This window comes from Eutrigla gurnardus, assembly GCF_963514095.1.
Source record: "Eutrigla gurnardus genome assembly, chromosome: 11".
Taxonomy (NCBI): domain Eukaryota; kingdom Metazoa; phylum Chordata; class Actinopteri; order Perciformes; family Triglidae; genus Eutrigla; species Eutrigla gurnardus.
This window is the reverse complement of record NC_139925.1, coordinates 18,471,337-18,615,174: the sequence shown is the minus strand read 5'-3', so window position 1 is coordinate 18,615,174 and position 143,838 is coordinate 18,471,337. Positions and strand designations below refer to the sequence as shown.

Here is a 143,838-nt window from a genome sequence, read left to right as displayed (position 1 = left end):
CCTACAGTGAGTGCATTTATTAGTGGTGAAAATGGAAACAAGCAAAAAATAACGACATTTGTCCTGGTTTTGTCTTTTTAAAAAGATCCAAAAGATTCTGTTGCCAAAAGCAACTTTTTGTGCAGAACTGAGGAAACTACTAAGCCAAGAGGAGAGGTCAGGTTGACCCTGTTGCCCTGTTTGATCCTTTTTCATGTTTGAAATCCCTGAGGCGACAAGGCTTATTACCTGCATGAGCTGACTGTCTGTGACTCCAGATTCCTCTGAACTTTCTCCAACTTCTAACAGACTTCAAGTGGAGATACACCGGATCTATTGACATATGTCAAGTCGATGGACTGGTAATTTTTTCTATGAAGAGCAGGAGACGCGGCCACGCAATGATGGATTCAGCTCTGCAAATCTGAATTTGCAGAATTACAACTCTTCCTCAACTTTATTGAAACTGACAAACCGTCAAACGGTGCTGATCAAATATGAAGAAAGATTATGTTACTGCATTGCCTATTTCTTTCTTCAAATGTTTTCAGAAACAAATATTAGTGTAGTGTTCCGCTTGTAAATAAGAAAGTTTGCGACCCAGCCAGCATGTTGAAAACTGTTGGGCCAAAACCAATCACCACCCACAGTAAATCCGCCTAAACTGGACCATTTATGGTACAACTTTCTGTTGGTGTTCCTGCTTTGTTGTTTCTCCACCAGCTACTTTTACCACTAAAAAGGCTTTGTGAATTCAGTCTCAATGCAGGCAAGTGAAGAAGTCTCCACTTCTGCTGCAACACAATGCGACATCATCCCAGAAGGTGCTAGATTAGCTTATTAAATATGTACAATGCAATCACAGAATCCACTATTTTAGATTGCTTCGTTACATGAACACAGTGATCAAATATGAAACTGTCATAACAGGCCAGAGTTGTAAAATTCTCTCTTTAATATTACAAACCGTTGTGGTTTTGGCATCTGATAATTCTTTTAAACATGAATTTGTTACTCAAACCTTGTTGGTATTTCATGTGTCACCTGTAACAACACTCTCCCACCAAGCAGCCCCCTGCACTTAAACCCTGCTTATTCTTTTAACATTAGGACTGACACGCCACTTATTCTACTAAATCAGCCAGTAAGGAGCTACTTTTTCATGTTTTGTGAATAGAAATAAAATAGTGTGCAAATCTACAACCGCAGCCTCACAGGTTCTTAAAAGTTCTATTATTGGAAAGTTATAGGTTGTTGAATTGTGGAAAGGTTTGTAAGTGTGTATCTTGCATTACGTACCTCTATATGTGACTCTGCATCAGGTTGTGGAGTCTCGTGGATCACGCCCTCATCGCTCGCTGTAACATGGAGGAGGCGGTGCGGAGCGTGGCGTTCAGCATGGACGGATACCAGCTGGCTCTGGGCATGAAGGATGGATCCTTCACTGTGCTTAGAGTCAGGTAGCATGCACACACACACACACACACACACACACACACACACACGTTGTAACGTGGCATTATCAGGATGTTTTTGTCTGTCCGCCTCGTCTCAGAGACATGACGGAGGTCGTTCACATCAAAGACCGGAAGGAGGTGATCCACGAGATGAAGTTTTCTCCAGACGGAGCGTACCTCGCTGTCGGCTCCAACGACGGACTTGTGGACATCTACGCTGTCGCCCAGAGATATAAGAAGGTTATCATGGAGGCACATTGGCATTGTAGCTGATAGTGAAACATTCGCTTATATGCGTCATATGCACCATTTTATTCTCACACTAATATAATCTCACACGGAGACCATAATTCGATAGATTATTTCCCCGTGCTGTCTGAGTGCAGGTAGGAGAATGCAGTAAATCCACCAGTTTCATCACACACCTGGACTGGTCTCTGGATAGTAAAATCCTGCAGACCAACGACGGAGCCGGAGAACGCCTCTTCTACAGAATGCCCAGTGAGTCAAGTGTTTTAGAATCAACACACAGTTTTCTATATTAATGAAGTGCATTGATACCTGATGATGTCAGCTCAGCCAATTTACAAAAATATATATTCTTATGGCCAAGTATTAGTCACAAACATTTTCCTTTAGAAAACATTCTCCAAAGAAAAATTGTCATAATTTCACAAACAAAAATGATCATTTTACAAAGAACTATAAGAGTAACACACCTGTATAGCCTCTCTTAGCTTCTTAATATTTATATTTGAATAAATAAATCATAAATACATTTCTACATATCATCTTAGCATGATGTCCAAAAGTGGGTCTGTCCATCTTAAATCCCAGGTGCCTTGTTGGAGAGTGTGTAATGGTGCCAAAATCATACACACACACACACACACACACACACACACACACACTCATGCATGTATTCATTAACTGAATAAAAGTGTCTTTTTCCGGTGTTCCTGTCAGAGAAAGGAGGACACACAGTGTGACAAGGTAGAAAAGAAAGTGACGGCAGGAAGCCGACTGTGACAATGATACAATGAAAGGATGAAGAAAATGTTTTTTTAAAGTTCGACTCCTGCAGACTTCAGTCCTGGTTGACTTGGCGACACTTGTGGTTGCTGTGGCAACTGTGGTGCAGAATGTGAATGCAATGATTGAAAAGACAAAAATCCTCCCAAACAATATCTACCTATAACGAGCTGCTTCCTAGTCAGATGATCTCAGGGTCTCCTACCAGTTGGACATGCCAGAGATGCCTCAAATTCTTTGGAGGTTTTATTGCATAAATAGTATTGATCATTTATAGTATAAAAATGTGGTTTGCTATTATGAAAATCTTGGTCGGACAGAAAAAGCAAATCAAACAGTCAGAAGGACCTCAGCATTTCTTTAGATGACAGATCAAACTGAAAACGCACACTGTGTGCTGGGCTGATGTAACAGACTGTTCATTGTCTCCACATAAGATTTCACACATAAATCTCCAACCAGAGAAACTGAGAACAGATTTCAGAGTGGAAGATTAAATTTGCACCATCCACACATTTCTCTTTTCTTGCTTCTGTTACAAATGATGTTATTGATAAAAATGTGCATATAGGCCGTTTGTTATCATAGCATCTACAGAGAGATACACTGGAGGAACTTTTTCTGCAGAAATGTAATTAATTAATGATTGTATTGGTAGTTAAAATGCATACACTGCTTTCTTTCTCCCCCTCCTGCAGTGGGGAAGCTGATCGTCAGTAAAGAGGAGGTGAAAGGTCAGTGCTGGGCATCCTGGAGTGGCGTCCTGGGCTCCGAGGTCAGCGGCATCTGGCCTAAATACTCTCACCTGACAGAGATCAACGCTGTGGATGCCAATCACTCTGCTGCTGTACTCGTTACCGGAGACGACCTCGGCCTCGTTAAGCTCTACCGCTTCCCCTGTCTGAGGAAAGGTACCTTTATTTCTGTTTCTCTTTCATACTTTCTGCTCTCGCCTTTTGGTTGTTAAACATGAGCCGTTTATTTTCTCCAAGGAGCTAAATTCAAGAAATATATTGGTCACTCTGCCCATGTGACCAACGTTCACTGGTCACATGACCTGCAGTGGGTGCTGACCACAGGTGGGGCTGACCACGCCCTTTTCCAGTGGAGGTTCCTGCCAGAATCGGTCATGAACGGAGGACTGGATACCAACATACAAGGTGGGGAAAACAGGGAACAAGAGAAAAGTACTAAGTAGAGTATAATTAGTAGAGTAGATGTACACAATGAAGGGCTCCACAAACGTTTACTCAAAATATTACAACTATTGTAAAAAATCTCAAGAGAACACAAAGCATTTTGCTGAAACACAAGTGAGCCATTAAAGGCCAGGGACTTATAAGTCAAGTTGCATTAATGTATCATTGACGTGAATTAGTGCCAGGGGCACATTTAAAGAGGTTACTTTCCAAAACAAAGACAAAGAAGACAACGGGAGACTATTACACCTGAGAGCCTTACTGCATAATATACTCCACCATATTTTGAATTGGCACTTGGCGGCTGGATATTATGTTTTCCTTCACATTAATAAATAAGAATCAGAAATTCCCAAGAATGTATTGGAGAGTTTAACCCTCCCACTCATGTACTTTTTAATAGGCTTCGGGGGACCGTGTGGAGGTCCACCCGTGGGTGGTTCCAGTTTCTTGAGCGTCCTTTGTCTTTGTGCGGGTGAATGAAAGTGTTGTGGTTTCCATAAGTGTTTTCTTTGCCTTGTAGTTGGTTTTAAGAGTCCTTGACAGACATGTTAAAAACACGTATGCACATAAAACATCCATTCCATTACAGAAAAGTAATATGCAACTACAGTTAGTACATGGGGGCTAATAAGTAGCACTGCAATGTGATACATGTCTGCAGTGAACAGTTTGGGTAGTAATATCCATGTTCACCTTTATTTTAATTTGTCCCTTTCACTGAGTCACTGTTTGAGATCAAAAGTGAAAACAGATACCGTCTGTCTGTCTCCTCTGTAGACAGTCACGGAGACTCGAACAGCGAGGAGTCGGACAGCGACGTGTCCGATGTCCCGGAGCTGGATTCCGATATAGAGCAGGAAACGCAGATCAACTACGACAGACAGGTACGACCGGGCGCTGAACACTGGGCCAGTCCTCAGTGGTTTCACAGGGCAGCGTTGGACGTGTTTTTGCTGCAGAGCGTGTTTTAATGGTGGGCTCCAGTGTATCGGCTTCTCTTCTTTATTCCCCATCAGCCACAGCAGGTCTCTTTGCAGTTGCCATGGCAATCCTATAACACGCCTTATCTGCAATTCCAGCCGCTGCCTGGCACACATCCCCGTGACTACCATTAGCCTGGCACCGCCAGTGTTGCAACAATGTGCTGTGTGGAGATAGAGCCCCAAGTGTGTGTGTGTGTGTGTGTGTGTGTGTGTGTGTGTGTGTGTGTGTGTGTGTGTGTGTGTGTCTGTGTCTGTGTGTGTGTGTGTGTGTGTGTGTGTGTGTGTGTGTGTGTGTGTGTGTGTGTGTGTGTGTGTGTGTGTGTGAATGACAGAAAAAGAAAGAGGGAGTGCATGTGTGTTTTTGATTCATCAGTAAAGTTTAATTGGAAAGAGCAGGAAACCATGGATTTCTTTCATATATTCTCTTATGCTTGGCCTGCCTTCCTTCCCCTTTTGCCAATTTCCGTCTCCCCCCTTTCTCACCATCCTTCCTTTCTTCAGTTTCCACTCTTTTCATCCTTGTGGTCCGGACTGAAATATCTCAACATCTATTTGATGGATTGGTGTAAAACTTTGCTCAAACTTTAATGGTCCCCAGATGCTGAATCCTACTGAAAAGTCATGATCCCCGGAAGTTTGCACTCTTGCTACCATTAAGTTGACAGTTGAGGCACTTCATTAAATTAATTGTCAGCAATTAGATAGATATTCATGGGTGAAGATGGATGACTTTGGCTAACCCAAGACTTTTCATTTTGTGCCACATATATATATTATTAGATTGATTGTGACTCATGAAGTCAACAGTTGTTTCTTAATGTGTCATTTACGCTAAACTATGACGGTTATGTATTATACCTGCTAAACATGGTAGCATGCTCCACAGTCACAGTGCTGCAGTCATGGCTGTAGACACTTGTCTTGTTTCAGTTGTAAATTCATTACACTCATAATCAATCTTTAAGTCACACCTGCTTTGGAGCACTTCAAAGAAGATGGAAATATGTTTATTAGATCATTTAACGTTCAGATTATTATAGAAAATAAAAGATGAGCAGGAAAAGGTAAAAAGTTAACAGAAGATGTGTTGATGTTAGATGTTTGGCTCACAGCCACTCGAGGAGGAGGAAGAAAATATACTTTTAGATTACATTTTGATGATTTTCATTTTTGGATGATTATACAGTGATGAGAAAACTGGCCGAGTTGTGGAGAAAACAGAGAGTCTAGACTCCAGTCACGGTGAAAAGAAAACGGTATGTAACTCCGATCCACCGAGACGCTCCAGAAATATGCAGTTTTGTAAATGGAAAGCAGCGTGAAAGTGGAGCGCTGCCAGTCCCAAACCTCCTGGGAGTGAAGCCTCTCCCTGTGAAACTCTCAGACGGCTGGAACACGCCGACTCACCCTCAGCACGATTCACATGAAATATGAACGGCATAAATCTGGATGAAAACGCATCAGACTTCATTCCTAACCAGTAGAGAGAACTCTGTGGACAGTAGATGTCATGTTTGCTGAAATAATTTACTCATGATTGTGTCGTGAGGAAGGGTTTTCGGGTAATGGTCTGGGATTTAGTTGCCTGTTTGACACCCTGGCCACCCATCTCCATGTTGATAGGACATTTACATTTTATTACATCCACTTGTAATATCATTCTTTGTCTTACTTCAGTTTGGGGCTCAATTATCTGTTTTGGAAGTATAATTCCTATTCTTGGTTGTGAACTGGAAATATAATGTAGCCATTTATTTAGTGAGTTTGGTGAACAGCCTGATCCCGCTTCTTTAAGCATGACTCGTTTACAGTTTGCCAAATTAGGCTCCATTATACTGAATTAGCTGTTGTAGTTTCTGCTTGCAGTATACCCATGGGTATAGATGCAGCTAACACTGGATTATTTTTACACTGAAGAAAGCCTGAAAAAAAGACGTTTCTCAGGCAGGTTGAGCAGCTGTAAGAAGCATCTGTTTTTCATGACTTCTAAGTGGATTTAAGGTTGTGATGGACATCTGAGACAATGATCCTTGAGAACCGTGTGTGTGTGTGTGTGTGTGTGTGTGTGTGTGTGTGTGTGTGTGTGTGTAGGCTGGTATCTTCATATTTAACTGAATTCTGAATTCTGAGTGTGGATTTTGACACAAACTGCAGCATTCAAGCACTCAAGGCTGCAGCCACAATTAAAAGCAACATATCCCAAAACATAACAGAAACAAAAGATTTACATCACATTTGTTGGTGAGATTTAAGTTCTGAGGTTGAGACCGTACACAACAAATATAATATTCCAGCAGGAACTTGCAGTGAAATTTCCCAACCCCCATTCCTGCTCTCCAGAGGATACATTTTAATCAGATGATCAGATTTCATACTGATGAGGCCGGAAAAGTCAAAATAATCAGAATGCTATTTTCTCTGTCGTGTTGACTTTCCGTTGTTGGATTATGAAACAGCCGTTTTCTAGATGTGAGAAATGAACGAGTGTGTGTGTTCTGCAGGTATATAAGGAGGACCTGCCTCAGTTGCGACAGCAGAGCAGAGAGAAGAAACTGCAGGTCGGGTCTCTGAAGAGACAGAAAGGACCAGACCAAGGCCTCCGGCTGCAGTTTGTGCACGGGTAACATATTCTCCAGTTTGTCCGTGTTATATCACCTCTTCTTTATGTAACATGGTCGCTGTTTTACATGTTAGTCTCATGTCTGAATACACACCCGAGTCACTTTAATGTAAAAGAAAAGGACCAACATGGGTCGGACCCTCATAAAGCCTGGAATTCAAAGTTGGATTTTATCTGCAGTTTGATAGTGATGGCAGGTTGTAATACCCTGTTTTTAACATTACTGCAGCGACTTTATTTATTTTTCACACATATGGACATGTACTTCAATTTTATTACACTGCACCTCTGTTGCAACAGATGGTCAAGCACTTGTTGGAAACAAATTATCCCTAATTTTACAAATAAAACATGATTCCAGTGAAGTTTTATTTTGTAGTCTTTTATGAAATACAATGAATTTCTCGGTGTAGCAGCAATGGAGTCTTTGAAGGAAAACCTTTCAGTGAGATCTTCACACAGTGATTACACTATGTTGAGAAAATTAGGCTGATATGATGATGATATATTACTGAGCTCTTATTTTTCAGGCTGCAACACACAACACAACAGTCAGTGACTACAGAGATAAATGTTTGTTTGTGTGTGTGTGTGTGTGTGTGTGTGTGTGTGTGTGTGTGTGTGTGTGTGTGTGTGTGTGTGTGTGTGTGTGCAGGTACCGTGGTTACGACTGCAGGAACAACCTGTTTTACACTCAGGGGGGAGAGGTGTTGTACCACGTGGCGGCAGTCGGCGTGGTCTACAACCGGCAGCTGCACAGCCAGCGCTTCTACCTCGGCCATGACGACGACATCCTGAGCCTTAGCATCCACCCACTGAAGGACTACGCTGCTTCTGGACAGGTACACACACACACACACACACACACACACACACACACACGAGGATCTGTGTCTGTTTGAATGCAGTGTGTGAATTCCAAAAGCATGATATTGTTTGTGTGCAGGTGGGGAGGGACCCGGCCATCCATGTGTGGGACATCCAGACTCTGAAGTGTCTCTCTTTGCTGAGAGGTTTCCACCAGAGAGGAGTGTGTGCTCTGGACTTCTCAGGTAACCCGTATGTGTGAGAACATCTGTATTCACAAGATTTGAGTTTCAGTCCTTGAAAGTGAGGATATTTATACGCCTCGGATTTCTCAATTTTCAGCCTTCAGGTCAATATGCGTCAGTCAGTCCACCACCTTGACCCGAGAGAAAGTGTTTTAACGCATGATGCTTACTTGTAACAAAATATTTTTACACTGTGGTATTTCTACTTTTACTGAAGTAAGTAGTCCTTCCACCACTGACCTCTGATGACTGACTGGCCTTTTAATTGCACAAATCCCCAAATCTCAGAAAATGTAGAAATAAAGCCCCAGTTCTGGAATGTATTATACTTACAATAGTTTCTTAAAGTGATTAGAGTGATAAGAACCAGATTTCTTTTAGCAAAACAGAGCATCTTTAGATGTTAAAGGAACAGCAAATGTTTAATGTGTTTAAGTATGTAACATGCTCAGCTTCTTGGGAAAAAACAGACCTCCTGATATATTTCTTCTGTGTGTTCCTGATGCAGCTGATGGGAAGAGTCTGGTGTCAGTGGGAGTCGATGACGGACATTCAATAGTAATCTGGGACTGGAAGAGAGGAGAGAAACTCGCTACTGCCAGGTACTGTAAAAACTAGTACTGCTCTAAACTACTGCCAGGTACTGTAAAAACTAGTACTGCTCTAAACTACTGCCAGGTACTGTAAAAACTAGTACTGCTCTAAACTACTGCCAGGTCAGTACACTGTAAAAAAAAAAAAAAATCATCACGATATAGCTAATTTCATGTCTCGATAACGAGACATATCGCAATACAGCATGTTTTATGGTAAAACATTGTGTGCACAAAATAACCACATGGTTTTGTAAACTCTTGCATGAATTAAATATTTGACAAATTAAAAGTGCAGAGTGTTTCACATTTAATGAAGCACGGTTGGAATATAACTATATTTTCTGATATCTTCTGTGTATTATGACATCTTGGTTTGATTTTATCATGATATGATTCCATTAAAAGACGATACAGTATATGGAATTATCACCCGGCCTTAACTACAACTAGCTTATATTTTATTAGCTTGCCATAGTAGTAGAAGTGCCACTACTGACAGCCACCAGTACTACTATACTGACATCACTGCTACTACTACATAACTACTACTGGTACAAGTCATTCAACATTGGTGTCTGTTTGGAAGAAAGGGTGACACAACGACTTGTCTTATACTTTAGTAGTAGTTTTTATAGTTTGGGTACAGTTTGAGTACATGGTACCCTCTTTCTAAGTAGCATATTATGCTTGTGTCTCTTCTCCTACAGGGGTCACAAGGAGAAGATATTTGTGGTGAAGTGTAATCCCCTGCTGATGGACAAACTGGTAACAGTGGGAATCAAACACATCAAGTTCTGGCAACATGCAGGTAAAAATGGCAGGAAATGATGTTTGACACGTTGACACTGCTGCAGGGTTAGAAAAACACAATGTGTACTTCGGGAGTCTGGATGCTCCAACGTGAAAGTCACCACTCACTATTTTCTGGGTTTGCTGCTCGTGTTGTGTTCAATTCACAATATACTCACCGTACATTCATTTACACTCTATTGTCCTTGCCGACCTTTTGCTGCTGCAACAGCCGGTGTCCCAAAAGAGACAATTAAAGTCTGAAATGAATCGAATGTAGACTGCTCTATCATCTGTGAGATTGTGTGACCTTTAGGCCAGAGGTTCCTGCGTGGGAGGCGCCTCCACAGGCAAGAGGGAGACGTGAAGCAAAGATTTGGCCCACACAGTCAACAGTTGCACGGAGAGTGTTAAGTTACTCAAAACTTTGAGAACGTGATAGCTACAGATTACATCAAAATTCATACTCCTTCATAATGCAGTCATATCTGAACAGACATGATGCACATATTTCCAGATTCGGGACGACTTATCCTTCCAGAGGATATGATTATCTCTGAAGCCTGTTACGAATAAACGTCCGGAAATCTGCCCAGAAGTCATCGGGGGGAAAAGAAACGCTCCTCATAACAATAGAACTTGCCTGAGAATCATCATGTTTTTAGGTTTTCTTCAGTATCAAAGTGATCCTGTTATAGTTGACTATAGGTCCGTGGGTGCACTGCCTACAGGACCTGCTAAAAGCTTAATCTGCATACTTTTAATCACTTTTTTCAAAAATGTTAACAAATTAAGAACGTGACTTTTGTTGAAGCTGACACTAACTAACTGAATCCATGGCAACATATAGAAACTGAGGCTTTGCTTTTCAGAATGTGTATTTTAACTGTTTTGTTCATAAGTCAAGGCAGTAACAATATCTGTACTATCTGAATGTCTCAAATCTCACATTTCATACTCTGAATTCTTTACTGTGTATTTCTTATTGTTTTCTTCACTTCATGTTAATGGCTGTGGCAGTGATCCTTTAATAAAGTTGTGCCTGATAGACTTCTCTGCCTGTCCTCCAGGTGGCGGTCTGACCTTCAGGCGTGGTGCGTTTAGGAGCATCGGCCGGCCGGAGACCATGATGTCGGTGTGTTATGGCCGCAGTGAGTCGCTGGTGTTCTCCGGCTCCTCCACCGGAGATGTTTACATCTGGAAGGAAGCGCTGCTGCTGAAAACAGTGAAAGCCCACGATGGACCAGTGTTTGCCATGTTCTCCCTAGACAAGGTGAGGAGGAGATATATATATATATATATATATATATATATATATATATGTGCAGAAGTGAAGAAGTTCTCCTCTGAGCTCTGATTATGACTTCTATATCTCATAATTACAACTTACTCATTAATAATTATAACTTACCATCTCATAATTACAAGAAACAACTTCATAATTACGAGATAACAGGTGTTATACTATATTCTGTGACCTGATTCCAGCTTTATTCCCACTGCAGACCTTTCCACTGAATGCTTTATTTGAGCTTTTTCCAAATGGTTCAATATTATATTCAGTTGGCGGTCTCAAATTGTCATAATTTCTGATGTACAACTTTGCATCCATGAAGATCCCTTTCTGGTTTAGTTGCTCCTGAATGTGACTTCAGGCAGAGTGGAAGTAAAAGAAGTAACAGAAGTCAGAAGTAAAAGTACTTCTGACTTCTCAAAACTTCTCATTTTGCATCATGGCCCATTTCAGGATAATGTATTACTGGATTATAATTATCAATGTACTCATGTCTTCATCATATTGAAGCTGCTAAATATGAGGCTGAACATAACTACTTTATACATCCATTATTTTATCATAGTTTATTTGTTTGAATCTGCAAAGTAACTGAATGTATAAAATAACTGGATGTCTGTGCAATGTTGACATACTATAACTGATATACTTGTGTTTTATTATGAGATATAGAGGTCATAATTACAAGATATAGTCTCGTCTTTTTACCTTTGGTGAAGGCGTTTGAAACCACACTCACACTCAAGGTTTGTCCTTTTCAGCAGGAATGTTGGCTCAGTTGGCCCCAAAAGATAAATGTAGGAGTGTTTTGTTGTTGGCTTTTCTTCTTCCATCTGTTTTTGCCTCTCACTCCCTCCCATATTCTCTCTCTCTCTCTGTCATTTTAGCTCCCTTTCTTTGTTCTCTATACGACTCTTCTTCTCTCTTTACGTAACAGGATTTACAGAGAGAATCTGGATTTACGAAAATCTCAAAAAACCCAGAAAGCTCGCGTTCAACTTGATTTCATCTCACATTCTGTCATCTGTTCTTTGTTGTTTTACTTATTCAAAAATATATTCAAGTAGTCAATTTCAAATGAAGTCTTTCCCTTAAGCAATATGAACATTATTACCTACGTTGCATCTCCCAGTAATTAACATATCATTGAATTACATTAATTTTAAATGTGGCATGTGACCAAACTTTTGAGTTTTAACAAGGACATTGCAGATTCAGCGATATGTCAGCACTTCTGAATAACGGCAGTGCAGTTTGCTCTAAAAAAAACCCCCTCTTTATCCCAAACAAAATCAGGGCCTCGTTTCCAAAAAGTATCTTAGGTCCGAGATGATCATAAAAACTTTGAGTTTTCCAATACTTCACCCAAATGATAATTTGTCTGCAAAATGTGCTAAATGATGAGTTACTCAACCCTGTGTTACCTCGAATTCTTGTAGAAATCTGGTTTTTCTCACATTCAAAGAACAGAGAGTCAAAAGACGCAGATACATCTAGATGAATTGAAGTAAATGGGGGCAATGTTGAACAAAAAACAGCAAAACACTTCCCAACAAACAGTCCAAAGTGTTTTAATTAGTATCATTTTAATGTAAAGCCCCAATTGACTTCAATTCATCATTTTGAGTCTCCGTTTACTGTGGTGTACCGCAAGAAAGGTTTTCTTCAAGAATTCAAGGTAACACAGTGAGTTAGTGATTTACTGACGTAGGTGAAGTATTCCTTTAAGCTTAAGAGGTGTTTCCCAAAAGCATCGTAACTGAAGACACTTTCTTCCAACGTGTAGAAGGAAGGAGGAATGATGTGACCATTAACCATGTGACTCAGACAACGGGTCAGAATCTTCAGTGAGATCACCTTTGTGATGTCATCTGCTGCTCGCACCTGTCTGCTAGGATCATTAATTGTACTTGTACAACACACGGATGCACAACAAAATGCCATTGTTTCCCCTTTGCTGCACAAGGGAAAGAATGCAAAAATACACAAACAAAAACAGTCGTGCATTCCTGGAGTAGATTTTTTAATTTACATCAGGAAGAATGCAAACAACAACAACAAAAACGTATCTTTGGGCAGAAAAATATAACCGCCATCTTAACATTAAACCGCACTGCTGATACACCATCCACGCTTTCTATTGACTGAAGAGAAAAGGTTCTGCAAGGATTTAAAACTCCAAAGACTAGACCAGACCGGACAAGTTTAGTCTTTAAAACAACACATGTATTTATAGACTTTGATTTATAGACTTTAATAGAATATCTTTATTCTGATCCGAGTTCAGGGTGTCAGTGAATGTTTTGTGACGCTCAAAGCAAAAACACTGTAAAAATAGACTCTTACCAACACAACGTCAACTATTTGAGATTCTTTGGAGAAAGCATCAAACGGATGAGAAGATCTGAGGCTTAGTGGGGGGGTGAGAGAGTAGAAACCTGTCAGGGGAGGACAACAAGACTGAAGGATGGCAGCTCTGACGGAGGAAGGAAGCAAGCGGGGAGGGAAGGAGGCGGATGTGAGTGAAGCAAGGGATGGGAGAGAAGGATGTGACATGTCAAGATAGACATACTCCTGCTTTGTCTTAGTAGAGGAAACCAGATTTATACTTTCCACTTATTGATTTATTAAATCCACTAGCAATGAGCACGCCACAGCAATTAGATTTGTACGGTTTGATTAAATGAGAAAGTATTGGATGTTGAGGATAAATGTATAGGAAGGGGAAGATGTGGGGGAGGACGTTGAGGCTGATCTGGGACAGATATTGTGAAGGAGGAGACTCAGTGTGGTACATCCGTCGCAGGATTTGTGTCCCCCGAGTGTATTATGGGTTTGATTAAGGCAGGGATGTAAAGCCAGGATGAATAGATGACAGGATGGGTTGACCAGGTAAATTAACTAATCATCTTAATAACTCAGTGACATCATATATACTCATTTCTCTTCAGGGCTTTGTGACGGGCGGGAAGGATGGCGTGGTGGAGCTGTGGGACGACATGTTTGACCGCTGTCTGAAGACCTACGCCATCAAGAGAGCAGCACTGTCACCGGGCTCAAAAGGTACACACAGCTGCCCTTCATCCCAACACCCCCTGACAATCCTCATCCTCGCTTTCCAAAAATACTGGTTCTGAACTTTACTATTGTGGGAAAAGAAGGAAAACTAAACCTGTTGGTGAAAGTCTGATACCTTCTTTTTCATTCTCCTTTGACAGAACGGAGATGGTCCTATAACAGTGGTGGATTTAGTGTTTCTAGCTGTAGGAAGTCTGTTATGTATTTAGGTTTTGTAGATTATATTATGGAGAACATAGTAGTAAAGAAATAGTAGAAACCCAACACTGCCATCAGGTGGACACATGGTGACATACACTTCTGACTTTGGAAAAGTTACGTGTGTGTGTGTGTGTGTGTGTGTGTGTGTGTGTAGGTCTGTTGCTAGAAGACAACCCGTCCATCAGGGCCATCACTCTGGGATATGGTCACATCCTGGTGGGAACCAAAAATGGAGAAGTTCTGGAGATCGACAAGACCGGACCCATGACCCTGCTGGTGCAGGTATGTTGGACATTTATGACAAACATAATCCAGTCAACAGTTTAGCCTCTGTTATTAATCAGAGCTCAATGTGGACAACGATGCCAACAGTGCTGATACTTCAGTCTCTGTTAGTCCTACAGCAGATGGTTCCCCAGGTTTGGAGGGACACACAGGAGAACCAGCATGGAACTCTCCTTTTGACTCTGAATGTTTCACCTCTAAGTGAGCGTGTAGTTGATGGTTGACACACTGACCAGTGGACATGTTGACTCACTCGTACGTGTAAACATGAGAGAAATAAAGATGATGAATACATTCTTAGTGTTAACTGACAAAACAATCCCATCATTCGGTCCGTTTGTGGACGTTCTGGATCACATCACATGAATCTCATTAGCAGATCGATAGAACTGTAAGTAATCAAGAAGGAAGGCACTCTCAATGTTCATTTCTTAACATGAGTGTAAAGTCATCTACATTACCATGACAACAGGGCAAACACCATCTGCTGAGGAAGGTTATGAGGTATGAAGTGATATGACTGAAAGCTCCGTTCATTATCTTTATCCAACATATCGGTTTGATTGGAAGCGTGACTGTGTGTGAGAGAACCTATAGAGAACTTAATGTCTGGTAGTCTGGTACGGCAACTGTTGCCATGGTGAGCAGAGCTGTAAGCTGCAGATCCATCAGCAGTTGCGCAATACGAACACACACACACACACACACACACACACACACACACACACACACACATACACACACACACACACACACACACTCACATACACAACAATTTCCAGATTTTTCAGTCTACATCAAGTGCATTTAGTGTGCATATATATATATATATATATATATATATATATATATTCTGTATGTTTGATGTTCTCAATTATGTAAACAATGTATCGTAATGAAATGTATTATGATATCTATAATAATGGTAGTGTAACAAAAAGAGATTAATAGAGGTGTTGAATAGAAGAATACTGGGTGAGATTAGAGACATATGCTTCATGTGTGTGTGTGTGTGTGTGTGTGTGTGTGTGCAGGGTCACATGGAGGGTGAGGTCTGGGGTCTGACCCCTCACCCTCTCCTACCCGTCTGTGCCACCGTCAGTGACGATAGAACCCTGCGACTCTGGGAGACGTCGGCCAATCATCGCATGGTGGCCGTCCGCAAGCTGAAGAGAGGTAAAGAGATAAAGGACCAGACCACCATTATAAAGTCAAGTCCTCCTTTCCTTATAGCAATTTGTTGGTTTCAGTCAATAACCATGAATATTAACTTGACTTTAAACCCCTCAGAGAGGTGATCCACCTGACAATCATCCTGTACTATTTCAGTTGAGTTGCTGTGTTCAGTGACACTCCTGCATCGTTACATTTGCCTACTCAACAACAAACCTTGCCGTGGCGACATAGAGTTTGTTTTTTTGTTTAATGTCTTCAGGGTTTGAAGTGTTTGTTTGTCAGAGGCTCCTTGAAATACAATACTATAGTATCAAGTTTCTTTAAAAAAGATAGGAGTGTTGCTTTTCTGGAGCTTGGCTAGCACTTTCCCCTGGCTTCCACACTTTATGCTAAGCTAGGCTAACACATCCTGAATCCATCTAACTAGAACTGAAACTCATCTATATTTTTGTTTGGCCCTTGAAAAGAGAATGAGATGCTTTCTGTAAATATTACACTGTTTCCATCCATCCATATCTGATTTCTGGGACCCGGTCGTGGTAGCAGCAAGCAATAAGGTATTCCACACATCCGTCTCCTGTAAAACATTACCAGCTTCTCCTGGAGGATCCTGAGTTGTTTCCAAACTAGATGAGATATATAATCCCTACATAATCTGGGAATGCCTGGGTCTGGGTCTCCTACCAGTTGGCCAGAAAACAAGGTGGAAAACAATCACAGGTGATCGGTCTTACAGTTACAGAGAGGTGGCAGAGTTTCGATTTTTTAGGTGACATTGCAGATTTGTATTGATTCGTGTGGACATTTTATAGCTCTGTTATGCAGTAAACAATAGAGAGCCGACAGGAAATGTGATGACATGCAGCAAATATCTCTGGCAGTGCTAATTCAATTCCCACAGTGACTATTAACTGAAGAGATGAGCGGCTGACTGAGTGATTGTGTGTGTTATGCAGGCGGTCGCTGCTGTGCCTTCTCCCCTGATGGAAAAGCGTTGGCGGTGGGTCTGAGCGATGGCGGCGTGCTGGTGGTGAACGCCGACACACTGGAGGACCTTCTGAGCTTCCACCATCGCCGCGACGCCATCTCTGACGTACGCTTCACCCCAGGTACACACACACACACACACACACACACACACACACACACACACACAGGCAAAAGTATTACTGCTTAACCTTCTGACAAGTTTTTTGCTCATCTGCTCCTTATTTATTTTCCGAAAAATGGAAAACCATGGAAAGATTAATACCAAAAGACCTGAGGCTCTATGTGCTATAGATATTGAACTATTTACATTTCACAGCCTCTCTGTGTGAAGCATGCGGTTCAGTCGAAGTTTCACAGAGCTTTTGTAATGTGTAATGTGTTGGTCACTGTTTGGCAATATTTTAAATTGGACATGTCATTTTGATGAAATATCTCAATTTTAAGCTTCAATTTGGTTGCATTTCATGAAGGAAGCGTTGGAAGGTGAAAATCTGACGATTATGTCGGTGATATATGATATGTGCCTATGATAAATAGTGTAATTTAGCTTTTTTTTAAACTTTCGGAGGTTTCGGGGTTCAGAGATGTATTAAATCATCTTCACTTTTATGTGACATTTTCTCTCACAAACATTTTCCCAGACTCAGGTAAATTCCTGGCGGTGGCGTCACATGACAGCTTCGTGGACATCTACAATGTGCTAAGCAGCAAGCGGGTCGGGATCTGTAAAGGAGCGTCCAGTTACATCACACACATCGACTGGGACGCTCGAGGTAACGCACGGTGCTCTGTATCTTCACCTGCGTCTCATTTTTAAAGTCTTTAAAATAACATCTTTGTGCAGAATAATGTGTTTGCAGAGTGTTGAAACTGTGAAAGTGTGGTGTGGAAACCTCTGAATCCCCGTCCTTCTTCTGTATGTGGACGTGAATAGAGTGTTTGTTTTGCAGGTAAACTGCTGCAGGTAAACACGGGAGCCAAAGAGCAACTTTTCTTCGAAGCCCCAAGAGGAAGTAGACAAACCATCAGAAACTCTGAGGTCAGTGTGTTTGTGTTTGAGTCGGCTCAGAGGTGTGTTGGTGCTCAGTTAAGATCAAGGGTGGATAATGTATAATATATAAAATGTGCATTCCAACACAACACAATTTACCAAGTAAACTGCTTTAATTTAAGAAATACAACACGATCATTCTATTTTCAACACTTTATTCTGTTGGATAACTCGTAAGTGTTATTGTCCTGTTTCTCTATTCATTCATCGTTGTGTGTTTGTGTGTTTGTAGCTGGAACGAGTCGAGTGGTCCAGCTGGACCTGTGTTCTGGGTTCAAGTTGTGACGGGATCTGGCCGACGCACAGCGACATCACCGACATCAACGCTGCGTCGCTCACCAGAGACCGGACGCTGCTCGCCACCGGAGACGACTTTGGCTTCCTCAAGCTGTTCGGCTACCCTGTTCGAGTACGACAGACGGGTTACACTTCACGTAAACATTTACATAAAAATGTAGCGTAAAGAATCTTTCATTCAAAACCAACTTCTTTCAGCTCAGTGATAAAAACACATTTCTTTTTTCTTTGCTCCATTGTTGCATTCCCTTTATTTCATTTCTTTCACCCAGAACTTAAATGTAGTACTTTTACTGAAAGATACATATTTAGTCTTGAATCACATTTGAATGCAGGACTTATTGAGTTTTCAGTTTTTCATTTTTGTGATGCTCTTCGTGATTGGATTCATCAGGTGGGTTTCTGTTCTCCATCCAGGGTCAGTACGCCCGTTTTAAGCGCTACATGGGCCACAGCACCCAGGTGACAAGTGTCCGCTGGGCTCAGGACGACTCCACCCTGCTGACTGTGGGCGGGGCCGACACCGCCCTGATGATCTGGGCGAGGGAGCGATTAAGTGGGGTCAGCGGAGAGGGGGAGGGTCCTTTGTGTCGCGATAACCGGCCGCCTGTGGACAGCGAGGAGTCGGACGATGACATCGAGGAGGACGGAGGTGGGTGTGTCCATGTTTTTATTTTAACTGTTTTTAAATTGATTTCTGCAAAAGCCTAAATGCCTTGAATGTCTTGAATGCTCTGACAAATGACGTCTGAATATATGAAGTTCATGGATGTGTTGAATGTATTAGAACGAGATCATATATTTGTTATTTTCCTTCCAATGCAAGTAAAAACAGACCAACACAGATTATGGCACAGTTACCAACCAGCAGAAAACATTTATACTAGTTAATGACCAGGTCTAGTGGCAATACACACACTGCAGTTAACTATTGCATTTGCTTTGTCTAACACAACTCATTGTATGAGTGTGTGTATGTGTGTGTGTGTGTGTGTGTGTGTGTGTATGTGTGTGTGTGTGTGTGTGTGTGAAGGCTACGACAGTGATGTTGCCCGAGAGAAGACGGTGGATTACACCACAAAAATGTATGCCGTCAGCACCAGAGAGATGAGAGGAACCAAACCTCACCTACAGCTGAAGGAGGTGTCTGCTGAGGAGAGGTATGCACACACACACACACACACACACACACACACACACACATACAGCATTTACAAATAAAGGTTTTCATTTTAGTCTTCATTCTACTGTTGAACACATTCAGTGTGAAGTATTTTTAATGTATGCTTTGTTTAACATTATAATACTGAATCTTTGTGTGAGAGCTGAAACTTTTAGCAAACTTTTTATGAACAATTTGATGTTATCCGTGGTGTGTGTCATCAGTGGATACTGTGTGTGTTTGTGTGTACCGGTATGTATGTTGGTGAGTTCATGTGAGTTGTATTTGCCTGTGTTAGTACCTGTGTCTAAATTTGGCATCTGATGCATGCACAACTTCTGCATGATCAATTAATATTTGTTGTCCTTTTATGAAAATACATTTTGGCTCATTCTGAAGCGCGTTTACACATCACGCATTCTAGCATGTTTTTATGATTTCAATATTTTCAGTAAGTTTCTGCCTTCAAAACACTCAACAACAAAGGGCACCTTAAAGGTACTCATGTATTCAGCAGAGTACAATTGACAAACTGACCAAATGTGATTAACAACTAATACTCAAGCACATTTTACACATTTGCAGCATTGCAGACACAAAAGTCAGTCTTTTCCACGACAGGAACTTAAGGAGCTGTAACTTCAGGGACATGCAGCAGCTTCCCCCATGGGGACGCACGAACAACGCTACGTCGATATAATTCCTGTTGAAGAAAATTAAAAGTCAATGTAAATGTAGAAGAAAACTGTCACTTTTCCCATAGATGTCCAACAACTGAACTGCACACTTTTCAGTGAGGCAAATTCAAAGCGTTGTGGTTTGTAGTTCAGGTTACTGTTTAAGTTCCTGGAGTGGAAAGGCAGAAAGTACCCTAATGTGTTTCTAATCAAAAGATGCTTGTTTTTGTCCCTTTGTGGTACCCTTACTTCCTGAGTGATTCTCTCTGGCCTTGCTTGAAGAAACTTCTAATAGCTGTGTTGTGTTTTAACTTGCTTTCCCCTGGAGGCAGGGCATTGTCAAGTAAGTATGACACCTACTGTGTGGATGATTTTCGGGCAGGCTGAATGTCAATATGATAGGGTTAGGGTTAGGGGTTAAAGGGGGACCATGACTATGACAACTCAGTCAGACTGCCTGTGCATGTCAGCCTGTTAACACAATTAGCAACCCTAGCATGTTAGCCTGACAGCCTGAAAACAAGAACGGGTAGCATGGTAGCATTTTGTTAGCATGTAGCTTTAGCACTCAGCTATTCACATTATAGTTTTATAATATGTCTCAATCTGGGTTTGAGTGAGTGCATTGGTCTCTATTACTGTTTGTGTGTGAAGAGGCGTGTGTGTGTGTGTGTGTGTGTGTGTGTGTGTGTGTGTGTGTGTGTGTGTGTGTGTGTGTGTGTGTGTGTGTGATAATCAGTACGTATAAGAAAAAATGTGTAGTTTTTACATTATATTCGCACAGGTCTTTCAATGGCTGTGAAAGTAACAACTCCAGTTTTACCAGTACAAATACTACAATAAAGTCCATATTTTTGTGTGTATTTCTTTTTTACCTGTTAAAAATGTTACATTTTTCTGATATGTCTTATTATCTATTTGTTGCAAATATTTGCTGAATATTGCTTGTCACAAACCTTAGCACGAAGCTATCGTTTAGCTGCACAATCACTCACGCCTGTCTAATCTAATCGTACATCCTTTTGCGATGAGAAACTAGCGCCCCTAATTCTATCACTGGTCACAATCTATATTAAAATTCCCTAATTCTGGACTTTACTTTGTTCGTCTCCCAATACAAAGCACTTCAAGACAAAGTTAATCACTTCATCAGATGCTGTTTTTATGTGGATGGGACTTGCAGTCATTATTATTTTTAGACATGAGACAACTTAAGAAAATCATACGGACTTGGTGTCTAAAGGCCATTACTATACTGCTGCATTACTAATACTATTGCATCTAACTACTAATAACACTATAACTGCTACAGCTACAACATCTACATAATGCAACTTTTCTAAGTAGTAATATGCTACTACTTCTACACTAGTACTTCCATTGTTACAACTATAGATATTATTACAAATACTATTATTACAGTATTACAACTGTTACTCACTGCTTTACTTTTTTCCTGTTACTTTTACCATTACTGATACCACTTGTACCACAATAGTACTGCTACAAATACCACCATGCTGTTATATATACAGCATGGTTTATATAACTGTTAAATACAGCAGTGCCATTGTGATTATTACTATTTTTACAGTCTTATCATTATGAATACAAACATGAGTACTTATATATTGCTTTATATACTTTTATATTATTAATAGTTCTAGTACTGCTACCCCTACTGCTATTACTCACTCTACAGTTATCTCAGCTATTACAACTGTCATTACTGTTAAAAGTACTTTTGCTACGAATACTACTTCCATTATACAATTAACTGCTACAGTTAATACTTCTGCTATGACTTAAACTACTTCTACTGCAGTGTCTGTCCCCTCTGCTAAATATAGTTACCCCTATTAGTCCTACTTCTCTACTATGACTACTAATCATTCTATGACTATCACTGTTATTATTACTGTTATTACATGTTAGTGTTAGTTTGCTGAATACTACTACTTATTACATGTGCTCAGTCGTCATAGCAACAGTATATTTGTGAGAGAAGTATTACAGCTTGCTGCAGAAGAAGAAACCATCCGTCCAACATAGCTGACCTGTCGGTCTTCTTTAATTTCCCAGCTTGGGATCAATAAAGTATATCTATCTATCATGTCCGTCTTTTCTGTCTGTTTGCAGACTGTCCATGCTGTCTTACTGACTGTTCCTCCACCTGTCTTTCACTGAGGTTCTTTGATTCATTGATTAATAGCCTGATTGATCCTCCAGGCCTCCAGTGAGTCGAGCGGCACCGCAGCCAGAGAAACTCCAGAAGAACAACGTCTCCAAGAAGAAGAGACTGGTGGAGGTGTGTCTGTCTCCCTACCTGTCTCTCTCTCAGTCCATCTGTCTGGCCTCCGGTATGTCTGACTCCTCCTCCTCCTCTCTCTTGTAGGACCTGGTTTTGGATCATGTGTTTGGTTTTCGGGGCTTTGATTGTCGCAACAACCTGCACTACCTCAACGACGGCACCGACATCGTCTACCACACTGCCGCCACTGCCATCGTCCACAGTCTCACCACTGGTAACCACGGCAACGCAGCCATTATACACACATCAGGCCTCATGATACATTTTCTGTTTTGTCTCTTAATTTCTGTCTTCTATAACCAGCCAGTCTCTGTCCTTACAGCTCATTTCAACTTTCTCAAAGCTGGGAACACAGTTTCACAATGATGACGAGGGAGTACTTAGATTATAAACACTGGAAAATAAGAATTGTTGTGTTTTCTGCCATGTTGCACCACCATGTTTCTACAGTAGGCAGATCAAACAGTGGTTGCAACGAGAGCCTTTTGCATTTTTGTGTCATCTGAAGGCTACCGTATTAGACACGCTAGTGAAAATGCAGAAATGTGAGTCGAGTGCAAAACCATCGCACCGCCAGCCATCGTCTTACTTCCAATGCTCCTAATTACGGTATGTCTGAGCAAGGTGAATGCATCGTTTTGCACTTGGAAAGGGAGGAGAGACCAAATCCTACAAAATAAAATATAAACACTGTAAATATATAAAACATGAATTCACTCAAATGACAAAAGAGAATTACATTTAATTACATTCCAACACAAATTAAAAATGAAATTGTCCAGGAGGTTCAGTAGTGGACACGGCTGTTGCTGCTTGGAATCAAACCCACAATCATTCAGACTAATGTGTTATGTGTGTTATTTTGCTGCAGGAACTCAGAGTTTCTACCTGGAACACACTGACGACATCCTCTCTCTGACCGCCAATCAGCACCCAAAATACAAAAACATCATCGCCACTGGACAGATTGGTACATGTAAATGTGTGTTTCTGCATGTTAGTGTTTCTTTACTAACTCGTCTGAATTAAGCAAGGCCTGTTTTTCTCTCCTCTGCTTCATGTTTAACCTGCTTGCGTTACGTGTTTTCCCCTGAGAGAATAGAAACATTAACACCGATAGCTTTTTCTTTAAACCGGCAGATGTACAGTTTTTTACAGTTTAAGCTAAGGTACTGAATGAAAAGTATTCCATGAACCTTGTCTTTTTGCTGAAGAGAGCAGGAGTTAGTCTATTATATTGAACTGGAGGAAGTATTCAGAAACAACTTCGGCTTTTTATCTGTTTTTTGTTCTGTTTTTGTTTTGTTTTTGTATGTGTGTTTGTGTTTTGGCTGGTCTAATTTGTCACCATCGCTTTCACAACACCTCAGGTGACGTCAGTGATCTGCCAGGTAAAAACCAAACCGTCCCCTGCCTCCCCACAGCAGACACCCTGAGACCCAGAGTCCATCAGGACCTTTAGCAGTCACTCAAGACTCCCTGCTTTCCAGTCAGTTTCACTTCATGTCACTGAAACTCAGCAAGCGGTATTTTCCTGTCATAATAAAATTAAAAGCTGATGATGCCACCAGCATGATGTTTCACCAGTAAGGCTGTGATGCTGGTCTGGTTCTCAGGGTGTTTGTAGGCTGCATTGATCCCTTTTACTGCTCGGTTTCTATGACACTGTGGTCCTCACTGCTCGTCCTCTCTCCTCTGCTCGTGTCTCTCGGTCTTCACGTAGGCACCACGCCTTCCATCCACGTGTGGGATGCCATGAGTAAACAGACCCTGTCCATCCTCCGCTGTCCTCACACCAAAGGCGTCAGCTACGTGAACTTCAGCGCCACAGGGAAGCTGCTGCTGTCTGTCGGAGTGGAACCTGAACACACCATCACCGTGTGGCGCTGGCAGGAAGGTCAGCCCTCTGATCAATAACCACTCAAATACTCCACCTCGTAGTAGTATTCAGTACTTTAACTTCTGTAAGAAGTAAAAGTCCTGCATTGGTTTGTGGAGCTAATTTTGAATCATTAACTAATGATTACTTTCATCATGGATCCATAATGCATATGCATCCATTATCCATTAAAATGTAATGGTGGCATCTCCGCTGCAGGATCCAAGGTATGCAGTAAAGCCGGACACCCAGACCGGATCTTCGTGGTGGAGTTTCGACCGGACTCGGACTCGCAGTTTGTGTCGGTGGGAATTAAACACGTGAAGTTCTGGACGCTGGCCGGCGGCGCTCTGATGTACAAGAAAGGCGTGGTGGGGACGGTGGAGGACGGCAGGATGCAGACGATGCTGTCCGTCGCCTTTGGAGCCGTGAGTTACCTGCTGAATTATTGCTGTTGATTTAAAAAAAGGCAAAGACAACACAGAGACAACACAAAGCCATGATGGTTGACGCACAAACATCAGCAGTAGATTTGAGCTGTGTGGAACTCTAATGAACTGTTTCACCTCAAACAGCAGCTCTGCAGCTTCAGGCTTTCTTACCGTTTCTAAGGGAACTGTTAGAAAAGGATGAGGGTGAGAGAGGGACTAAAGCTCATGGTTGCTTTTTTAAAAAGCACGAACATTCCCAGCATTATAATTAGAAACACATTATAACACCCTCCGACATCTCTAAATAATATAACAAGTAACAACTTGCTTCACCAATAAGTATTTTTAAAAATGGGATTCATTTTTAGGAGCCACAGAGTGTCCTTCATTCGTTACATTTTGCTCGTGAATGTGTGTTTGTAGAATAACTTGACGTTCACCGGAGCCATTAACGGGGACGTGTATGTGTGGCGGGATCACTACCTGCTGAGGGTGGTGGCCAAGGCTCACACCGGGCCGGTCTTCACCATGTACACAACGCTGAGGGACGGACTCATTGTCACCGGCGGCAAGGAGAGGCCGTGAGTAACGAACCAGCAGCTCATCACTAATGAACTGAAGATGTCAATTCACCTCAAATCTGTCCAACTGTTTTATAACATGCAGACATTTTCTTATCTTATTATATTTAGTCTTTGTGCACATGGGACTACAGAAGTGTCCAAAAATATAATGACAGATACAGAAAAGGCCGTAGTTCCATGTGCCCAAAGACATCATCTGAAACTTCCACCAAAGTTTGTGTGTGTGTGTGTGTGTGTGTGTGTGTGTGTGTGTGTGTGTGTGTGTGTGTGTGTGTGTGTGTGTGTGTGTGTGTGTGTGTGTGTGTGTGTGTGTCTCAGGACCAAGGAGGGCGGTGCGGTGAAGCTCTGGGATCAGGAGATGAAGCGTTGTCGAGCTTTCCAGCTGGAGACGGGACAGCAGGTGGAGTGCGTCCGGTCCGTCTGCAGAGGCAAGGTGAGGAGTTTTGGTTATGATCTCCACCGAGCAGCTGCCGTCCTCCCTCAGAACAGATCCTCCTCATCACCCCACATGCTCCCCTCCCTCTTCCTCGTCAGGGTAAAATCCTGGTGGGGACGAAGGACGGGGAGATCATCGAGGTCGGGGAGAAGAACGCAGCCTCCAACCTGCTGCTGGACAGTCACGCTCGGGGAGGAATCTGGGGTCTGACCACTCATCCCACCAAAGAGCTCTGCATCACCGGCAGCGACGACGCCACCATCCGACTGTGGGACCTCACTGACAAGGTACAGAAGCACACACAGCATCTCACCGTCAACCACAAATAACCCATCCATAAGAAAGGAAATAGGAATGTTTAACATTAATGTGTCCATCACTTTAATGTTGCAGCCAGTGGATGCAGTGGATCTCATTTTAATGTATTTACTACCGGGTATTTCAAACAAATATTATATAATGTACTAATATATCATAATTTATTAGATTATTATTGGAAGGGGAGTGAAAAGTACATTATTTCCCTCTGAGCTGTAGTTGAGTGGAAGTATAAGGTAGTATAAAAGGCAAATAATTAGTATATATATATATATATATATATATATATATATATATATATATATATATAGTATGATGGAAGTGTTGTTGTTTCTTTTCCTCTGTCCTTCTGTAGAAACTGTTGAACAAGGTGTGTGTCGGCCACGCAGCCCGATGTGTGAGCTACAGTGCAGACGGAGAAATGCTGGCAGTGGGGATGATAAACGGCGAGTTCCTCCTCCTCGTCGCCAACTCGCTGAAGATGTGGACGAAGAAACGAGACCGCAGCGTTGCCATCCAGGACATCCGGTGGGAGAAAGAAACGGCTTTTAAAAATACAACGAAAGCTTTGCATTGATTTAGAGATACACATAATCAATGGTGGAGCAAGAATTTAAATCTTTTACTTCAGTTGAAGTACTAATACAACACTGAAAATGCTCTGTTACAAGTAAAAGTCTGTAGCGAAACTGGTACTTCAATAAAAGTATGTAAGTATAATCAGGAAAATGTAAGAAAAGTAGAAAAATGTTCCGTGTGTGTGTGTGTGTGTGTGTGTGTGTGTGTGTGTGTGTGTGTGTGTGTGTGCGTGCGCGTGCGTGCGTGCGTGCGTGCGTGCGTGCGTGCGTGCGTGCGTGCGTGTGTGTGTGTGTGTGTGTGTGTGTGCAGGTTCAGTCCAGACCGGCGGTTGTTGGCGGTTGCTTCTGTTGAGAAGACGGTGGATGTTTACGATGTGAGCGGAGGACCGACTCTGACCCGGCTGGTTTACTGCAGCGACATCCCGGCTTTCATCCTGCAGCTCGACTTCTCTGCTGACAGCAGCTACATACAGGTAGATACACACGTACATATACTCTATGTACGCATATACACTGTATATACACTTTATCTGAAGTATATATATATATAATGTTGGTTGTGTGTGTGTGTGTGTGTGTGTGTAGGTGTCCAACGGAGCTTATAAGCAGCAGGTGTTTGAGGTTCCTTTGGGGAAGTTGGTGAGCGACCAGACCGTCATCGACAGAATCACCTGGGCAACGTGGACTAGGTTACACACACACACACACACACAGTCATGTAATGTTGCAGTGCGATGGTGCATTGAGTATTCCAGAGGGATTCTTCATCTCCTGCAGCTGTTTGAAAGTATTACACTTGTCCTTTCCCTCCCTCAGCATCCTGGGAGATGAAGTTTTGGGGATTTGGCCACGAAACGCAGACAAAGCTGAAGTCAACTGTGCGTGCGTGTCTCACGCTGGCCTGAACGTCGCCACCGGCGACGACTTTGGATTGGTCAAACTGTTCGACTTCCCCTGCACAGAGAAGTTTGTGAGTCAACCACGTTTTCATTTGAAGCTGCAAAAGCACGCGTTTCCATGGCGCCGCAAGACTTTTACTTTTCTTAGCGAACATCTCACCACTTTTGACGACGTGAAAAACTATTTTACAGTCAGTCGTGCTTTTTTATATTGTGTAAATTTGTCAAAATGGAAGACGTGACAAGATGCTCAGCATTTCCTAAACAAACTACATAATGGCCCTCCAACAGCTGTTAGCTGGTGACTGGCTGATGGTATTGACTGGCCCGATGTATGTTGGACCCTGTCTGTCATTTTGGTAGGTTTCAGTATCAGATTCAAACTGTGAGTGCCTGTTGCTGGTACTCTCCAACGGTCATACATGGTGTTTAGGTGCACTTTAATTGCACAAAAGTATCTATGGCTGATTTGAGGTATTAAGTGGGTGAGAATTTGAATTCATTAGATTTAAAACATTTCAACATCACACATTGAATGTATATAATAAGAGAAATGTGAGTATTGGTTTCCGTCTGCAGGCCAAACACAAGCGCTACCTCGGCCACTCGGCTCACGTGACCAATATCCGCTTCTCCCACGAAGACAAATATGTGATCAGCACAGGAGGAGACGACTGCAGGTAAAACCGATCACTGATCAATAACAGACAATCACCTGAGACATAGTGCAGCTAACACATGAAACATTATTAAGAGACAGAGTTTTTTTGTAACTGCAGGTGGGTCTCCACTGCTGTGTTCAAAAACAAGTTTTCTGGAGTGTCGTACAAAATATATTGCATTTTAATAAACATACTGTCTATTAAGGATGTTTTTCAAAGAAATGTGTTGTTTTTTTCTCATTCTGTAACAACTCCTTTCTATTCAAAAGGTTTGTAGATATAAATATAGATATATAATTAATTGCCTGATTTATATTTAACATTTTAAATTGCAAAAACTATGGTTAAAAATGTATTTGTTTAACATTTTTTATATATTTTTTAATTTAATATGTCAACAGAAAAAAACAAGAATTTCAGGTTTCTGTTTTGGAAATGTAAGATAATGCCCAATTTACATATTTAAATATAAAATTTCCAAAATGTAATAAAAAAATATTATCTTAATGTGAGTAATCAGCTGGGAAGTTTTCATAGTAATATCTATTAGATGTATTCAGCTGGAGTGTCTCTACTTCAGGTCGAAATGAGATGTGAAAGAAATCTGTTCATATGTTTGTGTGTTGCAGTGTGTTTGTGTGGAAATGCCTGTAAAACGCGGGGACGTCTGTGACGCTTTTATTCAAAGCGCCTTAACAGCACCTCAAGTGGATCCACAGGGAGTATTAAGAGTCGGCGATGGAAGGAAACAAGACTTGAGAGTCTGACCTGGTGACGAGGCAGAAAACTTCAGACTGCAGCCAAACACCTGAGACAAAAAGAAAAAAGAAAAAACAACACGAGGAGAACCAGAAGAATCATCAGATGCTTTTCTTGGTTTGGACTGTGTTTTTGTTTCATTTGGATTCCAAACTGCCCAGTTAGTCACAGTGAGAAGAGGTTCATCTCGTGTCGTCTCTGTAGTTGGTGCACCTCGAGACTCATGCGATCAGAGAAAGGAACAAGGTTCAACCCTACAACATTGTGGATTTCACAGAAAAAAAAAAGACTAAACAATTAGTCCAGGGGGCAGATGCATTTTCTGTAAAGTTTGGTCTTTAATCACTTTTCATTTCAAAGAGCCTTCACCGTATCTGTTGTTGGAAATCACACACTTAAGTGCCTTTATGGATATTTCTACCTGTGTTTGTTCATTTCCTTATTTGCTTTGGGAGTGGGATATTTCATACACTGTGTTTTTATTTAATCCACAATTGAACTTATTTTTTACTCTGTCTGGTGCTACACTGAGAATGTTCAAATGTTATTCATCCAACAAGGACAGAAATATATTTTCTTTAATGCTGCTTTTTGTTTTGTTTTTTAAAGACGTGAATAATGAAAAGCATCATGATCAGAAAACAACTAAGGACATCTGAGGAAAAGAAATACACTTTAGGACCAACATTTATGGAAATGTATAAATGTTATTTAAACCTAGAATTACAGTGTGGATGAGCTTTCTGTGTCTGAACTGATACATATTAACTGTTGTGAAAAGTGTCTGTTTGTGTGAAGAAAATGGTTCAAGATGTAGAAGAAAAAAATGTTTTCTCTGATACAACAGATTACAGAATGAAAATTCCACAATAAATGAAAGTTTTATATTTACAGCTGATGGGAAGCTTCATTTCCTGGATAACTCATCGGTTTAAGTTCAGTGGTGAGAAAGAAAGAAAGAAAGAAAGAAAGAAAGATTGAATGAATGAAAATTTCGGTATAAGAGGTTGAGAAAAGGTCATCATATATTATATTATAGACATTATGTTCAATACCATGAAGTATGCCGAAAGCATCACAGTATAGTAAGTATAGAAAGAAGTCATAAAGTCCTACTATAGTATGTTGAACACAGAAACGTTCAAATATAAGTCGTAGTGTATAAGGTAAAGTTATAAAGTCTGTATGTTGTGTTGAAAACAAATCAGTATGACAAAAATGGTCAGAAAAACATCATAGTACAGTTTATCATATGTAATTTAAGGAAGTCAAGTCTTAAGAATAGTACAGTGGCGTGCACAGACATTTTGGGGGGCAGGTGCTGAGTGAAAAATAAGGGCACTTTATGCGGCATGTAGAACTGACAGCTGCCTTATTATAGCAGTGTGAGATTTAAAAAATAAATAAACATTACAGGCACATGTTGAACGTTATATGCTATTGTTTTATTTCCCACAGAGCTGCTCCCCTGGGCTGCCTGCTGTAGCTCCCTTTCTTTTTCCCTTCTTATCCTCTCCTTTCTAGGCATTATGCTGCAATTGGTAAATAAAAAGAGACCAACAATATGAATAAGACTGTTTGGTTATATTTCAACAAGGCACAGGGCTACTTTTTCTGCAGGCAATTGGGTATTGCCTGTTTGTCATTTAGCAAATACATTACTGCAAGTGTTAATTATGTAGGCCTAGCCTAATGTAAACCTACACAATAGCCTACTAAATATTCATCTTAAGTAAGTATACAGATAGATTCACATGCTGTAGGATACCAATGACAAACTCTACTGGTGGTCATCATCATGTCATATCTATTACTGATTTTGGGTAGCATCTAGCTTGTGAGCAGCCGATAATTTATGCCCAGCTGTGTGGCGTTGAGACCGGCTACTTCACAACAGAGACAAATAAATGCAAGTTGCAGCTTGGCAACTGAGGCGCGTTCACACTGCTTTTATTTTGAAAATTGACCGGATTGTCTCGTGTTTCTTTGTGTGAAAAAAACGAACTTTCAAAAGGGCACTTGCTTGGTCCAGAGGGCAAGGGCAGGTGCTTTAGCACCACCTAGTGTCTACCTGTGCACGCCACTGGAATAGTATATAGTACATCGAAAAAAGTCATAGTATGTTGACAAATTATTTTAAAAAATCATAGTATTGTATTTTGAAAAATAAAAGGTTATAGTCGAAAAATGTATAAAAAGTCAGAGGAAAGTATGTTGAAAGAAATTCATAAAAATGTCATAGTATAGTATGTTGAAAAAGTCATAGGATAGTATGTACATTTTTTAAAATAAAAAGCCGTAATATAGTACGTCGTAAAAAAAATAGTATAACATGTATGTATAAAATGTAAGACAGTATAACATGTTGAAAAGAGTCCTGCTCAGCGGCTGCAACAAAATGAGAGACCACACAAGCTCCATCCATCCATCGTCTACCGCTTATCCTGTATTCAGGGTCACGGGGGGGCTGGAGCCGATCCCTGCTGTCATTGGGTGAAGGCAGGGTACACCCTGGACAGGTAACCAGTCTATCACAGGGCCGACATGTAGAGACAGACAACCATTCACTCTCACATTCACACCTACGGGCAATTTAGAGTCACCAATGAACCTATCCCCATTCTGCATGTCTTTTGGACTGTGGGAGGAAGCCGGAGAACCCGGAGAGAACCCACGCTTACACGGGGAGAACATGCTAACTCCACACAGAAGGAACCCGGGGCCGACCCGGGAATCAAACCCAGGACCCTCTTGCTGTGAGGCGAGAGTGCTACCCACTACACCACCGTGCAGCCCACCACACAAGTTAAAAGTCATAAATAGACATTTATTACTCATTAAACCAAAAGAACCAATCAAATGTGGAAGGTCGGTAATCACTAATGTGTTCATGTGTGGATGTGTGAAGCGTCTAAACCAATTAAATGAAACAAAGGGGGCGAGAAGGGAGCGAGGTCCATGCTCCTGATGAGGTTTTATACCTGGAGCCACAATCAGGCTCAGGGACGCGGTCAAATAGTCTTTTTTCCTTCGGAAGGTTCCTAACGGAAGAAATTACCCGGATATAAATAAGTGTCAGCCATGATAAGAGCTGTTAGTTAATTGTCTTAATGCAAAGGAAAGGTGCTTCAATGCTTCCTTCAAGTACATTGTGTTCACCTATCAAACGTCCATGTTCAAATGATACCCCAAGGTGTGTGTAGGAAGTTTTATAGGTCTGTTTTATAGGAGCGCACACACACTTACACCTTAAATGAGACCTCAGGAGACTTCAATTCCATTTAATCAGAATGATAAATCATTTTGATGCCTCAGATCAGGATCACAATCATCTCAGCACAGAAGACTGTTTTCTTCTGGTTTACAAGATGATTCTTTGTTTCATCACAGAAAACTGTTAATTCAGAGACTGAATGCAATGTGAAAAACTATCACCGCATACTTTTCTTTATGTTCATAATCTCACAATGTCTAATAACTAAACCATTTTATTCAGTTTTGTAATTTCATTTTAGCATGCATTACATACGTCATCCTATAATTACTAATCTCATCTGTTAAATGTCACATATTTTGTGCCTGCAAACCCAATTTATTTAGTTATGCTTAGAAACTCGTATTTAAAAAATAATTTTATTTAAAAAAAAATCTCATTTCGACATTTATAGTCAAAATGTGTAGTAAATAATATTCAATGTTGGATTAGAAAAAAGAATGTAATGTGTAATTTTTTTTACCTAATTTCAAAGTCACACATTTCATAATACAATGTTAAATTATATAGAACTGAGATTTTGTATCACGTAAAAATATTACTTATGAAGTCACATTTTTTCCATTCATCTTTATTTGTTGTTCAGTTTTTTCCTCTGTTAAAATGGGCTTCTATAGAAGACTGGAGCTGAGCTAGCTGAGCTGACAGACAGATGAGGAGGCGGGACTTTCTTCGTCTAGAAGCTTTATTGATAATTGTTTACATCTCACAATGCATTCCACAAACACGGCTCCCAGCTGGAAGCTTTTAATCGTCACAATTGAAGTATGAAGTTTATCATTCACAAATATACTTGCATAACAAAGAAATGCTCAAAGGTTTCCCATAGTCACATCAAGCTGCAACTTCATTAAGATATTGGCTCCACAGACAGTATGGTTATTTTCATATTTTTTCTTTGAATCCCATTTCATGTTTTTTTTTTTTTTCTTTTTAAATATTTTATTGGATGTGGATGAATGTAAACGAGTTTCTTCCAGAGATTTTCATTACTAGACAGCTGCAAATGACATGGAAATAACGACTTATGTAATTAATGTGTATTCGTCTGGCAAAGGTTTTCTAGATGTTCCTAGCTAGAGTTACTCAGAAGCGATGATGTTTTTAATGGTAGTACAAGCCCCCACCCCCCCGCCCCACCCCCAAAACGTTCACAATTTCGTCACATCGAGGCGAAATCAAGCAGTAGGTTACCGAGGAAACGAGCTCGAAGCTTGAGGGACACGATGTATTAGTTAAACAGTAAAATCACAAAATACTTCTAACTCAGTAATCGTTCCAAAAAAAGAGAGAAAAGAATACACAAATGAGGTGCTGTTGTCTTCTAGCTCTCTCAAAAACAGCAGACGAAGGAGGAAAAAAAATAAATAAAAAAATCTCTCCCCTCGGCTCAAAAAATGACAGAATTAAACCTCCCACAGTGTAGAGTGGAGAGAGGGAGGGTTAACTCAAGATTGAAACGTGCTGCTGTGAGCGTCAGTATCTCACAGAAACAAACATTTAAACCTTGATCCAAAAAAAAGGTGTATCATCTAGCCGACCTCGGTGTCTTGACCCTCAGCTGAACTCAGCAGAAAACACACAAAAAAGGAATTCTGAACTGGAAAAAAGTGTTTTATTATTTTGACAAATAAAATTGGAAGGGCTGCGCCCACGCCAGACCCCTCCTCTCCTCCTCGAGGCTTCCTTGATGCCCTCTCCCCTCCCTCCCCCACCATCACACTCCCCCCTCCCCTCCAACCATCTTGCCCCTCAGGCCCTCCTGAATACAAACTCCCGACCTGTCGTTACTTCACTCTGCTTTGCGTTTCATCCCGGGCACCTTGGCCTGGATCCTGCAGAACAAAAACAAACACTTCTGGTAAAAGTCATCTGAATTGATTCAAAGACAGAAATGAAATAAATACATTTTAAACTTATAATTTATCATAATATAATGATCAGCAAATATAGTAATACAGGATAATTAAATCAATAGAAATGTATTTCGATGATTTATAATAGCTATAAAAAGTCTGTCTATGAAACAAAAAAAAATCAATAATGAAATATTCAACTTTGACTTCTGAAATTATTCATTTTGTCATTATTAACATTTAAATTATTTTCTTGGGCGTCCATACGCGGATCAAACTGTACACATACAGTTTTCCCTTTAGTTTATTCTTTCAGTTTAAAACCAGTTGCTTCTTTAGCGCCACCTTCTGGTCATTTGGTCTCTGCAGCTTCAGTTGGTCTCCCAACTCTGATCTCCTAGTGGCTCACTAAAGTCAAATAAAGCTTGGGACAAAGCTGACAACTAATTTAATTATATTACAAATGTAAAATTATTATTATTATGGTCGTTTTTGTAAGGGTAAGTCCAGTCTGAAACATTCAGGTTAGAAAAGGAGAGGAGGCGGCACTACTTACTTTCCAACGACGTCTTTGACCTGGTTGTTGACCAGACCCACGTAGTGGTCAATCTGAGCCTGAAAACACACAAACCAGCATCAATAAGTACAAGTTTGACAGAAAAGCCACGCCCTGTGACTTCTCTTACATTAATACTGGTGGATGCAATGAATATGAAGAGTTTCACTTCTTTTAGAAGAAGATTAGAGGAGGAATGTCTCTCTGGTGGAACAACTCCGACACCAACCAGAGACTGAAGCTTTTACTAAATATTCTCTACTTTAATCTTAACAATGTGCTGTTTATTAACTTATGACACATATTTATGTGTAAAGTAACTAAAGCTGTGAAATCATAGAGTTGGGGTGCAAAGTAGCATAAAATGGGAGTGCTCATTTACAATTACCACACAGCTTTACAGTACTTGAGTAAATGTACCACATAGCTGTCAGACAAGCAGCAGAAAAGTGAGTTTGATTGGAAAGAATTTAGATTTTAAAGAAAGTGCTGCACTATTGTTAAAAACAAACAAACAAAAAAACATACCTGGTGTTTCTCATAGACGATCGGGCAGCTGAACATTGCGATCAGAGCTGAAACAGAAGAAGAAGAAATGATGTGACCAGTTTTATCACATGCTGCTTCTCGTTCAAAATAGATCTAACAGACGTTGAATCTTTCATGGAGCAACTAAAACCCGGATTAGTTTCAAGTTACGGTCTGTACTTCGTGATATTTTATATAATTCTTTAGCCATCGGTTTGATTTCACCACCAGAAGGAGCCAAAGTAGGAAATGCTATTAACACACATCACTTAATGTTTCCTATTAACACCAGACTTGTTCCTCACCCAGGATAAGAATAGTGAGCCCGTTGAACAAGGAGCCGACGTAGGTCAGGATCCACATCAGGCCAGCAAACTGTAACGGGGAAAATAAAAATAAATCACTGATATTAAAAAAAAGTTAGCAAAATCACAAACATGAGTATCTAAAAAAATAATAATAATAATTAGAAAAGAAAACTTGATATTTAAAGTACCAAACAATGGAATTGGAGATCTGCAGATCAAAAAATAATTAATTCCTACTTCTTTGTGCTTTTAGGGATCAATGGTAACTGCAGCATTTAGTAAGAAACTCAGTGCTTTTACCGTACAATATTAAATCCCAGTGGACAAACGCAACCAAGTACATTTACTCAACTGCTGTACTTACAAGGAACAGTATATTAAGTCCTTACAATGCACTCCACCGTTACCAGCTGCAACATTAAGTAATGAACACATTCATGCAAAATGTTTTATACTTTCACTTAGGATTTATAATAAAGGGCTTTTACTTGTATCAGGGTACTTCTACCCTGTAGTCTTAGTACTTTTACTGAAGTAAAATATGACACTCAAAGTGCAAATCTAAAAATTAAGTCTGTATATATCTGTTGGAGGCGTGTTTCTCTTTATAAAAGCCAAGTGACACTGAACAGAAATATCTCAGCAGCCATGTTGCTTTTCATAATGTGTTATTACAAAAATAAAATGATTGATAGGACTGTTCAAAGGGGTCAATCCCCGTTTATTACAACTTGTGTTTCATTTTCCATAAATGTCCCTTTCAGTTATATTGAGATGAGAGGACACAATGACATCTACACAAATTAATTAGGGCAGCAGACAATGATTTCAATTTCATCTGGTAGTTTTTAAGATATCAAAATTGTGGCAACATTTATGACTTTCAGTTCCCTGTGATACAAAAACAGAGAAAGATAATCCTCACATTTGAGAGGTTGGAAAATAGTCCTAATACTGAATAAATCATCAAAACTTGTAGGCAATTAACCGATCACTTTTTAACTTATGAATTAATTGATACATTTAAAGGTTTGTCTCGGATGTAAAAACCTTCAGCTGGTCCGTTTCTTAGAGTTAAAACAAGATCAGGAAGCAGGAAGACTCATCTTTGCTTTGTAAAACTGAGACGTAATGCCTGGAGCTGTTTCAAGATAAATGCTTACAGTGCTGTAATATAATGTGACAGTTATCTGCTTGTGTTAACGATGGACATGGAAACAACCCGGAGCATAGAGCCAACATGGCTGCCTGTGTAAAGGGGGGGGGGGGGGGGGGGATTTTTACATTTTTATGACCCGCTGGTGTGGCTGTAAACTGATAACAGGAAATTAATCAGAGACAGGACCACAAGAAGAATATCCCATAATGCATCGAGACACACAAGCTTGTAATCTGCTGAGAATTTTAAAACATTCCCGAGGCTCAAACTTGCTGCAGATTGGATTAAAAATAATCAGACGTCTTTACCCTCTAAGGGAAGTTCTTCTGCAGTGTTCTCAGATCTGTATTTGGACTGCAGGTTGGAGGGTGCAGCGAGGTGACGACAGGCCGCAGACAGCTGCAGAGCTCCGTAAGCTCCTCTGTTACCAACACTGATCTACTCACACTAACCTTGGGGTTGGCAATATGACCGATTATTTTTTGGGGTGTTTGTGGCGACGGTATTATAAGACGTTTTTTCTATTTTTTATTATTACTTATTAAAAAAGTGATACTCCACCCAAACCAATTTCACTCTTTTGGCAATGTAATGGAATATAGCTTAAGAAACCACGACCATCCATCGATATTGCACGGTTTAAACATGCAGCGGGACACTTTTAAAATGAAGCTAACTGCAGGTAAAGCTGTTTATTAACAGGTATGTCTCCCTCGCCATAGAATCTCTAGAGTTCTACTGAAACGACTTGCATCATATATTACCTCATTTTGGGTTTTGATGATGCTGGTGTACAACGCTGTTCACCACGTCTCTCCTAAATGACACGTAGGTATTAAACCAGCTAAAAACAATCCCTTGACCATCTTGGAAAAAGACTCCGAAAGTCTTTTCAGTGATTACTGGAACTTCCTGGAGGACCCAGGAGTTCCTCATGCTCATTAAACAAATGATTATGTTTTTAAAAAGGGACTGATAATAAATATTTGCAATAGCAAATGATAAATATTTAAGTAAACTGTAAGAGAACAGAATTTGGTGGGGTGGTAGAGCGGGGGCTGTATTCTTCACAATACCTCGTTATTCATAATGAAGTGTCATTTCAAGAAAACAGAATGTTTGCATAATAAATCTATCTATATATATGTAAAGTGTAGAGAAATTATCTGTAGTGGTTTATAGACACATAGTTTGTCTAATAATTAGGCTATTGTGGTTTTGGTATAGGATTCAAAGAAACTATACCACCTATACCGATTTAGTATGTCATTTAATTTCTCAATTTTTTTTGTTCTAGTTCCACCAATTCTTTTTTGCTGCTTGCATCTTTCTGGAGAACCCCTCTTCGAAACACCTTCGACTGGACTCAGCGCTCCCATTACCGCCGTGTGATTTCAGATTAGATTAGATCAGATTAGCAATTTTATTTAGATGCAATAAACAAGTTTGGAGCAAAAATATGTTGATCAATTATCACTTGTCTTTGAATTGAAACTTTTTTAATCTTTCTGGTAAATCCAGAATAGAACTCCATCTACTGCAGTACAACAGGGTGAAAACAGGCTCAGGGGCCATCCTGTAATTTCCTCCTTAAATACTCCGGTTAGGGTGAACCAGTGTCGCTCTCACCTTGATTGAATCGACCAGGTCTTCGACCAGGAACAGGCGCCTTAATTCACAGATGCTCTTGTTGAGTCTTGCCAGAGCCAAGTCGCTGTACTTGTGGACCATGTCCTCAGACAGCGCCACCTCCTGGTCCAGGAAGAGCCTGAGAGGGACAGCAGAGCAGTGGGTTAAAGATGGAACATTTCATGCAAATTGATGCAGACGCCATGATTCAAGGTGTACAAGTTCTGAATATTACTTCACATTCACCATGGTAACAGATACTCAATAAAATCACCTCTAAATGCACCTAAAGATCTTTGATCATTGATATTTCCTCCAGCTCTTTTTATGCAGCTGTCCTTCCTATCACTGAGGTTTAAAATCTGATATCAGGAGAAATCATTAACATTCACATCTTGGCATGTGAATGTTAATCTGAGCTAATTGGCTGATGTGCTGCGAGTTAGTGGGCAGACCGGAGGGTGAAATAAACACTGTAAGAAGGTTTTGAAAAAGAGCCAGGAGAGAGGATGAAGGAAAAAACACATTAAGAGTCCACTCTTTATACTCGGACTGATCGTGTAAAACAGTGAGTTTACTTTACTGAGATATGTTTGTGTTTACATGCAATGTAGTTTAAACTATCACAACACAAAAGTAAAACAATTAAGACTAGGTAATCTGGGCCAGACATGCATTATAACATCAGCAGACAGACCAGACTGCCTGCAGCTCTGGCTGATAATTAGGCTTAATCAGGTCATTGATTTTCTGTTATGTGATTGGCACAGTTTGATTCCCAATGAAGGATGATGATTTTATATCTTATGCTACCATCTTTGTATTCAATGACTAATGTTAGATGTTTGAATATCTTAAAGCATTACCAAAAAGTGCATTATGCTACATTATCGTGACCTAAGAGCTGGCCTTAAAAAAATAATACGAGTCCTTTGTCAGACAAATGCATTTTTTAAATTAAGAAAACGGTAATGATGCCCATGTACTGTATTAACTACACTACTGTTGAAAAGTTTGTCATCTCCTGCCCCAAAGAGGACTATACTCTCCAGAGTTTTAGGTTGTAAATATATTGTTTACAATTATATGTTGCTTTGTATGAAGTTTGTTCTGTACATGGAGAACAGAATGCTGCACAGTGCTTCAACCAGAGTGACAATTTAAAGGGCAGAAAGAGATCCTTTCACATAGAGATCCCACAATACTCTTTGGCCGGCTTGGATTTCCACACTGAACCCAACAACGCCGGCATAATGCTGATTGTCCCTTTTACAGACGTTGGCTCTGCGACTACCTCCGATGCCGGCTCAGCGGTGGAACAACTCCGTCCCCCATTCTGTCTCCATACGTTTCATACAGAAGAGCTGAAATGCCTAAAATGCTGGATCAGGTATTGACGTGTATGAGAGTCTATGCACTGATCAGATATCACGTTGTCGCAGTGTTTCCTGTTAATTACCTAGAGTCTGGTCGACTGCCTAAGTCTATTTTGTCTCCGACACTTTCATAATGAACCAAATATAATTTTACTCTGCATTCGTGACCAGCTCTAGTTTGTCTAAATTAAAGTTTGACATTTTTTTAGTGGGCCAAACTATTCAACTATAAATACATTTTATGTCTGAACTACATTTTTAAAGGTTTTTATTGCCGTTATAGATATTTTTGAAGGAAAGCACAAACAGCTGACTACAACATTTTCAACGGTAGTATAAATTACAGTGTGCATATTCTGAACTTTATGACCTTGAAAACTCTCTCTTTCTGGTACTCACTTGAATGGGTGCCCCTCATCTGACTTCTGGATGGCCTGCAGTATGCCTTTGTATATCCTGAAGCAGATGGTGACTGAGAGCAGAGCCAGGCCGATGTAGGAGCAGACGCTCACGATGCTGCACACCGTCAGGGAGAGGAGCAGCAGCAGGCCGGCGCCAAACACCACACCTGTGGTCTTCACATCACGCCAGTAGAGGAGATCCACCACTGCAGGAGGAAGAGTGATGTTAGAGCCAAACATCCAGAGAGACGTTACAGTTTGTGTCCTAAAGTTAAGCCTGGAGGCATTTAGCCATATTTAATAATGAGCTGCAACATGAATACTAAAAGCACCACATTTTCTAATACGTATGTATAACTCAAATTAATAATGTACTTCTGTTGTGCTGCAATTATGGGATTAAAACATGTGTATTATGGAACAACTTGCCCACAGTTTCATATTTCTTTGAATTAACCGACTTCTGATGGGTCATCCAAAGTGCAAGCAATTTTCTCTATCATTGTGCACAGCAGTGTTCAATTTAAAGTAAATTAATTTCACACCTTTTTAATATGCATGATGAGATCAAAAATCAGGAAATTGTCATGGAAGTGACTGTGAGCAACTGATTGGGAGTAAAGGTAAAAGTCGAGGTTCAATTTGTTTTCGGTTCAGACAAAACACAAGACATAACCTTAATCAGCATACAGTCTTCCTCAACTTAAAGTTAAAACTAGTAAAATGTTCTGCTTCAACTGACTCACATGGTTGGTGCATGTGATGTAGCATTTTAACTATGTCTCCTCCATTAGTGAAGGAGTCACACACTGTCATCCCTCACTGCAGCTTCTGACTCGCAAACTTCCTCTGTGCCTTCCGGACTCTTTTCACTTTTCACCCAAATGCCACAATGACAACTTCCAAGTGATGTAACGCCAGCTCCGCTGGCCATATTGGAGGTCATCTGCTGTGACTTGTACAAGCATTATTAGATTATGCTGTCCAAACTCACAAAATGTCCACCCAGCTCACTGTTGTGTTATCAAAGGCCTGATTCAGATTGCTGTGGATGAACACTGAAACGACCCCTGCCTGCTTCCTATTCATTTGCCAGGTTTGATGAAAAACAAAATGGCTACTAACAAAGGAGAGCTGTGAATGACAATTGATGGGGAGAAAAAAACTTTGGAAATGGGATCACAAGACTTCAAAGAATTACAAGTTCTGAAATGTTTTTCATGACTGCATCACTTCTAGAGGTCCGTCGATGTCCGTTTCATTTCACCAAGTGCTGTTGCACGGTTATGTCCGTGTTCACGACATGTTCACGACGTGTTCTCCCATGCACGCCACTGTCAGCTATTTCTGATAGTGAGATTGCGATTCAGAAAATGTTGTTCATCAGACTTCATGTGACAGAAACTTCCGTTTATGTGGGTAGGCCAATGAGGGGAGGCCGAGATTTGCTAACGTTAGAAAACACGTAAAAAAAAAAAAAAAAGATCCGATACTAATTTCATAAAAATCAGCGGCATGAGTTTTTAAATATGTTGTCTTTTTGACACAAGTGTTGCCGGGAGTCCTTCGCTGTATGAGGACCCAGAAGGATGGGTGGTGTTGGAGAGGTCGGACTCTCCTGGGAGACAGCTGAGCTCATGACCTGGGTCTTTCACTGAGCATGCTTATGTTTCACCAGGGGATTCCAGGCAGGTCAGTGGACAATATTAGCAGTGAAGGAGTCCTGGGTTTCCTGCAGGCTCTGACGTCGCTCACAGTCGACACATTCTGTACTTTGTGACTCAATGCATAGAGAATGTCAAACTGCATGCTGGAATCTGATAAGCAAAGCAGCAATAAAATGCTAAAGAGAGGCTACACATGAGCTGATGTACAGAGAGACAATGGCAGAGGCTCAGCACCACAGAACAACCACAATGTTTGGCAGCTGACAAATATTCTAACGGATTGAAGTTATTTCTCTCATTGTGACAGTCTAACCAAGAACAAAGAACTATGGCTGTAGGTGGTAGTTGGTTTTGTTTAAATATGTCTGACTAATTTTAAGGGTTACTGTTGTATGGATTATTGTGCAGAGTTAGTCAACAAAAGTTGTCAGTTGTTGCCATGGAAATTATTTACGTATAGTCAAGCGAGATGGAGAGTAGCCAGACACCAGTGTTAGTGTGGCCACCCATGGCAGAGGCAGCCTCCTTTTGTTGCTGAGCACTTGGGACTGGCAATGTTATGAATGTGATGCCTGACGCTTACTACCAAACTCAGCCATTTAACCGTTTTTTCCCCCCACACTAACTGGCAACTTGACTATTGACAACACAAGAGTGACGTTTATGTCGTTATACGGTTGGCTTATCTACTTGATTAAATGTTCTGACAATCACTCACCAAAGTGTGACATAACAGCCAGCACTGAAGTCAACTATAATACATTTACTGCATCATCACCATGTGTTCAATATCAGTTACTTTACATATTGATGATATATTCACATCTGTGCCTGTATAGTATAATCAGTTCCTCTGCTGCTCTCCAACCAACCTCCACAGTGTTTACCAGTCATCTTAAAAAAATACTTGATCTTGAAAAATGGATCTCAGTGCTACTACCGTTTTAGAATGACACAAACTACAGAGCTGGTACTTTCCACTGATTCCAGACCAGATCAGAGGAGTTAGAGGAAAGACTCTTGGCTGATAAATAACAGTAAAACACGGTGTCAGCTGGCTAACTGACACAATCATTAGAAACCGAAGCTTTATTTTCGGGAAGCTTCTTGCTTATCTAGCAAAGTGTGTGCATGTGGGCGTTGACAGCTAGCTAACACGTTTGCTGGCAGCTAGCTCCCCCCTCATGATCGAACTAACCGCTCGGTATGCTAACTAGATATTAGCTCCGTTAGCCACAGAGCAGCAGCTGTGCCCTGTAGCACGGAAAGAGCGACGTTGTCTGGATGTTAAGGCACTGAAAGCGAAGCCGACACGAGGTGGAAATGGGGAAGGAGGAGGGTCGGCGGTCCAAATGTGGTTCCCTGGCTACATATGGTAGCAGGCGTGCTAGCACCGCCGGAGCCTGGCTAAAAATAGACCCCGCATCACAGCTAGCTAAACCACGGCTGCTGATCTCGCCATGTTTAATCACCAGCTCCAGCCTTTAACGTGTTCCCGAGTTGTATTATTATGCTCCCTGGATGTCGTCTGGCAGCCATCCTCCCAGTCCTCATCGTGGGACAAAACGTCAAACCGCCCGGCATGACCTCCGCCGACGGCCCGATACGCCTTTTACCCTCCGCGGGGATATCCAGCAACAATCCCGGTGCTCATGCACATTCTAAACCAGCGACTTAACCGTACGCAGATGCTGCATCTAACAGATGAGAAAGAGGGTCGGTAGACAAAAGATTATGACCAGACTAACCCTGTTTGGCGTCCATCTTGAACCTTCGTTAAGCATGCAGCAACACGGCGGCTCCGCCTGGCTGAGAGGTGAGACCGAGACAGAGTGGAAGTGGGAGGGAGGGAGACATGCGCAGCTCGGCCTCTCTTTGGATGGACGCCTGATTACTGCACATTTACACTGTACATTGAGATACATTTTTAACGCTATACCGATGACAAATTCTGAATAGAGAAAATTACAAGGGTGAAATGCTCCGGTCTTCATTTGAAGAAAATTAGGCCAAAAAACTAGCGTATCATTTGCTAATTATTCTAATAAACTTGTATTTAAAAAAAACCACAGACGCCAGTTGAAATGAAATATATACAACTTCAATAAGAACTTTACAAAAACTGTGGTGCCAAATTCCAGTAATCTCCTCAACTATCTTTAACTTATTGTATAGCCTACTATTCTGGTGTACACCGTTATAGTTAGTGGCATCATATTACGCTCCTTATACTCCACTCTACTGTTACTATTCACATCACTATGTCACTTGGCTGATTTAACTTCTTTCACCGTTCTCTATGTATCTCAACCTATTTCTGTCCTTGTGCTGCTGCCACCTACAGCCCCTGGGAAATATCTCAATTTGACTGAAGAGTATTTTAGTCAAAGCACAACAGCTCACCTGAACATGCAAAATGTAAAGTTGTCCTACGTGCAAGCATAGAATTAAACATAAATGGCAAATCAAGTTTCCAACAATATATTAAATAAATACTTTACTTTAAGTTCTTAAAAGTAAAAACTGCTGCCTATAAACTCAACACAACTAACCAAACTTAAATTAAGTCTCAGTCTGACAACAGTACCATGGTCTGGTCAGACCTGTAAAAAAGTGTTTACCAACAATATCCATAGCTACTTTTACATTTGACTTCTAAAACAATATTGAACACAGACGATATTTGTGGTTATTTGATATTAAAAAAAGTTCCAAGAAAAACATCTTTCCTGTGTCTACTCAGTCCAGAAATATTTTAAAACTTATCAAAACTGACGGATTTAAATTGAATGTAGGTTTTGTAGTGAAATCTTACAGTTAACACAGTCGGGTACCAAATTCATCACAGAATCACAACTGATCGCACAAGACTTCCTCTCATGCATTTCCTTCAATATGATCCACATTCATTGTTTTGACACTGATAAGTGTAATTATCAGCAAATATGAAAGGCGGTTGAAACCGCATACAAACTTGGTGACACGATGGTCAAAGTTCCACCAAGGCAGTTGAGCAATTTATACATGTGAAAGACAGTCGGTTATCTTGAATAACCCGGCATTCCAATGAGAATTATGACAGCAGCAGCAAGATGAGGAGCTGTGTTGTATAACCCGGCTGTAAAAGGATAAACTGGCTCCAGAAAGGCCAATCAGAAAAGATACGAGTTAGGAATTCAAATTGAACCCACTGGAGAAAGAGAGAGAGAGACTGTGCATCAGTTAAAAATCCATGAAAGGAAATGCAAGTTGTCCAGGAACACCAGGTGCATGCTGGGAGAGCCACTGGCTCCAAAACAAAATGAATGACTAGGATTTAAAAATCAGGCCTAATTTTGGTTCTTTTTTTCTATGAGATTTAACTCAGTACATATTTAATAGGTTTTGTCTTTAATATCACTTTAACCTCACGGTGGAATTAATCTAAAATGTTTTGGGCTTAAATCTTACAATATTAACATCCTAGGAAGTGATCATTCAATATTAAACATATTGTAGATAATTAACATTATATTGCATGAAACTGTGCATTGACCAAAGTCTTGTGCTACAAAAAGCATAGACCACTTTTGGACGTGGAAGTGCTGCATGCTGCAGGACCTGAGGAAGAGCGAACAGTACATTAAAAAAACCTGTGGCACTAGAACAAAAGTCTCACCTGCATTAACGTTTCAAATACAGGACGCCATCTGCATAGGATAAGTTATTCAAACAAACTTGGCAGATGCAAAGCAATGATAGAGCATCCCCTTTAGAATCTAAAATTTAGATAACTAAAGAAAAATCATCAGCAGGCATATTTGCAATAAGCTAATATTTGTCATTATATCGGTGTAGCACTACAAGCATCACATTCCATAATGCTGTGTTGCAGATTTAAGATGGAGGATCACACATGTGATGCAATATAATCTAGATGTATTACGTTAAGATAGTAAGACATGTGCAAAACCACACTTAAAAAAGTCAGAAACACTACATACCTTATATTTTTCCTTAAAAAAAAAAAAAAAAAAAAAACAGGCATAGTTAATTATCAGCATAGTTGCTGATTGAAATTCTCCATCCACTAATCAATTCACTGAGTAATCATTTCAGCTCTAGTCACTGATGATGTCAAAAAAACATCTAATTGGAACTTAATGGCCTTAACCGAGTCCATTTGTTTTGTCTTCCCCGATGAACACATCACAATGGCTTCAGGAGGATGAGGAAAGCGAGTCATTGTGTCCTTAAAAAAAACTGTGAAAAAAGATGATGTTCCTCATTCTAATGATCGATTACATACTGCTTGGTTTAACTACTATGGCAACCACACACTCAAACTTCCTTACACACTCGCACAGAAAGAAAAAGTGCACATTCATCATGCAACTTGGCCTTGTGGTGTCACCAACCCTCCGGACAGAAACGCAATCACAACAGCCTTTTTCAGCCGAGCAGCGGACACTTTGTGGTCCTCACTCGTTACCCGCTCAGTGAACGGCAGCCTGATGAACTGAACCGAGCTGACACTCTGTAATGAAGCGCAGCGCCGACACACGCACATATACACACACACAACAAAGGTTTTAGTGTTGAGATGAGAAGCAACAGCAGCACTATGATGCAACTACAGAAGGACACATGAAGATCAGCAGACACCAGGGCCCGGCATGTGATAACAGTATATTAGAGACTAATGACAGTAGATCCTTACAACTCAGCTCACTAATTGTCAATATTATTACTTCAAAAAATGACATGAGTGGCAGGAACACAATATGATCCCAGAGCTCTAAAACACTGAACATGTTCGTTTTTGACAAGTTTGATACTTGAAGCTACTAACCCTTCTCTCAAGAGGCTTTGCTTCACAACTTGCTTGGTTAACAGCAAAACATGTTTTTCTATCACACACTGAGTAAACATGGGGCTACAGCTGCCAAACTACTGAAAGCTCTGGCCTGACTCCCCTCCAGCTCATTAGAATATCCCCAGGACATTAGCCAATCATTAAACTACCAGCGAATTACTCGGGTCACAAATCCCTCCTTCCTACTCCTCTCCTCTACCATCTACCTTTGGTCACAGTGGCTGACTGTCCAAAGGTCCTCTCTGGAGCTGCTGCAGTCACCCCGAAGACAAGACCTGCACAGAGTCTGTAAAAACCTGGACTCAAGGAGTTATGATCAGGTACAATTCACAGCGGAACAGAACGTATTCCAACAAATTCAGCAAAGCTACATTGTTCCTCTTAAAAATTCACCTACACAGCAAAATATTCAAAAAGACGCACCACAAAATCGAAGGGAAATATCCATCAGTTCAGAAGTAATCTTGACGTTTTAAATCATTTTAGGCTCAAAGTTTCCAAAGCTCAACCTGCAATGTTTGAATTGATGGATCCAGCAATGGGACAGGCAGGGTGGAAGACATCCAGATAAATGTGCTGCAATCTCCGTCTTACCAACCCACTCTAGTACCAATGTCAAATATCTATTTCCTTACGTCAGCATGAAAGTAAAAGCTATTTGCGATGCCGTTTTCACCCTCAAAAGCACCTTGTAGCAGTGAACACCTCTCACACTGGTGGAGGTGTCACTGTCCGGCTCCAAGCCACAGCAGATAAACTGTCCAACAATGACAAAAAGGTGGAGGCATATATACCCTGTTCCTTCCAGTGCTTTGCTGCAGGCTTGCACTCCTTTATGTCCATAGAGTCGTTCTCCATGCCGTCCGATCAGCAAACACACATTCCAGACAGAGAGGGACTAGGCAAGAGGCAGTCAATGTGTGTCTGCATGTGTGTTCGGCCGCAGGAGGAGGAAGAGGAGAAGGAGGAGGAAGAATAAGAGGGAGGAGCAAGGCTTCCTGTTGGGCAGACGACTGCAGCAAGCGAATGAACTCCCTCCCGTCAGCTGACTGTCTGCTGCCAGTGCTCTGACGCAGCAACTATAAACGTCTCTGCCTCACCCCCCTTCCTCTCTGCTCAGGCTTTTTGGCATGCCCTGCCTTCCTTCATTTCTTCCACGCCCGATCTGATCTTCCCTTTCCCCTCCTTTCTCGCTCTCCAACTGCCACCCCCCATTTTCCTCATGCTTTATCTCTCCCCTTCTTTCCCATGATAAACCCTCCTTCTGCAGAAGAAGCAGTAAGAAGGAGCAGATGAATGATTTCAATCCATCCATGTGAAACTGATTGAGTTTTATTAGCTGTACCAGTCAGCATCAACGGGAACCTGCACATTTTATCAAAATTACAAAAAGTGAAAAAACATTGCTGTACTTTCATATATATGTAGACAATTCCACCACCGAACAACACTGCTTGTAGAGGGTTTTATATGATGGCTTACAGCCTGTAGGGATGGTTGTCAACTGTGAAGTTCTGAAAGACAGCAAAACATATCTGTTTGGATTCCTAATGTTAAAGCCTGCAGTTAATTATTATTTTCCTTGTTTAGTAGATCGGTCGATGAAATTTCAGAATATTAACAATACATGTTTTGACTGACCAACAGTCCAAAATCTTTGGTTTACAATGATATAAAAACAAAGATGAGCAGCAAACTGTCCCGGCTTTAGAGTTAATTAATTAGTTAATCTTTTTTTTTTTAAGTTACAATTCAAGTGCAAGTTTTTTTTACAATATTTGTTTATTTAATACTTTATCTTCTTTTGTTAAATCATGTTTCTATTTTTCAAAGTAATCATATTCATATCATAAATTCTAAAAGTAATTTTCTATCAGTACTAAAATACCATTTAGATACATTTCATGCAACACCCACACCACACTGCTGAACTGGCTGAACAAGCATTGTGGGGGTACAAATAAAAAATAATGAATGTTTTTCTGCCAAATAGTTTCAAATGCATCAAGATTTATGGCCATTATGTTGGTAGCATCCTGATGACTGCAAATATAATCACCCCATCAGAAGAAATGGATCCGTCAGTAACAGGGAGCACTCACACTCCACCAAGCGTACCTCGCCCAGGCACGACTGAGCCTAAAGTCCAGATTGTTTGTGCGAGCGCTCCGTTCCGTACTTAAGAACGGTGCGCTTCCTCGGCCCGGCACGCTTGGAAGAGGTGGATTTGAGTACGGTACGGTTCATGCACACACGGTATCGCATGGCCCTGGTGTGAGTGCGCCCTAGACTTTATCATCCAAGTTGTAATTACTGACTTTATCCAGTAGAGGGTGTCCATCTCATTTTATAAACCCCTCTACCTCTCTTCCAGTCAAATTCAAAGGCCCTTGTGTGTATGAAGTAAAACAAAATTCATAATTTTTCTATGAATGACAGTAAAACCTGGATAATTTAACTTTTCCTCATAACACAATCCTGGACCAAGTTTTTTTTAATCTTTTATAATTGCATGCTATTCTAGAAATAAAGCTGAGGTCATGAGAGGGTGAACTGTGGTGGTGAAAGAGATGGTTACATAAAAAGAGAAGTACAGAGTGTGCTGCTTTGTCCTCAGAGTGACGAAGTGACCCTTCACTGTGATAACTTTGCTCTGCACTGCTTCACTTCTGATGACACCCGCAGAGTAAATATTCACACTGTAAAACTCTATAGACTACTGTAGAGATTATTGATTTGAGTTTTTATAATTTTTCCCTTCAAACTAATGTAACCCAAAAAACACAAATTTAAATATCAAACTGCATGTTAATTAAATCATTTGAACATATGACCAGGTACTGTAAATGTTGATTTGACAAAAAAAAAAAAAAAATAATAAATCCTTCCATCCTCAGTTTATGGGTGTAACTGTTTCACCTCAAATGGCAACATGTTTCTGCACCTTCTGGGTGTCTTCAGACTTAACATTTCTTGTGATTTGTCCAAAGTGTTGCTCTATTCAGGTAGGGGTCAAAGGTAAAGTCTAGTAGCACCAAAAAATAAATAAAAAATGAAAAAAGGTCAATAGTTAAAACAATACAAAATTAATAATTTATCAAGTAAAAATGTAATGATATTCAGTTTAAAATAACCTTGGGTCACATTTTTAAAATACATTTTGAACCATATTGGCTTAATCTACTAAATAAATATCAAATATGTAATTAATAAATTATTGGTTGTCAATAATGTTAACTTTGGGCTGAGTTGTCTGAAAAAAGTTAACCATATTAGGTGCTGGTTATTGCAGTGACAATTTTTAACATTCATTTGCTTATTTAAAGTTTCTGTAACATTATCTGCACTTTCAATTTTAACTCATAAAAAAACATTAACGGTAAAGGTTGATAATAGCTGACTGTTGGTCAAACAAAACAAATAATTTGACGAAGTCGCCTCCAGCTCTGAAAAAATATTAGGAAACTAACCTATTTTCTTACATTTTAAATGAAACTAAAATAATCAGCAGATTTTGCTAAGGCATAAAAAACATCCAAGTGAAAAAGGGTATTACAAAAGTTGCCAAAATGTTAGTATCAGTAAGATACCTTATTCAGATTGATAGCAAAAAACTCAACGAATGAAGTTAGCTGCTCTCAGCATGAAGGAAGATTCAGCTCTGCACCTCAAGTTGTATAATGAAGAAGCATTTGCTGAGTGGTTTCTGGGTCGGAGAACCCTTTGTGGGCCTGCCAGTGTCGCAATGCAGGGAGGAGGAGGAGGCTTTAATTAACGGGAGATCCCTCCGACACACACACACACACACACACGCACACGCGCACGCGCACGCGCACGCGCACGCGCACGCACACACACGCAGCGTCTGCAGCCATGTCCTCCTGCTCCATTTACACGGTGGCTGTCTGCACCACTGTGGATGGCATTAATATGAGTGTGTAAATATAACTGATCAATATCTGGATAAATAAAAGCCTTTCACTAAAATGAAGACTAAGCAGCGTTGTCTTCAGAGAGACAGCGGAGCCTTGGGGGGCTATTCTTCTCTTTCTAAAAGCCCTGAAGAAGGCAGCTCTGCATCGGTCTGACACATTGTCTCCGATATATAATTACATCAGGTTTTTCTTTTTATCTCACAGTTACCTCAGTGTTTATTATGTTTATACATCAACATCGGGAGATTTAGCAATTTATCAATAGCATGAATTATGTCCACAATAGAGGAAAAACACCTCCCAAAATCCCACAACAGTCCTCCTTAATGGTTCAAAACTCAAAGATAATAATTTGAATGTGATATTTGCCACTTCTTTGATCTGGGTCAGTTTTCTTTGGGAAATTAATTTTCTATACGGTGGAATGAACTTACTAGTGAATCATGAGCACCAAAGATTGTTTTAATTTATCTCATTAATGTTACGTTTGTTGTCATAGATGACAGCTACTTTGGATCTAACAGACAATGTTAATGTGTTATTTATTATATCAAACAAAGTTCAAATTCACCAGTTAAAAATAAATAAATAACTCACCTAAGGTAAATATTTTGCTTACTTACTAGACAATCATCACCCCTATAATCATTACAGATCAAGTTACTGGCACAGAAGTTGATATTCAGTATTTAGCATGAGTTACATAAAATCTGATGTAATCATGTATTACAGGGTGTGGAGATTGCAAACCACATAAATCAGAGTCAGTAACAGGGTGTGGCTGGTAGCGCTGAGTGTATGCAGTTGTGAGTGTGTGGTTGTGAGTGGGTGTTGGGGTCTATAAAGTGGGGTTGGGTTTCAGGTTGGCATCTCAAGTTAATTCCAGAGCAGAGAAGCTAAATCCCTTTTGAAAAATTAACATCTATATCCCACAATTTCTCATTTCTGCTCATCATGCATAAAATATCTTAAATATTTTGTACGTCTCCCCCAGATAATTTAAGCTAAAATACAATAAAAATTGTGTCTCATTTCCAACAGAACAGAAATAAAAATGACAAATGTCATCACATTTTACTTACCACATGTTAAAATGTAAAAATAAGATGATCAGATACACAGAAATCGTCATTCTAATGAGATAAAAATGCACAAAATGCAGCAAAAGCAAAAAGGTTGAATCACAATGGAACACACAACCACACAAGTTAAACCAGGCTTTACAAAATGCGAGGGTTAATTATCAAAGAATGCAAAAAGGGACAATGCAAGAAAGGAAAGGTGACACTAAGGAGAAAGTGATGGGATCTGAAGTAAATACAGGCTTTTGGTTGGGTAGCTGGGGAAAAAGATAACTGAAGAGAAAAAAAAAGTGAAGATGAAAATTATGCCGATGAACAGGGAAGTGCCGGTGAAAACTGAGTTGGATGTGGGGGGATGATTCCATGCCAGAAATGGTTTATTTTACCTGCTGTTATGTTCACGTTTGGCATCTTTAACACTTTGCCGGCCTGCATGCTCTTCTTAGCGACCGCCTCCTCTGGTTTGCAGACAGGGGAGTGGATGAGCGGAGCTTGGGGTGGAGGCGTCTGAATGTCGAGCTTCTCCAGCTCGGCCTTGCTTTTTTGTGGGGAGGCCTGGGTGAGAATGCGATAGGAGCTCTGACTTGGAGCCTCCTCTTCAACCTCTGGAGGTGGGGCTAATTTTGTCACAGGTGGAGCTGAAAATGCAGGCACATCTTTCTGCCCAAAGCTTAGATCATCATCCATGGGGATCTCTGGGGGCTTGGAGGAGGCAAACTTGGAAGTATCGAGAGCCTCAAGAAACTCATCAATAACACCTCTGGGTGGTCGCTCAATAAACTCAAACTCCTCAGAAGAGACTTCATGCTCAGAGACCTCCTCAGCCAACTCTGGCTCCTCCACCTCCATCTTCTGCTCCATCTTCTCCATTTCCACCTGGAAACTGGCAGGGTTCTTGGCCATAGCTTCCAGGACTGGAGACAGGGAGTCTGCTGTTGGCGACTCTGAATCTGAATCCTCAGCGGGGGTCTTTTTGCTCTGGAAGTCAAGAGGCTCAAACTTTTCAGTAATATTGGGAGAATCGTGCCCTGAAAACCAATCTTTCTCCTCGATTTTGACTGGTTCATCTTCTTTGACCTTAGTGGGGATGGTTTCCTCCGCTTCTTTGACAAGATCAAATGCGCCAAAGCTTTGGTCTTCATCTTCATCTTTTACTTTGTCAGCCGCTCTCACTTCCATCTGCTCAGTCATCTCTTTCAGCAGGGACACTTTAGCATCAAAGGCAAATGGGTTGTTGACTGAAAGATTGATTGGAGGATTGGGCGACTCCATCATCCTCCGTTCAAGGATGGGACTCTGCTCCTCTGGGCTTCCCTCTGAGGAGCCCGAGTCCATTTTGTCGGGGTTGAGTGGGGAAGATTTCAGGATGTCTGGAAGAGACGGTGGCAGAGCAGAATCTTCTTCTTCCTCTTCATCGTCGTCTTTCAGACCAGATGAGAACTGATTCACTGACTGCATGAGCGAGTCAGCATCCATCTTGCCTGTCTCAAATGTTTTCCCCTCGTCTAAGAAAGATGATGGGACTTCCTGGGATTCTCCAGTCTGGCCATACTGGACCAAATCTGGAGTTGGACTCTCTGACATTTTTGAGGCCCTGCTGTCAGACTTGGAGTCTCCAAAATGGGAGTAGCCACTGTCCGCCAGTGGTGAATAGCCTTCAAATGGGTTATTATTCTTCTTCACCTCATACATCAGGTCATCATCTTCATCAGACTGGTTGTCATGTAGGTCTGGTTCATACCTAGTAGGGCTAATGGGAACTGTGTCCTTGGAGAAGGTATCCATGGAGATCTTGGAGTTGTCTTGAGATGCTAGCAATGGTGAATCCCAGTGCTCTGTTGGGTTAGAGGAGGCAAAGTGAGACTCAGGAACCTTCATCTGGGGGTTGACAGGGGAAGGGCCAGTGGAGGACCTGTCTGAGCTAATCAGCTTCTCCTCAGGTGAAAAGGAAACCCCACTGTCTTCACACGGATTATGAGGCCCTGGGTCTTTACCTAAACTCAGGTAAGGACCAGCTAACGGATCTAGAAGGTCTTCCTTAATCTTACTATGACCTGATCCAGAGTCACCCTCTTCACCCACCCAAGGCATGTCCTTGGAATGAGTAGTGGGGGGTTCAGTGGAGAAGGAGCCCAAGGATGCAGCAAATCCCGAAGTAGGGGGCTGGTTGGGACTCTCAGTCAGAGAGAGCTCCTCCAGAGAGTCGGGGGAGTGAAGAGGAGAGAGTGGAGAGATGGGAGCAGGGGAATCACCCTTCTGCCCAAGTGCTTGAGTAAAGAGGAAGGAGGAAAAATGCAATACAGCACATATCAAAAGACATACTCCATTCCTTATAGTGCCCACCACACCTGGGTAAAACTGGTAAGGTAAGACCAGACAAGTCCTGCTAGAAGGTTGGCTGTGGCTGGTAGACGGTTCACACACACCGTTTGTTGAATGACAGACCAGTTCTGTTTATTCCAAAAAGTCAGTTCAAACAAGAGTTCAAAATAACCGCAAAGGGGTCAAGAATTCCAAAGTCAGTTTCTTGCTTTTTCTTTAATACTGAAGAAAAAAACTTGAGTTTTGAACCAATACTGAAGCTTAACTAATTTAGGCTGTTATGCGGGTAAAACCCAACAGACTATCCAGATTGTAAACTTTATTGAAACTTAAGTTTCAGTTACTGATGACTAAAGATTTGACACAAAGTGTATTCATTTTTATGACGTTAGTGGTCAGGTCATTCTAAAATATGAAAACTGAGTCGATATTAAAAATGGTCCAAATTCAATATTCAGAGCACGAATATATCGGCAAACAACTATTTGCCATGTCAAGATATTGTGGAGTAATGTCTACCTGAGCAGAGAATAGAGTCAATTTCCCTCGGTGTGTTGTAAGTAACATGAGCTTTGGAATCAAACAGGACTACAGCGTGGGGTCTCCAATGTGGTTTGGGAGAGCAGAATATCATCCACAGTCAGGATTTGGCAGCATTCGTCTTGTGGTCTGAATGTATCACCCTGGTTAAATGCTTGGTGGTAAAATATGCTTTTGACCCAGGTCTGGTGACAATAAACCATGCCCAAATCAGTGTTAGAAACACAAACTGTTAAGTGATGGTAGATAATGATTCCTCTCAAATAACTTTCATAAAATATTGTGTAATAGAATATATCAATATGGTTTCTGTCAATCACTGAGGAGAATCATTATTCCAACTATACTACTTGTGTAAGTTAATATCAATCTACTCTACAACAACCACATGTGAGTCACAATGCAACACAAGGCAAGCCAAAACATCCACTTTAGTGTTTAAGATATTAATTCGCAAGCATCGTAAATGCTGTAATAATAAAAATAGGTGACAAAAATCTACAGCTTCTTACAAGCAAAGGATCATTTTTGCCACTTGAATGACAAACGGGGGGGGGGGGGGGGGGTGAGCAAAAGAAACGGTTTAGGAAATAATATAGGAAGAGGACATGGGGAAATACAGCGAGCAGAGAAAACTTGCCTGTGGGGAATTGCATCAGAGGATGAGGCTGAGCGTTAGAAGGAGAAGGTACATCTGTGGAGGAAACAAGAGAAAGCAGCAGAAAGTGAGTTAAGTCAGCCTAGAAGAGAACGACTGAGGGGAGAGACAGATAGCATGTTCATTATAAAGAAATGTAGTTTATGATGTCCAAAGTCTAATGTTCGACCAGGTCCCTAAACTAGGTATGTCAGTAACTCTCAGCTGGGACATCTTAATTACAGCTTTAGTGTGTAGTTAAGGAAAGCCAAAGGGTGACACTTGGGTCCCTGCAGGGTATTCTTCACCCAGTTAAAATACTACTCCGGAAAAACAGAACTAAGGCTGGATATCAAAATTCAATCTGTTTTTTAAATAGCATGACATTCATAAGACGTAAGGTCATGTGTAATGGTGGATATAGCTCCATTCATGCCCATATGATTTGATCAATTACAATAATCAATAGCTTCAGCCCTAAAAGTATGTTTACATGTTTTACTCAAGTTCTGTCAGGTGTGTAAATTTGAGATTTGTAAAAAGGTTTAATTTGGTAGTGAGGGAAAGGACAGAACATCGGTGCCATAGCAAGACATAACAGACATGACAGCCTGCTATGGAGAAAAATAAAGAGGGTAGGAAGCATATGAAAGAGTACTACTGCCGTGATGCGACAAGAATAGAAAGAATTCCCCTCTGATCAGGAGGAAGTGATTATGTTAAGTGGTTTGTAATCCTCAGATTGCACAGAAGTGAGCAACAAGATGGCAACATGGGCAATTCAGCTGCATGCAAAGCAAGTTAATATACAGAAAAGAAAATATAATCAAAATAACATGAAATACTTTCATGGCATCAGCAGTTATGTAACTATCACAGCACATCGTTACACGTCAACACAACTTCAGTGATTTGATGAGTGAAGGGGAAACTTCATTTTGAAGTTTAACCAAAAACAGATGGCTCAAAGCAAACTGAGCTTATCAAATTGAGGAGGAATATTGCTGGTTTTTCTAACATTTTGATAAAACTGCATGTGGAGGCTAAAAGAATCGGGATGGTCCAAAGTAAGAGATAATAAAGACCAATAAATAACTACTCCTACTATGACTATATGTTATGGATAAGATCTGATGGAAGGTTCTCAAACTACAAACTTTATACACAAACATATTTTGGTGACATTCTGAATAGCTCATGAGTGTTGGAATGTTATCATTATTATGTCAACTTCATCACAGCAGCAAACTAATATTCAAAACACAAACAAAATACACCAACAGTGTATTTCACCCAGATTATAGTCCTTTGCTCAGCAAAACACTTCAATACTTCTGAATATCATTGCAAATTTTAAGCAAAATGGGTTAGACATTTCTTCTCAAGTGGGACAGAGTGCCTGTACAGGTAGAATCACACTATTTCTCTCTGAAAATCCATCTAGAAATCATAGAAGATAAAAAGACGCTCCTTATAATTGCAGAACATGCCTGAGAAAGTATTCCAGTGATAGATCTCTGTACATCCATGGGTGTACTGGAAACAGGAGCAGCTAAAAGCAAATTCTGCAGACTTGTAACAGTGCAAATTTGCCAAATTCTAAAGTAATATACAGGCAAGGTCAGTGTAAAATACTGAATCAATGGCAACATTAGTCATTAATAATTCCTGTTAAATGTATGATCCCCTCTTCAAGAACAAACATGTGTTGAACTGCCCAAGGCTTAAACCCTGAAGTCTTTAGGGAAATGCAGACAGGGAAAAGAAAGTTACAAGCAATTCAATTCAACTTTCAATTCAATGTTATTTATAGTGTCAAATCACAACAGAAGTCACCTCATGACACTTAACACATTGAGCAGGACTAGAATACGCTCAAGATTTCCAGAGTAAATACAATTTCAAAGTCCCAACATCACCAAGCAAGGCACTAGAGAGCGCTCCCTTTGCATTGAGCAGCTTCCACTGTGAATAGAAATCACGGTCGGACTCATACACTTCGCAGGTTCACAATAGATGATCAAAGTGGACAAAAATCAAAACTTTGACAATCATGATATTATTATATATAATTAAAAATCTTTATCGATTACAAGTACCAGTGCATTGTAAGTTGATTATCAAATTTGTTGGCATTAAGTATCAGAAGCTTCAGAGAATTAGTCTGTTATCCAAATTAATGCTGATGATATAATAATTTGGCCAAATTGATTCTTAATGGCAGGCCACTTTGTTTGGTTACCTCTGCTGTGGAGGTTTACATTCCATCCATGAAGAACACCTGTAGGATTGAACCAATAAAACAGGTTTAACATTAAATGGGCTGTAAGCTCATTCAGCGTCAGATTTCATGTGAATAAAAAAAATCCAACTATCTTTCCCAGTATAGTTCAACATATAAATCAGAGTTTTACATTCAGTCTGAATGCGACAAGATGCCTCAAAACAAACTTAGCGGATGTATTTTTCCTAATGCCTGTATGCAGAGGTTTCTTGTATGTTTGTGAAGGAACAAATACCTGAGAAGATGAGTTCTAGTCCATCATGTTTTTATAAAACAACTGGGTATGGTGACACATTATCAAATCTATCATAGGCTTAAGGCTGCAACTAACAATTAGAAAAACAGTCCAAAACCATAGACTGCATATAAGAAGTGCACGTAGATTCTGTTTGGCCATTGCCATCTTAGTTTTTGGGAATCACCAATGCTGAATAAGACAATTTTAGGTTACCAAAAACGTTACAATTAACATCAATGAACTGAAAAACACACTATGAAAGGGTTATATTTGCAAGACAAAAACAGGGATAACGCTGTAGTCGCGCCTAGTTAATCGCAAGGTAGCAACACCCCAAAGCATACCCTGCTTCTCTAGAATCAGAGTTGCGGAAGAGTTGCCCCCTGCTGGATGCAAATTTAAAAAAAGGCACTAGCGCATTGACTTCAGTTTTCAGACTTGCAGTTTGCCGCCTGTTCATAACCCAAAGACATTCAATTGAATAACCTATATTTAAACAGAGAAATGCAGGACAACTTAATGAGGGGCTGAAAACAGTCCAAATTTTTGAATGAAAAATAACTAACGATTAATCCATCAAAATAGTTTGCGATTATTTGTCTGTTGATAAACGAATTGATAAGTTGACTAATTGTTCCAGCTCTATAAAAGTTAACTGTATGGTTTAATATTGAGCTATAAGAGACACTTATTTGAAGGAGCATTGATGTCTGCTCCAGATATTCAGAATTATGATTTGAAGAGTCATGAAACAAAAAAGGTTGTAAAGCACATTCAGGTTGCAATCAAAATGGAGAGTCCAACAATCTGTAGAGTATATCGTGTTATAAGTGAATAGACTCTTAAGAGATAGACTACTTACAATAGTAACTGGGCCAACCTGAGCAAATGTAACCAGATTAAAGTCAACATCACATGCCATCCTAAACATAGCTGGGAACAATGGACACTACCTTCTAGCTGCAGACAGTTAAAACCTGCAGCATGCAGCTAAAGCTTTTAAAGTCTTGTTCATATATTTGCTGATACATTTAAACAAATTGGTTACCACTGTGACCATTTACAAGCCTAGTAAAGATTCCAACAAAGGGAAAAGGTACAACATACACTTTGCATTTTGTTGGTATTAAATTCAAATTATATTTTCTTCTGCTTTGAAGCTGCAATTTGAAAATGTTGATCTTAAAATATAAGGTGAATACATTCATTCCTGTTTATATCTGCATCAAATTATTATTATTTTTTTAAAGATGATGGGATTTATTTGGGGGGGGGGGGGGGGGGGGGGGCAAAGATCAGCTGGAACTGGAGAAGTCGGGACTGGGTGTCAGCTGGTTGAGGTTCAGCTCAGCTTACTATGGTCCTGGTCAGGTAACAGGTGATACATATCAGTGGGAATTAACACTGTGTAGTACTACATTACAGTCCTAGATGGTTCATATGTCACCAAGCATTTAAATTAAATAATGAAGTCATCATGTCCTAACCTGTGGAGTGTCTTTTAGGGTTTCTCTGTCCTCAATTAAAATAAGAAAATAGGATGATGACCATGACTACTGGATCATTTCTATCAGAGTTTTATCAGCAGGAATGTCATTACAAAATTGTTATTTAACCATTTTCTGACATTTAAGAGACCAAACAATTCAAAGAAAAGAACATTATAGATGAATCGATAATTTAAAAAAGAAGAAGATATTATTTCAACTTTATCAGCAAGCCCTCTTAAACTATATCAATTCATTTTGTCTACTTCAATGAAATCTCCAGAATTGCAACCAGGAGTTGTTCCCTTTGTCTCTGAACTCAGTGGGAATTGAACCTCTGATTCTGCCCGTTTAACTGCCTGGCTCTCCAAACTAAAAAGGTATTTGTGTGTCCCTAAAGCTATAAGTAACTTGAGGAATGCTTTTACAGCTCGGCAGTGATATATGACTTCAGGTCAACAACTCACCTGCTGCCTTCTTGTAAAATAAAGAACTCAATGTACAATTCTCAAGTTCCTGCTGGTTTACGTAACTCTATTATTTATAAAAAAGATTGTACGAAAGTTAAGTCAGCCAGCACAGGTTACTTTGAACTGCTGGTTAGTTTAATGACAGACAGAATAGCTGCAGTCACAATTGATTTCCTTGTCTCTGGTACAGTCTCTCTACACTCTACAAACCAACAGTTATGTAATTATAGTGGGAAAAATCCCACTGAGATGTGTTTATTTTCCTGACTCTTTGATATTCAGCAGTTTTGGGGGAAAGAGCACACAAAAACCACAATTTTTAGTATTCTGATTCAGTTTTGTTTCATGCATTTCATCTGTAATGGTCTTGTCTACAGAGCACACAGACTGGAAGGGAAACTGGCCTCCAGCTAAAACCAAACCAATTTGGACAAAAGCGTCTGCTAAATGACCTAAATGTAAATGTAAATCTAACTGAATTTGGTCTGGATCTCCACCCTTTAATAACTTTTACCTCAACTGCTGACATGACCTGATAATATTCAGTTTTCTATCCTTATCCAAGTAGTGCCGAGTCTGATATCCACGTATAATCTCAACCTCTGGCTTTCCTGTTGTTGCTACCCAATAAATGGCAGAGAAGTTAGTTAACTCAAATCGTTATTGGTCTTTAAAATGTATAAATTAGACTGCATCACAATCTTGATATTTACCAAAATTAAATAAGCTTGTTCAGGCACATTTAATAATGTCTTCTTTTGTAAGAAAACTAAGTTTACAATTCTTAAGGTTTCAAAAAAGTACCAGAGTCTCAAAAATGTGTAGGACTTTCCAATGTTACATCTTCAAAACACAAACAACAAAAAGTCCAACATCCAAAGATATTCACTTTTCAATGATAAAGAAAAGCAGCAGGTTTTTGTCTCTTTTTTTGTTAGGGGATGGGGGTTAAAGCTAGAACCAGAGAATATTTCCACTATTTTGCTTAAAACAACTAAAGCTCATATTTCTCTGGAATGATTAATCAAGCTTTAAACATTTTCAAACAATTAAAATAAATCACAGAAGAGCTTCTTAACAATTCTGGCGACAGTAAGAAGCTATTTTTACCATAAGACCTTACATTGTCAAGCTATTTCCTGCTCCACAAATCCACTGGGTGAATTTGCCGTAAAATGGCAGATTTCAGTGTTAAGGCCCTAAAATCAGTTTCAGCACAACATGGGTAAGTATCATCAGCTCTGGAAACACTAATCACACCGATAAAAGGCTAGATTTAAAAAGGGATCAACGTTTGGTTCTCATCAAATTTTGGAGTTTGACTAACTTCTAGAATTAAAACCAGTTGCTGTGTTGGCGGAGTAAAAACAACAGATAGAAACCGCCTGGTGTGGTTGATTTGGATTTAGGGTGTCTGGCTCTGAAGCACTTAACCCCACTTATGTGTCGCCTTCACCAGGACACAGAGAAAACAACAACACTAGATAACACACACACACATTGCGCTTTAAGCCGCCGTGACTTGTGTCTGACATCTCCCATCTCCATCTAATCCACCTGACCACATCACAAGCTCTTCACAAACGGACACTGACGGATGTAGGTGACCCAAAAATAAGATGTAGGCTGGCGCTGATTGTCGATTAACCAACCTGTCAGTCAGGCTGTTAGTTGGGGCCGAGGGTGGAGAAAACTCACTTTGAACACCTTTTTAGGGTGATCTGTGAGGTAAAGTCACTGCAGGACTCATTGGATCAGATGCATGTTCAGAGAAGAAAGGTTCATTAAAGACAATAGAGGAAAGAATGTGTGGGGTGATATAGGAATGAAGGTCCATTTACCATATCCGGCTGCAAATTCCTATTTGTTTCCCCCAGACAATGTTGCATTACCAGTCTTTGACACCGAGTTTGAACTATATTTCATTCAATTATGTCATTAATTGACGATGTGTGGCGGACCTATATGTCAGGTAATGTAAGAGAATGATTACTGGGGTTGAGTATCTACATTTATCGATCAATCATTTGGTCAATAAGAAGTCAGAAAGAGGTGAGTGACGGCAAATTTGCCGTTATAAAATAAACTTAAACTGTCTAAATTAAGATTTAAATGTACTATCTGATCATCGAAAGAAGTGGAAAAAAAAATGTTCTTTTAGTTTCTGATACTCCTCAAGTGTCAGGTACCATTTCCTAAAGCCTGTGACAAACTGACAATTGACTGAGCAATATGATTATTAAATAATGCATGGTTCTCCCTCAAAACTGTATACTATTGAATTTACAATGCTGAAAAATATAATGTGATACGAGTCCCTACTGGGCTATATAGGCTTTTGCATCACATGTCAACAATTCTTGGTAATATTTGACATATTATCCTCAGATCGTGGCATGGTACAATTATATAGACACACAATGAAAGATATTTTTTTAAATCATACATAACCAGAATTTCTAAAAGTACTGGTAAACACAAAGAGGGCACTCCTTACAAGCAAAACAGTGCAAATAACCAAACTGAAATGTTTAATCAGTTACTTTCAAAAAGAAAAAACAGCGATGAAGACCATCTAAAAAGAGGAAACCAATTTAAAAACAAACAGAAACCTCATCCTGTAAATATTCTAAAGTGTGGGGAAATATGAATGATTTTTTTATTGTCTTTTGTTCAGACGTATGACTGCACTGCTTTGACTAGAGCTCATGGCTTATCCAACTTCAAGTGGGCCTTGCCAAGCGGCCCCACCCTTCATTTGCTGTCCATGCCTGGAGGAGGCTAGACAGGCCTGTTAACCTGCTATCTGCCACATCCCAATAAACAACAATAACAGCATCAGCTCAGGACACACAATGAAAGTCCAAACATTACAAAAAACGCCACTTGAAAATCATTCAGACTTGTAAAAGCACCATAAAGGGGATACAAGAAGGCTCTCAGGCCTCTCTGGCCACATTGTTTTACGGATTTAGGGTGTTGGTTTGGGTGGAGACGAAGGGGGTGGATGACTGAAAACAGGCCGGCAACAGAGCAAAAAATATAACACTGATTGAAGGCGCTGACGTTAGTCTGGAAATAATATGGAAAAGCTGGGAAGCCGACAGGGAGTGGACGCAGAACGGATTCCTTTGTTGTGACTAAGCTCTTGGTTACAGCTTTGGTAAAACCGTGCTAAACGAGATTCCATTATCGGACAGCTCCTGATCCCACGTGCTGTTTTTTCCCTACTTAATTCATCCGCCATGATATAAAGTCCATCTCACATAATCTCATAGCTATGTTCACCCATATCGCCATATTTCAGGTGAATAAACGATTATGTTATTACGTTAGCCTCCTGAAGTCAACCTGACACCGGACAAGAGGAACCTCACACCATCGAGCTTGCCCCATTATTGAGTTTTGTATTTCAGCGAAGCGATACGCGGCTACCCGATAGAATTTCAGCACTTTTATTTTTTGTTGTCGTTTGCGCTTACACTGACAAAAACGCCCGTGTCCGATAATGGAATTGAGCTAGCAACTTGTTAGCGAAAGCGGTCACGCAGCGGGTAGAGGCACGGGGCAGATGGGCGCTGCACAGTGACACAATGAAAAATATGACGCTGGGATAAATCAAATATGTCCCTGTGAACTGTTTAATAAATGGCTGATATGAGCTTAAAGGAGCAAGTAGTTAACACGCCGCCGAAGGCTTAAAATGGTGCAATTGTGCCACCTCATCCAGGCAACAGTTCACATTATGCTTCCTGCCGTTTATTTGTCAAAACAGGTGGGCCGCATCTCTACAACACAGCAAAACCTGGGCTAACCTGTTAGCCTTTTTTCAACGGGAAATCCGGGCAAAAATACTGAACGTAATTTAGAAAGCCATATATACACACACTCATACACACGTAAAAGTGTGTTTTTCCTCATCCATCGGGAATCCAACTGTCAAACGGCAAGTTCGCCTATGACGAATCGGCTCCCCTCAGGGGTAGCATCACTAGCTAAGCGGCTAACCTCACCGTGACAGAACATAAATTGTAACAAATCCGGACAAACATTGTTGATACGATTTAACGTACACTGGTGAATAAAGTTGTTTAAAGCGACACGTGTGTCGTTTGGTCCACGCTAATTTATCTCCGTGTCGGCGCCTGTATGAGCAGACAATGCTAACCACGTTCAGATGTAGCTTACAGAACGGTTAAAGATGTAACCGTTAATACTGTTCAACTAAACGTTACCAATAACATAGCGGTGCTAAACATATACATTTATTCGTTTGTTTAAATTGCTAAAAGTCGCTCCAATATTAATTTATACTATTTTTTCATGTTTAGACACTTACAAGATGCTGGAGCTGGTGGTTCCTCTGTCACCGCAGGTTGCGCTGCTGACTCTGCGGGGGCTGGGGCTGCTTTCCTGGGTTCAGCCGCTGGGAGGGCGTCGCTCACCGGGGTAGGTTCTGGCTCAGGGGCAGCCTGTGGCTCCGGTACGATCTTTGTACTCTCGGGTTCGGCTTTTGGGGCGACAACTTCAGGCTCTTCGGTAATTAAAGAAGGGATGTCATGAACAAAAGAAAAGCTGGTGGAGTCTGGGATGGCAGTCTCCGGTTCGGGTTCTGGCACCGATACCGGTTCCGGCTCAGTTATGAGGACAGGCTCTGGTAACGTTAGTGACTCCTCTTGAGAAGCGAAGCACGCGTCTGTGAACTCGTGTGGCGTTGTATCTTCAGCTAGGTGGCGGTCCAAGGCGTCCTGAGCCCCGCCGACCAAGTCTACAATATCATCCATGCTGAAGAGGTCCTCTTTGGGCTTCTCTAGGTCGGAGTCCGGCTCGGCCTGGTAGTGGTGCACCTCGTCACTGAACAGAGGAGTAGTGGAAGAGACGTGCTCACTGTCTGCCATTTTTCTTTTTTTCCCCAAACTGTCTTCTGAGGTGGAAAAAGTTTCAAATCCAGAAAAATTCTAGACTCGGTTTCCTAGTGTTACAAACTGCCACCTGGGAAAATATGAAACTGCACCGGTTACTTCCTCCGGTACGTCTGCTCTTGACACCGGATAAAGTTGGACAAGTGCGCCACACGACAGTTCAGTCGAACCCGAGTCTCAGATGGACTCTGCGGAGTTGAGAAGGAAAGGAGGGGGAACTCCGCTGACCAATTACCTGCGGGTTAACCCCTGAGTGACACGACCTGTGGCCAATCAGGGTGTTGCAAAGTAGAGGCGGACCCCGCCGAGCAGAGTGGAGGTGTAATGGGACACCTCGTGTAAAACCTCCGCTAAAAATTTAGGAGCAGAAAGTTCAGTCTGTTCTCTGACATAACTTCAGCTCCAGCAGGGCAGTTATTACATAACTGTCACCTACTCTTTTTTACTGAGCAATGCACAGCTAACACATGTCAGTACGAGCAGAAGGCTACTGGAATAAGTAGGCTACTTAGACGTTTTACTTTAGCAATAACATAATGTAAAACTATTCCAGTAAACATAAACGTCATACTTAAAAAATAATCATCAACAATTTAAACGTTACACGTTACACAAAACATTTATTTGATAATTATTATTATTTTAATTGCATTTAATTAGTGGTGCTACTTGAGTAATAGTAGCAATGACAATGTGTAAAATACTCTGTTAGAAGTATTTGCGTAGCGTAATCTACAAATCAAACACAATCTAGAAACGTTATATTGTCAGATAAACATCGTGGAGAAAAAGTACATTATGTCCCTCTGAGATGTAGTACACTAGAAGTATAAAGTAGCATAAAATGGATGACTCAAGTAAAGTGGAAGTACCTTCAAAAATGTTACTCCCCCCTTCTCCCAACACATCGCACAAAAGACATGTTGAAAGAAGTAGTTTTGAGTCACAGTCAAATATACTTAAAGACAAGTATCAAGTTACACACACACACACACACATACGCACACACCCTCTCTCTCTCTCTCTCTCTCTCTCTCTCTCTCTCTCTCTCTCTCTCTCTCTCTCTCAGTTCAGTATATGTTGTAAAGTAAAAGTACAGTTTTGACTGGTGGTGTGAAAATCAAAGGAAAGCCATTCTCTGTGCACCATGAATATACGATTGCAGGAAGATTCCTAAGTAGTAAAGGCATTTTTCTAAAGAAAAGCCTCACAGCCACGACACTAGAATGGACAAAAACTAAAAGCTGCCTCTCACTTCATTTTGAAATGCCTTTTGTTCCGCAAATGATCTCTCTCTCTCTCTCTGCATTTTTTTCTCTTCCTGTTCCTCTTTGCTATACCCACTGAGATCAATAAAGTGTCCTCAGCCAATGTTGGAGGTGAAAATGAGGTTTTGGACGGGAAGCATGAAGCTGTAGAGAGGAGCAGGGCGAAAGATTCAGCTACAGTCTGAGAAATATAGAGTTACACCACATACTGATGACACACCAGAGTCTATATATACCATGTGAACATATGTGTGTAAGTGTACACGACTGCTTCAGAGTCCGGTTATATTCTACATGTTTCTTCACGTGCACACCAACAGTGAATGTATCTAAGGATTGTGTGTGCATCAAAGGCTGATATCTTCCTCTGTGCCTAGAGATCTACACTGTTGTCCAAAAACTATTAAAGCCCATCAATGAGCCACACTGTTGTACTAGGTGATGTGTTCTTTCATTACTATACTTTATGTTGACTAAAAAATTTAAAATAGTGCCCAACTGTATAGTAAATCACCAAGTCTTTTTATGCTAATTATAACTAAAGGAAACTATATATTTTTGTTTTTGAATATTTACATTTTCAGTCACAACCAATGGGAAGTATTGAAAGAAGGACTTGCACATTTTTACTTGAAGAAAAGTTACTCTGGTTTTTCTGTGGATCTTCTAGTTTATTCAAGTAGTTTAGTCTATTTTTGTTGTTATCAACATTTTTGAGGTACTTACTTTACTCTACTTTTTTTACACCTTACATTTTGTGGACTTCAACAGCAGATACATATATTTTAATCTGTGAATGAAGACTTTGTAGACTTTAAAGACTTGTCAGCGATGCTAACATCACTGTATTAAGCTTTTTTTAATTCCTTAGCATCAACAGCTATTTAGCATCATGTATTTCTTTGTAGCAATAAAGCATTTTGAACGTTGCATCACATGAAAAGACGTTACTACGTTTATGGAAACACCTAACCTCAAAGTGAAATTGTGGAGGTTTGAGTAATGAAGGGGAAGCTGTTTGGAGAATCAGAGTTTAACCATCATCACCATAAAAATGTCAGGTGATGAATGAAGGGGATTTCATGAGTCAACGTATTCTCTTTAAGCTTAAGCTTTAAAGCTTAAATCCTGAGACTAAGAGAGTCTGAAAGATCTGACAGTTTGAAGGGTCAGTGTTTGAGGTGTCATGGTTTTGAGAGAGCTGTACTGAAACAAAGTCCTTGAAAAGACTGAAACAGAAAAGAGAAGCGAGGATTTGTGTCTGAGAGCATTTGGTGGATAGGTGAAGAACGGCATGAGGCCATGATGGGTCTGGGGGAAGGTGGCTGGAGGCGGCGACAGAGGGGTGGAATAAATAAAAACAACTGAGACAGCTGTCCTATATTGGAAATATTACATGTGCAATCACACTGGAGCCGTTCCATTTGATTTGTGACCGTAAAAGGATGTTACCACTGCAGGGACGTTGCCTTCATGTTGCAGCAGACTGTTTGTTTTACAGTGGCCTGTGTTGGAAACAGCAGTCAGCTGACCAGAGGGTGTTGCAGGAGTCACTATCACAACAGAGGTGAGTCACCGCACACAATGTGAGCTGCTCATTCTGTTTCCTGTTCATGATTTTTTTTTTTTTAAATCAAAGACTCTGAACACTCTCTGATCAGCTGATTTCAACTCTGCAGTGTCTTCCTCAGAGTACGTCAACATTTTTGTGAACACATCTTTTTCTACGTTTCAGACCTCCATCCATCCATCCATCCATATATATATATATGTATATATATGGATGGATGACATACTGTAATATATGTATGTATTAGTTGATTCGATTTTGTATTAATATTCTCAATCTTCAAGGTAACTTCAGCTATCAAATAAATGTAATGGAGTAAAAAGTACCATATTTCTATCTGTGATGTAGTACAGTAGAAGTATAAAGTAGCAGAACGAGGATATACTCAACTTAAGTAAATGTACTGTAAATAGTCACTGAGAACAACAAAATGGTGAATTTGTGCATGTGTGTGTGTGTGTGCATGTGTGCATGTGTGTGTGTGTGTGTGTGTGTGTGTGTGTGTGTGTGCGCCTGCGTGTTGACCCAGTTGTTGCAGGCCACCAACAACCAGCCAAAGTTATCTTTAGTCATCCAGCAGGGTGGCTGAGGATGATGGCAGCTGCTCGGTTGCCTAGCAACATGTTTGGACTGTTTACAGTGTGTTTCAGTGGAAGTCACCAGAAGCCTGCAAGACCAGCGTGTTGATGACATAAATTAATCTTAATGTTGCACAGACTGCCATTTACATGCTGTTAATATTTGTTTAGACCCACTGGTGGAATGTAAGTACACTCAAGTGCTGCACTCAATACTAATTTTAGGTACTTGTACTTCCCTATATTTACCTGATCATTTTAGTTTGGCTACAGATTAATAGTTTTACAAAGAAACCATGATGCGTATTAAATATGATTTTTTTATTTTAAATTGAAATGTACTGTTTTAGTACTTCTGAAACAACAGGCTCATTCATTTTTTACTGAAGGAATATTGTCATCACAGGACTTTCATTTGTAACAAAGTATGTTTACAGTACTTTTACTGCAGTAAAGGATCAGAATACTTCCACTGCAGGGAGTAAAGCAACAAAGACAGAAAGCATCGACAGATAGGTAATCAGAAAGCATCTGTTCATTATATCTTTTATGACAGTCAGTTGGTTCTTTGAGCCACATGTTTATCACAACAACATCTTATCAAACTCTGAATTTTTCCATCTGAAGGATGATAAAATTACCTTGCAGCAAATCTTTCAACAACCAAGCTTCATGCTTCCATCTGAGCTTCCTTGAGGGGACAAGTTCCTAAGAATGTGATCATTTCCTTTTGTGCTCTTCTTCCTCTTCTTCCTCATGCATTGGTTCTGCTTTTTTGTTTTGGTTTTGAGGAGCTTTGCTTTAGCAGCGAGGAATGTCTTATCTCTTCTCTCGGACTGAGACATCACATTAACTCTTTACTTGGTTTGTCAGCCAAAACCAAATTCTTCATCAAACAGAAGAGTCACTTTTTTTACTGATCCCTGCTGCCGGACTATTTATAACACGCACACAACAGATGTCCATTCCTGATGTAATACGCTCAGTCAGGAGGTAATATCTCTCTGTGTGTGTGTGTGTGTGTGTGTGTGTGTGTGTGTGTGTGTGTGTGTGTGTGTGTGTGTGTGTGTGTGTGTGTGTGTGTGTGTGTATTGATTCCAGTTGATATTTCCATGGATCAAAAGTGTTGTTGCTGTTGGTTTGGTGGAAACTACCCTGGCCAGAGCTGGCTGAAATATTTCTGAGGTGTGGCGAGGCATGATGATTTGTGTGTTTGATGATCGTTACTGTATTCATCAATCCGTTGATATGTGAGGATAAGTATACTTAAAATATGATCTGTCAGTGTTTTACAATTACGATGTTTCCGCCTGCATTTTACTGATGTAGATTTTAACGTTCATCTTAATACCTTTATTGGGTGGTTTAAACTATGCAATTCATCCTATTCTATAAAACCATCATATGTTTGTAGTGTTGCTGTCCTGTGAGAACCACGTATCTCTAAAAACTCAACTTTTCAAGAAAAAACAACTTTACTAGATGGTTACTAAATATTTGTATTGATCTTAAGAATTTCTCAACACATCCTTCAGTTTATCACAAATATTCAAGATTGAGACATCTGGAGATACATGGTTTAAAGTATGGCCTTAAGTAGAAGCATAAAGTAGCATACAATGAAAACACCCAACCAAAGTAGAAATACCTTGAATTTGTACTTAATCAAATGCACTTAGTTACATTGCATCGCTGGCAAATCTGACTTGAAAGATAAACATCACAGAAAATGATAAAACAGAATATGAACATCTATAGAATGGATCTATTTGTTTATCTGAGTGTAACCTTTAATACCCTTGGAGAAAAGAAAAGGAATACTTTGAATAAAAAAAGCTGTGTCATGCTTGGCCAGCATCACACGCACACACACACACACACACACACACACACACACACACACACACACACACTGCAGTAGATCAATACGCTGCCACCGAGTCATGCGGTTGTGAGTCAGCACTAAATGTTTGTCTCATCTGCTCTTTTAATCTTCTCTCTCTGAAATGGTGAGACAATCTTGCTCCTCCTTTTAAACAAAAGTAGGTTGTTTAAAGATACATTAAAGCATATCTAAATACTCATCAAATGATGTTTTTTATATAGTGATCATCTAAAATATCCAAAGGCTTTGTTATGAATAACATTTTAATTAGATTTTGTATGAAAACACAAGTGCTTACTAACTCTGGACTGCAATCAGTGGTGGAAGAAGAATTGAGATATTTTACTTGTAGATAAGTAGCAGCAGTTCTATTCATTTAGGTCTATCATAAATATATGATTCATTTATTATTGTAATACAATCCTTAACATGTAAGCAGCATGTACATGTTGTGAAGGGAGAGGATAGATTTAACACTAATCTATGTCCAAATTTCAGAGTTTCATCTGGAATGCATTGGAATAGAAGTAAAAAGTTACATATTATGGAATTACTCAATTACCAGCAGAAGTATCTCAAACTAGTACCGTGTTCCTGGATAAAATAGTGGCTCCCTCTCCAGTGGGAGGAAGGCTGTCCACTTTCAGCATGTTGGGCCGACCCCAGAAAGAACACAACAAAAACTAAATAATTACTACAATATTAAGCCAGCCAGCGGTTCAGTGAAGTAAAGCCACTGTACAAACCATCTTTATGGCAAACCCCAACACCCTGTTTTAAACTCAGGAATCTTTGCACAGTTTCAATATAAAAATCTTACCTTTTCATAGTGAACTGGGATTGACTTGTAACTGCATTTAGCAGCACTGCATCCCATTAATATAGTTAGTTATTTCTGTCTGTAATTGGGAATGTTTGGTTGTTGTTCAGTGACAGAGTTAAATTTGTTTACTCAGGAGGAGGCAGGTCAACAGGATTATGAAAAGGACTCAACAGGACTGAGGGAGAACCGGTTTGGCAGCGATGACAGCAGACAGGCTTGCGAGTCTTCCCACGTGCTGGACAGAGATCAAATCTGGATCACCTTCTGAGGGCGGTTTTACCTGCGAGACAAATAAAAGCTTAATTTCCTGGATTTTACAGGCGAGTAGAGAGAACACTTGAAGAGATGGACAGAGAGGATCCTGGGTAAACTGTCGGCCTCCGTTAATAGACTAGTGGGAGTGTGTTTGCTCAGTTTGTGTGTGTGTGTAGTTTTATTCACAAATTGAGGCCTACAGCAGACACAAAGCCTCTTCTGTTTGACGTTCTGTGCGTGCGTGTGTGTGTGTGTGTGTGTGTGTGTGTGTGTGTGTGTGTGTGTGTGTTTGTGTGTGTGTGTGTGTGTGTGTGATGAGAGGTTAGCAGGACTTGTGAGGACATAATCTGCTACTATTCTTGGATCTCAGGAATAATGTTGGACACAAGTACACAACCATTGCAGTGTTGGTTGTTTGTTGGTTGTTTGTTGAATTTATATTATAATATAAAGGCAACCACCTCTCTCATCTGGTCCTGTAGTCCTCCATCAGTCTCCTAGGGTCCTGTAGTCTTCTATCCTTACCATCTGGTCCTGTAGTCCTCCATCCTTCTCTTCTGGTCCTGTAGTCCTCCAGCCTTCTAATTTGGTCCTGTAGTCTTCTATCCTTACCATCTGGTCCTGTATTCATCCATCAGTCTCCTAGGGTCCTGTAGTCTTCTATCCTTACCATCTGGTCCTGTAGTCCTCCATCCTTCTCTTCTGGTCCTGTAGTCCTCCATCCTTCTCTTCTGGTCCTGTAGTCCTCCAGCCTTCTAATTTGGTCCTGTAGTCTTCTATCCTTACCATCTGGTCCTGTAGTCCTCCATCTTTCTCTTCTGGTCCTGTAGTCTTCTATCCTTACCATCTGGTCCTGTATTCATCCATCAGTCTCCTAGTGTCCTGTAGTCTTCTATCCTTACCATCTGGTCCTGTAGTCCTCCATCTTTCTCTTCTGGTCCTGTAGTCTTCTATCCTTACCATCTGGTCCTGTATTCATCCATCAGTCTCCTAGTGTCCTGTAGTCTTCTATCCTTACCATCTGGTCCTGTAATCCTCCATCCTTCTCTTCTGGTCCTGTAGTCCTCCATCCTTCTCTTCTGGTCCTGTAGTCCTCATCCTTCTCTTCTGGTCCTGTAGTCCTCCATCCTTCTCTTCTGGTCCTGTAGTCCTCCATCCTTCTAATTTGGTCCTGTAGTCCTCCATCCTTCTCTTCTGGTCCTGTAGTCCACCATCCTTCTAATTTGGTCCTGTAGTCCTCCATCCTGCTCAATCTACAGGACCAGATCGTGTTTCACAGAGCAGATCTTTTGTGTGTTTTGGCAGCAAAGGGTGGAGGTCAACCAGGTCATCATCCCAGTAAGAAGCAGCACCACAGCAGACCAGTGACCCTCCCAGCACGCTGCTTCCAGGCAGAGACCACGTTGTTACATCTAGTTCTTCTGTGCTGGCGGGTTTGGGAATCACATACACATACAGCGGTCACCACCTCTACCTTCCTGATGTATGAGCAGAGATGCAACATTCATGCTCAGAAATAACAACAATGAATTCTAAAAGGTTCATTGTGTTTAGTTTGTCACATTGAATACAGTATATTAGTGTATCTTGTCGGTACAGTATGAATAGTACGATACAATAAATGAAAGACAAACATTGTAAATATGTTTTTATGTTAGAAACAAATTTAATATATATAAAGCCGATGATTCAGGTTATTTTTACTTCAAATATTTAATATTTATTTATTTATTTATTTCGGGCATGTCCGTTAAATCATCGTCACACATCTTTGTTCACATAGTAAAATACACATGGCCGAAAGGGATTATCTAGTCCCGCCCCCATTACCCACAGGAGAAAATCTACATCATAATCTTTTCTTATCATTGCATTTTTCACTTGACATATCATTTTCTTTTACTTGTGACATTTGACATACTATGTTACAGCAGTAGGTGGTACAGAGAGCTGAAGTCCAGTGCATACAGATTACGTGTGTGTCTGCACACGTGTCCGTATTAGTTCATCACGAGTGAACAGCAGTCTCATCATGTAACAAAGTCTGAAGGGGGTCCAATCGACAGAGAACAAAAAAGTCCAGTCAATATGAATATGAGGTCATATCACTGAATCCTGTGTGGCAAACATACAATAGCTTTATCCACAAAGCATCTGTCCATCTCCACTCTCACCCCGCAGGGTTTGTAAAAGCAGTCAGGAGACACAATTTAGTACTTTTATATTTTAAAAGTTCTCTATATATAAATAATTATTATCATTGCTCAACCTCTGTTTACTGTGTGATTAGAGACCACTTTGATTTCAGTGTGTGAATCTGTTCGCCACCTGCTGGCTCTCAACCGTCACGACATGATTTTTACATGAGTCATCTCACTGAAACAAGCAAAGATCAAAGGTCAAAGGTCACTAGATAACAGATGGATCACATGAATGGGCATGTCTGTGATCAGGATAATCAAAAGGGGCACATAGTAATACTTTTCATAAAATAATAAACCAATTTACACTTAAAAAACATTCCATTTTGTGTTTTTTCACCACATGTAGACTGTGGGCATCAGCCTGCAGTTGGCTGCGTATTTCAGCTGGCAGACAATGTTGTAAGTCATCGCAGGAATCATTATGTGGAGCCGGGACAGCTAGTTGGGCTTTTACACAAAAACAAGAATTCTTTAGATTCTAAGTGTTTCTGTCACAAACATAAGAAGAAGATCAGATGTTTATTGCGCTGTGTGAAGTTTGGAGTCATTCAACTGTGATTATTCCAGCTTTCAGGTTCAGTTTTCACAAGAAGACATGCTCCATGAGCCGAGCTCCATCCAGACCCGGGGACAGGACTCTGGTCCCGCTCTGGTCCAGCAGAATGGACAGGATGGTCTGGTTCAGGTCAGGCCGGTTCAGCTCAGAGCACAGAGACGCCGCCACAGTCCAAACATCCACTGAAGAACGGCCGTCCTGCAATATCACCTCCTCCAAAACCCCTGAGAGAACCGACACACAGGGAACGTCAGCGGTCCCTTAGCGACAGGTGCTGTGATGTATATTCTGATGCAACAAGCATGGAAACAACATGCTACTAATTGTTGAAAAGGGACAAACAACTTTGGTTGGTGCGTTCGATGTAAATTCCATCCTAAAGACTGATCTTAACAAAGACTGACTTAGCAGTTAGGACCAGGCTTAGCAAAGACCAGTTGCCGAAATCAGCAGCAAAATTGCACTGTGTTGCCGAACAGCGTTTGTTTGATGCCAGGAAATGATTGTTTGTGTAACTGCTGGCTTTGTGCCTGCTGACAGTTTGTGATTACCTCGTCCTCTGCTGACCAAGCTGTCCAGGAGCTGCAGAGCGAGCTGCTGCTGCTGAGGGTCAGCCAGCAGACTGGAACAGGCCACACCCACCGACAAGATGGCCGCATGGCCCTGCTGAGGCCCCGTCAACAGCTGGAGGAGTGAGAGGCTGGGCGATCGACACAGAACCCACATGCAGTCCTCTGAGAGAGGGAGAGAGAGAGAGATAGAATATCATGATATAAGGATAGAATATGTTACTGCATGTCACAAAGTAAGACATTTAAGATACTTTTTTGTTTTTTATTGGTTATTCTATTGTATTTACTGAAGCTGGGATCGGCTCCAACCCCCCCCCCCCCCCTCCACCCTGAATACAGGATAAGTGGTAGACGATGGATGGATGGATGGATGGATGGATGGATGGATGGATGGATGGATTGTATTTACTGTATGTGACTTTTTGCTTTGGCAACATGTTTAATTTGTTTTGAATGGTCATGCGAATAAAGCTGATTAAATTAGAAATTGAACTGAGAGAGAGAGAGAGAGAGAGAGAGAGAGAGAGAGGGTCATACACAGATTATTGTAATTATTAGTTATGCAAGAAAACACACATTTGTCTTCCTTTATTATATTTGTGAAGACCCTGTTCACTTGGAAAAGTTGTGAATCAGCTGTTGATGTCTTTCCTTTCCTTCTTTCCTACAATAACTCAGCTAACTAAATCAACAGAGATAAAAAAAAAAAATAAAAAATAAAAAATTAATTTACATTCAAAGTATTTTTGGACTAAAAGAAGAAAAATTAAATGATTGAAACTTATATTTTACAGATGTCCCACAGTATTGCACTACAGGGGACGATTTGAAATCTGTTCTCTAGTCCAGAAAAGCAGGTTCCCTTGATCATTACTGCAAAACTTTGGTGCAATATGACACTAAATATTTAGTTTATCCACTTTTGCTTGGGCACGCTGCAATCTACTAGTGGTTTGATTGAAAAGGTTTAACATGTAAATTGTCAGTCCATATGTTCATCTCATATTCCCTGATACCATTCCATAATTATGCACTTGACTTTTCCATGCCCTTTCAGCCGTCTGTCTGGTTGAACCGTTGTACAGCGTATCTATTTGGAAAGACGGCTTCCTACAACCTAAATGTATGAACAACCATTCAAAAATGTAGAGTATTCCTCTCAACCATCTGACTATACACAATCAAGCTCTCTTTTAATCTAACATAAACCTTAAACCAAGTCTTAACCCCAGTTACAGTTAACTGCCTTTTGAAATAGTGACGACTGACCAAAATCCCCCCGACCCCCCTCCCACCCACACAGACAGAGACACAGACAGACCAGCTGTGAGGTCCTGGCAGTGGTTCATGAAATCCACGGTGCTGTGGATCAAGCCTCTCTGGCACATGGTCAGTGCGGCTTTCCTTTCCAGCCTACAGGCCTCATAAACGAGGGTGGCCAATGCCAGACACAAGTCAGCCACGCCGGCATTCTTCTGAGCGTGTGCAGTCAGGATGTCGCCCAAATCCTCAGAGAAGGTCAGCCTGCAAGCACAAAGACTTTATAGAGCCGAGCAGCAGCGGCAGATCTTAAAAAAACACTCGTAGTATTAACTTGTTGTTGTTGAAAGCGTGGGCGATGAGCTGCGTGGCGCTGTGCTGCAGGGAACAGCGGACGAGCTGCAGGGAGAGAGCAGCCGGCAGCTCCTCACCAGCCGGTACAGACAGCAGCAGGGCCTGGAGGAAGAGGAAGAGAGGGGAGAACCAGCCTGGGGGCCCCTTCACACCTGGGAGGGAGACAGGTGGACGGGAAGATGTGTCTTAATAACAAACCAATAAGCAGAAACAGACTGTCTTTGTATTGGCAGTGAGTGAGAAGAAGATCATCTGTGATTGGTTGATTAGGTTTAAGTCCTTGAATGATGATTCCCCACTATGGCTTTAGATCTGACAGCTCTTGAATTTTCCCCGACATCCATGAGCACCACATAAATTAAAGGTAATATAGGACGTCTGGACATTATGTTTGTGGGGTCGTCCTGTGTTCCAGGTCAGGATAATGACGTTTACAACAGACACCAGATATTCTTTTACCAGAGGGACACCAGCTCTGACCTAAAGAGTGTTGCATTATGGGTTGTTTGTAGCCTTAATGTTGCAAAGAGTCCGTTATAATATCATATGTTTGACAGTTAATCACCCTCCAAAGGAGTTCCTGAAGAGTGTAAAGTGTAATGTGTTTTGCTGCCACAAAGTAAATATATTCATGAAAAACTAAAACACGTCTAGAACAACATCTTTTTTTTCTTTTTTTTTTAAGAATTATGAAAATCATAGAAATGCTGCAGAAATGTGGGATTCACGTTCTGCTTCAATGGTGTTATTTTTATGTTTTACTTTTTGTGTTTTTCTTCTGCCTGGACTCTGGTATCTCAGAGAAACTCTTCCAACAGAATCATTTGAGAAGTTCTTGTGAGCATCTTAAAAAGTTGTCTTCTATATGCTTTGTAATTCAATTTCAGAATTTGTTACAAAAAACTTCCAGAAACTAAACTACACCAGAGGAACTACACTCAAATCTGGATGTAAACTAACTGTCGGAGGGGGGAAAAGCAATAAATAGAGGATTTAAATATTGTTATCCAATATGAAACCTGTGAATGTGTGAGAGACAACTGCAGGGGAAAAGAAACAGACAGATGACCAGAGAGAAAATGAGACCAAAACAGCATGCATAATACAGTACAATCATGGAAAGTACAGGTTCTTGGGTATTATCTCTTACATATACGTCAGTGTGTCTGTTTCCCACCTTTAAACATCTCCATGGTGTCAAGGTTCCTCAGGACTCCTCGAGGAGATGCAGCAGCGAGGAGAGCAGCCTCCTCGTACTGAGCAGAACCAAAGAGCTCAGTGAACCTGGCGGAGAGAGAAAGATCATTCAGAGAGTCTGCGGCGTTCAGATGAACCGATCGAGACTTGTTTGTGAACGCAGCACCTGTTCAGGTAATCTGCCAGGAGTTTACACTCGTCGACTCCGGTCGGCTCTTCATGCTCAAACAGTTCCGCATCAGTGCTGAGGTCGTCATCGTCCGTCTCTGCAGGACAAATGGGAAGATTAAAGGTTTTAAAATATGGAATAAAAGAAATGTGGCACCTTCCCTTTACCTCCCTTCTCTTTTTTTCTAACTTAGGCCTGAGTGTTGTCTAAGAGGTGATTCAATAAATACCCCTGACCATAACATCAAGATTATTACATGCTAAATACAGTAGGAGTTGAAACGTTATCAGCAGAGAGACGATGTGTAAAGTTTTTACCGTTTTAATGCTAGAAAATATCAATAATTCTGTAAATACCCTACTTAGCCTTTTTATGGTTTTAATGGTGTCAACAGAAAGTATACCTTATCGAGGCAGAAGTAAATAAATAAATGACCTGATAATTAATATATATTTGAAATTAAATGTTCCAAAAATTAATATAAAAATAAATGCAGGCATCAATTACTTGATAAAATGTGACAAATGTTAATATGTGTCTCACCGTCAGTCTGTCTGATGTTCTCCAGTGTGGAACTCAAGAGTTCCTCCAGAGGAACCTGCTGCTTCTCGGCCTCCCAGCTGGACAGACAGGCGGACACGAACCTCAGACGCTTGTATCTGCAGACAGACAGAAAAGCGCAGAGCGACGTGATCATTCATTTGGTTGATGTCTTATACAGCTGAAATCTTTTTTCAGGTGGTTTAGCTCCATCTAAGTGCTCCACTTTACAGGACTCTTACAGGACTGTCAGTTGTTTTTTCTTGGTGCTCAGCTGGTCTCTGTGGTCCTTGGCAGTCTGCAGCTCAGCGTCCAGCTCAGCTTTGACCTCCAGAGAGATGAAGTGACTCTTCCTGTCCAGTAGAGCAGCTCTGTGGGCTTCGAGATGCTTCAGGTGTCCGTCCAGAGCGTCGGGATCCTCTGATTCAGCTACCGTCAAACCTGGAAGACGAGGTTGAAACCAGAGATGACCGAATGAACAACGGTCTGCCAGCCATTCACCTTTAGCATGGGCAGATAATGAGACAACGGCCTGGTTTATTAACATGCAAAAGGCCTCCCACTTCTCCTACAAGACACCCAGACTGAGTCAAATTTAACACCACGTCAGTGTTTCATGATTTACACACTGTGGAGGTCATTTTTGTAAGAAAGATAATGTAAGGGTTATTTTAGTTTGAATGGAAGGCTGAAATAGAGTGAAAAAGATGTATTTACGAATGTAGCAGCTTAAAGCCTCTTTCAAAGTGTTTCTTCTCTCATTTTGGGTCTTTTTGTAATACTTTTGCATCTCTTAGTAGTCATTTTATGTCTATTTCAAGTCATTTTATGTCTCTTGTGTCACATTTCCGATGCACAGACCGACACTAGAGGGTGAAATTAAAACACTGCAGACCACTGATTGGTCAGAGAGAACAACATTTAATTATAAAAATCAGCCAGACAGACATGTGTATTTCATAAATATCAATGACATGTGACATAATGTGAGGAGGTAAAAATTGTTGTTTTTTTATCGAACGTCTGCAGCACCTTTCATGGTGATCAGCTGAGAATCCCACCAACACTGAGGGGGTAGCCACTATCCGTAGTGGAAAACATTATAGAGAAAAGGGCCTGGTACCCAAAGTGAATTGGGTCAGGTCAAACCATGTTATCAATTGCAAAATTCAAATTGCATTTGGACTCAACTTGACAGCAGTTTTAACGTTTTAAGTAGTTGAACTTCAAACCAGTTAGCGCTGCAATTTAAAAATGCTGAAAATGCTGAATATCAGAATTATATCAGACTTTTTATTGGGCCAAAGCTAATGTGATTGGGCTTAATGAACACAATGTGCTTTTTTCATTGTCCCCCATTTGTAGATATGTGTTTTTTTTATTATTATTATTTATAGAAAATTGTTTCATGGACCCCCTGACAGTGTGCCACGGACCCCACTTTGAGAATCAATGACCTGCAGTGTTTTCAGCAAAATGCAGATACAAGCTACTTTTATTCTGAGTCGATTTATCAGATCTTAATTTACTTTGGAAACAATGTATAGGCCTAATTAAATGAATGAAAAGTGAACATGGACAATATATATAATTAGAGGATGTCTGTCTTTGTTTTCATGCAATCAACATTACATGGACCAAAAGCCATCTCTGCTTTCATACAAATATATAGGTATAAAATAATAATGTATCACTCTAAAGAAGAAGAATGTCTACCAAAACATATACAACAAGCATATACAACCCAAAATACACTTGATTCTTAGTAATCAGGCCTGAGTATCAGTATCAGTAGTACCAGGTATCCATGTGCTGGGCTCTCCAGATGATTTCTGTCCCTTCATCTCCTCTTGAAGTCCTGCTGTTTCCCTGTTAATTAAACGGATTCTGGAAAAGAGATAGAGAGACAAATGCAGCAAGGAAATGGCTGGTAAGTTGTGTTTAAATGTTCACCACAATTCCTCATACAAATTACATTTTCAAAGATAGCAGTTTAAACAAGTATACAAGTACAGCTGAAACTATTAGTAAGCAATTAGTCGATTCTCCACCACTGGGAATTAAAAATACCGTCATATCTAAGAGTAAATAACCAATGTTAATATAATGTTCATGTCACTCGTAGAAAGAAGCTAAAATAGTTTTTTATGGCCTTTAACTAAAGTTTGGACCCTCTAAAATCCTTCTAACGGAGTGAGAATGGACAGAATGTCCTCATAAAGAAAGCACGATAGCACACACCTGTCCCTCAGGTGGTCGGCTCGCCTCTGGCAGGCTCCCAGTGATTTTGAGTGTGACGTCGACGCTGCCAGAGCTCGCTGAGCTCTGCTGGCCTCAGCCTCCCTCCTCTGCAGCGCCATGACCACGTCATCATACTCCGCCTTTATGGTCAGCAGAAGTCTCTTATAGGCCGTCGCTCGGCTGATCACCTGTCAGAAACAAGACAAGGGGAAACTTTATCTTAATCAGCAGGTAAATGTGGACATACATTTTACTTATAGTATATACGTCATCATTTATTAGCTGATTTTTTATTTTGTTTAATAATTTCAATCTAAAAAGAAACGATTTGTTTTGGTGAATAAATGCAGTGAAGTAAACAGTTAATATGTACACTTGATATGTCGTGGAGCAATGCAAATAGCGTTAACTCAGAATTGTACTCATTGACTTAAAGCTAATGAAGCTAATGAAAGCCACCAAGTTTCCGTAAATACCTTGTTAAACGCGCAGCGGTAGATGATGTACCGATCCTCGTCCGGTCCCTCCTCCGGACACCGCAGATACCGTTTCTCCTGGTCGACAAACTCCTCCAGAGACCGAAAAAAACTTTCATCGCTCTCAGAAATTAAAATGTCCGGTGTTGAACGTTTTTCTTCTTGCATTGAACATAATATATTAGAGTTTAGTGGCTCAGACATTGTTATTTGTACAGTAGTTTTTACATGCTAGGCTACAAATACACGCCACAGTATGTCCAAACTAAAACGAAAGTCTAACTGAGATATCTTAAATGTCCAAAAATAGAGTTGTCAAAAAGTGTTCATCGACCACAGAAATACGTATCGAGATCATTTCAACGTGCTAACGTATTGGTCTTCAACAACGTTGCTATGGTTACCTCGAAAGTGTAGCTGGGAAATTAGGGTTTTATTTATTTATTTATTCTTTAAAATACAAAATTCAGCGCCGTGTTTCATATTTCCAAAGTTACCGTATTACCGATACATTTCACAAAAAGACGCGGATATCGAATATTTGTTCGTATTTTTGACCAGGCACAGTCAACGGGATACTCATCCCGTGCAAACTCGGGCAGAAAACCCCGTCGCTCGCTCTCGAAAGCCCTCTTCTCATGATCCGCCATTAGGAGTCAACCTGTGGTAAGATCGTGCTCTGTGTTTTAACCGAATTATTAGCACAAAATGATAATTTTTACGGCAAAATGAATCAGAAATAACAATCCCAACGTATTTTGCTTTTCCTGTCCAGGTGGGTAAAACGCCAGGATGCAGATTTTTGTCAAAACCCTCACGGGGAAGACTATAACCCTCGAGGTGAGTGAGTCGGACTATGATGGAGGGATGCGGCGTTCAGAAGTTACAGTTATTCCGAGTTTTACATCTCTTACTGTTAAATAGGTAGATGCTTACACGTTTCATCAACTCCATTACTACCCATATCAGCTGCTGAGGTGCTTAAACGTATTTTAACACCAATAGATGGTGTATATTGTATCTTATAATTTAAGCTAGGTGGCTAAGCTAGCCGTTACGTAGAACACCGTATACACGTGTGACTGAAGCAACCATAAACTGACCTAGTTTCGCCTCAATCCTTTACAAATGATTATATTACAATGACGGTTAACTGATAAGTTAAGTGTTTATTTCCCAAAATGTGAAAGCAGCGTTGACCGGAAGAAGGTGTCATGGCTGACGCGTCTTCTCTTTACTTTTTCCTAGGTTGAGCCTTCAGATACTATTGAAAATGTCAAGGCCAAAATCCAAGACAAAGAGGGTGAGTAACTAAATTATTTGTTTTGTGTAGCACTTCGGTGACGGTTAACTGCTGCCTTATTGTAGAAAACTATAAAACAAGTGGTGGGATGTAGTAATGTGCATTTAATCAAGTACACATCTGAAGAACATGTACTGTAACATTTTTCGGATTAATGGCATACTTTTTGTGAAGCATAAATTTCAGTGCATGTAACATCATTTCTAGTAGTATTAGTACTTTTACTGAAGCAAGAGTACTACATACATTTTTTTTTTTATGCAGATGCAATGGGGAAACGACTGCCTGGTTTCCATTGTTTTGACAAATGGCATAGCATATTTTTTTAACATTGTTCCAACTCACTGTGGCTGCGTCAAACATTAACCAGATATTCACTAGACACATTCACCCAGTCTGGAATAGTTGCTAATGTATCAAGATGATCCAACTCAGGACTACAAAGTGAGCACCTTTGGCCTGCAAGAAGCTGGCTATAGCCACAAGTTGGGTGGGTGAAATATAGCAGATCACATTTTCACAAGTCCCTCACAGAGGTGTTTGATGGGTTAGTTGTCAAACTTCTAGTATTTCATTGTTAAATTAGAAGTCTCAATTTGAGTATTGAGCATATTGTCATACATTTAGGGAATTGAAGGGAACAGCAAATATTGTGTGGCATAGTTACAATTTAGTTACTTGTGTTTTTTTTTTTTTACATGAAACTGCTCTGGCCTCCATTTTTCTGAAACTGCAGTGGTAACAATTAAATGGACTATTATCTCATTCATCAGTGTGATGTTTTTTTCTCTGCAGGCATCCCTCCTGATCAGCAGAGGTTGATCTTCGCTGGAAAGCAGCTGGAGGATGGACGTACTCTGTCCGACTACAACATCCAGAAGGTGAGCTGAAGACGGAAACCTCATCTAACTTTGATTTCACATGCTTTTTTATAAATGTTGAATTATATCTGTTGGTGGTCAAGTTGTGAAACTTGACCACGCAAGCTAACTTCTACCACAATAACAACTTTCTTGTCTTCAGGAGTCCACCCTGCACTTGGTGCTGAGGCTACGTGGTGGTGCTAAGAAGAGGAAGAAGAAGTCTTACACCACCCCCAAGAAGAACAAGCACAAGAGGAAGAAGGTCAAGCTTGCTGTGCTTAAATACTACAAGGTACGGACACTTAAATCATTTAAATCTCATGTCATTCACTATCAACAGCTTCATCTGTTAACTGTCTATCTGAAAGAACCACACATGCAGTCAGATCTTTGACTGTGGTGATGAGGAGAGCAGACACTCTGATTTGCATGCAAAACCCCTAGTTTTATCAGACCTTCATTCCAGCTCAAATCAACTTAATAGATTTAATGAAGATCCAGTCTAAGTTGGGCGTTTGATCAAGGAAGCAATTCAAAGACGCAACTTAAAATATGTGGTCAGATCGCTGAAAAAAAAACGTTTAACGAGATTTATTGAACAAACTTTTTCATCTCTCCAGGTGGACGAGAATGGTAAAATCCATCGTCTGAGGCGTGAGTGTCCCGCTGACGAGTGCGGTGCTGGCGTTTTCATGGCGAGCCACTTCGACCGCCACTACTGCGGGAAGTGCTGCCTCACCTACTGCTTCAACAAGCCTGAGGACAAGTAGACAGGGACAGACTGACGGGCGTCAATAAAGTTGAAAATGTTTTGACAAAATTCAAAGGCTGTGTGTTTATTTAAATGTTTAGGTAGTTTAACTGTCAGAATGTGAAAGGTTTTTAAATTATTTCACATTTATAGCCTCCTAGTTGTCTGCAGTTCAGATTTGTCAAAGCCAAAGTAAATTTGTCTTCCCATTTAATAAACATTGCACGTTCCGCTGATGAATGACAAAACTGACTAAATATCAGTTACAAAGCAAATCAAAAGGACTTTTTAAAGGTATATTAACTCAAAATGAGATACGGTAAGCCAAGAAACATCTTGAGTGAATGTGGTAAATCAACACGACTTGCCATGTAAATCACATGGGTAAAAATTGAGAATCTGTTAATATACACTGGTCAAAAAAAATATGGGAACACTTATTCATCACCATATAACAGTCAGTTAAACTTCAGATGTCAATCATTCATTTAGGAAGCAGAAGTGATTGTGTATGGATTTCTCCTGCTTTGGAGCAGATGAAAGTGACAACGGGTGCAAAATCAAGACAACCCCCAAAAGGGGAGGTTTTAATGTGGTGGCCACAGACAGTTGCTCCTTCCTGACTTTTTTTTTTTGTAGTTCTGTGTTCTGCTCGTGTTCTCGTCACTACATGAGGCGGTACCTGCAGCCCAATCAGGTTTCACAGGTAGTCATTTGTGAGAGACCAGAATTGGCAGCTCTGCCATTAGCACCCTGTTCTCCTCATAGATGAGTAGATTCACACTGAGCACACGTGAAAGGCATGAACGCGTCTAGAGATGAAGGTGATGCTGCTGTAACTTCATCCAGCATGACTGGTTTGGTGGTGGGTCAGTGATGGTCTGGGGAGGCGTATCCTTGGAGGGCTTCACAGCCCTACATGAGCGCCAACGGTACCCTGACGGCTGGTAAGTACCAGGATGAAATCCTGTGAGTGATTGTGAGACCTAATGCTGGTGCAGTGGGCCCTGGGTTCCTCCTGGTGAAGGATAAAGCTCATGTGGCCAGAGTATGTAGGCTGTTCCTGGATGACGAAAGGCACTGATGCCGTTGACTGGCCCTCACGTTCCCCTGACCTAAATCCAATTGAGCACCTATGGTACATAATCAGATTTTCAACTTGAATAACTTAATCATAGAACTCTGAAGTGTGATTTAAGTGTTTCCTCAATGTTTTTGAGCAGTGTATAATTGTCAGATTGAGATGAACTCTTCCGCTCCAGATGAGAAGACAATATTGAGAGATGGGGAATCAAAATTGTGATTTTTTTTTCAAAGTCAACGTCACAGCAGAAGATCAGTTCAGATTTCTTTTTCAAATCACAATGTTGACTGACTATATCATTTGTCTTAGGATCCTAGAATTAACTAACTTTTATAAATGACAACAAAAAAAGTGTCAAACTACTGAACAAAATAACTAAAGATTTGTTAGTAGTTATAAATATATAATATATTACTTTCTTTCCATATTTTCAATCCCCAAATTAAAAAAGTAAACAATGCAACACAAAAAACACAGATGAAAGAAGAGTTTGTGTACTAAAATAAGGTTATTTACTTAAAAATCGTTACATTGGACAGACTGTATACAGAGTTTTCATTTCCTTGGTAAACTCATAAGGCACCGAACCAGATGCTGTACAAAACAACAACAACAACACCAAAACAAAAACATTACAGATTTACATATTAGAGATTAATCCTATACGGGGAGCTTTCTTGCATATTTAATACAGAGAAAAACACTAAAGTTACTGCTCTTAAATGCCAACGGTTGGCTTCATTCACACATACACGTGCACACCAAGCCAACATGTGCATGTCATCCTGCTGCTGGGGAGAGACAACCAACACTTAACCGTTTAAAGGAGCAGGCCAAACTTTTCTAGGTAAATCTCTGTGCAGAACAGAGAGAGGACCAGGGGTCCTAAACTTAGCTTAGCACAAATAGCACAAAAAATGCTAGCCTAGCTCCATTTTATATGTCTGGTTGTACACCTGTTCAATAAACCAGATAAAAACATAACTGACATATTTGTAGAAACATTTCCTTTCATGGTGCTGCTAGAATACCACTTTCTCCCTGCCTCCAGTCTTTGTGCTCAGCTGGGCTAAACACATTCTGGGCTTGTTTCCCAAATAAAAACGGCATAAGGGAACGTTTTGTCCAAAACTGCAACTGAAATTATGATTTGATGCCGTAGCATGAAGTCCCATTGGATCTCATTTTGGAATAAATCAATCTGAAGTCAGAAAATATTTGATTGGATGAGTGAAACCTGAGGAGGAGCCACACGGACATTTTTGATTAACTGAGTGATTGTTTGTTTTCTTTTTTCACATGAATTAATTATCATGAAGGAACACACAAACTTCTATTTTTTATATGAATACATGTTTGTGTTTCTATAATACATTTTATTTTGGATACCTGTATTTTTATTTATTGTTCCTGTATTATATCTTTTGTTACGCATTTTTATTTTCTTCTGTTTTAACGGTTTGCACAGAAGGCTTGGACAGATAAATCTGAGTTCTAAAACACAAAAATGTGAAAACCTATTTCAATTTTTACACATTTCTGCAGTCCTTGTTCAGGATAGAGAGGCAAAGTATGAAAGGTGCAATGAACTACACATAAGATGACTGACAATTTAAAGTATAACTTTTAGTCAATAAAGTTGGAGTTTGTCGTAAAACTGCTGGACTGTGAAATACAAAATTAGAAAAACGACACATCCAAAAGTGGTGCTTTCTGCCTGTGTGTTTCTTACTGGGATGTGTTTCTTACTGGGATGTGTTTCTTACTGGGATGTACTCGCACCAGAAACAGGTCTCGCTCGTTCTTACGCTTCCCGCCAGCGAAGAGAACTTAAAGGTTGTATCAGCGATTCTGGGCCGAAACATAAATGATCACATTCATCTGTTTTTACCTCACGATCCGCTAGCTGCCCGCCCCATAAGCAGGCCGTCAAAAACACGGGAGGGAGGGGCTAGCTGGCTCTGTTTGTTTTGGATCTCGCAACGGAAGTGAGGGCAACCAGAATCGCTGATACAACCTTTAAGTTTGTGCATAAAACGTAGAGAGGTTACCCAACTAGCTAGTTGGTGACCTATAAGTAGTACAGTTCACTGAGCGGCTTCACACAAAAGTACTCCTGACTTTCTTGACCTCTCGGCAAAATGATCTCCTAACTTATTAAACATCATACGCATAATTTATAGCACAATTCCAACAGTAATATTTTGCGAAACTAGGTCCCATAGGGGACACTGGAAGGGGAGGGACTCAGGTCAGTTTGGCTCCACCCACTGCAGTTTAACTCAACCAATCGGATTTGTTTGTGCCACCCGAGCAGCTCAACCTCCTTACAACAAGCGATCAATCTCGTGACAAACAGCTGACAGAGACAAAATGTAGACAGACGGACAGACAGGACGGTAGACGTCTCCATAGCGACTCCACCACCATCATCATCTCCTGGAGTCGGCTGGACGTCAACACCACTGCAGCATAGTGTTCTGTTTTTTTTTTTTTCCTCTCATGAGTAGGCACGGCATCTATTGATAACATTTATTTACACATTAAAATTCACATATTATAATAGTACCTTTCTTTTAATAATTAACTCTACTTTTTAGAGCGGCGATATATTTTAATATGGCAGGAGAACTCAGTCCTGAAGAGAAAGTAACAAAAAAAAAATGGCATTTTTCACCGTTTTGAAACAGGCAGAAGTGGAGGAAGGAGACGCAGGTCTTAAAAAAAAACAACAACTGTATTTCCATGTTCATTCACAACAAAGCAGGGCCTCCCTTCTCTTCTCTCCATCAAATTATCTTCATCGTCTCGTTTGGCTTTCACAGAAAGCGTCAAACCTGGCAGAGAAGACGAGGAGGAAGTACTCCATGTTTGTTTCCAGACAGACTGAAGATGGAGGCAGGAGGAGGAGGAGGAGACTCGCAGTTCAGCCCTGAAATGGGTCCATTATTATCTCCCAACCTCTCCTCCTCTTCCTCCTCCTGATGAAGAGGGATGCACTTAGCCTGATCAGGTCCAGGTCAGGTTGAGCTTGTTCACGGTTCAGGTGGAACGGAGAGGAGGAGGAGGAAGAGGAGGATGAGGGTGGTCAGATCTTGATGTCCTGCGACTCCACCATCTTGGCAAGCGTCTTCTTCACTCTGAGGATGGTCAGGCGGGAGGCGGGGTTATGAGCCCAGCACTCTGACATCAGCTTCAGCATGGCCCGAAGGCACTGCAGAAACACCGACAGCACACATTGTTAGAAAAGGCAAATATGAAAAACGTACTTTTTATGATCGTTCTGTGGATGTGGCTTCCAGAAACGTTAACTACACGCAGATAAAACAAAGCCCCATTTTTGCTCATAAACCAACAAATAGTTGCCAAAATAAAAAAGCTTACTTTGGGGTTTTTGACCATTGATTGAATAAAACAAGATATTTGAAGATGAATCTCCGTAAAGTCTCACCTCATCACTGTTCCAGCGGTTAGACACCGTTGGCCGCAGCCCTTTAACACAAACCACCTCCAGCATGTCTTCATAAGACGGGTCAGAGGGCACCATCTCATAGTATGGCAGCTGGTAGTCCTCCACGATACCTGAGCAGAGAGAAGAAAGACCTGTTCTTACTCACATAGCGTCTCTTCAGAAGAATATAAAGGTCAAGTTTACAAACCATATGAGAGAAAAACTAGTCTTATCTTCATTGTTGAATACTTTGATCACCTTATTGTTTTCTACATAAAATTCAGCAATTTGATGATTGATGATTCACATATTCATTAACTTGTTTCTGTTAATTGACTAATCTATTCGTGTTTTTTCCTGTTTTGTGTTTAATTATGAATACATTGTTTTGTTTAAGGCCGGGCTGCCATTCTCTTTCTGGGAGCTGCTTTGATTTAATAAAGTATTTTAATATGCAACAATGTTTTCCCCACTAATGTTTTAATATGATTGTGGTAAATATAGCAATAGGTGTCTTGGACTGCCTGCAGAAACATGTTTTCACCAGCAGGTGGTGCCACTTACTTTCATGAAAACACTAACAGACTTCTGTTCTGTGCTAATTTCATTAGACAGGAAACAGCTGATGTTTACACAGAAAGATTAAAGCTTTGCATGTTTTCACTGGCCAAGTACAGCCGAGCATCTAACCATAGAATATCTTCAATGGCAGAAATGACAGAAATTTGCTGGAACTCTAAATAAGGGACGATAGTAACAATTATTCTCTCTGACAATTATTTTCTCAATTAGAGCTGCACAAATCGATCGGTTTAAGTTTTTCAAACAAAACACTAAATATTCTCTGGTTCAGTAATTGAAATGTGATGATTTGACATTTTTGTTTTGGTTGCATAAAACAAGCAATAACATAAAAATAACTGAAACACAACATTCAATGAGCTTGTTTTGTCCAACTAAAAGTCCAAAACCTGAGAAATCTCCTGTCATATATTAAGGAAACCAACAGCAAATCTTAACATCTGAGAGGCTGAAGCCAGAAAACTTCTGGTGTTTTTGCTTGAAAAATGACTGAAAGCATTAACAGTTGTCAGTTATTTTTTCTGTTGATCGACCAATTTCAGTAGTTTTTAAAGCAAACAAGGCAAGTATTCTCTGAGAAGTTGTTCACACTTCTTTTATATTTCAAGACGATCAACCGATTAAATCATTTAGTCCGTGAAATATAAAAATCCTGTTTTGGCCAACTAAAAGTCTAAAACCTTTAAATATTCAAAGAAAAAAACTAAACTGGAAATCATCACATGAGAAGCTGAAGCTTTTGCTTGAAAAATGACAGAAACAATTAATCGTTGCATCTGTTGTTTGACTAATTGTTGCATTTCTAGATTAAATATCAGCTTCACAACAGTTTGAAATCCTATTAATGTTTTCATTTTCCTCCTAAACAAATACATATGGACATGCAGTCAGTGTCCACTGTACACCTGTACAGCCTCATACAATCAAATACGTGTGTGTGTGTGTGTGTGTGTGTGTGTACCTCCGGTGACGCAGCGTCTGGCCATCTCCCAGATGACGAGGCCGTAGCTGTACATGTCGGCCATGATGTAAGCCTGGAAGTGGTTCTTGTTGAGGCTCTCATCCAGGACCTCGGGGGCCATGTATCGTCTCGTCCCCACCCGGGTGCTCAGAGGGACGTCAACCTCATTAGTGTCGCTGTGGAGACGCAAACAAGCGTGCTGTCGGTCATTGTAGCTTACACAGCAAACTCATGTGCAATAATGTTAAGATAAATCATTTTAAACTATCTTTTGTTCATGAAAAGTGAAGAAAAAAACAAATTAGCCGCAGGTGCACTTTTGTTTTCATTTTTCGGAAGAGATTTTAAAGGTGAGACCATTTTCAGTTTCATAGCTTCTTGTGACCGGTTACATTTTGGTGTCGTGTCACACATAATTGCTTTTATTATCATAAAAAGTTGCTCGTGGTCAAAATGCTCCCTCAGTCCATAGTAGGAGAGTATGTCTGTCTTTGTACCTAGACGTGTCTGTTCAAATGAAAACAAACGGATCCCAATATGATGATATGAACCCAACTGTGACATTGGTGTACCGTTACACCTCTAACACAAACTACACAAAATAAATCCTCAGCAACCCAACAACACGTAGATAACAACGTGCTGTGACAGAGCTGTGGGCGTACCTGTTGAATTTGACGGCAAGGCCGAGGTCAGCGATGCAGCAGGCGCCATTCTTCTTGATCAGGATGTTCTTGCTCTTCAGGTCTCGGTGGGCGATGGCGGGCTTGCCCTGCGTGCCGTAGATCTCCGTGTGCAGGTGACAGAGGCCGCAGGCGGCGGAGTACGCCAGCCGCAGCAGAGTCTGCGTGTCCAGCGTGGTCAGCTTCAGGTAGTCGTACAGAGAACCATTCTCGTGGTAGTCGGTGATGAGGAAGAGCTGTGTGAAGGCGCCGGTGCCTTTAATGTCGGCTGCGATGAAGCCTGCAAGACGGAGATAGAGAGATGATTGACAGGTCAAATCTTCAATGATGAAAACAAACGGCAAGAAACTATATCCAGTTCATCCAGTACTTTCGTTAAAGACAAGTGGTGTTTGATTTCCTCCGACAGAAATATGTGATTAAGTGTTCAAGCACGTATGTTTTAGAAAAAATAAATACATCAAAAAAGAAAATAAATCCCCAAACTGCCAAGTTATTATTGGCATTACTATTACTTTATTAATATACAGACATATCTGCCATACAACTTCTGTAAATTCCCTAAAAGAAACATCTTAAGACTCACCATTTAATTGAGCTTTTAAGTCGTCTGTAGCATTGATTTTATTGCATCTTACTGAAAGTTTATTTATAGCTCACTTTACCTTTTTACCAGAATTCATTTGATGTTTTGTTTGCCACTTTTGTCAATGTGTTTAATGAAGTACCCTAGGTTGCATTAAATCTATGTATTATTATTATTATACATAGATCATCATGCTCAGCACACACCCCCACACCCACACCCACACCCACACACACACACACACACACACACACTCTGTAAACGTATTAGTACATCTTCAGTACATCAAAGGACCGTCTGTCTCTGTTTAACAGCGTGTCGCCGTCGTGTCTCATCAGTCTGACAGACGTCAGGCTCGCCGTTATTAGTTTAAATCATCAACCAAATTAAAAATCAATCGAGGTATTGATCGATCCTGGAGTCCTGCAGTCTTCGTATGTGGCTCTGAGCTCACAGCTCAGATTTCCAGGCTGATGTTTGCATTTGAAACGATAGCTTTGCAATGTTTCAAAAACAACTACATGTTTACGTTCTTATATCCACGTTTTACCTTTTCTACCTGTCTGGGTTTTAAAGAACCCGTCGTATTAAGTAAAGTACAAGAGATGGATGGGATTTTGTACCGAGGATGTTTTCGTGTCTCATCAGGACCGTCTGGTAGATCTCCGTCTCTCTGAACCAGCTGGCTTCCTCTCGGGTGAAGAAAACCTTGACAGCCACCTTCTCTCCCCTCCAGCGGCCCAGCCACACCTCGCCGTACCTCCCTTTACCGATCTGACGCACCATCTGGATCTGCTTGGCGATGGTCCGTTGAACCTGAGCAGCCGAGAGAAGAAGGCAAACAGTGGAGGAGAGACAGGATGTTTAATGATGAGTGTTTTATATCAGGTATGAACTGAAAGCAGGTGTGACACACTGTAATGTACAAGTTGAAACTTCTTTAGAGTCTACGTTCTGAAGAAACTTGCATACAAATTACACGTTATTATTCTAAATTTCATTTAATCAAACATTTTTCGGCAGTTATCAACACATAAGTCTCTCCAATGTATTACATTTGCATCAATAAAATGCATTAGTTTGTGTAATTGAAGTGTGTCCTCCAGGTGCAGTGCTGGTCCCTACCAGCAGGGGGAGCCCAGAGCCGCTACCAGAGCTCTGTGACTGATGTATGAGGTCTTTGAGTGACTCTCCAGCAGGGATGAAGACCTCCTGCTCCAGATCCTTGTGATATCGCTGACGCTCATTCTGCCACTTATACCTGTCACATAGAATTATATCACTTAACACAGAATAACAGTTTACTGCAACCAACAGCCACTTGAACCAAAGAGACTACAGCTAAGCAGTCCTGTTTATTAAACGTTTCATGGATTACACGTCAGAAAATGTGACAGTCAGGGCCTTTTAGATCCTTTGAGGTCTTTAAGGTGCTGAGGATGCTGTCCTACCTGTAGTAACAGACCACGGTGACACAGATCAGAGTGCAGCAGCAGACCGTCATGGAGATGAGGAAGGCTAGCCAGTGGGGGCTGCCTTCTGGAAAACAAAACACTGGCTGTTAACTCAAGTATGAATTAATCTGAGAAACAACTCAATCTCTCACAGGTGGGGAGTTTGAATGTTACCGGGAGGAGCCTGAGGGGGGAGCGTGGGCTGCAGGTCTCTGTTGCAGAAGTCGGTGTTGCAGCACTCAATGGTCCTCCTGGTCTGAGCATTGGGTGAGTCCTGTCAATCAAAACAAATCACATGATCAATCAAGACTTCCAGTCTTCTCTCTCCCACCTGACAGGAGCAGTGTGTGTGTGTGTGTGTGTGTGTGTGTGTGTGTGTGTGTGTGTGTGTGTGTGTACCTTGCACTGGAAGTGTGAGCCTTCATACTTCATGCAGCCAGAGGTGAGGCTGGCCTCGCCGTGCTCATCCTCCTCGATGATGGCGAAACACTGACCGTTGGTCCTGAGGAAGATCAGTCGTGTGGATCAAAACAAACATATGTGGCTATTCAGCTGCTATTCTAGCCTCTTCTACCAGAGGCGTATTGTTTTCTTCTCTACGGTCTCTACTCACTGGCAGGTGTTGTTGGTGGCGTCTTCAGGACAGTGCCCGGAGCAGTAGCAGCTTAGAAAACGGGCGGCGTCTTCAGGCGCAATGGTCGAGTCCTCACCGGGCCGCCGAGCCTCGAGTTTCACCCCCGTTCCCTGTAGGACGTGGTCCGGGTTCTGACCTGCAGCTGGAAAGAGAAGCATTACCAGTCAGAACCAGGTTTAAAGTGAGGGAGTTTTATTGAATGTTTTCAATAAGGAAATATACTGAATTCTTCAGCATTACTGGAAAAGAAGGAGACACAATTTAATCTAATTAAAGAACCTTAATTTAAGTTTTAAACCCAAACTCGGGGGTGAGCTTGGAGAATAGACTTCAGGTCAGATTTATCAGAGTGACTCCTGCTGTTGTTGAAACATTCCTCCTCTATCAGCAGGACAACAGCAGGAGGAGGAGGAGGAGAATGAGCTCCATATTAGGGCAACAGGCTATTTATACTGCACCAACAACTGTTAATGTGTCCCATCATAATCTCTACATTTTAGGAATTTTTGACTTCACTGAAATTGTGAAAAAAAGCAGATATGGATCATTTATATTTAATTTATAAATCATACCAAACAGAGAAAGGTAGAAAATAGGCACATTGAAGCAGCCAGTACCAGTTTGTCAGTTGATAAATCTTCTGTCAACAGACAGCTCGATTCAGCTTTATCAGACGGGATCAATAGAATAGAAAAGGTAAAGACAGGTCAGAGAGGGAGGAGGTCAAGTCTTAATCCCTCCATCCCTCTGCTGTCTCATGCAGCTCTGTTCGTCCCTGTCTTATCAGTCAATCTTAAACATCCTATGTTTATCTGCAGTCCTCCTTTAATCCCTCTCTTCTCTCCTCCCTCCTTTACTCCCTTCATTCCTTTACCTCGTATTTGTTTTACATCAACTTCTCGTCTCTCCTCTCTCTTTAAGCCCAAAGCAAAAAACACTCTTGTGGTGTACAGACATGCATGGTGACATGTCTGGACATGAACTACCTGCACAGCTACACTTTAAGCCGCCTGGTAGCCACAGCAACAGTCTGTCTGCCTGTCTGTCTGTCTGTCTGTCTGCCTCTTTCTTTACATCTACTGTGATTCTGAAGACTGGAACGTAGACTCGGAAAAAAAGAGAGAAAAAGATAAGAAGAAGAAAACGGCATGATTCTGATTAGCTGCCTGACAGAGTTGAGTCGGCACATTAAAACCTGCCGTCCACGGTCAGCCCACCATCCAAATGAAGCGGTTTTTACATCTACACACGAGAAGTTAGCTTCATTAGCTTTTACTTAAATGTTTAAAACTTCAGCTGGGTTTTTCAGTGCTTACAGAAAAAACAAAGCATTTATAAAACATCACAAAATCTACCATGTAAGTATGTAAATACAATTAACTAACTAAGTAAGGACGTCCACCAGTCAGTACATAATTAAGTCACTAACTAGTTAAATCAATAAGTCAGTGTTGAGGGCATCTATTACATTCCTTTTCCTGCTCTCCTTTGCACAGATGCTTTTGTCATATAATTAGGGCCCTACGATTTCAGCATGGAAAATACAGAGAGAATTTTGATGAAAAAACAGAATCTGCTGTAAAAAGCGAGATATTGTAGACTTATGTGAATGGAATTTATGGAAAGCAGGGTTTCCCCATTATAAAAGTATTATAATAATGTTATAACGACAGTAAGTTTGCTTCACAGCACTTAAACAGACAAACTGCAGAAAACTATGCCTATGCTGCTGTTTAACCACTTTTTCTGATGTCAAAATGTACTTAAAATGTAAAACACATACATCAAAGTTCAAATGGAAAACACAAATATTGTGAAAAAAAAAGTAATGTAAACTGGAAGGGCACTAAACTAGGGTTTTATTCGACATGTTTCTCATGTATTCACCTGTATGTTTCATTAAACTTAAACACTTTGACTCTACTTGAGCTTCTTGTCACTCTCGTCTCTGAACGCTCATCACAGCTTCCACAATCTACTCACAAGGGTCAAGCCGGCGGACAGAAGGATTCGAGCCAGAGACAACCGTTATTGATTATTTTTACAACAGTCAGTATTATGTAACACACACACACACACTCTTCAGTTTCTGACTGCCTACCTCTCAGACTAGGGCAGCTCTGTTTGGCACAAAAGGTTATGAGTGACTGGAGTGAGGAGGAAGGAGAAGTAAAGGGATGGTGGGTGTGCTGAGGCTGGAAATGGCTGCTCTTGTGTCTGTCTCCATCCACATGTGTGCTTAATTGTACCGGCAGTCAGAGTGGAGACTGAGGTCTGGCAGAGAGCACGCTGGGTAATCAGACTCTTAAAGTCACAGCACTGTTTCAGACCAACTGTTTATTTACACAGCAGCAGCCGCAGCAGATTGATTAAACACTGATCTGTCAGCTGCTGTCCCCACTGGTTTTAAACACCTGACCTGCTGGAGGAAAGGGTGAACATGAATGCTCACTTTTTGGGTTGAAGCAGTCGTGTGGCCCGTAGACACAAAGTTAGCTGCTCTCCTCTCATGCAGAGAAACTTTACGACCACAAATTAGTCAACGATGACTCACTGTCTGCAAATATGTAGCGTATTAAAGTCGATCAAACTAAAGGAATGTGAATTTGATCAAAACAAAAATTGCTGTTAGCTGTTTTGATAATCTAATAGTTTCCTTCTCTGGTCACAGCTTCTAAAATGATTGTGTTGCTATTCTTTGTAACATGTTTACATATGTAATTTATTATCTTTAGGTTTGGTACTTTTGGTTGAACAAAACAACATCTGAAGATGTCAGCCTGGGCTCGATCTGGCCATTTTATGGTTTTTGAACATTTTATATACAAAAAAAAGAAGAATCTGAAAACGAATCCGCAGATTAATCAATAACGCAAACAATAGTTAGATTAAATCATAATCTAATAAATAAAAAATACAGTAGTTACAATGTTGATAACAAAAGAACAAACTTACTTATTAAATATAATAACTTCAACACGGAAGGAGAAATTAATAAGATATATGGATGAAAGTACAACGGAAGGAATGTGGGTTAAAGCAGACTTGGGCTTGTTTTAACTCCTGCCATGTCCCAGTTGCTAAAAGCGGGCGCTCAGTACTGGGATGAAGCAGTCGGTGTGGTCTGCAGACAGAGTTAGCTTCTCTCATGCAGAGAAACTTTACGACAGGGAGTTAGTAAACAATGACTCACTGACTGAAAATACGCAGAGGAATAAAGATGATCAAACTCAATCAATACCCACACAGTAAGAAATTAAGGAAAAAACAATTCACATAACAAGAAACATCACTTTAATAAATAAATAAATCAGTCTATAAATAGTTCTGTCCTCTCTTCAGGAAAAAGCAGTGGTGGAGGAAGTATTCAGATGTTTTACTTCAGTAAAAGACCAAATACCACACTGCAAAAATAAGTCCTGCATTTAGAATGTTTCAGTGAAAGTATCTGACTATTATCAGGAAAGTATAAGTTTTCAGTAGAAAAAGGTCCCCTGTGCGTGTTGTACCATTATTAATTATATAATTATTAATAATTAATAAGTCAATATGGCCGAGCTTCTGATAAAAGCAGGCCAGAGCGCACTTGTTTTATCTCCTCGCCCGTCCCAGTTTCTGTTTTTAAGAGTGCGTATTAAGGAGAGGCGGGTCAAAGAGTATCTTAAAGTCATTGTTTCCTTCTCGGTGTTGGAAACGGACCAAACTCATTCTGAACTGCCCTGAGGTGATAAACTCCACCCGCCTGGTACAGCATGCGCAGTAAAACAAACAAATTATCTGTAAACACATGCAACTTATCTGCAGGGCTGAGGACGGGGGTGTATAATTAGGAAATCTGTTTTTTTTTTTAAAGTCCACTTGTTTTTATACAACAGTTGAGAACTTTGGCTGAAAAAATATATATATTTAAATTCGGTATTGAAAAAAGTGTTGGTATGTGACCAACAACACCAAGCCACCTTTTAAAACAAGTTTTCAATTCAAACTTCACAGAAGGTTAAACAATGTTTTGGAAATATCGCTGTCGTCAGGAGCTGGTTGAGGACAGTTTCCCATGTGCATCAGCAGAATTGTACATGTAAACATTTTAACATAATGTGTTTTTTTTTACGTGAAATTAATTTAAACTTAATGAACCATCTCTGACTAGTCACCAACACTTGTGAGCGACGACTGCTGCTCGAGCAAACGGATGACAAAGAAGAGAAGAGGGAGGAAAGAGAGGACAGCTCATCTGTCAACCGCACTGAAACCCGATGATCAGTGTCACCTCGCTCGGCTCCACTCCCTCCTCCGACCTTGGAAACGGGCGAGGAGAGAAGGGGCAAGTGTATGAGATGACAAAGCAAAGAGGGACAAACTGGCCCTCAGGCTGAGCTGGCCAGATAACACAGCGGTGATCCAGAATCAATTCCTGATTCAATAAAGATAAATGATATGGAAGCGTAATTTAATGACAGAAATCCCTGGTTGAATGTTTTCTGCAAAGATGTTCAGTGCTCAGTTTAAATTATTCTATAGGTGAATGAGCATGAAGTGCTCCTTCAATACTCCAGTCTCCATATTGCATAGTTAGTAAGTTAAGTATTTACAGTGGGGCGCTCATACTGCCAAAAATGTTTATTTGGCTGATATATTACATGTTTATTCTGATTAGATCAATACTTAAAGGACCAACAGGGTTTCTGAGGATTGGTAAAGCAACATGTGTTAATATGTTTTAAACAACCTTTTCTGTGGAACCTCGTTGACATTTAAATGATCCAAATCAAAATCCTAAATATCAGCACACAATCTCAACTGTTGAGAGTTGAGAGGGGAGATTCTGATTTGTTTGGTGCCTACTAGGTATGCAACAATACAGTTAGCCCACGGTTCAATACGTACCTTGCTTCTTGGGTTACGGTTTCGGTTCTGTTTCGGTACACATTTTGTGCCCAAGGAGAAAAAAATTGCTATTTATATATTCAAAAATGATTTCTCTATTTTGCTTATAAGCTTATTTTTTTTTACATTCAGACACATTGAAGTTTATTGTATAATACAAATAAATAAATATGTAAAAACATTTTTTTATTTTTTTTTCCAAATGCAAAAGTGCTCCTTAGCCTTGACGACTGGTATAGGGTAAAAGGGGGTAAAAAATGTCAAATGTACATAAATGAAATATGTACATATTTAAAACTGGTGGTGGGCCGTTATCGGTGTTAACGTGCTGCGTTAACGCGAGACTCTTATCGGGCGATACAAAAAATATCGCCATTAATCTATTCTCAAAGTTGGGTTGGGAGCTGGGTCTATACTAAGCAAGCTATGATGACTTTCACTTTCATTTAGCGCGGATGTATACCTGGCTGAATTGCACTGTAGGGGGCGAGAACGAGTCAGACTTGGAACCTGTGTATGCCTACTGTGAAATGACCACATCAAACGTGACGAGCTGACATGGATGCAGCTATGAAGGTTTGCTTCAGGGAAAATTATTTAAGAAGCTTCCCAACGGAAACCTCGAGAAGACTAAGGTTGTTTGTACCTTGTGCAATGTGGAATTAGTTAGTTGGTCATTATTTAGGTAGCACACACATATTATGAATGCCTTCGGCAGAATTCAAATGAGCCATTTTAATCTAGATTAATTCCAAGATTACAGTGAGATTAATCTAGATTTAAAAAGTGAATCTATGGCCACCACTATTTAAAACAAAGTCACTGTTTTAAATAAATATACCTGTAAACATAAAGTCACCGATTTAAATAAAAAGATCTGTAATTCGGTAGCCTATGTATGACTTTCATACAGTGAACAGGTTTGGAGTACTGCTCTTCATCTCCACTCGACATTTAGCGGAACGACACAGTGAGATAACTCTCTGTTGCCTGAGAGGTCCAACTATCCGGGTCAGTGCTCGGCTCTGTGCTTTAGCTAGTTCCACTTCAATTCCTTTCTGTTGTTTTATAGAAGTCGGGAATTACGTTAGTGCTGAAAAGTGTAGCGCGGATCGAGCGTTTTGATTCGGTGACGGAAGCCCCCAAATACGGGAAAGGGCTGCAAATCTTTAATAATAAAAGTCCCACTGCACTCGTTCTGTTCTCGTGTTTTCTGCACCGGTAGAATCGGCTTGTTGGAAGGCATCAACGAGAGACAACCGTTTTTAACTGACGTTGTTACCTGCTCAGCCGTCCTTCCAGGACATTGGATATTTACTCGACAGGGAGGCGTTTCTCCATCGCAGCGCGTGAACACATGTTGCGTTCAAGTGCTCCTCTAAAGCTCCGACATAGCCAATTCAGAGAGAAATACAAGGATAGAAACGTCAAATTAAGCAAAATTGTATTGCAAAACCGAAAATACCTCAATTCACAAGTGTGTATTGAACCGTACATGTGGACCGTACGGTTCAATATTATATTGAGAACCGTTGCTTCCCTAGTGTCTACAGTCAGACTGAGGATCTGGACAGAGAGGCTAGTTTTATCTGCAGGTCAACAGGAGAGGACGGCACACAGCTGACGATTACAAAACATGATCCATGCAACGGTTGTCAAACCCACCTCCTAATACAACATCCAACAACAATTATGTCACCTCTCTGCCCTTCAGCACAGCTACTGCATCACAAAAAAAATGTCCATCCACCATTGTAGAGTAATTTACTTCGTTTTTTCAACAGTGGCAGTGCTGACGCCATCTTACTTATGTTTTGCTCTTATTTTGAAGGCCTATCATGTCTTGGCCATAAGGGACAGGAATTTCATTATCTGCTAATAGACATTTCTCCAATATATCTTTACAAAGTAGTACATCTTTAAAATAGTTGGATGCTGCCATATCAATGCTTTGGATAAAGAATTTAGCACCTTTAATCAATTAGCAGTAAAAATAAAATACATATGTATTTTATGTATTAGTAATTGTTAGCTGCAGCTCACATCATATCTCATTGGTCTGGTTTAAAAAATAAAAATCAGATTCTGTCTGAAATCAACCGCAACTCCATGTCTCAGTGGCAGAAAAGATCCAGAGAGGGGAAATAAACACTGTTTCAAAGGGTGACTATGTCTCCAGAGGGACTGAAGGATATTTCCGGAGAACAATGGCTGTTTGGAGCATTTAGCGCCGCTGACAACTCTTACAGCGCCATACAGGAAACAGTTAATGTGCAAAGAGGAAGTGAGAGCGGCAACAATCAGTTCAACAGCTTCCTGCAGGGAGGCGTGGTGGACGGGATAGAGGGAGAGTTTCAGAGGGCTAAAAACGAACAAACTGATCATATTCTTTCAGCGTGAAAGCTGTTTGGGGATGCATTTTTCAGACGACTCGAAGAAAACGAACATTTGACACAGAATAACTGGAGCCGACGGTCGCAGGTGAAAATGTGAATAACAGAGTGGAAAAAGTCTGATAAGACGACAGAAAGGGTCTCTCCTTTTCCTTCCCAGATAACTGTGTTTGTGTGTCTGAGTCAATCACAGTCAGTGACACTCAGCTGAGCAGTGCCCTGCTCTTATCAGCAGACTCTGTGTATGTTTGTAGGTCAGAAGGTGACCTTTTCTAATGTCCATAGCTGCAGTGTTTTCTCTTGTTCCCTCCCACTACAGCGGGCAAAAGGGAAGACGATGAAACGAGTTGTCAACCTTTCCTCAAACTTGCTGTTTTATTATTATTTTTTAACCTGTGTTGTACTTTACTTTGCTATCATTGTCCATTGAGAGATGAGGACAAAAATTGTACTTCAAGGAGAAAATAAGGCAAAGTTCAAAAACCTCGAGGAGGAGTGAAAATGTTTGACTGGATCAGTTTTTGTTTTAGAGTATTCTCTATTGTTTCCACAGGTTAATTCCCTAAGTCTCCCCGTTATCAGCCAATTGACACTTAATCATCTTTAACAAAAGACCTCTGGATAAAGAATTGTGTGCACAGGGACGGGGTGGGTTACAGAGGAGTGGCATAATGACTTTATGTTAATGTACTGCTTATCTAACTGAAAACAAAGTAAAAGGTTAATGAGTAACTTAGCATCTGAAACAGCCTCCATGGTTAAAGGCAAAACAACCATCAGGGAGGATAAATCTGAGAAAAGGTGAGAAATTGTGCTTGTTGTAAGTCTTCAAGCACAATTTCATTTAATTTCTAATTACATTAGAGGATGGACGATATTGAATTGATAAAAGGCCTACAAGAGCTGAGGAGGTGCATCATATATTCTAGAAATAACTTTTGTGGGGAGAAATACATTAGTCAGATAAGACTTGTCAGCTTGCTGTAAAATCAACCCACATTTTCTGACCCTCTTGCCAGAATAATGAGTTGAAAGTGTTTTCATGAAGTGGAGAATTATTGTCTACGGCAACACCGTGTCCTATTAATGATCCAAACCGGTTGATTGGTCAACTGAAATTAAATTGTTGCGCATGTATGTTTTGTGCTGCACCCTAAAGGGATAGAAGTAACCAAGAGTATGCATCTCATCTGTGTGGAAGTTGATTTTCATGTATTTCAAAGATCCAGCAGTCCTGTAATATAAATGACTTCTGATCGATTAATCACAACGAAGAGAAAACTACCATATTGTCTGGAAATCCATTAAAGCAGGAGGTACATCTCACGTTTGTGTTGCTTGTCAAGGTAATCCATTAAAGTAGAACAGTGGAAAGTTTGGGCTATTTGACAGACGATTCAGTCTCATTTTCACTGTGTATCCTCCCTGGCAGTAAAACATGGTTCACAAACCTTCATAAACTACGAACATCAGCTATTCTGAAGGTTTTGATCTTAAGTGATGAACAGATCCAACTGTGGCAGACTTTTATTTACACCTGGAGCTGCTGCCTTTAAAAAAAAAAAAAAAACTGTAAACGTGAATCAAGCCTCTTGAGTCTGTACTCTCTGTAGGTTGAACTAAAGGACTTTTTTCTAAAAGCTTTTAGGGCCATTAAATCCATTAGGTGTTTATGATTAGTAATCCATTCATCTATTGCTCATACTCATTTGTCTTATCTTTATGTGCACATGAAAGCACTACATTCAAAGAGATTGCACAGGGAAACCATGCATGTTGTACAACATGCTAGTGTACAGTGTCACCTGGAGACTCTCTTCTTCCTCCAAATCAAAACGCTTCGCTCAATCACAAATCTCATTAAAACAAGCCAATCACCGATCATCTGCCAAACTGCTTAAATTGTGTACCACTGCTTTCTTGTGTGAGGGTCAAAGTTCATGAAGGTCTAAGTCAAAGTTCCCACTGTTTTCGAGAGATAATTTTGAAGTTTGAAGAGACAATAATAGCAAAGTATGAAAAGAACTGTAAGCTGGTACTTAGCTGGTGTTTTGGGCTCCCATTCATTGTTTTGACCCCCAGCTTCCCATTCACTATTACCCAAATCTCTCAACAAGACCAAAACATATTGGAAACCATTGAACCAAGGCAGGATTGAATCACAAACCTTAAAACTTTGCAGGCAAAGCAAGCTAGCAAGCAAGTCAACTTTGGGAACTGAACGAAACATGCTAACCAGTTTAACATTATTCAATGGGTCGTCAAATCAAGCACTGATAGATAGCCTAGTAGTTCATTCCCAGCTAAAGGAAATAGGAGAATGCTGAAATAATTTCCCGGACATTGAATTTTTTCTCTTATTTTCCAAGCGTCTTCAACTGAAATCTTGTTTCCAAAACGAGCAGGATCCCTGATGGTTATGCAAGCAGTTTTTTATATGCTCCCTAATCCCGCGAGCTTCTTGTCACCCCATCTGCATATCATATGCAGAGCCATGAGTAGTGACTTTTAAATTATTTTATGTTACTTTTTAAAAATCAAAAGCTGAATATAAAGAACAAGTGTTTCTTACCCTGGAATCAGTTTGAGTGAACAATTGAAAAAGTAGAGGAGTGATTCTAAATGTCTTACCATCAGTTCGGTGGGTCAGCAGCAAAGCGGCGGCCATCACAGCCAGACAGAACGGTAAACCTGACATCCTGCAGCAGAGACTGGACTGAGACCGGACCAGAACTGGGCCCAGATCGGGCCGTGCTCTGTAATCAGGAGCTTTCAGATCAGCAGGTAAAAGTATTTAATCCACAGCAGGAGTTGAGGGAAGTGCTGGAGTGTGGTTCTCCAGTCAGCGAGACAAGGCCTTGGAGAGAGGATGGCCAGCAGGAGGACGAGCAGGAGGGATGCAGACGGGAGATGACAGGAGGGCAATATCACAATATCAGATTATCTTCTGTCTCACTGGCTCTTTGAGTCCAAAACCCTGAAGAAGAAGAAGACACAGATTTAAATTGAGTCCAACATCAGCTGAATAGTGGAGTTCAGTTGTCCCGCATTGCACTGTGTTCAATCATGCAACAAAAAAGACAAAATAAGATTTGACTCAATATTTAGGGTAGTAGGCATTCATTCAATGACAGTAATTTCTTCATTTTAATCTTTTAACAAGTGATTGGTTTGGTTGGGCTCCGGCTCACTCCCTCTCTATCCCCCTTATCTTCTGTGCGCTGTGACCCAGTGACCCCAGCCGGCCCAGTGCTGGCATCTGACAGTCCAACTAACTACCGAATCATTTGTCCAAGAGATGTCCTGCAAATTGCAGGCGCTGGCCCTATGCAGCGCTGATAACGGCATGTCGCAATTAGTGGAAGCCGAGAGGGATGGAGGGATGTGTGTATGTGTGCGAGTGAATTAGTGGTGATGCGTGGCCGGTGTCCGTCACTTTTCATTTGCCCGGGGGGACAAAGAGGGCCGACCTGGGACCCACTTTTCACACATCTCTGGCTGAGAAGGCCGAGAACAAAAGACACACATGCACATACGCACACACGCACAAAAGAGTGCCAAATTACAGAATGAGTGGATGTATTTGTGGGCTTCTATTGCAATCTTTGTGAGGACCAAATCTAGCTTGAAACCACCGTACTGAGGGTATCCAGACCCTTCTTGTCACCCGTGAATAACCAGGTTCTTCTGGTGAGAATAACGTGTCCAAAATGTTCTACTGAACCCATGAATAGTGATCTTGCTCTACAGTAAAAAAAAAAACATGGATCATCAAGATGTCATCTTCTCAGGAACTGCACTGTCATATTACAGAGGGTTTTATGTTGCTTTTTGCAGATCAGGACAGTAATTATGTTAAAATATGTATTTTCCTGAAGAGTTAACAGGAAGGTATCACAAGGATGCAGAACTCGAACACACTATTTGGACTTGCTCTCCTTTTCAGTTCCATTTCTCTATGGTATTTTTTTTTATTATCTTTAATCATGTTGGGAGCAACTGCAAGTTCAAGTTTGGGGTTAAAAATAAAAGTGGAAGATAGGCCTTTTTTCTTTCATCATATGTGCACATTTTCAACCATACGAGTAGATATAAGTACCATGCATCAGGATTACGGTGTGTGTACAAGGTTGTATCTGAAGGCATGCGTGTGTATTGGTATGTATGCGAGAGTGTGACTGAAGGAGTGTTGCCTGTGTGTCTGCGTCGATAACAGAAAAGTGGAAGAATCTTCACCTCACTGCCACAACAAAACCTGAAGTTTGTTTGTGGTTCTTTGCTCCATTTAGAAACCGACAACAGCAGCAGGGGACACACACACACACACACACACACCATCACACACACACACACACACACACGGCAAGACAGGGCAGGTTCAGGAAGGATCGTCTGTTGTGAGCCCCCAAGACAGGATGCTGCCACCCCCTCCACACAAACCCTTACTAAATCACCCGACACATCCTCTTCCTTTTGAAAACATGTAGTGACTGCACACACGTGGGATTTATATCATAAATTATACATTCTATCATAAATTGACCTATAGACCAACATGCTGGTCAAAACGGTTGTTGGTGTTTAACTGTTGACACATATACGTTTATATATAGACAGACAGATCTGCAGGATTCTTCAAATCCAAAACCCTCTTGGTGTCAAATAACTTTCACTCCTCCTCCTCACCGTGTTCAAACAGGTCTCTAATACTTCAGACTGTTTCTCAGTCAACAAACTCCTTCTTCCCTCAGCAGCAGAAGCTGACAGAGAACGATGCAGAGATGAATGTTTTTTTAAATGCTGATATCAGTGTCCGATTACTGCCCACTCGTTTTCTTTGGATGTTTGGATGTATATATATATATATATATATATATATATATATATATATATATATATATATATATATATATATATATATATATATATATATATATATAGAGAGAGAGAGAGAGAGAGAGAGAGAGAGAGAGAGAGAGAGAGAGAGAGAGAGAGAGACTACTCAATGTACACAGTTCATGGCAAGTTAAGATTAAGTTAACATGCAGTTCAAATAATCAGGTATGATGAGGAGTGATGGGCTTACCTTATGATATTTTTTAAGTATATTACAGAGTAGTTGTGGAAAGTTACTTAGTGTAGTAACTCAGGTAGTGTAGCTATAGATACATAAAGTTTTGATACATACGAAGGTACTAGTGGAGGCACAAATAACTAAAGGAGCTCAATAGTAACAAAAGGTTGGATATCAATCTGTTTTTATACATAAAGACTTTCCCTCCTGCCAGGTTGATATGTAAGAACTTCTGTAGTACTCAAACCTGTATCCTTTCACTTCAGAGACCGTATATGTGCACACTGGTCCGTCCCATCCCGTCCCACTCTGCTAACAGGAGGTTAATGTGGCGTAGCTGCTTTGGATACCTTGACGTGACATTAGAGTCTTGGAAAACGGGAAAGAAAGAAGGTATTGTTCGCGATCCCACCTGTACAGAATAAAACGCCCTTATAGGGAACCACTGAGCCATAGCCAGGTCCCCTTAGGGGAAAGAATTTCAGGTCACACCGCTCCAGGGATGCTGGGAAATTTGGTGGGATAGAAACCCAAGCAGTTAAGTTAAGAGTTGTAGAAGAAAGAGCTCTTTAAAGGCTTCTGGGTATAATAACTTTTCATTTGGCTGGAGAGGTAGGCGGCAATAAAAACTATTATGTAAATTGATATTACATTGCCATGACTGGTGGCTACTGCAGCAGTCTGTATGACTGACGACACTGAGTTACACTGTGAATACTTTCATTATTATTCGGACTAGTGTTGTTTTAGCCAGTTTAATGCAAAGCAGGGCACCAACACTGACTGGGTTCAAGGCTGAGTTCCAACAAAGACTACCTTTAGATATTTTCCAATACTGGATTGGTAACGATAAAGAAAATAATTTAAAAAAATAGTTTGACAAAAAAACTCAAATGAGGATTTTTCAAAAGCGTTCAACCATATCTCAGCATATTCATTTGTAAATAAAGTATGCTCGATTTTTGTAGAGATCAGATTTCAAGCCTGTTTAGCCAATCGTCTTTAAAGCTGAAACGATTAGTCGATAATCAATTTGTTCATCGACAGAAAATGAATTGGCTACCATTCAAATCACATTTTTCTTTTTTCAATCAAAGTATTTCTTAATATTTGGTCAAATAGGACCAATATTCAGCACCTGAGTAATTCGCTTGTAGAAAAATAAAATTATTTTAGTTTTTTTTTTTTGAAAAACAAACCAAAAACAAACATTTTAAAATGCTGTAAATCCCTCAAACTGTCTGAGCCTCACAGCATGACTAAATGGGGATATAGATTTGCGAACCTATGGCCTACTGGTTCACACATTTTTATACAATACTCACAAACATAGTACTTACTTTTGAATAGGCTGTATGTTTGTTGGGAAAGGGCTTTTATGATTTCAAAATGTTGGACAGCTTGTTCTGGAAAGTGCTGCAGCTCTGAAGCTGTGTCCACAGGTGATTTATTAACTCCACAAGTCCTGAAAGAGCTATTAAAATGCTGAAAAATGACACTAGACCTTGACAGAGGCCGTAATAATCCATCTGTAATACTCCCCCCACCTCCTTCTCCCCCCTGGACGCACTGCAGCATAAGGAGCTAGACATCAATAATCAAGCCTTAATGCGTCTCCACTTCCTGCTCTGGGAGAATGGTGGCAGACTAAATAAACGACGCACAGGCATGATTGGAGGACTGGCGGACAGCTCCTGAGCTCTACAAATAAATGCAGTAATGAGGGAGATTGTGATCGGCAAGGTGGAGAACATTAACAGGACAGCTGGGATGGAGCACAGCAGAGTGAAGGGATGGACGGAGACCGTTTGTATTTTCATGCATTAGTTTCATCCCTAGCTGCTTATCGGTCCAATTAATACGATTTTTATCTATAAAATGTTGCAACTTATGGCAAATATAGATTTTTAAGTTATATCCTTTTAATAAAAGGAGCACCGTCACTTATTTAAACAACCAATAGGGGACTCGAAAAAGATTGGGACCGATAAGCAGAATCGAACGGCATCAATCCTACTAATTAGCTCACATGTTTATGGCATGTTTGATATCTGTGTGTTAAGATTTGATGATTGATTTATGACTAAGAAAGAGTAAGATTTTTGATGCAATTGTAGGTATTTGAAAAGGAAAAAGTCACACAATCACATTCATATGTATGTGTCTACACATTAGTAAGGTAAATAGGTATACGCTTCTCCTTGTCACAGTTAGGTAAAAGACCACAGAAGATGATCACCTAACAAGAGAAGTCAAGGAACATCAAGTGTTTATTTTTCCCTTTTACTGACATCATTTTGTGTTTCTTCCACTCCTTTTATCTCCTTGACTCTTCTCCCTCTTTCACTTCTTTCCTTCTCGTTTTCCACCTATTCTCCATTTCCATTTGTTGCTTTCCCTTTCCTATTTCCCTGTTGCTTCTAATGTCTCTTCTCTCTTTCCCCTCTCTCCCTCCATCTTGGCCCCGTTCCCTGTCCCCTCCAGGGGCCCCTCCTTGCAGGCGGGCCTCTGGGTGCTGCAGCAGCAGCCTCCCTGTTGGTGTCGGCGCCCTGCCCGACATGCCTTTCAGGGCCTGGGAGACTGCAGGCCAGACTTACTGGCTCCAGTGCCATTGTTTGCTTGGCTGCTCTGCGCCTCTTCCCCGGCGATGGATTAGCATAAGAATACCCAGAATACCCAGAGCCACGGTGAGCGGCGCTGCGGGCCTCTTCCTCCCTGCATCTTCTGCCTCCCCTTCTTCATCATCATCCTTTATTTAATCCCACAAATTAATCTTGAATGCTCTTCTTCTACCATGGAGGTTGTTAAGAACACAATTGGAGGAAGATTTTTAAAACATTTTGTTTGACCTTCTTGGGTCGGTGGCCACAGTGGGAATAGAACCCACAGCCCTGTGTTTGCTTCATCTATTATATCACAGGTAACTACTGACTTCAAGTAGACTGTTGCAATGCAAAGTAGCTTAACTTTATTTTGAATTCTTAAGAAACATCGGTATAGCATGGAGCTCAGAGAGGGCAGCAGTGATGCCTTACTTCATTAGAGGCCAAAAGAAAACCTGCTGAGCAGCTGCAGCTATAACTGGAGACACATCACTTTCCCCCTCTTAATTTATAAGGCTACAGCAAAACAAATTACCCAGCGTCCACAGGAGGTTTAAAGTCCATGTGAAGTAGAGACAGGCGTTAACTTGATTTAATAAACCGACTTTATTTCCTGGTTTTGGACAATGTTTAAAAATGAAAATTGATTTTCACTTGGGTTATAACTGTACAGAACTGCTTCCCTGAGCTACAATAGGTCATAGTAAATAGGAGAATTTGAAATGAGAGTACGCTTTTTTATATTGTGATATTTACTGGAAATGGCAAACTAGCCAAATAGCCAACAGCAAGTAGGAAACGTTCAGGCAATCTTCCTCCAGCCAGCCAATTTATTTTGATTTTTGTAGAGAACTGAGGAAGTAGCGTAAAAATAACTCGCCTACTGCAGGCTTTCAAAGTGAGCGTCAGGAACTGGGCAAGGTGATTCGTCGACATAATGAATGTCATTAATTAAGAAATATGTAAATTTGCAATGACGTGCGCTGGTGCGTAACATGAATGGCTGCGTCTGGTTAAAGGATGTGTTCCCCCAGACAAGCTGCAGCTAAAATCAAGCATGGTACTCTAAAGTTTGGAAGTATGTTTTTGGAACTTCTGCAAACTGAAAATAACTTATCACAGCGGTGCAACTGTGATGCACAAACACTTCCAAAAGCAAAAGAGTCTTTGTCAAGATGGCAGCAGCAGCAAGACAGCACCATGCAGCTTTTAATTTTGTCCCCACCAGAGCATGATATATTAGGATTATCACGGACTGTGTTTGTGTTATTGGTAGTCACTTAAATTTTATCTTCTAAATGTTCCTTCTTCGCATCAATGTTAAGTCATTTCTGCACTGCTGCTGTTATTGTAACTTAACGTTACACCATGTTTCATCTCATGTTGTTATTCAGCTGTTTTATATTTTTTGTTTACTGTAACGGCCATGTATGAGTGATCCATAAATGTTGATGTTATCTTAAGTAATGAAATATATCCACGTTATAACCATGTTAAGTTTTAAGTCAAATACATAAAGTGATTAAATTAATCTGTGACAGCAATCTGAGAAATATTTTAATGAGATGATTAAATATTTATATATTAATTTGAAGTTCTTGATATTCACGTGAGGTAAATTAATTGTTCTATAAATTGAGAATAAAAAAATTCAAATCTCGACAGTAATCTATCAATCATATAAAAAATGTCTTAGATTAATCAATAATAATAAAAAAAATGTTTGGATGCAGCCATAGTCAGGAATAAACAGTGACGCAGTTTCTTAAAAAATTCCATCTTAAAATGGCCCGCTGTGCAGTGCTGCTGCGCCAAAGTTAGTCAAATATTCATACATGTTTTTAGACCAAACTGTCCGTTTTAGCCAATTTTGACAGCCCTAATGATAATCAAAGTGAGCTGTTTGTTTTTTTATTTATTTTTTAATATTGTGGCATGTGAAAGCAGCAGCCTGACTAATTTATCCCAGCATCCCAAACAAAGGCATGCAGGCGAGTGGGAGAAGTGTGTGGCACTTAGATGACAGCAGCTCTAATATACCTGCTAAAGACGCATAAAAAAAAAAAAAAAAAGTTTTGTGGAAGTTAACAATTCCTTTGTCTTTTTTTAAATTCTTACTTAGTTTGAAAGAAAACAGATTAAAATTGGATGTGATCGCTGCTTGGTTCACCCAGCCCCAATGTGAGGTGAAGCTGAGATACCTCACAGTATTCTGTGTTGGTACTGAGGTGATTTGGCCACCCTGTGTACACGTGCCAGACCAGCAGATGTTGAGCCTGGCCACAAAGTCATTAAGCAATAAAACGGTACAATGTGGTTCACTTAAGGTGATTTTAATCACTCTAATCACCATAGAAACAGGTCTATCCATCATAAATCATACTGATGAGTGGGCAGACACAAAAAGACTGGAAGACTCCCAAATCAAAACAATTCTCCCAGTTACACCAGTTTGCTCAAGATTGTGGTGATATAGCCATCCCATCCTAAACAAGACACCAGGTTCACATGTCATCCCTGGAAATTGCCAAATCTCTCCTCCGGGTCATCAATGTCTCATTTAACACAGAGGCCAGGAGCATAATCCATGCATAAACAAGTGCTGCATCCATGTTAGCCAAGCAGCAATTATTAGCTGATGGTGAGGATAATACTCCAAAATTACAAAATGTGATCAGTGGAATCTGAGAAACAAAAAGGAAAAACCTACAGTGTTTTTTCTGGATGCGTTGTGTCCTTAAACGACAAACACATTTCAAAAACGGTATTTTTGATGACAAATATAAGAACAGCACTTGAGCAACACCAAGAGTGACACAGCATCCCCACGTCCTACTCCAAGTGTTGCTGTGATGTGGCTACGAGGTGACGGAAAATCCCCCTCGACACATGCACACACTGAAGGAAGTCACAGCTTTGGTCCTGTCCTCGTTGAGGACCAACTGTGAGAACAATGAGCACTTTTCCCTTTTTCAGAGACGGAGAAGGAAGTTTACTGTTAAACTCCACCCTCCTCACCTCATCTGCAGTCAATCATTTCTGGACCAGCTGTCCAGTCAGTCTCTGAGAGTTTCATTTCTGGTATTTTCTGTGGATGTTCTGTTTGGAAAAAGTAATGTTCTGCTTCAACTGCTGCCAGCAGGCCGCACTGGTCTGATCCTAGTGTGAAGGAGTGGAAAATAGGGAGACGACTGGCACTCAGACAGCTTTCCCCAGAGACACAAAAAAAACATAAAACTAAAATATAACTATAATTGTAGCAGACAGAATATTGGCCCTGTGTGAGTCTGAGGGTGTGTGTGTGTGTGTGTGTGTGTGGGTGGGTGGTCTGGTCAGAGACCGGACTCCATGAAGGGAAGCCGGATGGTTCCATCCACCGTGTCATCTTGGAAACTACAGCCAGGCCACAAAGCCATGCACGGATCATACAACAATATAGGTGGTCTTGTGTGTGTGTGTGTATTTATCTGTGTGAGGTAATGTGTAGAAGAAGCTGATTCACACAATAAAAAAAAAATGCAAAAAGGCTACAAGACGCACAAAAACAGCAATTAAGAAAATAGCGTAAAAGACAGAAACACATAAAAGGCAAAGGGAAAGATAAACGGCCAATCCCATATCTTAACCCCACCCCTTGTTTTCAAGACCCTGATAAGTCATCAGTAGTTGTCGATGGTGTTTACGTAAACACAAGTGTTAAGTGATTTCATGATAGAATAGCAGTGCTCTGGTCAGCTAGAAACGCATGTTCTTACTCTGCCAGAGGGGCGGTAACAAGTGCGACAACTTCACTGCTGGACTTAACATAAATCCTGGGTGTCACATACCAACGTGTGGTAAGGCAACAAGGAAATATCTTGAATAAGGGGACTGTCATGTACAAATCAGTCATACAGAACTGCTCATAATCTAGTGTACATCCTGCTTTAAATGATGCCTGACCAATCTGAAAACCTGCTGAGTTCAGGACCACAGTAAGAGAACAAACGTCTGATGATTCTGACATTCACACAATGACTTACCACAGATATTGCTCTTTTCAAACTTAAACAAATGACAAGTTGTGACTGCAAGCTCACCAAAGTGGCTGACTCAGAGGAATTTATGACCCCAACTGCAGATTTTCTGATAAACAGCAGAATCCAAATACTGCAGACCAATTAGGGGGGAGCGTTCGCTGAGTGGCAGTAAATACATACCAAACTTCACTTGCTCGTTTCTGCTCATTGTAATTCCCTGGGTTAACCATTAACAAACATTTATGGCTGGTTAACAACAAACAGTACCACACTATGTACTCAGTGGTCACTTTATAAGGTACACCTGTACAATCTAACGCAGCCCAAAACAACCGGTCTGCTATCTTTACAACGTTTATAATGTTGAGTTTTTATTGGAATTGATGAAATTAAATTAAATTACATTTATATATATTCAGGTGTTTTTTAATGTTTTGTCCCCCCTCTATACATATCCAAGGGGTCTCAGAGTATAATGTAACCGAGTAAAACTTCACGATGTATCTGCTCAATGTTTAAACATGTACAGCATCATATCATGTATGGCAGAGCAGGATTTAATTAGACTGTAGAGATGTACTTAATAAAGTGGACATTGAGTGTATCATGATATTGCGATATAACATTGCATTGGCAAAACTTTGCAGCAGGATTCACTTTATAATACAAGCTGTTATTCTTCAGACTTTTTAATTTTTCTGTGGAGTCAGCCTTAAATCATCTGTACTTAAAAAACTGGATGCAGACTAACCTTGTCTGTATGCCAGGGTGTACTGTAAGCTGAGCCGGGTCGACCTTATCCAAGTCGGGCTGCAGGGTGTGGGTGAAGCGTGCAGGGCGGTATATGTGGGGGGCGGGACTGGTGAGGGACATATGGGAGTGATTTTGAGCTGCAGACTGGCCGGCTCTGTTTGAAAGTCTGTCAGCGAGCACTGCAACTCAGACATTTGAGTTACCTCGTCCATAGACAAAAAGCAGCAATCTGCTTTGTTTTTACACAAAATCACGTACTTCTGGAAAACAGCAATAATAAAGAAATCTGAAAATCATTGCAGCTGTGCTTTGTGATACACTAACATGGGGAGAACATGCAATGTCCACGCAGAAGGCTAACCCGAATTTAGCAACAACTCTCTGGCTGCTTTGGCTCAGGCGCACTAATGGTGTACTCACAGTAGGGCCAGTTGATCAAGATTGTCCTCCCTCCCCTGTCCTCCCTGGCCTGCACTCACACTGCCCCAGGCCCAACCAGGCCTGAGCACGGTTACCTCTCGTACGTACGGCAACGCGTCGCAATATTTGTCGCATGGCTTTACGTCGTTTTCAAGAAGCGCCGTCTCACACACTCAGAACACTTGACTAGGGCTGAAACGATTTCTCGAGTTATTTGAGTAACTCGATTCTAAAAAATGCTCGAGGCAAAAACTCCTGCCTCGAAGCTTCGTTTAATTCCTATCTAGTGCATTATGCGGCTGCTCGGCAGGGAACATTGTTCCACACGGACCGTTTTTGAGGAAGCCAGGGCTCCAGAGTGTGTCCATTTAGGGAGCACTTGCGACCAAAAATCAGTGCGGCGAAATATGTTCCTCGGTCGCAACATTTAGCAGGTCTGTTTATGTGAAGAGCGTCGTGTTTTTTCCCCCCACAGGACACAGAGATGAATCACCACGGCCTGAGCCAATCAGAGGCCGAGTAGGGGCGGGCCTTCTGACCCCGGTCTGAAAGTTTTTTTTCGTACAGAGAGTTGCAGTGCCCGTAACACTTGTCTCCCCTCGCACCCTAAGATACCGGTCCTGTCTCACTGTCTCCCCCCGCGCCCTTAGATACCGGTCCTGTCTCACTGTCTCCGTCCGAGCCAGTGTCGTGAACCGGGTGGTCCGGTCAGGTGTAGTTTTAAAAACCAGTTGTCATGGGTGGGCCGGCATTGTGCAGTGCGGCCAGAGCCAGGCTGGGAACGCTGCCTTTACTGTCAGAGCGTCGTCGTTCAGAATCGTTAAAAAAGCACCAGAAACACAACCGGGACAGGTGCATGATGGGCCGAGCAGCCCCTCTCCCCCGCAGCGTCTCAGCATCAGACAGCCACAAACCGGAGCAGTGAGGAGTCAGACATGATAGTAACATTTAACACTGCTTATAATCACCAAAGACGAGCATTTTAAGTTTATTTTTAAACAATTTAGGTTATTTTGATTTCTTGTTTGTGTTAAGATTTAAATAAAGAAAAACATCCTCATTTATCTTTAGCTTTTTTCTCTCCTCTCTTTTTTTCTTATGTTTATTCCTGTTTATAGTCATATTAATTAATAAATTAACAGTGTATATGACAACTATATATAATGTTAATTTTTATCCGATTACTCGATTCATCTATGGAATAATCGGAAGATTACTCAATTACAAAAAGATTAGGTCTTCATTTTTTACGCTCAAGTCAAGAAGAAGATACCGGGGTCAGAGCCAATCAGAGACGAAGGCCCACCCTACTCGGCCTCTAATTGGCTCAGACCGTGGTGATTCATCTCTGTATGCTGTGGGGAAAAAACATGAACAGACCCGCTAAATGTTGCGACCAAGTAACATATTTAGCTGCACTTCACTGATTTTTGGTCGCATGTGCGCCCTAAATGGACGCACTCTGGAGCCTTGGCTTCCTCAAAAACGCTCTGTGTGGAGCAATGATCGAGCTGAGCAGCCGCATAATGCAGAGATAGGAATTTAACGAAGCTTCGAGACAGAGTTTTTGCCTCAAGCATTTTTTTTTTTTTTTTTAAGAATCGAGTTACTCGAATAACTCGAGTAATCTTTTCAGCCCTAGAACTGAACGATAATGAGTGGAACGGCCTATAGATCCTGAATGTACTCACACAAAGACAAACGGGTACATTTATTCATGACACACACACACACACACACACACACACACACCCTCTCTCTCCTCACATAAAGGCATGACTTCACCTATACATCACACACAAATCCAGATGCAGCCTTCGGGCTCGGTGTAATCAACGCTCTTCCTGCACTCCTGCTCTGTGGTTATTAATCAAACCAGATGACAGCTCAAATGACTCAATCAGAGCCAGTTATTAAAAGCCAGGAAGCCTGATTGGCCAGCTCTGCCTTCGGCACCAAGGTCAAGGGTTAATCTCTTCAAAGAGCAGGAGGAGGGGGGAGAGGGTTAGGCTAATCAAGTTTTTTTTTTTTTTTAAAGGAGTAATCACTGGTGCCCATACCAAAAAAATTACGTTTGTTTATGTTGTTATGTTTTCTTTGTGTGTGTGTGTGTGTGTGTGTGTGTGTGTGTGTGTGTGTGTGTGTGTGTGTGTGTGTGTGTGTGTGTGTGTGTGTGTGTATATATAAAGCAACCCAGTAATGCTTTTCAGGTGACCACAATCACAATCATGCAGACATTACACACTGACTGCAGGGAACTGAGCTGGAACAGCACTGCGACTGGTGTGTGTGTGTGTTTCCATACCGGACTGGTGGCTCCATGGTAGAACAGTGTGTGTGTCAGTGCACAGCTCCATGGGAAATGTAGTCTTGAAGCAGAAGAGGCCGCATTTAGGTCAACATCGCAACCACCAACCTGTCAGAGAGACAAACCAAAATGATCAAACGACCATGTTTTATATTGAAATGACTATCAAACCCATGGTCATGACTAAACTGCAACATTTCCATTAGGCTGAGGTGGTATTATGGTTTACCAGGTTATTTAGAGATCCAGAGTCTCTGCTATCTATGACACTGTATTGCATGGCACGCATCTCTCTACTGGTTGAAAAGGCAGCTGAGCTGAGAAAGATAGCATGTTTTGGGTTTAGTCTTCTTTGAACTACAATAGCAGATTAATGTCATATGATTTTATCTAAATGAAAACCTGCCACATCCACAGAACATCTCTGAACATCTGTGAATAAATACTCGAACTCTTGTAGCTAGCTACCACCTGCTGCTGATTAAAGTGAAAGGATGAAGGGTTATGGTCCAACTGCACCAAAAGCGTCTGATGCTTGCATTTTTAAGTAAACACAATGTTTTAAAGTTCCCATATTATACTGTTTTTCATCAATTTCACACAGCTGTCAGAGGTCCAACAACACAGTATTCCATATGCATTGTCCGAAACCCATCCGTGGTCCTGAATTTCAGCCGTCTAAAAGTTGCTCAGAGAACCGGCTGCTTCTGTGTCTGCACCTTTAAATGCTAATGAGCTCCGTCTGTCATCGCCTTCTTGGAGAGAGACAGGACGCAGCATGCGCCAAAAACGTGGATGTATCGCTATGGCTCGCCTATGTGGCTCAGGTGAAGTTGCTGGGTCCCGTATGGTTGGGACAGATCCTTTTACGAGGGTCAGTGTCGAGGCAAAGCCAGCTTTTTACTGACCCTCGTTACTGAAGCAGTCCGATGTGAAGTGGTTAGCACACACATACAAGCTAACATGGACCGTAGCCGTAAAGATGAAACGCAAGAGACCAGACCCGGACCGTCGTGCATGGCGCTCTTTCGGGCACGCAGCCCCGGATTCCATCCAAGGCAGCAGTGAAGACGCACCAGAGCGCGTGAGACAGAGGGAGGATTGTCTCCAGCTTCACCCGCACCGGGATTTATTCACGGAGCACCAGCCGGATCACCCAGCGCCACAACTGGTAAGTCGGGCTGCGCTCTCGTTACGTAATGAAAGGAGCTGAATCTGAACAGCCTGTAGGAGCACCGTTTTACTGGAGGGGGGGCTGCAGAGACCATGCAGGAGTCACTTGTTTTCCCTCATTCTGGGAGTTGACAGGCTCAGGGAGGACCAGTTTATAGGTGTAGAGACCAGAGAAAACCTGTTCATAATATGGCCCCTTTAAATAGCCAAACATGCACACACCTACCCATACCTCATTTCAATTTTAAATCTTTTCAATTTTCCCCCCCAGAGAACAATATTTTATTTTATAAATAAATCTGTTATCAATAATAATTATAATAATAACAATACTAATAATTACTTCGCTTTCACTGGTTAAAATTACATTTCCGGCAGTAAGTCTCATTAGCCCTCACTATTTAACAATTCCATTTATATCTTGTAGGACAGAGTGTACTCAGCCAAATACTGTTTATGTGGCAAGAGAAGCTTTACTCTGTAACACCACTGTACAACAGTGAGTGCACTGTCCCAAGAACTCCAGTAGTGATACATCTTCCATCTTAAGGGGGGCTGGCTTTTAAAGTTGACCAGCTTTTCTCATCTTAGTGAGCAGCCGCTCTTCCGAGTTATGTCAATGACTCCTTGCTTCCTCTCAATGACTTCTTGCATCTAGTGACTAATGGAAGCTTATTTGAGACCACAAACCCACCCTCCAATAAAAACTCATGCAAGATTCTTAGACACTCCTTGCATCCTCTGAAATCCACGACAACCTCCTCAAGAACCAATGGAACCACCATACAGACTCCTCTCCTCAAGGACTCCTGAATCTGCTCCGTCATTAGATCCGCGTTGATGTGTGTTTGCAGCGTCTTGCTGTTTGTAAAGAGATAAGTGGGGCAGTGTGGCTGACAGTTCTCTTCGTCCCCTCCAACATAGAAGACTCTTTATTTGACAGCACAGAGGACCTCAAAGGAGGCTTTATTTAGTCAAGGAGGCAGACGTCACAAGAGTGAGTTAATATTCATACCCAGAGAGCAGAGGACAGTCAAACACCCACTGGCGGTTTATAAGGTCTGAGCAGAGATACTGCAAACAGAACAGGAAGCTGCCAAACGAACAAAATAAAACTCCTGCCGTTAAAATAAAAAAAATGCTACACATATGGGGTGAGAAAATATGAAAACTAACCAAGAGATTTGGCCATAACATATTCTAATTCTTGGATAAAATAGCACAACTTAAACCTTTGGTAATAGAGATACAAACAGGTGTGATACCACGGAAGGTTGTACGTAAAGTTAAACAGGCCACCATCACTGTAGTGGCCCTTTACTTGTAAACCCTGAGTATAATGTGGAAATATGTGCAATGCATTTTGACAGCCCTAATTAGGATACATCATTAAAATGTGCATTTTTCTTATTTTGTGTCAGTGATACTCGCCATGCCCACTGCACCAAAGGTGAAAGATGAAAGGGCCGTCATGATGATGTAATGACCCATCATGATGATGTAATGACCCGTCCTTTTATAGGCTCCACGTTGCTCTGTATGTGACATCAGCAGACAGGAAGTAACCATGGATCCTAGCAGTTGCCAGTCAATGCAATTCTACTGACAAGGTCTATAGATTAACCTACTCAGCAGAATACAAAGTAATTATAATCCACTCCATCTTTTCCAGCTGCAAAATATAAGTGATCAACATTAATGCATCAGCAATCACAATTAAATAATATAACATGTATTATTCTGAAATTAGCCATTCTGTGTATTGTGTGCTTTTATTTTTGGTATTTTAAGTATTTTGATGGTGATACTTTTGCACGTTTGCTCAAGGACAATGTTGAATGCAGGACAGAATATTTCAACATCGTATTATTGCTACTTTTACTGATCAAAGATCTTAGTACGTCTTCCGCTGCTGGCTTTTCTACACATCAAATCACAGACACACAAATCTAGACGGTGGTAAGTTAATATTATTACTACTACCAGAGTACTACTACTGAGAGAGAGAGAGAGAGAGAGAGAGAGCGAAAAGAGAGAGAGAGATCAGCTCCACCTCAGGGGAGGAAAAAACAGCAGCGGTGGGGATTCAGCCACTGGGTTATTATAGAACAGACGAGGAGAAAATAGATGTCCAAAGACGGGGGCTGAGAGCGGTCACGAGGTTGGCGAAAAAACAGCTGCTGCTTTCTCTAAGTCTCTCTGTCCAGCACACACACACACACACACACACACACACACACAGATCTACATTTATGGATTGAGAGGCGGTGCCAAGAAAAAGACACACGAAGGGGAAAAAGCAGATCCCCCACACACGAAGGTGAACTAAGTGAAACACAGCTCTGCTCTTTATCTAACATTTTTTATGTGAACAATGATGCATTTTAACAGCAAACAGTGGAAGCAGCAAAAACCTTAAAAAAAAGATCCCTGAATTTTCCTCACAAATTGATGGAAATGTTTTGGTTGAAATATAAAATTAGGTAAAAAGTAAAGGACTGAAAATATGTACGGGGCAGATAATGTCCTTTACAACATCCGTTCAACTCCTCCTGAAGACATGTTGCAACTTATGACCAGGCAGCAATAAAGTGAACACAGAAGTGCCAAAAACTGCAGTTCTTCAAATGGCCACTTGAGGCTGGCTCCAAAAGTAGGTCAATGCCCATACTCCCCAATGTAAATATGTCCAAATAGGAAAGAAACACTTTCACGGCCAGGTTAAAAAGAAATTGTTGTTGGTCTCTTTAGACAATATACCTATTGATGTAAACAGGGAGTGAATTCGAATTATTTCTATTTCTATTATTTTAGGGCTTAAAGTTAAATTTAAATAATTTCAGGTCTAATTGATAGGCCTGTGTACATTTATTACATTGATATAATTCAATCAAACAGGTTACTTCTCTTTTACTGCATTTTAGCATTAGGTGATGGAAAATCAGTTGTCAAAATTACGCTATTCATAAAATGTATATTATTTTTTTTATTATTGCTTTATTTGTCGGCACCACATGTAATATATGAGTAGCATTTACAGGCAAATGAACTGTGGAGATGTGCTGCTCAATATTGAGAATAAGCGAAAAATGTTGATGTAAATTGTATTTGTAGTTTTAGGCCGGGCAGCGGATCTCCTGAGGGGTTGGATCGAAGAACCAACTTGTCATATGTGGTTCAGATGGTATTGCAGACCACGATGCCGGTGCAGGAGGGTTTGCTGTGTTTTCTTGAAATAACACTATAGCTCTACTGTATTTCTTGACTATGCTCTACGGGTTCTTTACTGCTTTTCTCTAGCATTTCTCTAGCTCTACTGTATGCGCGTACTGCTTTCGCTTATGTTCTTTATTGTTCGCTACAGCGTTTATTTATCCTCCTCTACTGTGGTTTTCTAAAGAAACCACAGCAAAGTTCAGTAAAGTAACACAGTAGAGCACAGTAAAGAACCGCTGCAGGGAACTGTAGAAAGCCACCATGCTGTCATCCAGTCAGACGATGATTTGTGTTTCTGCTCCAGCAATCCAGGCTCAGTAAAAGCTGCAGTACATCGCTCAGGACTGTTTACACTCTGAAACACGCCAAGCAGCTATTTAATGAAAACCCAACAGTGTGAGAGAGAAGCAGGGAAACAGGAAGCTACACACTGACCTCATCTTTACTCGACATTTCTTCTGCTTTGCCAGACTCACTTCAATTTTAACCAAATTTACACTTTATCCTCTAAACAAATATTACAATCTAATGGCTGATGTCTTATTTTTGGACATTGGTGCTTTTTATACATATTTATTATGCTACATATATTTACTAGTATTTTCCACTGCTTGTGTACATAACACTCCTCACCATTCTTTACCTTTATCTGTTCCTAGCTCTAATTTCTATTTCTGTGTAAGTAAACTGTGAGAGATGTAAAAGCACAGAGTCAAATTACCTGCATGCATACTATTCAGACTACAGCTCATTATGATTCTTTAAACGATGAGATTAATGTTGACACAGGACGTGACATGCGAGCAGAAAAACAAATACCTCTCTTAATTGTTTGCAAACTAAAAATTGTCATGTTTGTTCTCCTTTGACTTTTACAAACCTGCACAGGCAGTGCAAAAATGTTTGACTTGCATCTTTACCATGGGCTATGAAAGACATGTTGCTGTCATATAAAAGGTACATTAAGTAAGTTAGCAAGCCCAACAAATTGCAAATAAAAAGAAGTTTGGTTGTTTTGAAGCAAAATGTTACCCTACATCTCTGTCTATGTGAAACACAGTGATATTAGCAGCTTAGTAACTGAAGTTCCAGAGTTCCACGTCTGTTTCGAAGCGTAAACTGCTCAGAGGCAGCTGATGGTTAAGCGTAAATTCCTAAGTGCGTTGGAGCGACGTGTCAGATGAAGGTGCGAAACCACAGTCTGACAGGAAAGCTGTGAAACCAGTCCTCCCCACGTAAGGAGGGCAGGCAGGCAGAGGTATGCAGGCTGTGATGGTACATAAACACAGAGGCTGGCAGCAGAGCTTGAGAGAGAACAAACAGACTCATTTTCTGCAGTTTAAGCTCAAATGTGAAGTTTTTCAGCAGTGGAAAACGTTTTCTCTTTTTTTTTTCTGTCTCTATAGATGCCCGTAATATTTTCACAGTTGTATGAATGTAAACTGAATCAAGTTGTTTTTGGGCTGTAGTTGAACAAAACAGGATATTTATTGACCTTGAATTTGAGGTAGTTGTGGTGGACTTTATTCCCCCAATTTTCCTACTTTCCTAATAAAAAAAAAAAAAATCTTACATTGCAATTCCATTTCTTTGCAATGTCTCTCATTTCTGCATCAAAAAAGTGTGACTGTATCTTTTGACTTTCATCACCCTGGTTTCATTGTTTAGTGTAGACAGACAAGACTTTGACTCTTAATTAACATTCTTAAGTGGACGTTTTTAAGTGAGCAAATTGCATGGATATTCTGACAATTCAACAACATGGTGTTGAGGAAGTCCAATGAACTATGAAATTTACACATCATTTACAAATGTCATAGTCACAGAACAGAACAGGTTGGTCGAACAGGAAATGATATGAACCAGCTAGGATTGGGTTTTGAACTGTTGGCTGACCAAAACAGATTATTAGCAGACGTTTTATAGACGTAAGAGTTGACTTCTCCTTAGGCAGTGCAACCTTACTTAATTCATCACTTGTCAACTGACAGGACATTTACTGACTTATGTCCATTTTTTTCTCTCCTTGCATCTGTTCGCAAATGAAACATGGCTATAACTCTTTAATTGTATAATCTTACGAAGCAAATTTTTAGCACAAACTTGTTGTAAGTGAAATGATTACTTTACACTAAAATATATTATCCATTGTTACCTGCATTTATCCATAAATGTGCCTTTATAAGTGCCATCTCCAGCAACTGCACACATTAAATAAAGCCTAAATTGCATTCACACAATTTTCAACATTTAAAATTAAAGTACAGGTGGGCGATTTGGCCTAAAAATAAAATCTTGATATTTTCAAACTAATGGACAATTTTCGATTTAAACCTCGATTTTTCTGTTTTTCTCTTGACAAACTAAAAAGACCAAGGCAAAATTTAAAAACATATTTTCTTTATTAACACAATAAAAATAAATGAGAGTACCAAGTAGTCTGTGAGGGGCGGGGCTAAAAGAGGAGGGGCGGGAAGACGCGAGAGGGAAGAGAGAGGAGAGATAGGATAGCAAGAAGCAGTAAACGGACATCGCAAACGTTTGGAAGTATTCTCGTTAATTGGTAAAAAGACGTGTGAGTTTGTGGACATTTTTATGGTATGTCTTTCGGGGGCGCGGTGAACGTGAAAGAAAAATGCAAATGAATCAATTAAATCAAAAGACATTGCACAGCCCTAAATTAAAGTCTCAAATTCAATCATTGACTCACCTCACCTGTTGTACAAAGAGCAGGTGCAACCATGACACCTGAAGGTCAAAAAGACCAGTTTGTTCCCTCCTTTATGTTGTTGTTTTTTTATTCCAATAAGATCATCCTGTTGCCAGGAAACATCAGAAGATTTTCTGCATCCTGTCAATCACTTAATTGTGTGTTTCTAGTAGGATGGCCCACCTACATTTCCCCATACACAGTAACTGCAGATCATACAGAGTCTTCTGTGTGTGTGTGTGTGTGTGTGTGTGTGTGTGTGTGTGTGTGTGTGTGTGTGTGTGTGTGGCAGTTGGGTAACAGCGGGCTGGTTGCTGGCAGGAAGTGTAAGCGAAGCGCTCAGATTCTGATCACAGCAGTTAAAGCCACCAGATTTTGCAAAACCAACAGAGGAAGATGAGAGCAGAGGGACAAGTGTGGAGGCTGGGAGGAGAGACTAATGCCATCAAAGTCAACCAGGGGCGAGAGCTAATTGAAATTAAAGACCAGAAACGAGGAGGTGGGTGGGTGGGTGGGGGGGTGCTTTCACAGGATCCCAGGCGGAGTGGGAAAACTCAGCGAGAAGGACTGATATTTCCTCGTGGCTGCACCCTGAAGGCATCATAAACTAATTTACAGTCAACAGGTGCTTCAGCTAGAACACAAGCAATCAAAATATACAACATATTCCCTCTCATGGACTGATTGCATTTTCACAAACTCATGTAAAGCATGCAGTTCATTTAGCCATGCGAGTAGACAAGAATGACAAGAAAAGCATCATCCAGCATCACTTCACCACTCAGAATAGCCAACAGCATTTGCTTGTGTGAAGAAAATCACAGTTAAGTCGGTCAGACGGTCTAATCCAGATGGGGAGGAGAATGCTCTGTTAATGGTGAGCTGGGGGTTGAGGAGTCAGGGGTCAGGATGGAGGTCAGGGGCCACCATCACTTCAGAGGGATCACTGCACCTATCAGGTCAGTGGATTACTGACAAAGGAAAACCAAATCCCCCTCAAGAATGAAGAAGCTTGCACAGCCAGGACGTCTCAAGCACCCATGTTGTGCTCTGCATGAATTTTAGCATTCCTAAAATTTTAGCTAAAGAACCACAGACTTGTTTAGTTTTTTCAGCCTGTGAAGGAAACCATTTCCCTTTATTTCAAGTTTTATTTACTCAACGTTGATGAATGATTTCTTACGGGCACTACACAGAGCCGATCCCAGGTGACATTGGGCGAAGGCAGGGTAAACCCTGGACAGGACACCAGTCTATCACAGGGCCGACATGTATGCAATAACATGAAAAAATAAACCGCACTGCCTTGTCAATAACCACTACAGTAGATTACTAAACTGTTACAAGCAATTACCCACAATCCTTAGAGATCATGTTTCTTGGATGTTTTGTACCAGATTTACATTTGCAACATGCTGTAAAGTAGAAAAGGAAATGATAACCTATACTGAAGAATCGTGTCATCACGTGTGAGACTGACACCAAACTGACCTCCAGTAGACAAACACTGGACTATGGTTGTCAATTAAACTGATACTCGGATAATACAAATTTGTATTAGATTAGATACTAATTTGCAAAAGTATCAATACCAACAGTGCCTTTTTCGCCTCCTCCAGGTGATGCGCAACTTCACACAGCAGCGCTGCAGACAGGCAGCCACACAACTCTGTCGGTCTCTAGCAGCTGACCACATGAACGCTAGTTGATGTTCACAACACTGAGCAGGCTGAACACAGCATGTCCTGCTGCTGGATGGCCTTCGCTACCAGGAAAAGGCCAAGGATGTCGAGAAGCAGATATACTAACAATGCTACAAAGTGGAATAGTGAAAACACAGCTCATTAGTCATGCCATTAAAACTATAACTCTAAAACCATTGTTCTGTAATGTTGTGAAGGAATAGAAAGCATTGTTGTGTGCACAATATAAAGATCTGATTACATTCCTGTGGTTTGGTGAAGCCTTCAGATTTTTTTTGGAGTGCCATCCTGTTCGCTGCCCTTCACTGCCATCCCATGACCATACAAAAAAAAAAATCACATAAAAATAATAATATTCACATTTTCACAGTGGGTGAAAAGAATGGCAGACAGACTTCATCAGCAATGTCCTCCATTAGAATAACGGGAATGTTTTCTCTCTTACATATCGAGCCACTGTGGTGAGGTGGATCTGAATTATTCACTGGGATGGGCTGAGTGTATTTAAAGCAGAGATCAATACCATTAAAGGACAGCTGGAGGCTGCCGCTGGAGACAGTGAACATGGAGGGTGCATCAACCTTCAAATTAAGTCAGAACAGAAGGAAGCATCACTGTTTTTTGTGGCTACAAAAATCGAAACAAACTGTTCTGGCATGATTGACGCAATGAAAAGTGTCGTAATTGCATGGCATGTAAACTGGATCATGTCTTTAAAGTGCAGTACAAGAGCACTATTTTTGTAGATTAAGTAAGACTATAGACTATAGGGGTATTTTAAGTGGTAAAGTCGTGCTAACCGTACTAGTTTTCTCCATTTTAAATCATTGCAAACTGAATATATTTTATTTCTGGATTGTTTTTGGACTTCACAAGAAATTTCAACCAGTAATAGAATCTGCAGGTCAAGACAAAAAAAAAAAAGAATTGCAGTGCAACATCAATCCAACAAAAGTATTTGCATTAATCTATCTGTATTTTACTCAATTTATCTAAAAAAATAAAAATATTTCTTAAAAGCCTTTTGTAAAATAAGATAGACAAAAAACAAAGTTAAGACCTGTTCCCGAGAGACCGTTACTACTACTACTACTACTACTACTACTACTACTACTACTACAGTCGCCCCACTGATTTTACTTCCAAAAGACACATTTTACTGATTTCTGAATCCAGGTTTGATCTTCAGTCTGGTCGTCTCAAGAAACTAAAGTCTCCCAGAAGCAGTTTCACCTTTGCCACACATCCAGGAAAATGAAAACACAGTGTAGGATATAAAATCTCTCTGCAGAGATGGAGGGGGGAGGTGAAGGAGGTGAAGAATCGTCCCTGTGTGTGCAGAGCTCCCCATTTACTGCCTTTATTTATCTGCTGTGCTGCAGCAAAGAGGCTGGACGTATGGAGGAGGAGGAGGAGGAGTGGGGTGGATTGCATGTTTTCCTCCCCAGCTCAGCCACTCTGTCTCCAGGCCACCGGGGGGAAGAGGAGGAGGAGGGAAGCAAGGCAGACAGAAGAGAGCGCTGGAGATGTGAAACCTGATCTCCTTCCCTACCTCCTCCCTTCATCCCTCCTCCACCACCACTGCCACCTCGCCAGAGAGCCTCCCAGACTCCCTGAGTAATCTGATCCTCAGCCTCCGAGACTGGAAACACACTCCAAGACAGGGAGAGGTGGAGGAGGGAAAAAAAGGGAGAAATTGAGGAAAAAAAGGGGATAGAAATAGAGCAGAGGGAAAGAGAGAGATCCCTGAGCTCAGAAACACTCCCAGGAGACAGAAAGCTGAGAAGTAGTAGATGGAGAAGAGGGAGAAACTAATGAAAAAAGGAAAAAAAGGAATGAAAAAAGATGGAAAATAGCTCATAGCTACAAGCTGCAGATTAGAAACACTCAAATCACTAGCCCCTTTTACGCTGCCTTTTCGTTGCAGGAGTTTTGCGCCTTTATTCCACCCCATCGTCAGTGCAAATGCTCACCAAGGCGGAAAGGCGTAACAGAATATTACGCATCTGAGACGGCAATGGAGGTAGTCATAGAGCCGCATCAGAGACGAGACGATACGGCGTTCTTTGTAAACGCTCCGAGCGGCCAGAAAAGACGCGAGGTAGTGAAGACGTGTTACCAGGGTTTATCGAGCTCAAAGCGTAGATCCGAAGAAGATATAACGCCAGTAGTTACTCGCACGAGGCCGCCGTTATACGCATCGACATGTTTATGATGCACAGCAACTTTGCTTGCGGTTTAAGAATCGTTTAAACATGTGAGACGAGCAAAAGTTCACCTTTCGCAGTTGTTGTGACGCAATCAGATTTTCAACGCTCATTGAATACGTCACACGTAGACGAAACGTTGCGATCGGAATCGTCTGTGTTAAAGGAGATTATGTTTGTGAGAGCAAGATACCATCAATATAACTGCATGATTACATTTTAAAAACAGTAATTTTCCAAATTCAAATAGTTAACATCACTCATAGTTTGGATCTGCCAAATGTGAGCTGTTGCTCTCTGTAACTTATATCTAGTACTGGTTCTAATAAAGAGCAAATAAAATCCAAAGTATGGTTCCACTTTGGGTTTCACATGCTTCCAGGAAAGGCATAGCCAGATATAACCAGATCTGTATGGAAACTCTGTCATGGACAGGTATTGTATGAGTGCTCATCTTACCTGTCACCACCCGGAGACACAAGAGAGCAAGCCAAAATGGCCTTAGCAAAATTTAACAAGTAAAACATTTTATTTTGTTGGAGCTCTCTCAACAGGGTTCAGCTGAGGTATGCACTTGTCGATCTGAACACAGTTTTAATGGCTGATATTGATTTTTATTTATTTTTTATTTTATTTTTTTAAATAGCCTTGCCAGACTGGAAACTGGTCTGGTCCCAGTAAAGAGGTGATGGTGTCATTCTAAAAGAATAGATCTGTAGCTATAAAAGACAACACACAGTATAGACTGAGTGACACCACAGAGTAATCACTGAAAGATACACAATCATTGGGGGGAGAGAGAGAGAGATAATATGGCGCCTGTGTCTTTGGAAAAGGTGATAGATGGAAGATAGACAGAAAAGCTTCTAACCCGTCTTCATCGCTACAGACATGTTAACAAGCAATCTATGACAATAACTGTTTCTAATTTGAAATATCAGGGAACAAAATACTGTCACTTTTTACAGAGGAAAAGTGATGACTTTTGTGTCATTACTGCTTCATCCTGCTGAGAATATAGGTCTTACTGGAGCCCTGTATCTGTGTCATTTGAAACCATGCACTGACTAAATAGACAACAGTTGAAATGCTTGTATTTATTTAGCCAAAATCATGTTTGACAACAGTTGGACTTTGCAAAATTTGAATGCACTTTTATTTGAGTTGAAGTTTATTTGCTTTTCTTTGTCTTGTGCAACACTAAACTGAGTATCCGTGGCTTTTCGACAGATTGGTTTGCTTTGTAATCCACATCTTTAATATTTTCTGACACCCTATAGTCCAAGCAATGAATTGATCAATCAGATATCAATCACGCCTAATTTCTTTTATAAAACTTCAAGACAAAACAACAGAAAAGATATGAAGGAGGAGAAACAAGTGAGGAAAACTGCTGAACATATCAGCTTTTAAGCTGCAGGAGGCAGAGCATCTTCCAATTTTGTTTTGTCTTTTTCTTCAACAATATATCTCACTTTGGTTGTCCTTCTCTTGTTGTGGCCTAGCTGGTTCGCCCACCATCAGTCACTCACTGTTATTTTGGTAACAGAGATCCTGGGCTTGGCTGTGGAATGTACAGCTGTCTGGCATATGGATAATACTAGATTTTAATTTCCAACAACCATCCCCCCTCCAATATGCTCGTTCCTCAGAGGGGGGGGGGGGGGGGGGGGGGGGCTGCAATGGTAGAAGTGCATAGTTTTCTTTCTTTTTAATGGCAGAGCTGAAGATGCAAGACTCAAACGATTTTAGTGCTTTTCAAACTAATATTAATATTTCTATGGCTGAATAGGATGTAGGGATGTCTCTTTGCAGACATGTCTGTGATGACATACTGATCAGTACCACCACAACTGAGTAGTTTGTTTTTGTTTGTATATTCATTTTGTGCAAGTAATGGATGTTTCACCTGAGGCTCATACGCACCGTAGGGTGTATGCATAAATTACAATAGAAACAAGTTTACAAAATCATCATATCACATTGCATAGAATGAACTGTGGAGTGTGTTCCCTGTTCTGTTTAACAGCCAATATGGAGAGGAGGAATAATTACTGAAAGTAAAACTTAACACAGACGAACACAAAGTTCACATTGTTCAGCTGTGAACTTATCCTTGAATTAGACTTGACCAAACTTTACATGTGCAGGCAGATGCTACAGCTGATGGGCTGACTTACCATCTAACATGCAAAACCACATTAACAAGTGCACAAGTTCATTCAACAGAAAGAGTCCATGATTGTAGATACAATGTTTGTTTGTGCTTGTACTGCTACAGGGGCATCACCATCCTGATAACTGACTGGTGTACGTTACAATTTTATTCAAATATAGTCCAACATAAAATGTTCCGATTGTCTATATGCACAAATTATATTTGTTCATAGATGAATGTTTCTAAGTGCACGTTCCCTGTTACATAAACTCATATCAATGAGATCACCATAAACAGTTTATAAAATACTAATTCCTCCCCTTTGGATAAGATGTCAAATTCATAGAGCAGATCTATATGACGTTGCCAAAAGGAAAATATGCATTATAACTGTAGTTGGACATGAATAAAAATGTGTATGTGAAGAATAACCACACCTAATGAACACGTGGGATGTTTTTAATCCAACTACACATCAGGGTTTTGGCTAAAATGACCATCTCCAATACTGAGATGGAGGTGTTTCTATCATTTATTTGTTTGGTAAAAAGAATTTGATAAAATGTTTGTTGATACAACTGGACTCAATTAAAAATGGGGAAATGGAGTACTGTGCGCTTCTGGTCACTTATGTGATCCTCGTTCTTGGAAGCCAAAAATGCCAAAGCAAACCTGACACTGCCTAGGAACACTTCAAAAGAGCCAATTATGAAAATTATAGCTGATTAATTGATCCACATATTGACAACTTGACTAACCCTCTCAGCATCAGGTAAAGCATCAGACTGAACAGCCAGATTCATTCAGACCACCACCAAAACAACAAGTGCCACAATATCCAACAGTTACAGGACTTTGTTTACTACCAGCAACAACAACTTGGTGGAATATTAGTTGTCCTGTGATAGACTGGCGTACCCTGCCTTCGCCCAATGTCAGCTGGGATCGGCTCCAGCCCCCCCCCCCCCCCCCCCCCCCCCCAACCCCCGCCACAGACCCTGAATACAGGATAAAGCGGTAGATGATGGATGGATGGAATATTAGTTGTTGCCGGTAGTTTGACTGTTTCATCAATTCCTCATCGCCTTCAATATCAACACAAACCTAAACCGATCCTGTGTCACCCAGCACCTCCTGCAAACTGGATCAGGAGCCATCACTGAAGTTAATGGGGAAACTCTTGGTTCATATTAAAACGACGCTTTAGTCATGAGAGCTGAATACCAGAGGTCATGTTGGTTCAGCTGCTTGTTCAATGAACGCTTCCAAATTTAAAAAGTGCAAAGTTTAACCTTATCGCTTAATTCATGAACTGACATTCAATGTAAACAGAATATACTTGGATTTCGACGAAACCAGACACATGAAAACATCAGCTGTTACAGGAGCTGTTAACTGTTTCCTGATGTTTCATTGGCTTAAAAGGGGCAGAAAGTAATAATACATAGATTAACCGATATTGAAAACAAGCCCCAAAGTGTATGTGAAAAGAAACTTGACTCCAAAAGCAGGATCAATGCTGTCGCTTGATCGATTTAGATAATGCTTTTGATCATCAAGTGTAAACAACACACAGTTAAACCGAGAAATGCGGCTGTACTCTCCGGTTACCAAACTGAAATTAATGTGGCTATTAATGGCTTATTTAACTGTGCTACAAAATCTGAACGTGAATACTGCTAAACAGCTATCAGTTGGTTAGCAGAAGATGCTAACAGCATACAGTACATCTACCAATGTTATAGCGCGAGAAGCAACCCATTCAACGAAAACAAAATTAACAAAACAGTTATTACCAGATTATTTAAACATAGCCTTCTTCACCAACTCTTTAACCACAACAAACTCATAAACGCCAGAGATACTAAACGAAGTGAAAGGCAAAGTTAGCAAAGCAACGTTAGCTAACTTAATCTGAAGTTAACTAAAAGTTCAACGGTAGCTCGTATCATTTATCTTGAGTGAGAAAACGTGACTATTGTCCATAACAACATTTAAAAAAAAGTAAATAATTAAAATGGTCTGCCTGAAGCGTGTACGCTAGCTTGGTAGCACACGTTCAGGCTTTACTATAATTACAGGCGAGCTATGTAAACTATGCAGCAAAGTTAGCTAACCGAGGAATGTTGCTAACAAGTCAGTAAATATCCTTCCCCGAACAAAGTTAACCAGCTGTTGCATTAATGCGTAAATGATTTATTATTTATTTAATTTATTTGACCGTGATTTTAAAATAAACTTCGTGCTGCAGCAGAAGTGAAGTAAACTTTCTTTTCCACGACAGCAAGCCAAGAGGATACGTCTATGTCCTAGCGCCAACACACTCGCGAAAAATCTGATTGCCGAACTCCCAATTGTTTCAGGGTTTACTATTCCCACTACCTTATTCTCATTTGTATAATATATTCACAAATGAAGTTTAAAAATATATCCACAAAGTCAAGTACAAAATTTCGGCTATTTTACACTCATATAAATCGTAAACACGAATCGCTCAACGCAGTCTCTCCAGCGGATAGACGGAGGCCAAAAGTCGGGCTCGGACCCACAGGTTGGGAAGTAAGTTTTCTGCCTTACCTTTCCCCTCTCCTTCCTTATGTTTCTCCCATGTGTGTGGCACTCATGTGGACGCTATTGCATCTTGGTAGTTCTAGTCCAAATCCCCAGAGTAACACCAAAGAAAAGCGTAATTTCCCAGTCCTTTCTCGTAGTAATGTTTTCGGCGTCGTACTCTCATCTGCTCCCTGCTCCCGTCGCTCTGTGGTTTGGTGGAGGAGAGCAAATACCAGACTGACAAAGATCGTCCGCAGCTGAAACGATGGCTGACTTTGTGGAGCAAAACAACTTCTTAACTTCCGCTCGGCACCAGCGGGTTTTAATCGACCATACAGCCGCTTGCTTCTTCACCTTTCAGGTATACAAGTTGGTGTGGAGTTTAAAAGTTTACATTTTATGAATCATGTTGTGACACCTACAGACATACTACAATTGAGGACAAAGAGCATAGTTATCAGTAGCTTGTTGTTTTCTGTATTTTTATTTCTTATTTTTTAAGCAAATTAAGAGGCTTGTTCCATTATTGTTATACTTTCTTTTTTCTTTTTTTTTTACATCTGGGTAACGTTAGGCTAAAATGATTAATGTATACTCTTTATTCGTGGTAATGTGGAGAAACATTTGAAACAGCATTTGACCGCCACGTTGGAAAATAAACTTAACCTACTATGTATAAAATATATAGGTACATAGTTGGAAAATGTACATTTTAAAAAGTACAGCTTAATTTTTGTTAAAATAGAAAATTAATACACATTTCAATGTAATTCAGTACCTGAACCTGGAGTGTTTACATCAGTGTTTTTCAACTACTGCATTGAGAGATTTGGGATTTGTTTATGGCTTCTCGATACAGGGGCAGAGTGAGGGCTCGTATTAGTAACATCCTTGGTGCTTCCAATCACTGCTGCCCTGATCAGTCCTGCAGAGAAACCTGGGGGCTTTTATTTTGAAGTCAAATATAAGCGCGCCCTCTGGTGTTGATTAACGGAAGATCATACTACTACTACTAAAATACTACTACTACTACTACTACTACTACTACTACTACTACTACTACTACTAATAATAATAATAATAATAATAATAATAATAATAATAATAATAATAATAATAATAATAATAATAATAATAATAATAATAATACATTTTGATACATCCAACTACACAATAATAAGGTGTGGCAGTAAGTTGGTGCAAACTCATATACAAACAACAATACATGTGTTGCATCACATTGAACTTGTGACATTTGTCTGACGTCATGATCCCTGTGTCAGAGTTACAGAAATAAGTGTTCAAAAATCAAAGAGATGGATGATGTAAAATAACGTAGAAGAGGAGGTTTTTCTTCTTCTTTAAAATAAAGAAGTTCATACATACAGTATTATGTTATGAGTATTAAAGCCACTGTTAAGGGGGGAATCAGATATTTCACAAATAAAGAAGAAATATTCTTGTATTGGCTTTTCTCACATAGACTACTCAAAATACTTCAAGTTTATTGTCAAAGTCTACAAGGATAAACAAAAATGTATCCTAAATTTGAAAATAAAAGCAGACCTAGAACATTTGTTCTATAGAAGCACTCTCACATAACGTACTAGCATATATTTTTATACAGTATACAAGATTCTTCCTACATAAAATGATGTAGAAATGTATGTGTTTGGGGGAACTGTTTAGCACTTTAACCAACTAAGCCCTCTATGAATAGTGTTTCTTCATGCCATGTCAAAGCTCCAATGGAAAAAAAAATCTCTCAGCTTTGCAAATATTTTTTGAGGAAGGAAATGGATTCAACACATTTGTGAAACTTTAACTTCTCACTGCACTGCAGTGATGCACAGCTGTACTCCAGGACCTTGTTACATCACTTTTGGGCGTGCTTTCATGGCGCATGTGAGGCAGAGGTGAAACACAATGTAAATGGGTAGTTTACATGCCAGTGAAATGCATTTCCTACTGTTTCCTATCCCTAGTTGCTCCTTGGGTGCTTAACAGCAGCCCACTGCTCCTGAACATGCTTCGAAGTCAACATGTATGTATATGATGATTCTAATAAAATGTAGTTTTAAATCTAATTTGAGCGGCCAGATCATCTGGATCTGTAGAAATCCAATTGGAACCATCTCCAAATGTGCTTTAGATATAAATGGAAAAAATAATGTTGTGTCCTTTTGCGGTCTGAATACTATTGAGATATGCCGATATGGATTCGGGCTGGCAGCCTGAAGAAGGCCTAAAGGTTCCTTGAGCAAGGCATTCACTAAAGGCCAGCGTGGTGGCGATCTCTGGAGGAAGAATATAACAAAAAAATTCATCATCATAAATTCATCACTTAATCTCTTGTTGAAATGAAAAGATATGTTCAGATTTCTTTCTTGCCTCTGAGTATAGTTGTTATATACATGTCAGGTGAACACATTTAACCAAATTCTCTTTCTGAACTCATGATCTCCTGTTTCCTAGACAGGCACTTTAACCAAGTCAGCCATAGAGTCCTCATCCCCTCAAAGTGTCCTCTCTGGCAGATCTAATAAAGATTGCAAAGACAAAGAGCTAGAGACAACATCTGGGGACGTCTAGCACTTGAACTGGCTTGTCATGGTGAGGAGCCTATAAAAGAGGGGTAAACAGCCTGCACATTTCGTTGTCAAGGTAACGCATAGAGAACCATAGATTTCAAGTGCATTAGCTGAACTTTTTTCTCAAGACGTTATATGTGAAAATGAAGGTAGATGTATGATATTTTTTGTGAATGGTATACTATTAAAACCTGACCATATAAAAAAATCAATAGTGTTACATCAACTTGGCCTCCTTATTATTATTATCATTATTATCCCCAGCAGTGGAAGTATATGAGCTCACTATCTTAAGAAAGCTACTGATCCCCGGAGGTAAATCTTGATAAGCCGACCATTAAAAGTTGCATTGAAGGTCATGAATCACATGGGCTATAATAAACATATACCTATGAACACATCTCAACTCTGTTCAGTCCAGTCATGCATAATATAATAAAGCTCAGCATTCACACTCCTTACAATATCATGTTTCTTTTGTGCCACTGGAAATGTGACCACATTTGAACTTTTCCACATGGTTTTGAATAATGAGCAGTGTGTAGAGTTATGTGTGGGTTTATTCTAGAGACAAAAGCAATGAGGAAACAAATAATCTGCATTTTCCTCTATTTTTGTTGTTTTGTTTCATTCCAGGGTTCTAAGGCCATAACACTCTGCCGTGTCTCTCATTCAGAATTCAGACTCCAACTCAGAACTCTTCTTTTATTCAACATTAAAAACCTGAAATATGTATTAATTCTCTCATTATCCTCTTAGATCAGAGATTTTAGACTAATATTAAACCAAAACCAAACAGAAACTCAAAGATCATGCATTATCTTAAATGGCCAAAAAAAGCTTTACATCCAATGTTTTCGTGTTTGAAGAGCTCCATTTATTCAACTTGCAACACAAATATTTGTCAAATCTGTTAAACAAATGTAATAAAGCAGCTGAACCTCAAACAACCACAAGTCTTAATGTTTCTCAACTTCGTTTCATCCTTCATACTGTGACATTATTAATGTTTCACTTTACAGCACATTAACACCAAAACCAGTGCAAACACTCCCAATGTGTTAAACAGTGACGCCAACGCTAACTTAGTTCTGCATGCACACATTCACCTTCTGTAAACACAAAAAGCGTATAAAATATTCAACATAAAAACTGTACACCAGCACACAAGCTCATCACAACTGGTCTAGTGTGTGTGTGTGTGTGTGTGTGTGTGTGTGTGTGTGTGTGTGTGCGTGCCAGCCAGACGGATCAAGGAGTGGCCTAAAGGCACAATACAGTCTGAACAAGTTTACCCACATAAACTTGTGACAGAGTCATTTGAAGTTCATCTGAAAAAACACATAGTTCTTCAACCAAAAAGTCCTTCTGCTCCAAATCATGTATTCAGTGTATCTGAGGCTCTGTTTGCACTGCAAAAGCATCAGATCTGATGCTTTAAGATCAGAGGATGTGTTCACACTGCAAGATAACCCCCCACATGGTCTCAAGTATGTTGTTGAAACACAAGGAGCATCATATAACACACCTATAGCAACCAAAGAAAGGATCTGAAATGGATCTCGCTTCCCGTCCTCATCAGGATCAGTGTGTTTTAGCAGCCCGGAGCAGCTTTTTGTAATTGTTTTCAGTGAGACTTTGTGTGCCTCACATTTTTCCGCTGAATGTGTCGCGTGTCCTTGATCACGTCAAGTTGAAAAAAAAACAACAAAAAAAACAGAGTTTTTTTTTTTTTTTGTCATTGTGGTGACTTTTGCTGGATACCTGGAGCGATATTTACCAACCATAGTTAACATGATCTGAACAGAAAACATCAGGAGGCAAATTAGTGCATAACTTAATATTTCAGGTAAATTGTTTTATTAATTTAACTGTTAGGTAGCGTACAGCTCATGGTTTGTGTTAAGCTAACGTTAGCACTCAGTCGGTTGCATTGCAATAAAAAAACGATCCAGCAAACTGCAAAAACACTCTGAGATATATATATATATATTCAGAGAAAAACACCTCTGTATGCTACCTGCCTGCCAACAAAGAGGAACATTTAGTAGGTAAACTTCCAAATATTTCCCCCCAAGGTAGAGACCCAAAACAGAGCTAAAAGACAGAGAATATTACATTCATCGTGTGGATACAATGGAGCCTCCGATGCCCCAGAAATTATGTTATTTTAGATCTTGTTTGCACAAGATACAATTAAAAAATAAAATATACAATCTTCAGGGGCTTCAGAGTGTCCCTTAGTAGGTATTACTGGGGCCTGAGGTGTGAACAGAGCCATGAAGTGAAAAAGTCCATCGTAATAAACATTCAAGCTTGTAAAGTTCAGGACAACAAAATACATCAACGCAATAATAACAGCAGAGAAAGAATCCATCAACACTCGAAATACACCTTGTGATGCCAAACGTCCACAAAGTGAATGAAACGGCCAATAACTTGAACGCAGCAGTGGTGATATATTAGCTTTTAAATAAATATCACATGGTCAGAGTAGTCAATAAATAGGAAATTCAAGGGTATTTGTTGCATAGTAACACCTACTGTACTTGTACTTCAGAGAGGGATGACTCTCTCCATCACATCATCAGACACCATCAACACTCTGCAGCAGCTTCAACTGAGCAGGCTCACCTAGAAAAACTACACTGAAATATAGTGTGCAAGAGCAGGAAATAACTCCAGACAGCATAAATATCAGAATTTCAATCACGCACTGTAGAAGTGAAACGGGGCTGTTCAAACTCCATGTCTGTTGTCTCACTGTGGTTGTTTCGCTTGTCAATGTGTTTCTGTGTCTCTCTGTCGTCTTTTCTGTCTCTTTGTGGTCGCTTTGCATCGCTATGTGGCCGATTTAAGTCTCTATGTAATCGTTTTGTGCCTCTTTGTGGTCGTTTGAGGCTTCTTGTAATTGTTTGATTGACTTTCCAGTCAGTGGCAGCAGTCACTTCATACTGAGGAGCTGGTCCAAACCCATTCATTAATCTAATCTAGCTGTTACCTTCCCACTCTGGTAGGTGGGGCTACGGGGAGAGCCAATCAGACAATCAGAAGTGTTAGGTTCTGGGGTCATTAGGTACGTCCACAGTATCATTGTGCACCTGTTTTTCATGTTCAACCACACAGGTGAAGCTGCTGGAACGGGGCCAGAGACATTCCTGGTCGTGTTACATTCACTGCCAGTCGCACTTCTAGACACAAGTCACACAGTTTCTTCGTGAGCTGCTCTGTGGTTCAGGTTAATGTAACACAGCTGCAGCAATAACCCAAGTGATGTTTGACTCTTTTATCTGCTGCTCTGAATTAACAATGAACTGAAGTTTGAGGACATTTTGGTTTTTATACAGTTTCCGATTTCTATTTTACACTGTAGTGCTGAACCAAATGTTAATAAAATATTTCTGTTAGTTAAGTGAAAAAAAAAACATTTAAAAGATCTAAAAAAAAGAAAAATCAAAATCAAAATAGGCACTTTACCAAAAAAAAGTCCAAGATATGATGAGAACAATATTCTGGAGACAAACTATGGCTGTGCAGTTCAAACTAATGGAGTCGTGAATGTGCTGCTGGAATAATCATACAATGTTCCAGTGTTTATGTGTCATTTAAATATATGTAGAAAGAGACTAATTAAAAATGTCACTGGAGTTAACAAAACTCAAAGTAAAGAAAAAAAGGATGAAAAAAATTCCAGCGAGTAATAATTTAATTTAGTAATTTTGTCTTTAAAATAAAAATTTGAATTTAATTTAAAAATTTGATCAGAAATGTGTTTTTAAGAGAATCTTTCAAATCTGCATTATTTAATATTTTTTTATTATTTAAATGTCGATTTACATTAATTCATTTGACATTTTTGACCAAAAATACAAATAAGGTGCAATCCAAGCTACAAATAAATAAATGATCAAAATTGTTTTAATCGTTAATATTGAATATCATAATATATTTGTCTTTGTTGCATTATTAATTTAGTTACATATTTGTTTTACATTAATCAGTTTATTAACTGATGAAAAAAATAAGAGATATGTAATTTGGCACACTCCTGACTCCATATAAAACTCAGAACAGCACAGCAGTCACATTGAACACACAAGTAGTTTCTGGTATAAAACATAAGAAAATGAAAAGAACATAATAAAGTGGGTTGAAAAACCAACAACAACATCATGACTTGTTTCTGTTTTGAAGCAGGATGATCAGGCAGCGTTGTTTCAATCATTAATATTAATGCACAAAAAGAAAAACCAAAGTGTATTTTGCATAAAGAGCGTTAACACACACATCTTGTAAAAGTTGTCGGCTTGGGTTCGTTTGTCGTCGCCGGCAGCGTCGCCCCCGGTGACGGCCAGAGCAGCAGGTCTGCCGCTGGTTGGTCTACACGTTGATGGCGTGAGCGTGCTTCTTGCACAGAGGCTTGTCTTTCTTTGAGTAGAAAGGCTGGCCCTCCAGGTTCACATGGCAAACCTGCAGGCACAACGAATGTGGTGCTCATTCATTTCACAGCGCTGCTTTCGAAGGCAACAGAGTGACTTACGTATATTACAGTTTAAATCGTGTTTGGTTGTGTTTCTTACCGCACAGACGAAGCAGGTGTCGTGCCAGGTGTGGCCCAGAGCCTCAATGAACTTATCACCGGCTTCAACTGGGAAGTCGCAGCCATGACACTTAGTGCTGAAGAGTGAGATGTAATCTGACGGAAAGAGCAAGAGACCATGTGAGATACAAATACAATCTTGACCTCTCACCTCCGACCTCAATGCAGCGTGAACACCGTTGTACCTTTCTCGCAGTATGGCTCTCCATCCTCCATGTGGAAGAGGCTGTTTCCGAAGGCTTTGCCGCAGGCCGCGCACACGAAGCAGGTGGTGTGCCACGTCTGCCGCAGCGCGTGCATCACTTCCTGTACATGACACAACATGTCAGATGGGCTGAAATGTGTGTGTGTGTGTGTGTGTGTGTGGTAGTGGACATTTTCTCCTTAAACAAAGTCAAATCACGTCAAGTATTTGCTTCATGAATATTTAAAGGGCCATTCCAGTATTTCATTAATATTTCATTTATTTCACACTGATGGATGCGCTGCAAATAGCATTCTTATTTAGTCATCTTGTCTATGTTAGAATACTTTTTTTTAAAGCTGTCAATGCAAACACAATATTTTCTCAATGTAACTTTTTTTGTGTTGATGGTGTTGCAGTAATCTGCCATATTTATATCTTGTTTCAAGATAAATACAGACATGGTTTTAAAGAAAAGTCTGTTACTTTATATTGGAGACATAGTATGACACACTTATCCCCCCCCGCCAAAATAAAAAAAATAAAAAAATAATAAATTGCACTTCTATGTTCTTACCTATAGCACTGTTGTACTAGCTGAGCAGCTACTACTTTACTCAGACGAGGACCTAACACTATATTATTCTATTTTTTTTCTTACTTTATCAGCGATGATATGTTGTGGTTTCTTTCTTTTGACAAATGTACTTATTGTAAGTCGCTTTGGACAAAAGCGTCTGCTAAATGCCCTAAATGTAAATGTGAATGAGGCGAGTTGAATTCTTTACAGGTGGACAGTTATACAGATAGACATGCGTTTAGATGGACGAGTGGAGAATCTCACCCCCATGATCTTGGTGCTGCAGCGAGCGCAGGTCGGAGCGAAGAACTCCTCGTAGCAGTTCTCGCAGTAGACGTTGTTCTGCTCCTCCACGAAGCTGGCGTCAGCCAGAGACATGTGGCAGTAGTGACAGTTAAACTCCTCAGGGTGCCAGGACCGGCCGAGGGCCACCAGGAAGGGGCCCCTGGAACAAAAACAGACTCTCATGTTTTTATGATGTTTCACCTACCTGCAATCCCGTTGTTTTTGCACCCTTAGGTGTCCAAAATAACATCTACACAGTAGGCAATTTAATTAAGGAGATAATGATAACATTATTATCATAATACCTACAAACAGAATCAAATTGTTTTTATCATCACTAGAAACCACGAACTTGAACTAGTAAAAGCAATTCAAGCAAGTCATAAAAACATTAGATAATAAGAAATCAACAAATATTTCTTGAGGGAAGTTATTGTTTATGTTTATGGTAATATAATTTTATAAAAGGGTGCCATTACCTGATGACACTGTTACAAGACCCACACAGAGCCGTACGGCTGCTAGCAGCGAACCTCTCCGCCCTTTGGGCCACGCCTCTCGCCACGGGTGCGAATGGGGCGGGGCTCGGCGTGATGGGGGCGGGGCTGGGAGCTGCAGGTGCGGTAGCGGGGTTGGGGATGTATGCTGGCGGAGGAGGGGCAGCCTGAGGCAGCGGCTGCACCTTCATTGTGGTGGTGGTCATCTTACTGGGGTCAAACTTGTCTGCGAAGTTGGTGTCAGACACCCAGGGGGGGCGGTTACCGGAGGCGGGACCAGCTGGAGCCGGGGGCGGGGCGGCAGCCAGAGGGTGGGGCTGAGGTGGAGTGGGAGCAGAAGGCGGAGCTGAAGCTGAAGAGGAGAGGAAAAGCATTTGTGGAAAAGCTTCCAATCAGGTGAAATCCAACAATGAACCCGTGTTTACATGTTCTTCAGTGTGCAGGTGTTCTCACCTGGCTGGGAGGGGTAGATGCAGGCAGTGCTGACCACCTTGGGAGGGGGGGCGGAGCCAAGGGGGATCTGAATGGAGCTCTGCTGGGTGGGCGGGGCCTGTTGTGTGGGTGGCTGCTGGTACTGTTGCTGGATTGGCTGTTGATACTGCTGAGGGATTGGCTGTTGATACTGCTGAGGGATTGGCTGCTGGTACTGTTGCTGAGGCTGTTGATACTGCTGCGGGATTGGCTGTTGATACTGCTGCGGGATTGGCTGTTGATACTGCTGCGGAGGCGGGCCTTGGGGAGCCTGATGCATGGCAGGAGGCTGACAGTATTGGCTGGAGAGGGGTGAAAAAAATGCTGATTCATCAACATGATTTCGACAGCGATGTTGAACATTTAACGTCAGTCTAAATGTGCACAAACACTTAGCTGGCTTTCTTCTGTGTCCGTGCTTGTTAATAAGTTGGTTAAAAGTAGTTTAGGTTACATCAAACCTTTTGTTTCTGTAGTATAAAAATGCTGTTTTATGTAACCTACATGTCAACAAACATTCATCATTCAACTTCAACATTTGACCTGAAAATCACCAAATCAGTATTTACTGTGCTGTATATATCTGAGCTTTGTGTACACAAAATACAAACGCAGGATACTTAAAAGTTAGTGGGAGTTTCAATAAAGAAAGCTGTAGAAAAAAAAGCCTGTAAGAAATGAGTTAATCGCTTGACAATTAAAATAAAGATTTAAATGAATGCTGGACGTCCAGCGTTCAGAGCCAGTTAGGAGATTCAGCGTGTTATTCAGGAACGAGTTGTTACTTGACAAGCGATGCACGGATGTCTGAAGTCCATTCATGGTCCTGAGAGGAGATTTAGATAAAGAAGCCTCGGTTTAATGGCAGATGTCGTGTTACGTAGCGTAGAAAAAGAAGCGGAATGAAAACGCTGGCAGCGCGTGGACTCGCGTTACGGATCCCTGCAGGTGTCGGTACCTGGAGACTGCAGCTCTGTGCTGGAGGCTGTAACCAGCTGCAGACTGTCGTTTCAGGCTGCGGGTGCAGAGACAACAACAGCAGAGGTCAGCGTGACGATCTGCATCTTGAAGGTCACCAGGGTCACATCTCCTGCTGGTGATGCTTCGGTGGGCCGTTCTCTAACCACAGCTGCCTTTTCAGATTTATTATGTTTCTCAGCCTCTTTCAGATTTATCTGCTGAGCCCGGACATATAATAACGAAGTCTCACTCCGCACACCATCAGCACCTCTCAAGAGCCAACAGGCCGGGAACAAAAACAACTCCAACACCATTTAGCCAACAAGTCTCATCGGCATAAGAACGCAACAAACGTGTCTCACTCCAAACTCCAAATCCTCCAGCAGCATATCTGTGATCCAGGTCACAACATCATACATCTTTAACAAGTCAGTCAAAGCGACGGAAGCCAAGAGGGTCAATATCAGCAAACAGACCCAGTCACTTCAAACCCTTGTATCCTTATTACATTGTGTGATTTGTTTACTCATGTAAATGAGGATTTTGTCTTATTTATTAAGATTTATTTGTGATAATATTTAATATTGTTTATATTTCTCAATATCTTCTAAATCCCATGTCTTTCTTTCTTTTGAATATCTTAATTTTAATTTACTTTTAAATATTTTAATCTATTTTTATTCCTCATCTTTTTGTTCATTCTTTTCCTTCAAATATATTGTTATTTTATTATAACTGTCAGTAGAGATTTGCTTATGAATGCAAACAGACCATCGGTATAGTATTTCTGAAAGAATTCACTTTAAAATGACGTAAACATTTATAACATACATTTCAATGTAAGTTAAACACGGCCTTGATCGCATGAAATGAAAATGTTCAGCATGAATACATGTGATGTAAATGCAGATACAAGAATCATGTGACTTTACTGTCACAGAAATACAGTGAATACTTCTTTTCAATGTTTCCAGTCATCATACAAACAAGCTTGCATGTTACTACAAGATAAAGACAACGGTCTGCAAAGCTTTAAAGGATTCACAAAATCGGGTGTTGTATATTGTTCTTTCTTGTCAACAAATTATCATGTTTAAATTTAAACCAACAACATGTTAATCCGTCTGTAAATCCTGTCGGTCGGCTCTCAGCTGCAAACCGTACGGTCCTGCTGAAGACCATGGACTGAACATGAGGCGGGTTAATTCACGTGGTTCTCCAGAGAGTATTTCAGGCCCCGGGACCGTGTTTGTGACATTGAGTCAAAATAAACCAGAGTGTGTTCATGGTAATGCTGGAACATGATGGCTCATTGATGCCTTTTAATAGTTTTTGGTCAACAACGGAGCTCTGTAGCACAGAGGAAGAAGATGTATCAGGCTTTGATACACACACACACTATGTGGATGCTGTTGGTTTGAGGAGGACGGAATAAAATGTTCACAGTTGATTGGTTACCTGTTAGGGGCGGGGCCAGGTGAAGCATGGTTCGGAGGCTGCAGAGCAGCGGAGTCGGCAGCAGCTGGAGCATGCTCAGTAGGGCTAAAGCACAAGAGGCGTTAGAAGGAACAGTGAGATGTTCTGTGTTATAATCATAGCAATGTATACAGTAAGGTAACACATGCAGTAATGCTGTATATACACACACACACAGATATATATATATATATATATATATATATATATATATATACTGTTCAGATCAGATTAGTTAAAGCATGGAATGAGAAAAAGATCATCAAGCTTGTTATTGTCTCATGCACAAATCAAAATGCTCGATATTGCTCTGGTTGAAAATGTGACGTTTCTTCATTTGACTCCAAAATTAGGTTTCATCTGCAAAACAACCACTATGAGTAGATATTGTACTGGGTGATCGGTTATTTTGGTCGTAAATAAATAAATTAGTCAGTGATTACTTTAGCAAAGCATACCTGACATTTTTCAACATTCTAGTATTTTATATATTATATTGATAACAGTTACACAGAAGCAGTTGTTGGCTAAGAAAAGCTTAGATCTCAGGCTCCCTCCGACAACCCTCAGTAATGTGTATAAAAAGAGAAAAAAAATATATATTATGAAACTAATTATATACATTTGTGATAGTCAGTAACTGCAAAGCGAATAAAATGTAACATAAACAGGGATGTAATATGTGTATAATGTGTGTGTGTGTGTGTGTGTGTGTGTGTGTAAGTAACAGTGTAAGTAAATGAATAACATGTCCTCATTGTATTGATCCAGGCAGGATCTCATTACATTTCCCTCAAAGCATATTGGCTGTTGGAAAGGGTTGACAGTGACAACAACAGCTGATGAAGAAATCGTTACTGTGTGAAATAAATCCGGACCGTCAATCCAGTGTGCAGTTGCTTTTCTTTAAAAAGGAAGTGAACAGGTTTCCACTTCTTCTGTCTAAATAAGACTCTTAGCAATCAATAAGAAACAAAATGACTGAATGAGATTGAAATTTGTGTCTAAAGGCTCCTTTAGACCACCATTTTGGGGACATATAGCTGTTTTTAAATGAATTCAAAATACATGAGAACAGTCAAATTAAATCAATGAAAAACACCCTAATCATCTGAAAACTTAAATTCTATACATGATCTATAGGTGCACATTGGGGGATTTATCAGATGACTTTAATGTATTTATAGAATCCTTTAAACCGAACATTTTCCTTTGTGTTGTATCTCTCTGTGAGTCACTTCTGAGCTGCTTCTTTCAGAATGACTTAGAGACAAAAACGAAAAAACCACAGTCTCTTTATTGGCGGATAAAAGCTTGACCTCTGCTCCTATTGATTCATGTTGAGTCATTGCACAGCGTATACAGACCGACGGGATGGGGGTTGGGGGCAGCAGGGATCGATTGTGCATAATG

General features: G+C 40.5%; 6 protein-coding genes and 1 long non-coding RNA gene across 18 annotated transcripts in view; 3 read left to right on the top strand and 4 right to left on the bottom strand.

The window, feature by feature from the left end:
- Positions 1-28,859, top strand: part of LOC311020476 (echinoderm microtubule-associated protein-like 6) — a 73,029-nt gene extending 44,170 nt beyond the window's left edge. The window contains exons 9-45 of one of the 8 annotated variants that reach the window (XM_084020511.1): positions 1,302-1,439; positions 1,535-1,676; positions 1,823-1,937; positions 3,167-3,379; positions 3,461-3,628; positions 4,448-4,554; positions 7,155-7,273; positions 7,929-8,115; positions 8,220-8,325; positions 8,834-8,927; positions 9,629-9,729; positions 10,781-10,983; positions 13,956-14,067; positions 14,438-14,565; positions 15,603-15,744; positions 16,701-16,853; positions 17,376-17,507; positions 17,685-17,773; positions 18,018-18,194; positions 18,500-18,734; positions 19,116-19,242; positions 20,250-20,264; positions 22,151-22,229; positions 22,317-22,446; positions 23,104-23,202; positions 23,603-23,623; positions 23,956-24,129; positions 24,331-24,539; positions 24,966-25,123; positions 25,445-25,559; positions 25,661-25,849; positions 26,236-26,408; positions 26,769-26,931; positions 27,044-27,147; positions 27,275-27,428; positions 27,937-28,037; positions 28,649-28,859. In XM_084020511.1, the coding sequence (XP_083876637.1) occupies positions 1,302-1,439; positions 1,535-1,676; positions 1,823-1,937; positions 3,167-3,379; positions 3,461-3,628; positions 4,448-4,554; positions 7,155-7,273; positions 7,929-8,115; positions 8,220-8,325; positions 8,834-8,927; positions 9,629-9,729; positions 10,781-10,983; positions 13,956-14,067; positions 14,438-14,565; positions 15,603-15,744; positions 16,701-16,853; positions 17,376-17,507; positions 17,685-17,773; positions 18,018-18,194; positions 18,500-18,734; positions 19,116-19,242; positions 20,250-20,264; positions 22,151-22,229; positions 22,317-22,446; positions 23,104-23,202; positions 23,603-23,623; positions 23,956-24,129; positions 24,331-24,539; positions 24,966-25,123; positions 25,445-25,559; positions 25,661-25,849; positions 26,236-26,408; positions 26,769-26,931; positions 27,044-27,147; positions 27,275-27,428; positions 27,937-28,037; positions 28,649-28,673 (4,897 nt within the window). In that variant the 3' untranslated portion in view covers positions 28,674-28,859. Of the gene's footprint in view, positions 1-1,301; positions 1,440-1,534; positions 1,677-1,822; positions 1,938-3,166; positions 3,380-3,460; positions 3,629-4,447; positions 4,555-7,154; positions 7,274-7,928; positions 8,116-8,219; positions 8,326-8,833; positions 8,928-9,628; positions 9,730-10,780; positions 10,984-13,955; positions 14,068-14,437; positions 14,566-15,602; positions 15,745-16,700; positions 16,854-17,375; positions 17,508-17,684; positions 17,774-18,017; positions 18,195-18,499; positions 18,735-19,115; positions 19,243-20,249; positions 20,265-22,150; positions 22,230-22,316; positions 22,447-23,103; positions 23,215-23,602; positions 23,624-23,955; positions 24,130-24,330; positions 24,540-24,965; positions 25,124-25,444; positions 25,560-25,660; positions 25,850-26,235; positions 26,409-26,768; positions 26,932-27,043; positions 27,148-27,274; positions 27,429-27,936; positions 28,038-28,648 lie in introns of all 8 variants that reach the window. The other 7 variants (XM_084020510.1, XM_084020512.1, XM_084020513.1 and 4 more) reach the window with 7 other exon arrangements.
- Positions 28,860-32,719: 3,860 nt separating this feature from the next.
- LOC311020480 (uncharacterized protein) lies at positions 32,720-64,481 on the bottom strand. The gene is made up of 9 exons (XM_084020525.1): positions 63,722-64,481; positions 54,907-54,960; positions 51,791-53,671; positions 39,864-40,071; positions 38,089-38,227; positions 35,298-35,367; positions 34,993-35,039; positions 34,465-34,523; positions 32,720-33,887 (listed from the first exon to the last, which is right to left on the bottom strand). Exons 1-9 carry the CDS (start codon positions 64,278-64,280, stop codon positions 33,845-33,847), a joined length of 3,060 nt encoding a protein of 1,019 aa, XP_083876651.1. The 5' UTR covers positions 64,281-64,481; the 3' UTR covers positions 32,720-33,844.
- Positions 64,482-68,531: 4,050 nt separating this feature from the next.
- LOC311020498 lies at positions 68,532-72,109 on the top strand. The gene is made up of 3 exons (XR_014597907.1): positions 68,532-68,713; positions 70,562-70,793; positions 71,989-72,109. It is a non-coding gene; the product is annotated as an uncharacterized lncRNA (long non-coding RNA).
- Positions 70,988-80,494, bottom strand: LOC311020486 (clathrin heavy chain linker domain-containing protein 1-like). The gene is made up of 11 exons (XM_084020534.1): positions 80,253-80,494; positions 79,777-79,964; positions 79,334-79,422; positions 77,778-77,976; positions 77,539-77,654; positions 76,993-77,092; positions 76,807-76,913; positions 75,610-75,781; positions 75,337-75,539; positions 73,995-74,177; positions 70,988-73,667 (listed from the first exon to the last, which is right to left on the bottom strand). The coding sequence occupies exons 1-11, from the start codon at positions 80,454-80,456 to the stop codon at positions 73,471-73,473; spliced, it is 1,758 nt and encodes a 585-aa protein (XP_083876660.1). The 5' UTR covers positions 80,457-80,494; the 3' UTR covers positions 70,988-73,470.
- Positions 80,495-80,843: 349 nt separating this feature from the next.
- rps27a (ribosomal protein S27a) lies at positions 80,844-83,238 on the top strand. Its single transcript, XM_084020545.1, has 6 exons — positions 80,844-80,918; positions 81,028-81,092; positions 81,501-81,555; positions 82,351-82,436; positions 82,579-82,710; positions 83,039-83,238. The coding sequence occupies exons 2-6, from the start codon at positions 81,045-81,047 to the stop codon at positions 83,186-83,188; spliced, it is 471 nt and encodes a 156-aa protein (XP_083876671.1). The 5' UTR covers positions 80,844-80,918; positions 81,028-81,044; the 3' UTR covers positions 83,189-83,238.
- Positions 83,239-84,742: 1,504 nt separating this feature from the next.
- Positions 84,743-130,979, bottom strand: LOC311020493 (bone morphogenetic protein receptor type-1A-like). 3 transcript variants are annotated; one of them, XR_014597905.1, is made up of 14 exons: positions 130,806-130,979; positions 115,059-115,169; positions 102,516-102,861; positions 92,584-92,746; positions 92,370-92,472; positions 92,145-92,244; positions 91,968-92,055; positions 91,642-91,777; positions 91,140-91,332; positions 89,913-90,210; positions 89,248-89,423; positions 87,705-87,835; positions 86,036-87,467; positions 84,743-86,001 (listed from the first exon to the last, which is right to left on the bottom strand). XR_014597905.1 is itself a non-coding variant. In XM_084020543.1 (13 exons), exons 3-13 carry the CDS (start codon positions 102,580-102,582, stop codon positions 87,342-87,344), a joined length of 1,581 nt encoding a protein of 526 aa, XP_083876669.1. In that variant the 5' UTR covers positions 102,583-102,861; positions 115,059-115,169; positions 130,806-130,979; the 3' UTR covers positions 84,743-87,341. The 3 variants fall into 3 exon arrangements, 1 of the variants encoding a protein (XP_083876669.1); XR_014597906.1 differs by having other exon boundaries at positions 91,968-92,052; positions 130,806-130,978; XM_084020543.1 differs by having other exon boundaries at positions 84,743-87,467.
- Positions 130,980-135,207: 4,228 nt separating this feature from the next.
- Positions 135,208-143,838, bottom strand: part of LOC311020485 (LIM domain-binding protein 3-like) — a 95,070-nt gene continuing 86,439 nt past the window's right edge. The window contains exons 8-15 of one of the 3 annotated variants that reach the window (XM_084020531.1): positions 142,408-142,491; positions 140,948-141,004; positions 139,972-140,291; positions 139,501-139,870; positions 139,001-139,181; positions 138,158-138,278; positions 137,953-138,068; positions 135,208-137,842 (exon numbers count right to left, since the gene is read on the bottom strand). In XM_084020531.1, coding sequence (XP_083876657.1) covers positions 137,753-137,842; positions 137,953-138,068; positions 138,158-138,278; positions 139,001-139,181; positions 139,501-139,870; positions 139,972-140,291; positions 140,948-141,004; positions 142,408-142,491 — 1,339 coding nt within the window. In that variant the 3' untranslated portion in view covers positions 135,208-137,752. The remainder of the gene's footprint in view (positions 137,843-137,952; positions 138,069-138,157; positions 138,279-139,000; positions 139,182-139,500; positions 139,871-139,971; positions 140,292-140,947; positions 141,005-142,407; positions 142,492-143,838) is intronic. The other 2 variants (XM_084020532.1, XM_084020533.1) reach the window with 2 other exon arrangements.

Bases quoted from the DNA above. Each gene is read 5' to 3' on its own strand.
- LOC311020480 (XM_084020525.1), bottom strand. From the start codon at position 64,280: ATGGCAGACAGTGAGCACGTCTCTTCCACTACTCCTCTGTTCAGTGAC. The intron at 54,961-63,721 runs GTAAGTGTCTAA...TTTCCTCCACAG, and splicing joins ACCACCAGCTCCAGCATCTT to ATGTACCTTCTCCTTCTAAC. The intron at 40,072-51,790 runs GTAAAATAAACC...TTCCTCCTGCAG, and splicing joins AAACGTGAACATAACAGCAG to TGGTGGATCTCCTCTACTGG.
- LOC311020486 (XM_084020534.1), bottom strand. From the start codon at position 80,456: ATGTCTGAGCCACTAAACTCTAATATATTATGTTCAATGCAAGAAGAA. The intron at 76,914-76,992 runs GTGCTGCGTTCA...TCTCTCCGCCAG, and splicing joins CTGGCAGATTACCTGAACAG to GTTCACTGAGCTCTTTGGTT. The intron at 75,540-75,609 runs GTTAATACTACG...TTGTGCTTGCAG, and splicing joins CACGCTTTCAACAACAACAA to GCTGACCTTCTCTGAGGATT.
- rps27a (XM_084020545.1), top strand. From the start codon at position 81,045: ATGCAGATTTTTGTCAAAACCCTCACGGGGAAGACTATAACCCTCGAG. The intron at 81,556-82,350 runs GTGAGTAACTAA...TTTTCTCTGCAG, and splicing joins CAAAATCCAAGACAAAGAGG to GCATCCCTCCTGATCAGCAG. The intron at 82,711-83,038 runs GTACGGACACTT...TCATCTCTCCAG, and splicing joins CTGTGCTTAAATACTACAAG to GTGGACGAGAATGGTAAAAT.
- LOC311020493 (XM_084020543.1), bottom strand. From the start codon at position 102,582: ATGTCAGGTTTACCGTTCTGTCTGGCTGTGATGGCCGCCGCTTTGCTG. The intron at 92,747-102,515 runs GTAAGACATTTA...TTCTCTTTCCAG, and splicing joins GCTGACCCACCGAACTGATG to CTGCAGGTCAGAACCCGGAC. The intron at 87,468-87,704 runs GTGAGACTTTAC...GTGTTTCTGCAG, and splicing joins ACCGCTGGAACAGTGATGAG to TGCCTTCGGGCCATGCTGAA.